This window comes from Kogia breviceps, chromosome 13, assembly GCF_026419965.1.
Source record: "Kogia breviceps isolate mKogBre1 chromosome 13, mKogBre1 haplotype 1, whole genome shotgun sequence".
NCBI lineage: Eukaryota > Metazoa > Chordata > Mammalia > Artiodactyla > Physeteridae > Kogia > Kogia breviceps.
The window spans coordinates 36,940,690-37,075,379 of record NC_081322.1 but is presented as its reverse complement, the minus strand read 5'-3'; the positions used below and the strand labels follow the sequence as shown (position 1 = coordinate 37,075,379).

The following is a 134,690-nucleotide window of genomic DNA, read 5'->3' as shown; positions in this document are numbered from 1 at the left end:
AATTTCCACATGCAGTCTTAGCTTTACTTCACTCAATATAATGTCCCTTCTCAGAAGTGACACCTTTATCAGGTTCATGGGTATTACCCTTGAAGATTTTTTTAAAAAAATGAATTAATATCAATGTGTAAATTTATAAATACATAGTTCTATTATACATATATGTGTTAACAAATTGTGTAATGTTTTTCTGTCAATTGAATTTTAAACTTAATTGCATTTGAGAGATAATAATAGTCATTAAAAAGGAATTTAGGGACTTGCCTGGTGGTCCAGTGGTAAAGAATCCACCTTACAATGCAGGGGATGCGTGTTCGATCCCTGGTCAGGGAACTAAGATCCCATATGCCGCGGGGTAACTAAGCCCACGTGCCTTAACTAGAGAGCCCACGCGCCATGGAGCCCACCTGCCACAACTAGAGAGAGAAAATACGCATGCCACAACTAGAGAGAAGCCTGCATGCCGCAATGAAGAGCCCACACCACAATGAAAGATCCTGCATGCCGCAAGACCTGAAGTAGCCCAAAAAAGTTTTTCAAAATATATTTTTTAAAAAATAATAAAAAATAAAAAGGAATTTACTCATCTATTTAAAATACCTATTTCATCTTAGAACTGAGTCTGTTGTCTCATTATTCTAATGACAAGCTTCTGAGCCTTCCTGGTATAGAAGGGGAAAAAAAGGATGCAGTTTTAAAGATAAAAGAAAATATTTATCACCTATTATTACCACAGTCCATGTAAGTATGGCTAATTGTTAGCCTGAGCTTATAAAATACCTGGCAGTAATGATTTGGAAATACTTCTCTGGTTTTCCCAGAGTCATGGTACTGAGCCAAAATTAGACTTCCAATCATGGTGGATTCTGCTCTAGCCCATAATTACAGCCTAACATGCAGAGTCTGACAGCTTTGTTCTGGGTCATCCATGTGCTTATGACTGCCTGTCAGTTGTTCTCCATTACTTTTATTGAGCATACAATTACTGCAATTACAGCATCAAAGCACTGGCAGCGATGTAAACAATTATCTGATTTGCTTAACGAGGGTGATAGCACAAAGCCACCCTGTATTATTGACATGTTAATGTCTTAAAACATTACCTGCTTCCTTAAATCCCAGATATTTTTCCCTCTTGCATTAGCTGTTTTCTTTGTGTGTCTGTGTGTTTTCCCAGCTCTATTGAGATGTGATTTTGTCAGTTTAAGGTACACAGTATATTGCTTTGATACATTTATAAATTGCAAAATGATTACCATCTCCATCGTATCACATTGTTACCATTTATTTTTTGTGGTGAGAACATTTAAGATCTACTCTCTTAGCACCATTCAAGTATATGATACAATATTTTTACCTATAATCACCATGCTGTATATTACATCCCCAAACTTGTTAATCTTATATCTGGAAGTTTGTACCCTTTAACCAATATCTCCCCCTTTCCCCCACCCCCATCCCCTGATAACCACCACTCTACTCTGTTTCTCTGAAGTTTGTCTTTTCTAGATTCCACATGTAAGTGATATTATATCTTATTTGTCTTTCTCAAAATCCAGATTTTTGCTTTCACGTAAGTAACATTACCTCAGACACCACTGAGGCATATCAGCCAATGGTGTTATAAGACATTGACTTTTAAATACTTTATGATAGAATTTCTGTGTATATGAAATTGATTAAACCTGGGTAAGTTTTCCTGAGGCTATATAGCCTCTTACCAATGAGACTTGCTGCTGGGGTTATATCTTTTTTTTTGTGGTATGCGGGCCTCACTGTTGTGGCCTCTCCCGTTGTGGAGCACAGGCTCCGGACGCTCAGGCTCAGCGGCCATGGCTCACGGGCCCAGCCGCTCCGCAGCATGTGGGATCTTCCCGGACCAGGGCACGAACCCGTGTCCCCTGCATCGGCAGGCGGATTCTCAACCACTGCGCCACCAGGGAAGCCCGGGTTATATCTTTTAATATTTTCTACTGAAAATCATGTGTCCCTTCCATATGCAGGAGCATATTTCCAGAATCAAATCTGTAGTGAGATTTTCATAAGAGGCAATATGTCTTGTAGAATAGTAGCTATCGTAGGGAGGAGCAAGGAGGATATAGAGATAGAAAGACTACCTCAATGAAATCACTTAGTGAGGGAGACAGATAGTAAAACAACCTAACACATGGTGATTAAAGTGTAATATATGTGTGTAGAATAAACAATGGGATCCTAGAGGGCAGACCCCTAACTCATCTAGGGAGTGTCATGAGCTGAGTCTTGGAGAAAAAGTAGGAATTAAGCAAGTAAATGAGGCTGGAGGAACATTCCAAGGAAAGGTAACAGCACATCATAGATGTGATATGTGAGAAAGCACTATATATTTGGAGAACAAATATTTTGTCATGGTTGGAGTGAGGGGTTCATATAGCAGAATATCAAAAGAAGATGAAGCTGAAAATGGAGATTTAGAAGGGCCTTGCATGCCATTCCACTACTCTGAACTGTGTTCTGAACGTGATAAAGACCACCTGACAGGGAATTCCAGGGTGGTCCAGTGGTTAAGACTCCCTGCTTTCACTGCTGAGGGCCCGGGTTCAGTCCCTGGTCAGGGAACTAAGATCCCACAAGCAGCGCAGCACGGCCAAAAGAAAAAAGGAAAATAAGCAAACAAAACACCACTTTACAGACTTTAAGTAGGGGAATGATATGATCAAATATTTGAAAGACATATGTATAATAGAAGTATGGAAGATTAATTGCAGAAGGTGAGGCCTGACTCAAGTGAACCAAGTAGGATACTATAGCAAAAAATAATCTGTTGTGCATCAGACTCTTTCTGCAGAGTGATCCTGATTGTAACCTGGCTGCTATCCAGATTCCCTTGGATTTGCCTGGTTCCCAAGCCTGGCTGTATTTTTCCTAGTAACTCCTCTTCAGCTTAAATCAGTCATAAGTTTCTGATGCTTGCGATTAAGTTCTTTGATGGATACTAGCAAATTTGGAGGGTAGAATGGTGTAGGACTGTAGAGAAAATGTTTTTATGTGTCTGTCTAGCTAGGGCTTTCTGAACATATGTTACTGGAACTTGGTTCTACCAAGCCCTTAAAGGTGACTTACGACTAATTAGATAATGAGAGTTCTGTAGAGATTTACCTCAGAGAGGCATGTGTTTAGAGTTGTGGAGGGAGAGGTGAAAGCCAGGACCTTGAAGGCATCCCTGGGTTGTAAAGCTAAAGACAATGGTCTTTTCCATGAGAGGTTTATTTACATGAGAATCCAGGATCCTTTCCATCCTACCTCCAAGGAGACTTTCTGTGGGGAAGGGGACAGCTTCTTGATTCTTTTATATAAATGTCCTGATTCCTTTTTGTTGGTGGTGGGGAACCCTTTCCTGCAATACAACCCCTGTACTTGTAGAGTAATATCTGGCTTTTGTTGTATCACCCCAAGGGAAAGAATAGGGACTTGGGGAACCACAGGGTGCTTACTTGGTTTAAAGTGAATAATAACGATCTGTCTCTACTCCAGAAACCTCGTGTGTGTGTGTGTGTGTGTGTGTGTGTGTGTGTGTGTGTGTGTTCAGGATAATATTAACAAACAAGGAAAGAGAGAGGAAGAAATAGTAATATGTTCATGTATCTTGGAGACATCAATGGACTGAAGGTAGCAGTTTTCAGGAGGTCACAGAGGAAGGAAAAGGGGACTAAATTTGAAATGGTGGCAAAAGATAAGAAATGGGTCAAAGTTGCATTAAGAAAAAAGTTGTGATTGTAGAGAACTGATGGAGAGAAACAGGAGGAAAGAACTAAGGGCTAAACACCTGGAGAACTCACATCCTCAGGGACAGGGTCTAATCCATTAGCCAGGAAGTTAGAATAGGAATGCTTGCCCTCCAGAACCTCATTCATGCCAACAAGTATTTGTGCTCCTACACTTGCCAAGTACTGTGCTAGGTTCTGAGGATATAGCAATGAGCAAAAATAAACAAAGGTCCTACCCTCAAGGAGCATAAAGTCCAGTGCAGGGAGACAAACAACTCTATGTGTCAGGCAGAAATAAATATACTGTAATGAGAAAAAATAAAACAAGATGAAGGAGCTAGAAAATGACAGGAGGGGTCAGATGGATATGTTTAAAGGTAAGTTGAGGTATATTAAAATTTTTAAGAGTTCCTCTGAGCAAAAATCCATTCAGATTGGGCAGCATCCAACCGGAAGTGGTTAGAAATGCTCCACTAACAGGAGCTGGGGCAAGACTTTTATAGAGAAGACATGGAGGCGAAGCAAGGAAATTAGATGATTGGCTATAGCTTAAGTGGTTACCTTATTTGGGAAAGCCTAGTTGGCTCTTTGTGATTGGCTGTCCTTAGGTTTTGAGTTCTTAGAACTGAGGCACTTACAGGCTTAGTATCTGGTTAGCTTACATAGACTGCCTCAGTCTAATGGCCTCCTTGTTTAATTAATTTAACAGTATTAATTTATATAAGACAGTGGTCAAAAATACCTCTCTGTCATAGAGACAGAAAGTAGAACAGTGGTTGCCAGGTGTAGAGAAAGAGGGGATGAGGGAATTATTGTTTCATGGGTACAGAGTTTCAGTTTTGTAAGATGAAAAACGTTCTGGAGATGAATGGATGGTGGTGATGGTTGCAAAACAACGTGAATGTACTTAATTCCATTGAATCATTTAAAAATGGTTGTAATGGTAAATTTTATGTACATTTTACTACAATTTTTAAAAATTACCTTGGCATATGTTATTTTGCACATATTCCAGTATATCTACAAGATAAACTCCAAGTTGAATTGCTAGGTCAAAGATACGTGCAAAGGTTTGTATTTTGATAGATATTGCCAAACTGTCCTCCAGATGAGTTATACTAATTAACATTACCTCAACGATGCAGGAAAGCTGTTCAATTTCCCATCAAACCCATTCCAAGCAGGTTATTCCACTGAAACCACACTTGTCAAGGACACAAATGACCTCAGACCGCCAAATTCAATAGTCGATTTTCAGTCTTATTACTCTAACTCTCAAGAGTGCTTTAAACGCTATTTTCACTTGGTTTCTGGCCTACCACATACCACTGATTGATCCTTCTTAGCCTGCTGTGCCAGATCTCTCTACACTTCCCTATCTGTAAATGTTGGATGGCTTATTACCTCAAATTTCCCTATCTATGGTCATTCCCTAAGGGGTCACATTCAGTTCTGTTGTTTTATTTTTTACTTATTTTTAAAAAAATTTATTTATTTGGCTGCACCGGGTCTTAGTTGTGGCATGCGGGATCTTCGCTGCTGCGTGTGGGATCTTCCTTGAGGCATGCGGGATCTTTTTTAGTTGCAGCATGGAGGCCCTAGTTCCCTGACCAGGGATCAAACCCAGGCCCCCTGCATTGAGAGCGCAGAGTCCTAACCACTGGACCACCAGGTAAGTCCCAGTTCTGTTGTTTTACTACAATCTAATGCTGATGAGATATGTAATATGAGAAATGTATTATATATAATCCTGACCTCTTTCTTCAATGCGAGACTCATAACCCAGCCTTCAACTTGACATTTCCTCTTAGATGTCTAGTAAGCATAAAAGGACTCTTGATTTCTCCCTTCTCCAACCATCTCCTCCTCCAGTGTCCTCCATATCAATACATGGCCCAATAAGGACCTACAGTATAGCACAGAGAACTATACTCAATATTTTGTAGTAACCTATAAGGGAAAAGAATCTGAAAAAAATATATACATATATATGTATGTATAACGGACTCACTTTGCTGTACACCTGAGACTAACACAACATTGTAAATCAACTACACTTCCATTTAAAAAATTGAGAATGAAAAAAAAAAAATACATGGCAACTCCAGTCACCCAGGAACTCGGGACAGAATCCTTAGGCTCTAAATCTTAGACTCTTGTCTTCCCTCTTTCTCTCAAACTCCTCATTCTATCTACCAGCAAATTCTTGAAAACTATCATATCTCACCACCTTCAGTGAAGTAGTTATCTTAGTTCAAGCCACCACCATCCCTGTACTGAATTGTTCCAATAGCTTCCTAACTGACCTCCTAGTTTGCAATTTTATACTCCTACAGTTTGCTTTCTACTCAGTAGCTAGGGAAATATTTTAAAAATATACATTAGATTACATCACTCCATAGGTTCAGACCATTTGGTGATTCTTCAAACTATGGTCTCTTACCTCATTACCTTGCACTTTCTCCCAAGCTCCCTGTATTTTAATTACCCTGGGCTTTGTGCTATTCCTCAAACACCCCAAGCTCTTTCCCATTTCATGACCTTTGTACTTCTGGTTCCTTCCGCTTTTTTCCCCTAGCACTTTTAGATAGCTAATATTATCTTATTTACTTTTATTTTCATATATTAAGTTTTCTCTACTTGAATGTTAACCCATGAGGACAGGGATATGGTCTGTTTTACTTACAGCTATGTCCCCAGTACCTAGAACAGTGCCTGGAATGGAATAGATACACAATAAATATGTGTTCAGTGAATTAAAACGTGTGTGTCTTGGACTTCCCTGGTGGTCCAGTAGATAAGACTCCGTGCTTCCACTGTGGGGGACACCGGTTTGATCCCTGGTCGGGGAATTAAGATCCCACATGCCACGCGACACAGCACGGCCATAACAAAACAAAAAACCCATGTGTCTTAATCTGTTTTCTGCCAAGTATTTCACCTCTCCCCCACCTCCACCACCAGCTCTCGCTTGCTATTTTCTGAAAGACAAAGACAACACCTTATATTTAATCAGTGTCTCCTTCAGCATGAAGCACAAGGCTCTGCCCTCTATCCACCTGTTGAACACATGATGAAATGGCGATTTGGAGAAATAAAGAGGTGTCAGAAGGATGAAAGGCTTTCTTTTAGCCTTACAGTCTGATGCTATCTTCCAAAAATGTTTAAAGTTATAATCAACTCAATTATAAAAAGCTATTCAGAAAAGAATACTATAGAAGCTATTCTATAACTGTAATAGAATAGCTATAATAGAATAGTGCCAGCCTAGTGGCACTTCTGTGAGCATCATTGTAAGCGGTTCATAGCCATGTGGGTCCCTCAGTGAGAATCAGACTCCTTCCCACCCTTAGTGCTCCTGAGAACAGCCCCTTCCAGAAATGAGGTGGTCAGAGCCATCTAATTCTCTAACAGAAAGCTGGGTCTGAGCACAGGAGTACAGATGATCCCCCCAACCCCTCGACAATTTCTCAGACATCAAGTCTAGAGCACCCACTTCCCCTTTCATCTGCCTTCTGCCCCAATCCCCACCAAACCTCTCTCCACATGACCCAGGAAGTATAACTGGATCCATTGTGTTGAAATTCAGAGAAAGAAAGAGAAACTAAAGATTCTGTAGAGATTAATCAGAAAGATGAAAAGAAATCATTCCTCACCAACTTAGTGCTCAGCTAAGAAAGTACCATTAAGCATCAAAGATTTGCTACACTCTACTTCTACATCTACATACCTCCAGTCCCAGGTATGCACATTTTAGGTATTTGTGAAGAAAAGATAGATCCATCATTTTTGTTTTTTGGCATGAATTTCCATATGAAGTGAAGCCCTGCCTTTGTGAATGCTATAGGCATACTAAGTCATAAATGTAATTTGAAGAACCAGTGCCCAAAATGTTGAAATGTAGGGGTTAAACTGGAGCCGTGGGATTAGGTAGGAAGCAGGTGGGGGCACAGAAATCAATGGTTAATAAGGGAGATTTAAGGTTAAATAAGGACTTTGGAGCTGTGGTATGTGTCCAGGTGAAATAAAGCTGTAAGAAAACTGCTGTCTCTCAACAGCATGAAATCCAACACCTCCAAGGCTCAGAGTAAGGAGGCTGACCAAACATTCTCGACCCTGTCCCGAATGGCCAATTTGGGTCAAGAGGGTGGTGCGGAGGCACAGTCTTCCACAATGGCTATTACAGAGGGTAGAGGGGACAGCAAATTCTGCTAGATCAGCTCAGCTTACTTTAAAAAAAAAAAAGTGATAAGATATTCAATTAATCAAGAATTCCCGGGTGTGGTAGTGCTAAAAATGAAGAAGGATTCAGGAGACAAATGCAAGGCTGGAAGTACGAACAAAAGAAGCAAAAAATTTACAAGAACATTGTGGAAGAATAGATGTCAAGGATGTGCCAAATAAGGATGCTATTTCCCAGACACAGACTTATAGGATTGAATAAATAAGTCCACATTCTCTGTATTGGCCAAATTATTCTGCATCTCTCAACTTCTACCTTTTGGGGAACTACATCTCCCATGTACATGGTTTTTAAGAGAGCAGCCTATTTTAAATAGGCTGACCCTGCACCTTGATCCAAGAATGAGCCATCAAGAAAAACTGTAAGATATGAGATCATGTTTCCTCCATGAAATGAAGAATGAAATAAGTGAAATAAGACGGATACTGTAATTACCCCCATTTTGCAAGTGATGAAAATGGAGGTTTCCAGAGGCTAAGGAAGTTTTTTCAAGGCACATGGTTAGTATGGATAGAGCCAGGAATTCTAATCGTAGCCTGTTTCCCTCTAAGACAAATCCTGATTGCAGTAAGCACTCAATAAGTGCAGACAATTTTTTTTTTTTTTTTTTTTTTGCGGTACGCGGGCCTCCCACTATTGTGGCCTACTCCCATTGCGGAGCACAGGCTCCGGACGCGCAGGCTCAGCGGCCATGGCTCACGGGCCCAGCCGCTCCTCAGCATGTGGGATCTTCCTGAACCGGGGCATGAACCCGTGTCCCCTGCATCGGCAGGCGGACTCTCAACCACTGCACCACCAGGGAAGCCCCAGACAATTATTAAAACGGGACTGGAAAGTTGTTTGAGAACAGATTGTGTCAGGCTTTGAATAGCATGCTTAGGAGGTTAGACTTTAAATTATGGAGAATGGGGACAGCTGCATAGATTCTGAGGGAGGAAGTGACATGTTTCCAGTTGTTCTTTAAGAAGATAACTCTGACAAAGAACAGAGAGAGTTCTAATGGTGCCTCCATCCTTTGGGGGTCCTTAAACCATCCTCTTGTATTATTAAATTTTTTACTTGACAAATTCTAGCTGAAGTCACATTCCTGTCACTTGCAACTGGAAAAGTCCTAATTAATAAATTTCATTTTGCTGACGAGGAAACTTGAAACCAGACAGTTGAAATGAATCAGTTTTCTGGTTTCAATGTCAGTACTATGTCTCCAATCTGTAGCCCTAAACCACCCTACCCTGAGAAATTAGACCATTTACTTTTTTTACTGCACTATTTGTCTTGAAGAAAAGGTGAACAAAATAATTCTTCAGGGGCAATTGAAAGTGATTTTTAAATATAATTGAAACCCACACCAATACGGATGTGGAAAACCAGCACTCAGAAAACAGAGGCATTTATTAAATATATCTAGCATAGGATTATCCCATACTCCAGACTCAGCCTTGATAAGGCTCTTCAGATTCTGCAATCTAATGATTTGGAGTTATGCAACAGAATATGCAACTTTTGAACAAGCTTTCTTCCTCTCAAAAGAACTTACTCCTGACAGCTACTAGTCATCTTTAACTCTTACCCATCTTCCACTATTCATCTAGAGTCAAAATTCTGCATCCTGTCAATCCACAGTACCCATATCTGTCTTTTTCCTTCACTCCCACCTTAACACAGTGTTTTGTTTCCACTCACCTGTACAAGTGGCCTCTTAACTCATTCAGCTGTTACCATTCTCTTCTGCTACCATCTAATTGTGTTGCCCCTTGCTGTTTGCAGAACTGGCTTCAAGCTCCTAAGCATGACATTCAAGGCTAACTGAAATCTGACTAACACGTATTAGCCTTAATTCTCCAATTACCCACAAGCCTTAGCTAAATAAGCTATTGATGCTCAACAAGTATCAACTGTTAATATTTGTTGTTAATCAGATTGTCCTGCTTGTTTCTATTTCCCATGTGTTAATGTGATCTCCTTTCAAGCATGGAAGTTTCCTTGATTCTGCTCCCTCGCTACAGTGAAGGGATGATTCTCTCCCCCACATCCCCAGAATTTTGAGTAGAGCATGAAGGACTCTCCATACACAGTTTGCTATGTATTACTGTCAGATTTGTGCATGTCTAATTTCCCTTCTAGAAGTTGAACTCCTTGAGAGTGAAAAAAGTCTTATTCTTTATTGTACTTCCACCTTGCACCTTGCATATAAATATTGGTTTGCTCTGAATTTGGGACCAAGTTACTGATGATGGAGTAAACTCATCAACATTTTTTATTTAATCCAAATTGAATGCTTTAAAAAGGCAGTTATTGAAATGCGGAAAAAACTCAATGCAAATAAAAATGATTTCAAATATACACAAGTTCAGTGATACTGGTTTTCTTACCACTATTATGTTTTTGGTAGGAGACATTATCTTTCATGTTGTCTCCAGTGATCACTAAGATTGTTAAATTTACTACAAAATTAGGAAAATCCTTTCATAGTAATTTCATGAAATTACTGATTTCATTTCATTTATTACAAAAGTCAGGTTTCTACAAATGCATTATTAACGGTTTACAATTTTAAAATTCTCAGTATCAGTATCATTTTGGATGTTGTCTATCTCTATGTATATCCTAATACCTCACTTCGGAAGACATAGCACTGCTCTTAACAGTAGCATGAACAATGAAATTTTTGCAACAGGTATATGAAAATTTGAAACATCAAAATTATTTTAGTCATAGCCAAAAGTCCCTCCTTTACACAATCCCAATTTAAATGATTTACGGAAATCCCATACTTTACATCTCTCCCAAGAGCTAATACATTTTTAATCCTAAACTTCATGTAGGCTTGCAATAATCTACTCCCAATAAGGTTCTGGTGGCTTTCAATTCATATCCACGAGGAACAGCGGCTGTTGGCATATACTTCCTTCCCATGGTTGATATGCAGGGAGAAGAACTGGTTTCTATAGTGCCTTTTTTTTTTTTTTTTTTTTTTTTTTGCGGTACTTTGGCCTCTCACTGTTGTGGCCTCTCCCGTTGTGGAGCACAGGCTCCAGACGCGCAGGCTCAGAGGCCATGGCTCATGGGCCCAGCCGCTCCGCGGCATGTGGGATCTTCCCGGACTGGGGCACGAAACTGTGTCCCCTGCATCGGCAGGCGGACTCTCAACCACTGCGCCACCAGGAAAGCCCTACAGTGCTTTGAACTCATAGAGTTAGATATGGATTTTTAATATATATCCTCAATATTTGTAGTGTGTTATCTCAGGACACAAGAAAATAGAAAAAAATTTTTTACTGCAGTTAGGTTTTTCCAGGACTAATTCTTTCTCATATATTAAGCACATATGTTGTCTGGAAAGGAGAACATTTTCCACCCTACCCACAGTTGACTCTGTTTATTATATTTTCTGTGATTATGGCCATGAATATATTTGGACTTATTTCTACCATCTTATTTTTGTGTTTTGTTTTTACAATGGTTGTTCTTTGTTCTTTTCTTGTGTTCCCCCCTGCTCTGTTCGTGCCTTTTATTGAATTGATTGTTTTCTTCTTTTAAATGGAGAAACTTAAGCTTGGGTATCTCCAATAAAACCAATTTTCAGGGAGAAGAAAATCCAGAAATAGAAAAAAGAAAGTTAAAACTGGGTCACAGAGAAATCTGGATTCTTATAAGTGAAAAGCTCTATATTTTTGATAATGGAATTTATTATACAAAATGCCATTTTAAAGCTTTCATTTTATAGTCTTGGCGTTGACTTCCACAGGGCAATTGAGAATTTTCAGTTCTTCAACTATAACCTATGAGGAGCTATTTCACTTTTTTGTTGTTCTCATGGGCAGCTTCCTTCTTGGTGTAATAAACTGCCCTGTCCAATACGGTGGCCACTAGGCACATGTGGCTACTTAATTTAAATTAATTAATTAGACTAATTACATTTAAATAAATAATTAAAATCTAGTTACACTAGCCACATTTCAATCACTCAGTAACCCATTTGCTTAGTGGCTACTATTCTGGACAGTGCAGACTGTAGAACATTTCTGTCATTGTAGAAAGTTCTATTGGACAGGCAGTGATAAGCCTATAGTGGTACCACAGCTTCATACACCTTGGAGCAGAGCTATTTGAGAGAGTGCATCACATTGCAGGATTTAGAACTGACAACCCACAGCAGCATTCTGTAACATTCTTCCAGCATCTTTTACTCCTGTGGTGAACAGTGACCAGCATATGGGGAGAGATGTCCACCATAGAGGTTATTGGGGACTCCTGCTCTGCACTTAAACTCCAGGCTTGGTGCCCAGAGGACATCGGAAATGATTTCTATGGAGCAACAGCTTAAGGGGTGGCAGTGATAGCAGAGGCTGAGATGCTAACTTCTGTATAGCAGTGGGCATCTTGACTTTCTGAATGGTATGGGGAAGCCAAGAAAGGCAGGACCATTTCCAGTTGAAGCTAGGTTGCAAACGGTTGGACATGGCCTGGCCCATAGTGTTTGGCATTCCTTCGAAGCTCTGATGTCTCCACCTTGTTGTTGGACTGGTTTAGGTCTCATCTGAACCAACTGGTTAGAAGGTCTACCCCTAAGCCTGTTGCATCACTGGCACAAACAACGGATAGCAGCAGGTTGGAACTGATTCAGGATGGCATTTGGCAGGGAACACCCATGCCAGCCACCATCTGCCCCTGCATATCCTGGAAGGGCAGGTGAGATTCTCTTTCTCCTTCTGGGCCAGCTAATATATATCACCAACATACATGTGCCCATTCATTGCAGGAACAGCTTTGCCTCTTTGAGGAAGGAGAAGCTGAGAAAGACCAAGCTCTTTGGTTCTCTGGTTATGTCCAAGAAGACAAAATTCCTCTTTTCACTGTCAGTGGTGTTAGGTAGGCTCATATTCACCTGGATTGGATGAATTCTTTCATGTTTCAGCTGCTTCAAATTTGTTTTTATCCTGGCTTGTGCTCTTCTTCTGTGTAGAGCTGACAAATATGATTTCCCCCCTCTGATTTCCTTATAATTCATTTCTTCCACACTTGTTGGTATTGTCAAGTTTTTTTGCAACTCATGAAATCAGTCTTTGGATTTCGCACTGGATCTGTCATCATCTTGACACTTCAGCATTGTTCCCAAATAAACTAAAATTTTCTTTTAGGATGTCATCATCCGTATCTTCCCCAAAGTTTCAACTTTGTGTCAGGTGCCGTGGTGAATACGGGAATACAAGGCACAAGATAAAGGGACGGCTTTGCCCTCACGAAATCGCCCAGCAGGGGAGACAAATAATTAAGCTACGGTTACGTTACTTGCAACGAAGGAAAAAGTGTATTCTGCGTTTGTATTTGTTTGACTTTGTCATTCTTTAACATATGAAAATGTAATATTTCAACAGTTCATGTATCTGGAAAACGTACCAAAATTGGGATGATTGACGATGGATTTAAGAACAACCGTGCAAATCCTCAATCGGCTATATAGGGGAGAGTGATAGAATTGAAGGGAGCTACTCTTGTACAGCTTTGCGGTGCAGGAGAAGGGCCTCGTGGGGACACCCAAAAAGTCCCTCCGCGAGCTTGCGCACAGTTTCCCGCACACACCGCCCTACCCCGGCGTCTGTGTGGCAGGGGCGCGGAGCCACTGGCGCATCCAGCGTGGCTCCGCCCCGGGCGCGCGGCTCTGAACTACCGCTCCCAGAAGGCTGTGCGAGTCCAGGAGGGAAGAGGCGGTGGCGGCGGCAGGAAGGGCCCGAGCGGCGTCACCGGCGGCGGGTGTTCACTCGGTGGTCTGTTCGACAGTTCCCGGCCCCCGGACGGAAGACGCGACCCTAAACGGCCCCCGTAGCCCCGGACGCTGGCCCGGGCAAGCCGCTGTCTCCGCCCGCGAGACGGGTGCGGGGCGGGATGTAGGGCGCTGGGCGCGGAGGCCGCGGACGCGGCAGGGGTAGCGCGTAGGGCGCGCCGAGGATGGAGAGAGCGATGGAGCAGCTCAATCGCCTGACGCGCTCGCTGCGCCGCGCGCGCACCGTAGAACTGCCGGACGGTGAGCTGGCCGCGGGCTAGGGGCGCCGGGGGCGGGGCTCGGGGCGCGGGGAGGCCCGGCGGGGAAAACTAACCAAAAGCTGAACAAACGCCCACATTTACTTTCCTTGGCAGGGAGGGGCTGGGCTGGGACCCCCTTCCACCCCTCGCCCGCCGCTCCCTCCCGGGCAGGTGGGAGTTTGGGGGAGGGGCCCGGGCTGTGAGGGTCCTGCTGCTAGAAGAAGCAGGACAGACCCAAGTCTCTCCAGACTATCGATTAGGGGTTTTGACGAAGGAGCAGAAATATCACCGGGAGGGCGGAGATCCGGATTCAGAAAACATCACAGTTGTGGGCCATTTTACAGTCGCTGCCTGCTGGGACTGGAGAGATGCTCCCCAAGTAGTAGTGTTTACTTTAAGCTGCTGAAGGGAATTAAGCAGTCTTTTCTTTTTCTAAATGTAGAGCACTGTTGTATTTTGACAATAAATAAAAGGATGTCACATCAAACATGTACTTGAAGTACTGTGTGTGTTTACGTATATACACTTTCCTTTAATATGCATGTCTTGCCTTCATTTATTCATCAGACGGAGGGGGCTGGGGCGCTTCTACAGAGAGGAGTAAGGCATGAGCCCTGTCGTTTAGGAATTTTAGTTCACTGTGCCAGGATTTCTTCGGAATAGGTAAAACACTAGTAATAAAAGGGATGAGAAAGAAAGCCGTTTTGTTTGCAGCCTCATGAATTCAGATGGTTTAGTGGTAGTGGGAGAGGGCAGTGCTGTCTCTAAGAGGCTTGATTCTGTATGCCCAACTGAGAGAAAGGGTAGAAGTTAAGTCTGGTGATTTTTTTTTTTTAATGCATTGCATTAGTTTATCTTATATAATTTTTTAAAAAATATCTTTGAATTGCTGCTGGAGAGGTGATCTGTAAGGTTAGGGAAGGAGAACTTGGGTGAGAGCCATAAGAGAAATGTGGGACTGGAGACCTGGGGATAATTTTTCTGAAAAAAATTTTCCCTAGTCTCTACTTATGATTCAGAACAGGATGATTTGTGGTGACTGTTTCTCAAAAGATAATTTTGTACTTAGTACCTTGCGAGTGTAAAGTAATAGACTGAAAATGATCCTGATTTTAGGAACAAGACTTTTGGCTTCAACGTTTTCTTTCTCCGTTTTCTTTCCACCTTCTACCTTTGAGTCCATTTCTTAAGTGCTGATCTCACTCATTTTCCTCAGGGAAATTATCGGTATCCGTTGCTGCGTGTGTAGTTTCATTTACACGGTATTTGTATTGCTCAGTTTAAATCCCGTTTTTTTTTTTTTTTTTTTTTTTTTTACGTAAATGTGACTTAGAAGACTTTGATAATGTTTCCTGTTTTAAAAGTAATGTGTTTTCATTGTGGAAAATTTTGAAAAGAAAGAAAAATAAAATCTCTTATTTCACACCCAGTGATAATGTTAGTATTTTCTTTATTTCCTTCTATTATTATTTTTTCTCTTTCTCTACTGAAACTAAGATCATACTGTATATAGTCTTTTATTTTGCTTTTAGAAAACATAACTTTTTTTTTTTTTTTTTTTTTCCGGAACGCGGGCCTCTCACTGTAGTGGCCTCTCCCGTTGCAGAGCACAGGCTCCGGACGCGCAGGCTCAGCGGCCATGGCTCACAGGCCCAGCCCAGCCGCTCTGCGACATGTGGGTTCTTCCTGGACCGGGGCACGAACCCGTGTCCCCTGCATCGTCAGGCGGACTCTCAACCACTGCGCCACCAGGGAAGCCCAACATTTTTTATATCTTTAAATATGCTTAATTATTTTGTAGGATTTAATAAGTTAATATGTAACAAATATTGAATCTAATTTTTGTTTTTATAATAGATTTTATGAGGACCAGCTTTGTACATTTTTAAATCTCAGTCTGCCTTTATAAATATTTACTTAGGATAATTACATAGAAGAATATAGATCTAATTATATCAACATTTTTAAGACTGAGTATCAACCTCTCAACTAACTCTTTGGAAAAGAAAGTTCCACCAACAGTCTGAGAGTCCCTGGAAACTAGAGTAATTAAAAATAAAACTTTTTCCCATGTTGCTTACATTTGTTTTTCCTTGATTATAGTGAGTTTGCTCATCCTGTCCTTTTAATTTATCTTTGTCCCTAAGTTCTGATGAATCTTTTTGTATTCTCTGAGATTGGCCCTTTCACATGTGTGTGTGTGTGTGTGTGTGTGTGTGTGTGTGTGTGTGTGTGTTACATTCTAATTATAAAGATCTAGATTGTTGTGCTTTCATTTTTTTTTTTTTTTTTTTTTTTTTTTTTTTTGCGGTATGCGGGCCTCTCACTGTTGTGGCCTCTCCCGTTGCGGAGCACAGGCTCCGGACGCGCAGGCCCAGCGGCCATGGCTCACGGGCTCAGCCGCTCCGCGGCATGTGGGATCTTCCCGGACCAGGGCACGAACCCGCGTCTCCTGCATCGGCAGGCGGATTCTCAACGACTGCGCCACCAGGGAAGCCCTGTGCTTTCATTTTAAGGGCTGAACAGAAGTTCTGAGATCTGTCTAAATTTAGGAAATAATCGGATGTTTATCTTGCCTTGTTAGACTTCAGTGATTAATAAGCACTTGATTGGAACTAATTATTAAGTTTGGAAAGTTTTTAATCAGCCCTCACTCTAAAATTAACTTTGTTGCATAAGATTAGCCTGCGGATATTTTATTTATTGAATTGAATTCTGGGAAGACATATTTATGTTTCCTTGGGATGATGAAAACCTGAGTGTTTCCACTAAGTAATGGAGTGCAGGTTGTTGAGTCATCTTAGGCAGGGCTAACAGGAATATTCTTGTGAGAGAGGAAGTGAAAGGAAAACAATTATTTTAGGGATATAGATTCTCTGTGGACTTTAAAAAGTTGGCTCATATTATTCACTTTTGTGGAAAAATAATCTTAAACTACTGCATTTACAGTGAATGTAATTTGTTTAATAAAATAATAGAACTTGAGCCCATTTGAGCATATATTTGAATGATGATTAGGATACTTATCAATTAAAAAAAGATCTCCCATTTTATGGTTTGATGAGACATTGAATATAGCATAGTGAATCTGAGCCTCTTGTTCTTTGAAGTTTTCCTTTTAGTTGCTGAGTTCTGAAATGTTATTAATAAAAATGGCCAACATATCTGATAAAGTGAGAGATTAAACTTTTCTTATCACTCTGAAAACTTTTGTTATATACCTAGTTCTCAAGGTTTCTTTATGAGTGTGGAGAAGGAAGCACCTGACAGCAAATTTTATTCAGTACTGTCTTAGTATAGTATTTCCTGGATAGTCTCCTTCTAGCATCATAGTTGTGGTTGTATTTGTGTCTTCGTACCTTTTAGCGCATGTGAGCTATTTTTTAAATAAGTTTAGATATTACTTAAAAAACAAGATCTACCTCTAAATTTTATCTAAATAAACACCCTATAAGTAAAACACATGCGAACCTTATGGTGCTCACTTAAAAGTATGTACTATCTTGATTTATAAGTTTAAATTCACAAATAAGGGTATTTCCTGTTTATGACTTTATTATGGAGTGACTTAATTGAAATTGTCATGGTTTAAAAGTTCAGATTTTTATTGGGGCGTGTATTATATGAGAGAGAAAGAATGTTGCCATGCTGTGGGAGGCTTAGTGCAGTGCTTTTCAGTTCCTTTTGGTGACTCACTGTTAGGTAATGAGAATAATTTAGTGGTTGCAGTCAGCATTTTGAAAATATTGAGATGGAAGGGAATAAAACAAGTTAGACTGTATTGTACATGTTAAGAATAGTATTGTAGACCTTTTGGCTATCTATATTTATTTATTTGGAAGATTTTTCTTGTGGGGGCTTTGGAATCAGCCAGCTTTGAATTCCAGTTTAGCCACTTAATGCCACCATCACACGGCTTATTACTTTACTTAGTGCTTCAGCTTCCTCATTTGTAAAATAGGGATAATACTAGTACCTACTTCATAAGGTGGCTGTGAAGATAAAAGAGATCATGCGTATGCATGTGAATTGTTTAGAACAGTGCCTTTAAGGTAACGGTTTAAAACATGTTGGCTGTTATTAGTAGGATTCTTTGGTTATTAAATTATTATTATAGTGAAAGAGTTGTTGCATCTGCATACTGTACTTGTGAATATTGACTAGGACTAAATTGCTCTTCATGTATACATTCAAAAATAGTAAAATAATGAACAAAAATGTGAAGAAATGGTAACTTTTTTTCTCTTCCTCTAAATACTTCAGGATATATTTCTACATATATAATGTTTTTTCACACATAATCACAGTACCATTATTAGAGCCAACACAAGTAACAGTAATTTAAATTCTCATCAAATACCCAGTCCATGTTCAGTTTTCTCTTCTCAGAAATACTCACTTACAGTTGGTTTATTTGAATCAGTATCCAGTCAGGTCCACACTTCACATTTGGTTGGTTGACTCATCTCTTAACAATCTTTTAATGATAACAGTTCCCTCTCTTTTTTCTTTTTCTTTCTTTTTCACTTTCCATTTTTAAGTAATTTTAGACTTAACAGAAAAGTTGCATAAATAGTACACAGTTCCTGTCTACCCTTCACCCAGCTTCCCCTCATGTTCACATCTTATACAACCAAAGAACAGTGATCAAAACTAAGGAATTAATATTGGTATAATACTGTTAGCCACATTCCAGACTTATTAGAACTCCATGAGTTTTCCCACTAATGTCTTTTTTCTATTTTAGGATCCAGTTGAGGATACCACATTGCATTTAGTTGTCATGTTTCCTTAACCTCCCCTGAATTGTGATATTCAATTTTTCCTTGACTTTTAATGGTCTTGATTAAGAGGACTGATCAGGTATTTTGTGGAATTCCCCTAAATTTGGGTTTGTCTGATGTTTTCCCATGAGTAGATTAAAGTTACAGATTTTTGGCAAGAATACTACAAAAGTGATGTGCCCTTCTCAGTGGAAACTCAAGGCCTACAAGATATTGATATGTATCATTTCTGGTGATGTTACCCTTTATCAGATGATTAAGGTGATAATATGCTAGGTTTTCCACTGTAAATTCACTATGGGGGAAATACTTTGATACTATGCAAATATCCTTTTTCTAAAACTTTAACTCATAAATTTTAGTACTTCCATTAACTTTTTTTTTTTTTTTTTTTTTTTTTTTTTTTTTTAATCTGGTACTCGGGCCTCTCACTGTTGTGGCCTCTCCCATTGCGGAGCAAGCTCTGGACACGCAGGCTCAGCGACCCAACCGCTCCGCGGCATGTGGGATCTTCCCGGACCAGGGCACGAACCCGTGTCCCCTGCATCGGCAGGCGGATTCTCAACCACTGCGCCACCAGGGAAGCCCTTCCATTAACTTTTTAAAGGCTAAATGGGACTTGTCAGGGTTACTTCTCTGTAAATAACTTATTAAAAAACATAAAGCTCTAATATGCATTGAATTGAGGAATGACCATTAGTAATACATAAAAGTAAATTCAGGGACTTTTCTGGTGGTCCAGTGGTTAAGACCTCGCCTTCCAAAGCAGCAGGTACGGGTTTGATCCCTGGTCAGGGAGCTAGGATCCCACATGCCTCGTAGCCAGAAAAACCAAAACATAAAGCAGAAGCAATATTGTAACAAATTCAATAAAGACTTTAAAAATGGTCCATATCAAAAAAAAAATTCAAACACTATCTGAAATTTATATAAGTATCGCATGAGATCATAAATGTTATTGACTTTTAACTTCTTTTGGATCATATTTCTGTGAATTTATTCTATAAAAGATAAATGAAAATGTGAGGTAAGTAATAAGTAAAAATAAGACTTTAATGCTGTTTCATAAAAGCTTCTAAAAATTTCTTGTGTTATTGACAAGGAGCAAATACTATGTATATGTAATGTTTTAAAATAATTTTAGCATATTTATCTTTGATATTCATATATACTTAACATTCCTCCAAAGTACTTGTAAGTACGATGAAACGTTGTGCATTATTGCAAATCTTGCAATACCTCTGGTGTTTTTCACTATCTGTAATCTTCTTCCACCTCTTCCCCTAGCTTTTTATTTAGAGTTAAGAAAACTCTAAAGTAGTCATAAGTATCACCGTTTGGAAAAATTAGGAGATAAATTAATTCCTTTTCTTTTTTTTTTTTTAACACTTAGATAACGAAACTGCTGTTTATACATTAATGCCAATGGTTATGGCTGATCAACACAGGTGAGTGCCTATTTACAAATTTATATATTTTTTTCCACAAATTTATATTTTTTAAGAATACAAATTTACCTAAATGTTGTGTACATACACTCACAAACACACCATAGAATTTGCACATAGGTTTTGTCCTGCGGCAAGTTATTTAACCTCTATTATAATTTTCTGTCTGTGAAATAAGAAACAAAGTTTTCTAAGATCCATATCAACTGTAAAATTTTGTGATAAGAGATTTTCTAAATGCATAGTCTGAACTTAAAAATTTGCTTGGTCACTGACAGTGAAAAAAACATGATGGTTTCTGTTAGAGGCCACTACTGATCTTTATAGCAAAAGGTTAGGGCTGATGGACAAGTTATTCCCTAATATTCTACTACTTTGATGTTCTTTCTATTGATGTAGTGTTGACACTTTTTTTACAGGGCGCACGTGAGGTGTGGTTGTCTGGCTGTGTGATGCAATGTTTATACTTGTAACAGACAGCTCTGCTGTGGTTAGCCATTGGGTAATTTGGTATTATGAGGAGAAAGTAAAGAGACGCTGTAATTTGAAACACGTTTAAAATATAAATGAATTTTTTTGCCTTGAACTCCTATCTGATATAATTAAAACATGTTTTTGTCTGATTTTTCTTATTTGACCAAAATTAATATAGATAGGCTCAACTTTCTGCAGGGGGAGCAGCCAGTCCTACTTTCTTTGCTCCTCAAGAATCTAGTGGGAGCTGAAGCCAACTTAGGTGTCCTCAGAGCAGGTGACATAGTCAGAGCGGCAGACGAGGAACCCTTCAGCACCAGTTTATAGGTGAGGGCAGTTGGTTTTTGGATGATGCTGCACTGGCTGCTGTGCTACGCTTAGAGAGTAGTGCCTTGTTTTTTGGCTGATGTGGGACAAAACCTTTTGAATAATTGGTAAGAGTAACACTAAACAAGGGAGTTATTATTAACTTGAGTTATTATTAACTTGAGTTATTATGTTTTTAAAAACTTTTTTTTTAACCTTGACTCAATTTTCTTTTGGCATAGGTCTGTTTCTGAACTACTATCAAATTCAAAGTTTGATGTCAATTATGCATTTGGACGTGTGAAAAGAAGCTTACTTCACATTGCAGCAAAGTAAGACTAAGACATTTTGGATTAAATTTTGGTCTAGAGTAATGATCAGTAAGCTTTGAATCGGTGTGTTCCATAGTAGTTATGGAGAGAGATGAGAACAGACAGCTGAGTGGTTCTTTGTTTTGTCGAGGGCATAGTGTGCTATGCTTACATTCTTTCACTAGATAGATTGTTATTCTTGGGTTTGGACTCAAGTCTTATATCTGATGTTTTAGCTTGCTCTAGATCAGATTAGAGGAGGTTAGGCATGGGGATTGTCTTTCCTGGATATACTTAAAAGGGTACTTTCACCAAAAGTTTACTTTTATCCCACCAATCTAAGATTTTATATGCTAATTGCATGTAAAGTTATTGGCTTTATATTTTTTACTTAGCTGTGGGAATGATTTTTATTCATAATTTTCCAGTGTGTAACTAATCAATTTGTTGATATCTCATCACCCTTTAGGATTTAGGTAGAGATTACTCTACCTAAATAAAATTGATTTTTCCATATAAATTTAGATTCTGGAAAGCCAAAAGTTGAGAGTACTATATGGTTTCCTTTATGTGCTGATACTTTATTTTGCTTTATATGAACTTCTCAAATACTTCATAGCTTTTGTAGTAGAATGTACCATCTTGAAAGTAGAGGATATTTACTATTTGTGACAGGAGTTAAATTGTAGGTCAATATGGACCCCGAAAATAATGTGTTTAATAGGACTTTTTGTTTTTTAATTAAGCTATGTCAACTATGGCTGTTCGTTAAATGTGTCTGAACTGTTTTTAATATTGTTTTAGTTGTGGATCGGTGGAATGCTTGGTTCTGCTTTTAAAGAAAGGAGCAAATCCTAACTATCAAGATATTTCAGGCTGTACACCCCTTCATTTGGCAGCTAGAAATGGGTAAATATTTTTTCTTAAGTAGCTTAAGTTGTATTATCAGCTATGACTAAGAGTAGTCAAGGCACTCTGCCTTCATTTGGGAATTTTTTTTTTTCTTTTGCCCAATATTTGCCTTGGGAAGAGGGTCTTGGATTATTATGTTACACTTCTAAATAACTATAATTTTAATAATTTATTAAGTTTACTAATATTTTTCGTCTTGAAGATATATTTGTCAAAGTTTATTTTTACTAGTATTATAATGACATTTTCTGAAAAGCATAATTTTCACCTCTGTTTTAGTGTCCTTTTTCCTGGTAGTCTTTTGCCTTGTCGAACTCCATGGCTTATTTTCCACATTGTTTAGTTAATTTTATTAATGCAATTAAAGACAGAGTAAATACATTATACTTATACTTAGTTTTTTTCTTAAAATAAATTTATTTATTTTTGGCTGCGTTGGGTCTTCTTTGCTGCACGTGGGCTTTCTCTAGTTGCGGCGAGTGGGGGCTACTCTTCTTTGCGGTGCGCGGGCTTCTCATTGCAGTGGCTTCTCTTGTTGCAGATCACGGGCTCTAGGCACGCGGGCTTCAGTAGTTGTGGCTTGCGGGCTCTAGAGCGCAGGCTCAGTAATTGTGGCGCACGGGCTTAGCTGCTCCACGGCGTGTGGGATCTTCCCGGACCAGGGCTCAAACCCGTGTCCCCTGCATTAGCAAGCGGATTCTTAACCACCACACCACCAGGGAAGTCCCTATGCCTAGTGTTTTTGTCAAGAATTCCAGATAGTTACGTTTCTGTGTCTGCCTCCACAATATTTTTCACTTCTTAAAATTCTGTTGGACTGAGAAACCAGACTAAAATAGTTGGAATTATGTTTAAAATGAAAATAAGTAGTTTTTGATTCAGGGCTTGAGGAATTTTACATTTATAAACGTTTTTTGAATGCTGGAAAACTTTTCTATGAAAGACTATTCCTATGTGTCTCTTCTTTTGATTACTCTTGGAAGTATTTTTGTTGACTGTTTTGAACAGGAATTCTAGGTAGTTGAGGTGGCTGCCTAAGTGAGATGGATATGGGGCTAAAATTGTCCACTGCCTCAGTCTGAGGCCTAATTTTTGTAGACAGGGATTAAAGTGGAACCAAAAAGACAAGAACCATAGTGATGTCTCAGGTGGACAGAGGAGAAGCATAGCCCTTTGACCCTGTCTGGTCTGTCCCATTTCCTGACTTAGCACGTGAACCAGTGTAGTTTTCCACTGTTGCAAGAGGTAACGTGCTGATAAAACAATTGTTTTTCTAATAATTGGCCACATTAGGTATGTTGTAGGGTGTCACGCCCAAGGTCATAGACTAAATCATTCATTCCCTTGTTGAATTGATCTCAGGTCTAGATATATTATCCCAAATGTTGGTAGGATAGTGACAAAGCTCTCTGAAAAAGTTACATATAGAAAAATATCTTAGTACAGTGTCTCAACAACTGTAAATGAAAGGACAGATTGGTGCACAGCAGGGATAACATGTCTACTGCTGTTGTAGTAGGAGACTTAGTCATTTAGGAGACCATTGCTTTTTTTTTTCCCCCAACTTTGTTGAGGTATAATTGGTAAATAAAATTATAATATATTTAAAGTGTACATCATGATGATTTGATCTATACATTGTGAAAGGATTTCTGTCATCTAGTTAATTAACATATCCATCACCTCACATATTTAGCTTTTTTTTTTTTTTTTTTGGTGAGACATTGAATTTGGAGACCATTACATTTTAAAGATGAAGAAATATAACATATTATTACATAATTCACTTGGTAAATCAGTGTAGAGAAAAGGAGTAAGAAGAGTCCATAACCCTAACATAACATCTAACTTGGATGCCTTTCTATTTCTATAAAGGTTACTTTTGATATTCCATACTTAACTATTTTGGTTTTTATATATTGAATGAATGCCTTGTACAACTTAGAGGTGCTCAGTAAATGTTTATTAAGTGACTTGATTACTTGTTGCTTCCTGTAGCTTTTGATGGTTTCAGAAATAGTCTTTGGCTCTAATTTCTCTATAAGTTCAAATTTGTCTAGACTGAAGTGGAAGTCATAGGTGAATTCTACCCCTTTTGCTGGTCTATCTGGTTTATGGGGGTTTTTGTTTTGTCCTCTCATCTATCGTTGTCAGAGGGGTAGAGTATTTCTCTTGGCCTGCTTTAGTGTTTCTGTCTTCAGCCATCAGTGCATTAATACTAAATTGCCCTCCTTTCCAGTGGAAAACCCAGTAAGCTGCCTCTGAGCATGTGGATGACTGGTCCCTGTGTCATTTGGGTTACCGTAAACTTCGTATAATTGTTGCAGTATCTGGGCAGGAAAATAGTTGTTTCCTGTACAGTAGGATCCAGCATTGCTCATGATTGTATGAGAATATAAAAAGGGAAGACTTAAAAATTATTGTGTATCCTTACGTTGCATATTGGTCAGATTTGAAACATTTTTTATTTTTTCTTTTTAAAAAATTTTTTTGCTGCACCTCACCGAGCTGTGGGATCTTAGTTCTTCAACCAGGGATTGAACCCGTGCCCCCTGCAGTGGAAGTGTGGAGTCTTAACCACTGGACTGCTGGGGAAGTCCTGGAAACATTTTTTCTTTATTTTTTGGGCTAGATTGTGAGCTCATAAAGGGCAGAACTCAGGTGTTAGTTAACGTTTTAGCTCCATTCTAAGAAAAATTGGTGTGCACTTAGTTGGTCTTTTTGATTTACTCAGGGTTCTGGAAAATAGCAATAATGATTATTAAGTAAGAAAAAGGATATAGTTCTCTCATATTGCCCCGTACCTTTTGCAGTTCATTTTAGGGAGGGGGATTATGGATTGCTGCTTTTCTTCAACAACCTCTACCCTAAACACTTCTTTGGAGCTTTTTCCCTGGTACAGTCCCACCTAAGTGTTTATTTTGACAATATGCCAGTGCTCTACGACAGGCTTCTGAATAGATTTTAGAAATCCAGCAATATGGGTGCAGAGACACACACACACACACACACACACACACACACACACACACACAATTTAAACAATGCAATATTAATTTTAATAAGACTTTCTGGTCTGTTGCCTCACGTTATTGAAGATTTATTTTCTAAGGTTTTCATAACAGTGTGTTAGATGAAGGAACTTTGTAAACTTTTGAACTTAAAAGTTTACTCAGATCTTTATTTTCTTCCATTTCTTTGATTATAAAGCTGATTTTAAATGACATTTAACCTCATTTTAGATATAAAAAATCAAAGCAAGGAAAGTAATTTGTTGTCTTTTAAAAGGTTTATTCAGTTAATAAAAATTTTAGCTATTGATTATAAAATTTAATAATTAGTAATCAGTTAGCTATGCCTAGTACTGAGTTGATTAAAGAAATATAATCCATGGCACGAAGATATTTATTATCTGAGTAAATAGTTATATATACTACATGTGTTATGTATATTCTCTGTATGTCATATATATAGCATACTTGCAAAGGGTTCCTGGACCCAGTTCCACTGTGTGTGTGTGTGTGTGTGTGTGTGTGTGTGTGTGTGTGTGTGTGTGTGTGTGTGTGTGTGTGTGTGTGTGGCGGGGGGGCTTCCCCATACCAATTCTCGGATGCCAGCAGAGTGTCCTAGAAGTCAGCTCAATTCTGACACTATGTACCTTCAGGTAGGAGCAGATTCTGTAGGTAGAGGGCACAGTCCTATAAGACCACTCTCTACTTCAGATGCCATTTGCAAGCTCAGTCACAAGTGGTGCTTCTGACTGACTGGCTACAAATTGGAGGTTCCGACAACCCCCTCCAACTCAGGATTCCAGTCGAAAGTCCAGATTGTTACCAGTACTTTTGACTGACTGGCTGTAAATCAGAGGTTCCTATGATCCCTTTCTTGGGTTCAATTAATTTGCTAGAATGGCTCACAGAACTCAGGAAAATCTGTTTACTCACTAGATTACTGATTTATTATAAAAGGGTATTAAAGGATATGAATCAAGAGCCAAATGAAGAGACAGATAAACAGGGTGAGGTCCTGAACAAAGAAGGTACCGGCATGGTCACACGGAGGAACATTTTAATTCCCATCTGGGAAGCTCTCCCTGAAAGGGACAAAAAGCTCTCCTTTTGGGTCTTTATGCAGGCTTCATTACATAGTCATGATTGACTTAAATCATTGGCCACTAGCAGTTGATTCAACCTCCAGGTGCTCTCCCCTCCCTGGAAGTAGGGGTGGGACTGAAAGTACCCTGTAGTCATGTTGTTGGTTCTCCTGGCAACCAACCCCCACCCTTGGGTGAGACCCAAAATTCACCTTCCCTGAACCGTTTTCAGGAAATGAGGGCCATTACCCTTAATTGCTTAGGAAATTCCAAGGGTTTGGGAGCTGTGACCCAAAAAGTGTGGATTAAGACCAAATATATGTTTTTCCTATAAATCACAGTATCTCTATACTCACATTAATACTATATATACTATATTGTGTAACATTATACATAATATGCTATTACACATACTCTATTTTATATTTTTAATGTATGTGTATATATATATAATATACTCAACTAGATCATAAACTTTTTCATGCCATGGATTAAGTCATATTTCCTTCATTCAATACTGAGCATAGTTAAGCATATACACAAAAAGCATATTTTATATATATATATATATATATATATGTATATATGGTATATGTATCACTTTGTTTCCAAAGCATGAATTTTCATTTATTTAATGAAGGGGAAATTGAGATAAATACTGAAGAGTGACTAGGAATGGCTCAGGCTAGGAGGAAACATTGTGAGGAAAATGAAGTGGTAGGCAGTTCAAAAGGCAGCAAAGGACTTTTGTAGACATGTCTCCAAATAAGATACATAGGTGGCCAATAAGAACATGAAAAGATGCACAATACCTCTAATCAGGGAAATGCAAATTAAAACTACAGTGAGATACCAACTCACACTCATTAATATGGCTATCAGAAAAACAATGTTGACAGAATGACATGTTGATGAGGATGTGGAGAAATTGGAACCCTTGTGCTCTGTTGGTAAGGAAAATGGTACAGATGCTCTGAAAACTAGTTTGGTGCTTCCTCAAAAAATAAAAAATAGGATTATCATATGGGAAATTCCTTGGCTGTACAGTGGTTGGGATTCCTCGCTTTCACTGCCGAAGGCCCAGGTTCAATCCCTTGGTCAGGGAGCTAGAATCACACAAGCTGCATGGCGTGGCCAAAAAAAAAAAAAAAGAATTACCATATGATCCAACAGTCCCACTTCTGGGTATATAACCCCCCAAAATTTGTCACAGGGTCTTGCAGAAATATTTGTATACTTGAGCTCATAGCAGTATGATTCATAATAGCTAAAAGAAAAGGAACCTATGTGTCCATTGACAGATGAATGGATAAGCAAAATGTGGTATATACATAAAATGGAATATTATTCAGCCTTAAAAAGGAAAGAAATTCTGACATGCTACAACATGGATGAGCCTTGAGGACATTATACTAAGTGAATTAAGCCAATCACAGAAAGACAAACTGTATGATTCCACTTTTATGAGGTACTTAGATAAGCCCAAATCATAGATACAGAAAGTAGAATAGTGGTTGCCAGGGGCTAGCAGGAGAGGGAATGGGGAGTTACTGTTTAATGGATATAGAATTTCAGCTTTGCAAGCTGAAAAGAGTTCTTGAGATGGATGGTGGTGATGGTTGCACAACAGTATGAATATACTTAATATCACTGAACTGTACACTTAAAAATGGTTAAGATGATAAATTTATGTTATGTGTATTTTACCACAGTAAAATAAATTGAAAAAAAAGTGAAGTAGGTAGGGGGATGAATAGATAGGCATTTTATTAATTTTGTGGTTTTTATAACTCATCTTAGTATTTTAAATATTTTGCAATCAAGAATGTAGGATACAACATTGAGACATCATTTTACTCTGTCCATTCCCCTTCCATAACTTATATTGTCTGACATTTCTAATGAAGATTACTATTCCAAATACTCTGTCAACTCTAGAAATTGCTCAGCATTTTGAATGATGAATTTGTCCCAATGGCATGAAAACCTCATTGTGCCTTTTTTTAATGCTTTTATCTTTGAGTCATAGAAAAACTTTTGTGTTTTGTTTTCAGATGTTACAGTACTTATTTAAATATTGCAGATGGAAGTTGATATTTGCCATTTATTAATGTTGAATATAGTTACTGTTTCAGTAAAATAATTGTCATTTGTTTTTCTAGTACCAGTTATCTGTGACTGTCTCTTTCTTTTCAGGCAGAAGAAATGCATGAGTAAATTATTAGAATACAATGCTGATGTCAACATTTGTAATAATGAAGGCCTTACAGCAGTAAGTGCTAAGAATTTTTATCTGCGATTTAAAAATACTTTTTAGAAAATAATATTGAAGGTGATAGTAATGCAAAGTGTAGTACGAGTATTTGTGCAGTTACTTCTTTGTGGTAATTGGGAAGATACAGAATGATTGAGACACAGTTCTCAGCTATATTTATTAAGAGAAGTTATGGTTCACCATGTTTCTCCTTTCCCCTTATTTTTTAACTTTATGACCTTTCATTTATTTTGAAATCTTGATCCCCTAGCTTTTGTCACTGACTTTCGAGGGAGTTTGTAGGAGCATCTCCGCTAAGGTGTGTTTTGAGTTCATTATAGAACAGCTGTTTTTCATTATGTCCTTTTAAATTCTCTTAATATGTACATGGTAGGAAAATTTGGATGGCCATGTTTTTATAACTCATTTTAGTTTTAAAAAGGGAAAGGAATGGAAAAAAAAGGAAAGGAAATAAAAGGTAACTAAGGGAATGATCACCCACCTGTACTCCCTACACTCAGAGATAATCACTGTTAATAATTTAGCCTGTATCCTTTCAGACTTGTTATATCTTACTTAAACTGGTATTTTTATCCTTTTTGCCATGTCACTTTCTTTTCAAAAATATGATTATATTTTTTTGTTCCACATAGATATTATAAGGAGGGAGGTGTGGGATATTTCTGAAGAGATTGTTGAAATCCAAAAATTTTAATCATATTGTCATTTAATGGAGCATATTTGATTTAGAAGTAGAGATAAAATAGAATTATGTGATTACTGAGAAATTGTTTTGACATTGTGACAGAAATAAATTTTGTTAAATTTTACCTTCCTGTATGTGAGGTGATGGAGATTTTAATTAACTGGATAGTGGAAATCCTTTCACAATGTATATCAAATCATTGTGATGTATACTTTAAATGTCTTACAGTTTTGTCAATTACACCACAATAAAGCTGAACTTTTTTTTTTTAACCTTCCTTTGGTAGTTTTTGTAAATTTTGAATCCTTTAATTTGTGAATAAAGAAGAATATTGAGTATTTACATACCATGCTAGTTTTCAAGGCCTTTCTGATTAAAATTTTTTTTTTTTCAGTAGGCAGGGAGGGAGCTGGGGCGTAAAAAACCTGGTTTCCTAAGATGTGAGTTATTCTGAGAATGACTTGTTAAAGAGTAAGTTCAATCATGATTATTATATGGAATTCACAATTCCTGTGATAATCTACGTTTTTGTTACATAGTAACAATATAACACCATTTACTCTGTAAAGAAAAACTGTATTCCAAATATCTACAGGATGCTATAGTGATACGGTAGGTACCACAGAGGATTATAAAACTCTGGAATTGACATAGCTCTATCCTTAGGACACTCTCTAGTATAGGCAAGATAAGATGCTCAGTACTAACATAGTCTGTTTAATCGCATAAGTTTTTATCTGCTAATTTCCCCCCCTTCACTCCTGAACTTTAAGGGAAGTGGAATATAAAATTTTTAAAAATAAAATTTTTATTAAAAAATTATTCATGCATGTATTTAAAGAGTCAAATGATTCTACCAGGCTTATTACATAAAAACAGTCTCAGCTCTTTTTCTGCCTGGGACCAATCTCAGTGTTCTGTCCTGTGGCCCTGATTGGTGTGGTGTGCCTCCTTCTCTTAGGAACAGTTCTGGCCACCAAGCATGTTCCTGCCTAGTCCCAGATCACATGATGGAATTAATTCAACAGGCAGGCACATTGACCCCATCAGCTGAAGGAAGCTAGCTAGGATGGTGGAAATGTGTGGCTGCAGAATTGAATAGTGGCCGCCAAGCATGTGGGGCAGTAAAGTCAAGGGCTCCTGAGATGGAAGAACCTTCAGTGGGGAGTCAAGATCCCCAGGATTTTTCATACAAAAGGAGAGAACTGTTGACTGCATACTTTGTAGGCTGATCACCCTCACAAAGGACTCCTCATGTTTCTTCATTCATTTGTTCTTTGAACAGGATTTTCTTGGATACCTATTATGTGCTAGGCACTTTACTGGTATGGTGTTAGAGCAGTAATTTGACTGACCCAGTCCTTGTCTTCCCCAGACTTCCAAGGAAGTCAGGATAGTCAACAGGCAATGGTGACACACTGTAATGAATGTTAACGTAGGTGATGGAGATGCTGTAGAATTCAGAGCAGGGGACCGATCCTCACCAATGACATTGGAGGAGGCATCCCAAGGAAATATCACAAGAGCTGAGGCCAAAGAGACAAACAGAAGGTAGACTAGTGTAAGTGGTGATTGTGAAGTTGGGAGTGGTAGTGGGGTTCTAGCTCTGTGGAATAGGTTGACAAAGTCTTGGAGATGCAAGAGAGCATGCTACATTGGAGCAGTGAGCTTAACTCGTGTTCAGATACCCCTGGGGATTTATGAAGACCTCCAAATGTCTGTAGCATGGATAGTTAAGGGGGTCACTTTCCAGGTCTTCAGCCTTTATATGTGTGCTCCTTCCTCAAGCTGATCTACTCAAGAACACCTTGCCCTTCCCACCTTCACAATCACTTTTCTATCACTTTTATGTTTTTATTTATTTTTATTATTTATTTATTTATTAAATTGAAGCATAGATGATTTACAGTACTCTTAACTGAGCCTTTTGTAGTACGTAAGTTTTAAATTTTGTTGTTCAGTATATCAGTTTTTCCATTTATGGATTGTGGTTTTGGTATCAAGTTTAGGAACTCTTTGCCTAGCTGTACATCCTGAAGATTTTCTCCTATCTTTTTCAAAAAGTTTTATACTTTTACATTTTACATCTAAGCCTGCAATCTATTTTGAGCTAATATTTGTCTGTGATGCTTAAGTCAAGGCTTAATTTTTTAACCTATGGAGTCTAGTTACTACAGCACTGTTTGTTGAAAAGGCTATATATTTCCTGCGTGAAATTGGTTTTGTCTCTCTCTCAAAAATCTTTTGGGCATATTTGTATGGGGTTATTTCTGGGTCCTCAGTTCTGTTCCAGTGATCTTTCTTTCCCTTTGCCAATACCACGCTGTCTTGATTACTCTAGCTATATAGTAAGTCTTAATATCAGGTAGAGTAATTCCTCCCACTTTATTTTTCTTTGTCAAGATTGTGGTAGCTACTCTGGTTCTTTGCCTATCCATATACATTTTTGAATAAACTTGTCTATGACAAAAAACCTTGCTGAGATTTTTTTATTGGAATTGCATTAAGCCTATAAATCAACATGGGGAGAATTGACATCTTTACTATGTTGAGTCTTCCAATCCATAAACACAATGTGTCTCTCCATTTATTTAGGTTTTTGATTTCTTTCATCAGAATTTTGTATTATTCAGCTTACAGATCTTGTGCATGTTTTAAGTGTATAGCTAGGTATTTTATTTTCTTTGGAGCAATTGTAAGTGACATTGTTTTTATTTTTTAATTTTTAAAAAATTTATTTTATTTATTTTTGGCTGCATTGGGTCTTCATTGCTGCACACAGACAGGCTTTCTCTTGTTGCAGTGAGCGGGGGCTACTCTTTTTTTTTTTTTTTTTTTTGCGGTACGCAGGCCTCTCACCGTTGTGGCCTCTCCTGTTGCGGAACACAGGCTCCGGACGCGCAGGCTCAGTGGCCATGGCTCACGGGCCTAGCCACTCCGCGGCATGTGGGATCTTCCTGCACCGGGGCACAAACCCGTGTGCCCTGCATCGGCAGGCGGACTCTCAACTACTGCGCCACCAGGGAAGCCTGGGGGGTTACTCTTCGTTGCAGTGCGTGGGCTTCTCATTGCAGTGGCTTCTCGTTGTGGAGCATGGGCTCTAGGCATGCGGGCTTCAGTAATTGTGACATGCAGGCTCAGAAGTTGTGGCGCACGGGCTTAGTTGCTCCGTGGCATGTGGGATCTTCCAGCACCAGGGCTCAAACCTGTGTCCCCTGCATTGGCAGGTGGATTCTTAACCACTGCACCACCAGGGAAGTCCCGCGACATTGTTTTAAATTTTTATTTCTGCATGTTCATTTATAGTACAGGAAATGCAATTGCCTTTTATGTGTTGATCATGTAGCCTGTGACCTTGCTGAACTCACTTATTAGTTCTAGGAGTTTTTTCCTTGGGATTTTCTACATAGACAGTCATGTCATCTGCAAATAGAGATAGTTTTATCTTTTCCTTTCCAATCTGTATGTCTTTTATTTCTGTTTCTTCCTTTATTGTACCTTAACATTTTTTTTTGTTTTCTAAATACGTGTTGTTACTAGACTTCCCTGAGCTTTGTAAATATCCTCATAACATGTGTTCAGTACCTTTCAGCTTCTTGAATAGTTTTGAAGGAGTCTGTTATGGAGACTGCTGTTCTCTAAGTGAGATTGGTTGATTTCTAGGTGTGCTTTACAGCATTATTTGGAATACCTCTTCACCATCATCCCAGAGATTCCTTTGCCTTTCTCTTGTTTTGGGTTTTTATTTATAGGCATACCTTAGAGATACTGTGGGTTCTGTTCCTGACCATGTCAATAAAATGAATACTGTGACAAAGCAAGTCATACAAATATTTTGGTTTCCTAGTGCATATAAAAGTTATATGTAACTTGAAGAAGTGCAGCAGAGTGTTACTACCTGTTCTTGAGCCTTTTGGGAGTTCTGTGATCTGAATTTGCCTTCTTGGTGCTCTATTACTGGTTTAGGATTCAGCTGTTTATTCTGACAGTTAAGACAAAAGCTTCCAGCTTACAAAATGTGTTGCTCTTGTATTCTCTCCTTTTCTTTTTCTTAATAGGTCTGTCCTTTAAGAAAAAGTACTCTTTACTGTCATTTCAGTGATGTTTGGGGAAGAAGTAGGAGCTGATGCATGGGTTCAGAGCTACCATTTTAAAACAAAAGTTTCATGATATATTTTTTTAATGGAAAAAAGTCAGATGAAAAATGCATGGACAGCATAGTCCAAAGTTTTAACATTGATTATCTTTGTGTGGTAGACTTATAGGTGTTTTATATTTTTTTAATCCTCCCTATATGTTATTTATATATGTTACATGCATTATCTGTAAAATATAGGAAGTAAAGAATATGACACCTACTGTCATATTAATTACTTTTTAACTTATGTTTGTTTCTGGGGGAGGAAAAATATCCAGTACCTCTTCTCTAGAGATAAGGTATACATACAGTCCATGTTCATCTAAGAAGCAGAGTATTTGGTGATCCTGAGTTTAGGATTTTTAACTACTTTGAAACCATGAAATGCTTGATTTTGAAGTACATGGTGGTGTAACCTACATCCTGATGCATATTTTTTCCCCATATAAAAATATAAGGGACTTCCCTGGTGGCGCAGTGGTTGAGAGTCCGCCTGCCGATGCAGGGGACACGGGTTCATGGCCCGGTCCAGGAAGATCCCACATGCCGCGGGGCGGCTGGGCCCGTGAGCCATGGCCACTGAGCCTGTGCGTCTGGAGCCTGTGCTCCGCAACCGGAGAGGCCATAGCAGTGAGAGGCCCGCGTACCGCAAAAAAAAAAAAAAAAAGGAAAAAAGTACATTGGCTTTAATTTTAATTTTAATCTCTAGTGTGCATGTCATGCTCACAGTTGAGAAATAATTGCATTATTTATCTGCTGCTTTTATATGAAACACTCTTGCACAAATGTTAAGTAACCTAAATGGCTGCACAGATACACTGGCTGGCTGTGAATGGGCGGACAGAACTACTCCATGACCTTGTACAGCACGTCAGTGACGTTGATGTTGAGGATGCGATGGGGCAGACGGCGCTGCATGTGGCCTGCCAGAACGGTCACAAGACGGTAAATAAAGCCTCGAGGACTTTAAATTAAGTTGCATGTGTTTAAACTTTGAATTCATGAAAAGTTTTCCACTGTGTGTAATTGGAAACATGAAGCAAAACATTTTCTGTGTCAGTGGTCTTCTGATTAATATATTCTATGTGGATAAAAGGAATAGAAAATAGTGTTTTAAATATGTTTAATGTATTTGTAATTTGGATTTCAATTTTATTTCTGATTCATAGATTCTAATAGCTGAATATTTTAAATTTTAAATGTAGTATGTTCACATATAATAATTTTAACAGTTTATAATGTTTATTCTGTCCTCAGTTTTATCAAATAACTTTTTCATATTTTTTACCATTTTCATATTTTTACCCTTAAGCCTCAAGTTTTGGAATTAGTGAAGAAAGTGAGCTCTGACATTGCTTAAATAGTTCAACTTGGATTATCATATTTTGCTACTCTCTTGGAATATGATTTAAGTGCTAGAGTCACAGTTGTTTTCTTCCTTACTTTTGATTTCTAAAATGCATTTGTTTTAGGCAATACTTTCCTGTTATCCCTATGTATAAACATTTGGCTTTTAAAATTGTTAATAGTTTTCTCTCTCATTAGAAGACTGCTGCCTTATTTAAAAATTGTTAGCTTAAGATTTTAGATTGAATTTCTGCTTTTTGTAATTTCCTATCCTGGTTACTTTTATTTTTTCCCACATTTAACATTATTGATAATAGAATATTATTTACTAACTAAACAACAAAAACCAATTGAAAACAAAAAACCACCACCAGCATCTACAAAGATACAGAAGTTTGCTTGTTTATATTTATTTTTTTGTATACACTCTGAGTCTTATTTTTTTGTTGGAAGAATTCCTAGTGGAATCTTGATTTCTGTCTCTGCAAACACTTTTTTCCTAACCTAGGTTCAGGATGTCAGATCCTACCTATTAGATGCTTTATGTATGACCTCAATTCATAGAATATTGCACTTCTTTTAAGATAGTGAGCTCAAGGTTGAGATTGTCTTATGTTTAATAAGAGTTGGATAAAAGGAAGGATATATGCTTTTTTTTTCTTTCCTGGCATTTCTTCTGAACACCAATGTTCGTTTTTATTCTTTTGTCTATTATCATCTGAAAACTAACCCATTTGTATTCAAGGAGTATTCCTTTTCATTATCTTTTACTTTCTCCATGTCAGTACTAGTAAATTTAAGAAGTATTCTGTGTGGAAAAAAAAGAATCATCTGAAATGTTCTAATCTTGACTGGCCCCAGTAAGCAACTGCTGCCTATTAGAGAAAGAGTCCTGCTGGTAGCTCTTACAGGACAGAAAAGCACCCGCTTTAATATAAATACTCTCTGCCGTTAACAAATGAGTGGCGTGTCATTTACTAAGATTGTAAACCTACATGTTGCCCGGGAACTTGTGTAGTAAAAAACTGGAATTCAGATTAGGAATTATCTACAAAGGCTAATTTTAGCTGCCTTAAGCCAGTGAAACAAGAATTATGCAAAAAACCTTGGTTCAAAACATGTGCATTACAGGGTGCATTAAAAATTTAGAATTGCCTTCTGAAGTTATTGAAGAGTAGTTAGTATAATACACTCCATATGGTTTACCACCTGAAGCAGGCGTGGTAAAGTAAGGGAGAATTCCTCATAGTCAAATGCCTTTGAAGAATTGTATTTTCAGAAGAGTTACAGGGGGCCTGACTTCACTGTGGTGATGGGCTTCACAGGGTGAGATTTTGCAGGTATGGTACAGGAGGAAGAGTACAAAAAGTCATGTTGACTTGTGATTGATTGTATTAGTGAGTGAGATTCCTTTCTGTCATAGTTGGTCCATTATAGTTATCTGTGAGGATTGTATACAAAGGGAATGTTTAGCACTATTTTCCAATTCATTTTATGCACCTTTAATCCTTCAATAGGGCAAAAAGGAATCTTGAAAAATTAGGCCATCTCCTAGCCTCCAGGCTGAATTGTACCTCTAAAAATCTGTGTTGGGGCTTCCCTGGTGACACAGTGGTTGAGAGTCCGCCTGCCGATGCAGGAGACAGGGGTTTGTGCCCCGGTCCGGGAAGACCCCGCATGCCGTGGAGCGGCTGGGCCTGTGAGCCATGGCCGCTGAGCCTGTGAGTCTGGAGCCTGTGCTCTGCAATGGGAGAGGCCACAACAGTGAGAGGCCCGTGTACCGCAAAAAAAAAAAAAAAAAAAATCTGTGTTGATAGTTGTGCTATTATTACCTATGTGTCATAATTACTCATGTATTCCTGGGACATGTTCAGATCTCAGTGGATGAGAATATTCTTTTATCTTGAGTTGGATATGATTTAAGAGCTCTGAGATATGTTATTACAGGGTAGATATTATTGATTTTGTTTTTAACCCTTCGTATATCTTTCCATAATTTGAGCACTGAGTTTAAAATGCTTTGTCAGATATCAGCAAATGGAAATGGCCTTTTCATTGTCTCCAAGTAGTCAGTTTTTGCATAAATTCATTAAAAGGTCTTCAAAACTTGTGTCCATGTAGACATATACCAGTGCACATAGGTTTCAAGATTTATATATATTGGTTATATATATATTTTATAGAATAAAATGTAAAATTTTAAAGGGGGAAAGGAACTCCCTTAAAAATATTCTCAAAAGCACGTCAGCTCATTTCAAATTAAAGAAGATGAGATGATAAAGAAATCCTCTGAAATTTACTTTCTAATCTAATTTTAAGGTAAATCTCAAGAATGCATGGAAAGATTTTGAACAACTGGCTAAGAGCTCTAAAGCTTTGTAGAATTTATAATTGAATACTGTATTCTTACTTTGATGACAAATAATTTTTAGATTTACATGACATTTTTACAGATAAAAGATTTGGAAGAAAGATTGATTTTGTCATAACTAAGAAATCAAGTAATTTTTGCCATGATTTCCTATAGATACATCCGTTTAATTAGAGGTAAACCAAGATAAGGGTCTCTTCATCATCTTGTTGGAAGGAAGTGATTTGGGCAGTTGAAGAGTGCAGCATGACCATTTTTGTCCTTGTAACATAATAGCACTATGATTTTAAATGACTTCTATTCCTATTTTAAAATGGTCAGATGAAAGAAATGATCATAACAACTCCTTAATAATTTAAATTTTTATAAATTTCCTTAGGTCAGCTGTTACTAGCTATACAATACCAGAATTATGGTTTGTCTTTGGATATTGATTTAAAATAAAAAATAATTTGAGAATTTGGTTATTCATCTGGCTTATTATATAGTCTTTGGCAACTTTTTCTTCCCCTGCCTTTATCTACCTCTTAAGATATAATCTGCTGATTACACAGTTAAGGAAAGTGTTGTGAATAATTTGGAAGATACTTAAGAGTAATGATAGTATTGGTACTGTTACTATCATTATTAATATTGATGATGTGATTCTGTAAGAACAGTACAAAGAGCACTACCTGGACTCTTCATTCATTTGCTCTTATGCAGTAAGCTAGGCCCAATGTGTTGTTTGATTTTTAATCTCATTTTTAGAAAGTGTAGTAAAACCTAATATTATTCTACATAGGTAAAATTGACTCCATTTTTTTTTTTTTGGCCATAAATTGAACTTACTTTTTGGTAATTTTTTACTTTGCCATTAGGTCTTTAAGATTTATTGATGTGTTGAATTGCCACAAATGGTTGATTGCTGTTTTCCTGGAATAACTTGGACTTAGAAACTCTAGAGAACTGTCAAACAGTTCAATCTCAATTTCTATTAGTTAAGTAAGTACACAGCAGGATTAGTTTTTGGACTAATTTCAGTTCACTTAAGGAAATTTTATTTTTGTCACAATAGACTTTATATTGCTAAATTTAGATAACTGAATATGAAGGTTCACAAACAGTATGAAATGATAGTTCAGCCTTGCTTAGAGTAGATTATCTTTGATAGAACTGACTGCATTTTTTTTTTTTTTTTACTGAAATTGTACGCTTGTTAAGGAACAGTGCTCATCTGCATTCAGTCAGCTCTCTTGATATCTTTAGCCAGCTTCCAAGCTTTTCATCCAGAGAATTACAGGGCAGCCATGCAAACGTAATTGAAAGCTTTTGCAAAAACATTAACTGGATTCAACCTTGAAGCACGAAGGTAGATGTACTTAACATTTCAGGATATGTTTTTAGGTTCAGAGTAATTTTATTTATTCTAATGTTAGAATTCTCCTTTCATCACTTCTGAGAAATGTGAGCAAATAAGAAGTTCTATTACTGTGATTTTTTTTCTAACACAACTGGGTAATATTGAATTTTTGCTAGGTATTACATAAGGGTTCAAAGTCTTGATAGGCTTAGGTGGACAGGTTTCTATAGAAGACCTATAAACACCAGTCACTGACTAGTGAGTTGGCCATTTTTCTTAGTGCATAAGTTGTTTGTGCATTGCTGTCCTGTCATCAGAAGTACCTTTAATAAGAGATGAAAGATGCTTTTTCTGTTGTTTGGCTATTATTGTTTTAGTAAATGAGAATACAACTTATGTTGTATGGTTTAATATTGGTTTTTACTTATGGTTTAATATTGAATATCTATTCCTTTCTACTTTGGTCAGTGTCGTTCAGAGAGTTGACATTGATAAAGTAGAGCTGCCTTGGATTTCTTGCTTTGTAACTTATCAGTGTATCGGGTACAGGTGGTCTTGGTTAGTCACTGCCTTCAATTAAATGACTTTTGAGATTGACCCAAACATTAGCTTTGCACATTAGTTGTCCACTCAGGATGTTGTTTTATCATTTGAAAGGTCACAACATCTGTTGAAAGTGTGTTGTTTCTTAAGGATTTCTTGAAGGCCATGTGAAAATCGCCTTTCAATGCTTTTCTTTCAGTATTCCTTCCCAGCTTTTCCTTACTCTGTAAGGAGGAAGACTCCCATTGTAGATTATCTAGGAATAGGATAATAGTGTGTTTTTTATGTTTTTGCTTTTTAAGGGGGAGAGGGTTGGACAGGGAATTTGAAGTTCTGAGTTATTTTAAAAACGTATTTTGGTGATCTATATTACACACATAAAATGATTTTAATTCAGTGTACTTATTAAAATTATGTTACATTAACTTGAAAGATATAGGTAATCAGCTCTCAGTCACAGATATTTGTTAGTGTACTTTTACATGTTTACATTTACTAAATTGTAAGCTGCTGAGCTTAATTTTTACAAGTAAATGAGAAGCCATAAAGGTTTGAAAATGGAAACTTATGACCGTTGTAAATTACAGTGATTTATTTTGGACTTCATGGCTTATAGTCTGTTAAACAGACACAATGCAGTTTTCACAGAAGTACTTGTGTGTAGGGGTTTAGGGGTGAGAAATTTGCTAAAACAAATTGAATCCAGATCTGTCATAGAGAATCCTATCAGTTTTTCTGGATAGCACTAGTCACCATCTAGCATACTACATATTTTATTTCTCATATCCCTTTGTTTTCCTTTTCCACTAGAATGTAAGCTTCATGAAGGCAGATGTTTGTCCATTTTGTTCATTGCTGTGACTCTAACATCTAGCACATATTACTAGCACATACCAACACTGAAATTTTTGTTGAAAGGTAGAATGGGCAAGTCAAATGCAGTATCATTCCAAGCAGTTTTTTCTGCCATTTTCTTTCCATTTCTAAATGTTTGTAATTTTTTTCTTTTGTACCTTTAAGTGAAGAGTAATTGATAGTGCTGATTCTTATAAAAGATTGTATCTGGTTTGTTTATTGCTGAAAATTTCTGCTTTTGAGACTCCTTAGGGATTGTAGTGGTTGAATCCAGAATTTATTCTCTTTGATTTTGTTTTGCCTTATGCTTCTGTATAATTTAAAATCTTCAAGTAATATTGTTTCTTCAAGGGCTTTTATTTTTTAATTTAATAAATAGTTTCCTCCACCTGAATTTTCCTAGTTTCAAAGTTATTTTGCCCTTTGTTTACATAGACTGGAAATTTAAAAAAAAAACAAAACTTTTAAGTTATGTGACTTTCTTGCTTCTTTTATTATGCTATTTAATCAATAATTGAATTCTGTGTTAGCCTTACTCCTCCTGTTTCAGAGATTTTACAAAAAGAAATCTGCATACATTTTTAAAAAATCACAAAGATTGATGACTTTTCACTCATGTCAGTGCTGCAAGGCAATTTTTTTTACTCTTTGCCTTCAAATCCCTTTATGTATTTTTTTTCTTCTTACTCTGAGGGTAATGGGTTTTTCTCCCTCTGACTTCAGGCAACATTTTATCTACAAGTGAGCTATTGAAAGCTTTTTAAAAATATGTGTTTCTTTTAATAGTTGTATATTTTGAGGATCTTGAGATAATTTTGTTAAAACAAAAGCAGATTTATGAATGTAAAAGAAAATGCTGGAATGAGCTTTTCCACTTTATTAATCAATTGTTTTTCTTTGTTAAGAACAGAATTTTTAATGTATTCATAGGATATTTCCTGTGTACAAGGGTATGATAGAAACATATGACACAGAAGTATTTGTGTGTAGGGGTTTAGGGGTGAGAAATTTGCTAAAACAAATCATGCTGTCTTGCTATGAAGATTTGCCTCAAGTTTGTCTTACCACTTTGTAGAGGAATATGTTAGTCTAATGTTAGTCTAATGGCTAATGTGTTTTACTGTTAACTCTACAGTATAAATAAAAATACAGAAATACTGTAAAAAGTATGTGAATTTAGAAATGGCATTATTTAAAAACTAAACGGAAATAACTGTCTCGGCTCTTGAGCTTGACTCTCAAATAGTTATTTAGTAGGGAATTAGTAGATCATCTGTGATTAATGTAGCTTATGAAGATTTGCCGAATTAGCCAGAATACTATTTAGTATTCTGAATTTAGAAAAATTAGAATTTCTGTTTTTTGGTTAATTGCCTAGTGGTTATGACCATGGGCTTAGGTTTTAATCCCTGCTCCCCTGTTTATTTGTGTGTTGGGGTGAGCATTACTTGACCTCTTTGAGATTCAGTTTCCTACTTGTGGAAGTGCAGAGAAGGATATCAACTTCCCATCAGGATGCAGTAAATGAAATGATACATGCTTATTAGCACAGTATCCACACACATGCTAAGGTTATTTATACTATTATATCATTATATAGTTTTAACAATTATGTAATTTTTATGAATGCATAGTATGTTTTGTTAATAATTACTTTATTTCAGCTTCTCTCTGGATTGCTGGGTTTTAATTGAATATTAATACGTATTTTTGATATAATTTCTTTTATCTCTCCTGAGCCTTTTTGAGAGATGGCTTATTGTCTATATAATTTCTGAAACAGTCAGTGAAAATTATTGCTGCTATCCATCTCATTTCTGATTTGGGACCACATACACACAACTTCTAGGTCAGATATCAAAAAGGGCAAAGCCATGATCAAAAGGCTCAAGTGGGCCTTACCTTATAAAATAATAACCTAAATGCTTATTTTCTTATATTTTTGAGAGCAGTACTTGACCGCTTGTCCACAGTTTAAGAATTATATAGCTGATAGTAAAGTTTTATGTAACAATGTTTATTACATAGATTTTCAAATTCCTCCTGAGATAGAAGTAAATTCAAATAGTAATACATGAATACTATATCTTAAAATATTTTATTTTTATCAAAATCTTTAATCAAAAATTATAGTCCTTTAAATCACCCTTCTTTGTCAATTCGCAATCACTAGGCAGCAATTTTCAGCTCTTTTAGCTTTTCTTGTATCTGGTTCCACATAATATGCTTCTACTGCTCTTTCTCAATTTATGACTTTTAGATATCACTGAATCATTTCTTGTTATGGTGAGTGAGGGTTTAACTCATTTAAATCCTCTTCCCATGCCCTGTCACCCCATTTCTAAAATTAATTATATCATAAATTTTAATGAGACAACATTAGTTGCATATACAGTTAGGTAAATATTGTTTACTGCTCAGTCAAGTAGTGAACTATAACATTTTCTACTAGGGTGACTATTAGCTTAGCTCAGTTTTTTTTTTTTTTTTTGGTGAATCAGTAGTTCTTCCTGTATGCTCCCACAGAATCTTTCTCAGTACTGTTTTCTTCAAAAACAAATTCATTAGATAATGTCACTCCATTGTTTTTCTCTAAACCTGGGAATTTCTTAATATCTCCTGTGTTTGATCGTCAGTATTCTAGATTCCACATCTTCTATTTTGATGTATTCCCTTGTTTGGAGGAGGATATCCTCCAGTAGCTTCTTGAGAAAAGGTGCGTTGGAGGTAATTTTTTTGGAAATCTTACATAGCTAAGCCTATTTCTTATGTAAAAGCATATATTTGAATGATAGTGTGGCTGGCTATAGAATTCTACATTGGAAGTCATTCACCTTACAATTTTGAGGGCATTTCACCGTTTAAATTTCAGTGTTGCTGTTGAAAAGTTTAATGTCAATCTGAATTTTGTTTATCTCTGGAATCTTATATCCCCAGTATTATGAAATTTCACTTTGATGTGCGTTGTTGAAGGTCTTTTAATTTATTAGACTGGGCACTGGTGAGCCTTTTCAATCTGGCAATTGTGTCCTTCAGTTCTGGGAAATTTTTTGGTATTATTTCTTGGTTACTTCCTTTTGGTCTCCCACCTCCTTCATTTTCTTTATTCTCAATTTCTACAATGACTCCCTGGATTGATCTACTAGTTTTCTCATTTTTCCTGTTTTCTTTGTCTTTTTGTTTCTTGTAGAGTTTTTCAACATTGTATTTCTAACTTCTATTGAATTTTTATTTCTTCCATCATATATATATATATATATTTTTTTGCGGTACGTGGGCCTCTCACTGTTGTGGCCTCTCCCGTTGCGGAGCACAGGCTCCGGATGAGCAGGCTCAGCGGCCATGGCTCACGGGCCTAGCTGCTCCACGGCATGTGGGATCTTCCCGGACCGGGGCACGAACCCATGTCCCCTGCATTGGCAGGTGGACTCTCAACCACTGCGCCACCAGGGAAGCCCTATTTCTTCCATCATATTTTTGATATCTTATTCTCTGAATATTTTTCCCCCAGCATCTTGTTTTTGTCCTATGGATAGTATTTTTTTCTTTTTTTTTCTGAGGGTATCAGTTACTTTTCTAATTTTTGTTGCTGTTTTTTGGTTCTCTTTATTGTCTTTATTTTTCTTACTTCCTTTTCTGTTTGTTTTTCAGGTTAGAGGCCTGTTTCAGTTGTCTCTTAAACATTGTCCATTCATGTATAGTGGTGAGGCACTGAAATGGGGCTGAAAGCATTGTGTACGTGAGCTGGGTTTGTTGACTGGTCTCACTGTATGTCAAGGTTTTTTAATCTTGGCACTATTGATATTTGGGGCCTGAACATTCTTTGTTGTGGAGCCTGTATGTAGATTGTTGGATGTTTAGACGTACCCTGGCCTCTACTCACTAGCTGCCAAATGGACCCTCCTTTCTCCAATAATGAAAATCAAAAAAGTCTCCCAGCATTGCTGAATGTCCCCTTGTGGCCAACTGGGCTATTTCACTGGTGTCTGTAATGCCAGTATCAGTCAGACTCTTCTCTGGTGCCACTTTCCAGATAGGAAACTTTCAGTCTCCTCCTGCTTAAGCTTTTAAGCCTGGCTACTGGATTTCTGGGAGCCTAGTGGAGCATGGGGGCTGGAGGTTTTCACTTAATTAGTTGTTTTCAGCATGGCTGCTCATCCCTGCTCTTCCCTGTATTTCTTGTCTGCCACCCCAGAGCCTTACTATTCACTTTGTCCAGATAATAAACCTCCCTACTCCCAAGACAGATAGGGAGGGATAGTGGCTAACTGTATGGGATGGGGAGGAAGGGTCCTGGGGGAGGGCCCAGCTGTTAGGTTTTCAACTACTTCTCCTGTCTATATAACTATCCCTGTCTTCCAAGATACCTGTTACTTCCAATTCCTGTGTTGTGTGTTCAGTAGTGAGAATTTGGTGGTTTCTTGTTGGAATCTGCATTTGCAGACACTTAGACTTCAGCTTTCTTTGATCTGCTAAGTCAGTTACTCTTCTTTCACTTGCTTGCCATTTCCCTAAAACTTCTGACTTATCTAGTATGTGTTGTATTCTTTGCTGTTCTTCCTTCGAGTTTGTAGTCTTAATATTTTGCTGACATTGTACTAGGTTTTAGAGCAGCAATAAAGATGAATATGTGTGTTCAATCCAGAAGTAATTATTAAACAGTCTAATTTCAAAAACATTTAAGTTTTTACATCTTGTCTTCCTTTTTGCAGGAGAAACTCAAATGAAGATCATAGGAATTAAAACCAGAAAAGATTCTCTTTTTTAAGGTTTTTCACACAAGCCTTGCCGTATTCCTAACCATCAGATATTTATTTTTAAAATTTTATATTAGCTTATTTTCCCTTAGTACACATCAAATGATTGCAGAAGTAGAGCTTAGGGGACAGTCAGAGAAACTGAGTCAGTATTGGCAACTGTCAGTAGCAAGAGGACTTCTTAGCTTTTTAATATTTTGTACTTTAATAATTATGCTCTTTGAATTTTGAGAAAGTTAGAGCTCTGGCACCAACTTTTTGTTTTTAGAGGCAAAAAACTCTGGTTTTAAAATTCAGATATCTAGAGCAGCACTATCCAGTGCTGCCACATGTGGTTATTTAAACTTAATTATAATAAAATAAAATTTAAAATTCCATTCTTCAGTTGTACTAGCCACATTTCAAGTCCTTTGGTAGCTACTACACATGTCAGTGATTTTCTAGAACCTTCCCAGGTTAACACAATTTACATTACATCGATAATTCCATGTATACTGTGTAGTGCCTGAGGCTCAGAGCTTACCAAAAAGTGGAATTTGTTCAGCCGTCATAATTGGCATGTTCCTACTCTTTCTTCTTTAAAGCTTCAGGTTGTGATAAGCTTTCCTTATATGGACTAAAATTGTGATAACTGTGTCTTTGTTTAACTTCTCTGGCTTTACCTTTGTTTCTTTTTCCCCCAGACAGTGCAATGCTTGCTAGACAGTGGTGCTGATATTAACAGGCCAAATGTATCAGGAGCCACTCCATTGTACTTTGCTTGCAGGTATGATAATTTATATTGCCAGATGCTCTCATTAAAGAATGTTGAATCTGCTATATTTCCAAACACAAACATTTGTGTATTTTCTAAAACTCTCCTCTTTTCCTAGAAATAGTGTGCTCCCTTTTAAGATGAAGTATATAGCATTACAGTTCTGTTACTTAACTGCATGATGAAAAGTGTTTTATATTGCTAGTATTTTTATATATTGTAAGTGGGAGCTTTTGATTTACTTGATTACTTAGATTTTAGAATTATTTAGTAATAAAAAAGACATACCAATAATCCAGTAATTTTCATAGTTTTCTTTATCAAGTATCAAGTTAATTCCAATGGGATAAGCTATTAAAGTATGCCTTGGTTCAGAGCCATGTCTTTGCTTTCTCTGGATTTGTAACTTTAAAAAATTTCTTGAATCATTCTTGTTAGATATTGAGTTATGCATTAAGTTGTTTTTACACTCTGTCCTGGTTCATTTTCTTTTTTCTTTTCTTCTGGTTCATTTTCCTAAAAGCATACGTTTTGTTCATTGATTCATTCATGTAATAAGCATTTAGTTATCATTCATTGTGTGCCATGCATTATTATAGGCATTAGTGATACAGTAATAAATAAACCCCAGTCCTTAAGGAGCTAACAGTGTAATAATTATACACATACCTGCCCCCCCCATAATATGTTATGTAAATTTAGTTGCAATTAGGAACAGTTCACAGTACACTTGATTTTTCTTTTTGGTTTAGGTTACAGGAATTGTAGTATTTATTTAGGCTCTATTTTAGATATAATGCTCTCCAGAAAGCTCCTCTTTTCTTATCCTTTTTCCTGTTTTATGTCATTTTACTGGAGGTTTGTTTTATGTTTTATTTTTTATTTTTATTATTATTTTTTGGCTGTACCATGTGGCTTGCAGGATTTTAATTCCCCGACCAGGGGTCAAACCTGGGCCTTGGCCTTGAAAAGTGCTGAGTCCTAACCACTGGACTGCCAGGGAATTCCCTGGAGCTTTGTTTAAGATGAAAGATCTGCTTTTCTTCTCATTTAGCTTTTCTTTAGGGTCTCTGATGTTGCTTTGGTCTGACTGATTCAAATAATCATTGAACAGCCTTGAATTAGAATACAAGGACTTTTGGACCTCTAGACTTCTCGATCCTACCTGAATCCAAGCTTTTTCTTATGTTATACTTAAAATTTGATTGCTTGGCTAGAACACAAATTCCTTTTTTAGTGTCCTGAATTTATGAATAATATCATTGTTTGATTCCCTGAAATCCTATCCTGTCTTGAGGGGTTATCTTTAGATCAGACCTTTCTTTGAAGCTTCAGATTTGAATGTCCATCTACCTGATATATATCATCACTTGCAAGTCTCATAGAATCTCAGATATTAGCATGTCCAAAATATAGCTGCTGATTTCCTTTTCAAACTTTTTGTCCAGTTTTTCTCATCTCAGTCATTGGAACCCTTATCTTCTCAGTTGTGTAAACCAGAAACTAGGTTATTTTTTATTTCTGTCTCTCTCTCTGACCCTCAACTTGGAATATATTAGTAAGTTCTGTAAATTCCACTTTCAGAATACATTCTGAATCTCATTACTGCCCTCCAACTCACTAAACCACCTTAAAGTTGTTACTTCTTGTCTAGAATACTGCAGTAGTCTCTTAACTGGTCTTCCAGATTCCTCTGTTGTTTCCCTCCCTTCTATTCTTTTGTCAGAAGCCAAAGTGACCTTCTAAAAAATGAAGTGTCTGTTGTCACTTTGTGCTTAAATCTTGTATTTAAACTTTTCAGTGCCTCTTTGTTGCATTTCCAATAAAATCCAAACTCAGCCTTCTTCAATGTGACCTGCATGGTCTGACCCTGCTTAGCTCACTTTGCTTCAGCCACATTGGTTCTCTTTGAGTTCCCCCAATACATCAGACTCTTTCCTGCAGACTTTTCTATGTGCTGTTTATTTTGCCTGAAACATTCTTCCATAGGCTTTTTATGTGGCTGACTCCATGTCAGTGCTTCACTGTTACTTTTTAGGAAGGAATTCCTGATCAATCCAGGTAGGCCTCTCCCCATATTTCCTATCACAGTATCATGATCATTTCTTTTATAGCACTTTGTATTTTATAGTGTTTATGTACTTGTTTATAGTGTGTCTCCCCTGATAGACTGAAAGCCCAGTGAAAGCAAGAATTTTGTTTTATTCATCACTTTATATTCCATGTGTAGTACAGTGCTTTGTGCTTAGATGCTTAGTAAATGTTTTTGAATGAGTGACTCACTATAGTTACGTTTTTGAAAAATGTATAAAATAATGCCATGTATACTGGTAAAATGTAGGTATATATTAGTGTTCACATAACTGTGATATTTGTATAGTTAGTCTGAGCATAGGGTTATGGTAAAAGAATATTTTAGAAGTAGTTTCTGCTAGTATTGTATACCCATCATTAAGTTTTAATCTAGCAAACATTAGATCTCTTTGAACGAAGATGGCTAAGCAAATATGATTAAAATTGAAACTAGAATATAAATTCTTCATTGTTGCAGGATGATAAATATGGAACATGGAAAATGGTTCATTTTGTAGGCAGACTTCTAATTATATTCATGATATCTAGATATAGGTATACATTAAAAATTATAAATTATTCCCAATGTATTGTCTCTGATAAATGAAAGGGAAACAAAGGAATGTGAGGATATGTCATATGTCTAACTCGGGTTAGACATATGCTAAAACGGGTTTCTTTAAATCGAAAAGGTATTGAAATATATAGGAGGCAGGGTTCAAATCCCATCCCCAAAGCTATGCAACTTTAGTCAAGTTTCTTGACCTCTGAAGCTTTGTTTCTTTGTAAGGTGGAAATTCTGATATCTGCCTCCTGGGACTAAAATGATAATTAAATGAGGTGGCTTATATAAAGCATCCTGCAGAGGATTTTATACTTAGTAGTTGGTAGGTGCTCACTAAGCTCTAGCACACTTTTCCACACCCAGTGAGCACAAAGTTGTATTGTCCTCTTTCAATTTCATTGCAATGCATGGTTTTCTAAGAAATTTGACTCATCCCATCATACAGGCAGGACTTTTCTTTCTTCCTTTGTATTCTATTCTAATACTGAGCACTATTTATAAAATAATGCTTCTGTGAGTGAGTCATTTCAGATTGATTTTGACCAAAAATTATGACAGGAACTATTTCCCAGCCACTTTTCCTCTCTAGGTATTTTGTACAAGACATTCTAATTCACTAGCTTTCTTTCATGTGGACTATAGGCACACATATATTGACCTCCCCCCACCCCCCTTCAAGTGCCTTTGTTTTCAGGACTTTTATGTGGTATCTGCAAATGCTTCAGGTCCTTAAATGATTAGATTGGTTTTATATTCATCATAATACTTCCCATTCCCTTAACTGGGTTCCTCAATAAAGGTTTGGATGTATAATGATTTTCATATATTTTCTGTATCTGCAGATAACTTTTATTCTGTAAAGGAAAGCAAGGTTTAGCTGGGGTTGTATAGATACAGTAAATTAGTGAGATTTTTATGGAATTTTGGAGGTCTGTAATAAAGTGAGAAACAGGTAAGATACTGAACATAGTTTGCAGCTACTGCCACGCAACTCCTTTCAATTAGGAAACTCACAATCAAAGTAGCCACGTAAAACAGTCCATAGATTCAAAATTACAAACTTTTAGAATAGAAAAGGACCATTAGAAAATATGGCCTCTTTGTTTCATAAGCAGTTCCAAAAAACGTTGTTATATATATAGTACATATGCACTGTTAGCGAAGTTTTCAAATTGTATCACTGCAAGAGCCTGAAGTTAGGAGACTTGAAAGTGCTTGAGAAATCAGTTCTAAGTGCTTTAGAAGCACTACAGGTTTTATTATTAGTTAAATCTTTGTCAACTGCTTATTTTCCAGAAAATACACTGGCATTTCCTTGAAGGGAGTATTATCTCAATCAATGTAAAAAAAAATAAGTTCAATTGTAAAGAATAATTATTCATTGAGCAAATTTTTGCAGTTATTTGAACTGAAAAATCTTTCATGCGACACTTTGAGCAGTGTGTAACAGGATAATCTTTATCTTTTGCAATATTACACAAGGGGCACTTGAGCCCCTAATGAAGTTATGCAGATTTTATATATTATTAGCAATCATTTCTTTTAATTTACTTTTGAAATGAAGTGCCACCTGTTCACAGATGAGATTTTAATGTAGTTTTAGAAATTACTCCAGTTTTCTAAAAATGTCATAGTGGTATTTTTTTCTTGATATTAATTATTCTTGTTGCTATATGTGGTACAAAATTAATCCTAAATAAATTACGATTCAGGTCTTTTTGTTATTTTGTGTAGCTTAGTACCTTATTTAATGCTTACTTGTCAGATGAATGGTATCTAAAATTAAAGCCCATCATATAACTCAACAAGTGTATTGAGTACCTGTTATAAGCCATGCTTGGTGTTATAGAACAAGGGTATTGTCAAGAAGTTTATAGTTTAGTTGGAAAGATTAAACACATCTAACACAGATAATGAATAACTGTAAAAGAAATGTCATTAAAGTTGAGCAGAATAGCTTTGCAAATCTGAGTTTCTCAAAACCTTGGGTCCTAGCAAAGAAATCACTGACTCCTTAAATAAATTAAGCTCAAATTAGTTTCTTTTCACTTAGGTATTATACGGAATAGAACAGTGTTGATTAGAAATTCCTATTAGCTGTAATATAGAATGTGTTGGCCAGCACGCCCAGCTGACAAATGACAAATGATGCTTGATGAAGATTTTTCTTAATGTAGACTAGTAAAATTAGTTATTGTTGCTTTTGTAGGGATTGCTATTATACTTGCTTTCTTGATTTTCTGCTTTTTCTGGAGTAAATTAGATATTGACCTTAAGTTAGTTTTTGTCTGTCGATATTTGTAGTAAGGAAGGTAATCAGTATTACAGTAAAATATCAAGAGAGTGATATACCTGATGTCTGCTACCAGCTTCCTATATGATCCTATTTTTTTTTTTTTTTTGCGGCACGCGGGCCTCTCACTGTTGTGGCCTCTCCCATTGTGGAGCACAGGCTCCAGATGCACAGGCTTAGCGGCCATGGCTCACGGGCCCAGCTGCTCCGCAGCATGTGGCATCTTCCCGGACCAGGGCATGAACCCATGTCCCCTACGTCGGCAGGTGGACTCTCAACCACTGAGCCACCAGGGAAGCCCTATGATCCTATTTTTTAAAATTAAGTCCAATTATACTTTATGCAGCATCATTTTGTGGAAAAGAAAGAATAGTTTGTTTTTATTTGTTTGTTTTAAGTTTCTGAGGAATCTGTGTAGTCTCTGTGAAATAACATACCTTTTTAGGTAATGGTACTGTGGGTAGAGTATTGGTCCAGAAGACCGGAGATCTGAGTTCTAGTTTCATTTGTGCTTGAATAGTAAGTTTTTTCATCTACAAAATAAAATGCTTTTTTTATATTAATTTTTATTGGAGTATATTTGCTTTACAATGTTGTGTTAGTTTCTACTGTACAGCAAAATGAATCAGCTATACATATATATATATCCCCTCTTTTTTGGATTTCCTTCCCATTTAGGTCACTACAGAGCATTGAGTAGAGTTCCCTGAGCTATACAGTAGATTCTCATTAGTTATCTATTTTATACACAATATCAATAGTGTATTATGTCAATCCCAATCTCCCGATTCATCCCACCTCCCTGCTTTCCACCCTTGGTGTCCATACGTTTGTTCTCTCTGTCTGTGTCTCTATTTCTGCTTTGCAAATAAGATCATCTATACCATTTTTCTAGATTCCACATATATGCATTAATATATGATATTTGTTTTTCTTTCTAACTTATTTCACTCTGTATGTCAGTCTCTAGGTCCATCTACGTCTCTACAAATGACCCAATTTCATTCCTTTTTATGGCTGAGTAATATTCCATTGTATATATGTACCACATCTTCTTTATCCATTCTTCTGTTGATGGACATTTAGGTTGCTTCCATGTCCTGGCTATTGTAATAGTGCTGCAATGAACATTGGGGTGCATGTGTCTTTTTGAATTATGGTTTTCTCTAGGTATATGCCCAGTAGTGGATTGCTGGGTCATATGGTAGTTCTATTTTTAGTTTTTTAAGGAACCTCCATACTGTTCTCCATAGTGGCTGTATCAATTTACAAAATAAAATTCTTTGATGAGATACTCTTCCAAACTGTATGACTTCTGTGGTCATTTTGTAAAATTAACTTTAAATTTTTAATGTCCCTGCATTATAAATTTATTTTTTATTGTCTGTGTTTAGGATCAGATTAGCTCATTTAATAACGAAATGTAGAATCTAGTGATTATTACCCCCAAAGCAGCTTTCTCCTAGCTTAAAGAGTGATTGTTACACCTACTTGAAAGAGCAATTAGAGAGAATGGGGCATGTGGATGAGAGTTGTTCATTCTAGGTCAGATTGAATAGCTGTCAGCAGAGGCCAAACTGAGTGGGTTGATAAAATGAAGGTTGGCAGTTAGTTAGTATTTTTGGCTAATGAATCCACCCCATTTACTTAATTTTGATATTTGTCTTTTCTCCTTCCTTTGTTTTTATTTTTTTTTTACCACATATTAAAGTGTCATAAAATGTACTTTTGTTTTGAGTATTGAGGTTCTTTTGGACTAAGAAGTCTGGAGACTTGGATGTATGTGGTAGGAAGGTAGTCAGGCTAGAGTTGAGAAGGAAAAGATTGGAAGAAAAAACAAAGCATAAGCCTGAGTACCAGCAACTTATCCCAAAATATTATGATTTATTGTAGGTAATGTGTCCCAAGTTCAATTCTAAGATTCAGTAGGCCAGTTTCTTATCTCATTGTAAAAGTATGACTTAACTAACATTGGGAAGTTTTTCTAATGGTTGAGGTTGTAGTTCAGATGTTCCTCTCAATTTTTTAAGATTATTAATCCTCTGTTGATTGATACTAACTGTCCATAATTTATAGAGAAAGACTTAAAATTAAAAAGATTATATGTTTAAACTTTGTTTCTGTACAGTCATGGTCAGAGAGACACAGCACAGATTCTTCTGTTGCGAGGAGCCAAATATCTGCCAGATAAAAATGGAGTGACCCCTCTGGATTTATGTGTGCAGGTATGCTGTTCATGTATATTCTTAGTCCCTTACTTCGTAAGAGAAACTTACAGACACATAAGATCACTTTTTTTCCTCAAATGAGAGGATGGGTGCAAAGATTTTTATTCTGTTAAGAATATGATCTTTAAAAGGACCTGTGATAGTATAAGAAATATATATTGGTCTTTATCCCAGTTCCTAACACAAGAGCTTCTAAGACCCTTGGAATCTCCAGAGTGTTAAGCATGTCTTTTTGTATATTAATGAGATGAACTGTGGCTGAAAGGCCCTAGGTAGCTTCAGGGACAGGGCTGGTTGACAGGTGGGCCAACCATGTAATTAGAAGGCAATTTCCTCCCTCACCCCTGGGAGGAGTCAGGGGCTAGAGACTGAGTTTAGTCATTCAGGCCTGTGTAATGGAACTTTCATAAAAACCCTAAACAGTGTGGTTCTCAGAGAGCTTCTGGGTTGGTGAACACATCAAAGTGCTGGGATGGTGGCACAGCCAGTGAGGGCATGGAAGCTTTGTGCCCCTTCCCACATACTTTACTCTATGCATCTCTTCCATTTGCCTGTTCCTGAGTTGTAGCCTTTATAATAAACAGGTAATGGTAAATAAAGTGTTTCCCTGAGTTCTGTGAGCTGTTCTAGCAAATTATCAAACCTGAGGAGGAGGTCGTGGGAGTTCCTTACTTACAGCTGGTTAGTCAGAAGTATGGGTGACCTGGACTTGTGATTGGCTTTTGAAGTGGGGGGCACTCTTGTGGGACTGAACCCTACTGTGTGGTCTGCCCTAACTCTAGGCAGTTAGCATGATAATTAAATTAAATTGTAGGACACCCAATTGGTATCCACAGAGAATTGGAGAATTGGTTGGTATGGAAATCCCACATATTTGGTGTCAGACTTATATATAGAAGAAGTATTTTCCTTTAGGAGTTTTGTTTTTAAACCTAGATAATTTTAAATCTTGTTTTTAGGGTGGATATGGAGAGACTTGTGAAGTCTTAATTCAGTATCACCCTAGGCTTTTCCAGACAATTATTCAAATGACACAGAATGAAGATCTCCGAGAAAACATGGTAATGTAATTGTGCTAGTAGCTGGTAAATGAACAAGCTTTTTTTTTTTTAAAATTTACTTTTGGCTGCATTGGGTCTTCGTTGCTTCGTGTGGGCTTTCTCTAGTTGTGGCGAGTGGGGGCTACTCTTTGGTGCAGTGTGCAGGCTTCTCGTTGTGGTGACTTCTCTTGTTGCGGACCACAAGCTCTAGGCATGTGGGCTTCAGTAGTTGTGGCATGCAGGCTCTAGAGCTCAGGTTCAGTAGTTGCAGCACGTGGGCTTAGTTGCTCCGTGGCATGTGGGATCTTCATGGACCAGGGCTTCAACCAGTGCCCCTGGCAGGAGGATTCTTAACCACTGCACCACCAGGGAAGCCCCTGAACAAGCTTTGTTCATGTTTGCTGTATATGGCATTTTACATATGTGTTTATTGATTGTATTATTATAAATATTTAAGTAATTTGAATTGGCTTATCTGCATTATAGGTTAAGTATGAATTATATAAGAATTAATAAACTTTATGCTAATATTTGGCCCTAAGAGTCTTCTGTCCTCTGTGCCTTTGATCTCTCCTTAAGATAATTAGAATATTTCCCGTAGGTAGAGGAAAAGAATCTAAGGAGGAATATCATGTTACGATTAGTAATCACTAGTTTACTGAGCTCTGTATTTGTTGATCGTTCTACTCTTTGAATAATTACAGAGTTTTTTTCTTACATTTTTAAAAGTTTGGAATTAATTTTCCATAAATAAACTTGGTGATTTCTGTTCTATTTCTACTTTTTCACTGGGTGATTTTTTTTTTTTTAACATCTTTATTGGAGTATAATTGTTTTACAATAGTGTGTTAGTTTTTCCTTTACAACAAACTGAATCAGTTATACATATACATATGTTCCCATATCTCTTCCCTCTTGCATCACTCACTGGGTGATTTTGAACATTGTATGTCATCTTATCTCTCTATAAGCTTTTGATTTTATGCAAGATCAATTAACTGTAAAGGACTTGATTTCAGCTACTTGATCTTTGGGATACTTACTAAACTAATAGGTACTTAATTTCTTGACAAAGTTTAGTGGATTATTATGTAATCACATTTTTTTATTTGTAAAATATTTAGTTACGGCAAGTTCTGGAGCATTTATCTCAGCAAAGTGAGAACCAGTATTTAAAGATTCTAACAAGCCTTGCTGAAGTTGCCACAACAAATGGTCATAAGTTGCTTAGGTAAGTGTTTCACAATATAAGCAAATCAGTAGGCAGCAATATCTGTCAGCTTTGTCACGTTTTAGGCTTTTCTGGGAATAGTTTATTTTGTTGATTATTTTGTTGACGTCTTTTGTCAGTGTTAAGATGTTCTAAACATTTGTTATCACTGATGGTTTTGTTTTAAAGGATCAGGGCAATCAGCTATTCCTGAGGAGACTGTAGCCTGTCTAAAGAGACTAAAAATAGAGACTTACTTAAGTGGATTTGGGCTTATGTGTCTAGAATTTTAGAAAATGATTGTTTAGACTAGTCATGTAAGTAAAATGTTCATAAAAAAGAATCAAGAACGTAGTTTAGGAATCTTGATCAGTAATGTACAAAACTGGATATAGGCTACTGTTCAGCCTTGCAGTATTATACCCTCATGCTTCTTTATAAAGTTCTCCCTGAACTGTCCCTCTCAGTTCAGGTCTTTGTTTTTTCCAATTCTGTGGTTTTAATGGCTCATCACTAAGTCTATGAAGTTAATGCCTTTATATATTTTCCTGTACCTCTGCTTGTTTGTATGTGGTTAGTCACCCCAGTTAGGAGTAAACAGCCATTTAAAAATGGTTAATGTGTTATTTCTTAGCTTAAATTTGGCCCACTTCTGTTATGGATGCTTTCTTCCTTTGATTGGGTTTGTCAAAAAGTTCGTTTGGATTTTTCCGTAAGCTGAAAAAACCCAAATGAACTTTTTGGCTAACCCAATTGTTTTCTTTTCACGTCAACTTTTAATACATTGACAATATTAGAATAGGTCGTGGTCTTCTCTCACCTCTGTATGTCGAACTGGACTTTGTTCCTCCCAACTCTATGCTGCTTCTGTAAATCAGCTACATTGTCAAGTCCATTATGTTAGCCTTTTATTCCTGTCTTCCTTTGTACTTTTCATGTACTTCAGACCAGAATCACACTCTGTACTGTTTGCTTAGAAGGTCCCTTACACTTCATGGTCCAATTACTTTCTTGTGTTTTTTTTTAGCTGTTAAGTCTTTCTTCAGCAGTCCTACTCAGTATGCCATTTGCTAATTTTTCTATTATTCTCTTTCTACTTTTTTTTTAACATCTTTTTTTTTTTTTTTTTTTTTTTTGCGGTACACGGGCCTCTCACTGTTGTGGTCTCTCCCGTTGCGGAGCGCAGGCTCCGGACGCGCAGGCTCAGCGGCCATGGCTCACAGGCCCAGCCGCTCCGCGGCATGTGGGATCTTCCCAGAGCGGGGCACGAACCCGTGTCCCCTGCATCGGCAGGCGGATTCTCAACCACTGCGCCACCAGGGAAGCCCTTTTTAACATCTTTATTGGAGTTTAATTGCTTTACAATGGTGTTAGTTTCTGCTTTACAACAAAGTGAATCAGTTATACATATACATATGTTCCCATATCTCTTCCCTCCTGCATCTCCCACCCTCCCACCCCTCTAGGTGGTCACAAAGCACCTAGCTGATCTCCCTGTGCTATGCTATGCAGCTGCTTCCCACTAGCTATCTATTCTACGTTTGGTAGTGTATATATGTCCATGCCATTCTCTCACTTCGTCATAGCTTACCCTTCCCCCTCCCCATATCCTCAAGGCCATGCTCTAGTAGGTCTGTGTTTTATTCCTGTCCTACCCCTAGACTCTTTTTTTTTTTTTTTTAATTTTTTTTTCTTAGATTCCATATATATGTGTTAGCCTATGGTATTTGCTTTTCTCCTTCTGACTTACTTCACTCTGTATGACAGACTCCAGGTCCATCCACCTCACTACAAACAACTCAGTTTCGTTTCTTTTTATGGCTGAGTAATATTCCTCTGTATATATGTGCCACATCTTCTTTATCCATTCATCTGTTGATGGACACTTAGGTTGCTTCCATGTCCTGGCTATTGTAAATAGAGCTGCAGTGAACATTTTGGTACATGACTGTTTTTGAATTATGATTTTCTCAGGGTATATGCCCAGTAGTGGGATTGCTGGGTTGTATGGTAGTTCTATTTGTAGTTTTTTAAGGAACCTCCATACTGTTCTCCATAGTGGCTGTATCAATTTACGTTCCCACCAGCAGTGCAAGAGTGTTCCCTTTTCTCCACACCCTCTCCAGCTTTTATTGCTTCTAGATTTTTGGATGATGGCCATTCTGACCAGTGTGAGATGATATCTCATTATAGTTTTGATTTGCATTTCTCTAATGATTAATGATGTTGAGCATTCTTTCTTGTGTTTGTTGGCAATCTGTATATCTTCTTTGGAGAAATGTCTATTTAGGTCTACTGCCCATTTTTGGATTGGGTTGTTTGTTTTTTTGTTACTGAGCTGCATGAGTTGTGTATAAATTTTGGAGATTAATCCTTTGTCAGTTGCTTCATTTGCAACTATTTTCTCCCATTCTGAGGGTTGTCTTTTGGTCTTGTTTATGGTTTCCTTTGCTGTGCAAAAGCTTTTAAGTTTCATTAGGTCCCATTTGTTTATTTTTGTTTTTATTTCCATTTCTCTAGGAGGTGGGTCAAAAAGGATCTTGCTGTGATGTATGTCATAGAGTGTTCTGCCTATGTTTTCCTCTAAGAGTTTGATAGTGTCTGGCCTTACATTTGGGTCTTTAACCCATTTTGAGGTTTTTTTTTTTTTTTTTTTTTTCTTTTTGTGGTACGCGGGCCTCTCAGTGTTGTGGCCTCTCCCATTGCGGAGCACAGTCTCCCGGCGCACAGGCTCAGCGGCTGTGGCTCACAGGTCCAGCCGCTCTGCGGCATGTGGGATCTTCCCAGACCAGGGCACAAACCCATGTCCCCTGCATCAGCATGCGGATTCTCAACCACTGCGCCACCAGGGAAGCCCTTGAGTTTATTTTTGTGTATGGTGTTAAGGAGTGTTCTAATTTCATACTTTTACATATACCTGTCCAGTTTTCCCAACACCACTTATTGAAGAGGCTGTCTTTTCTCCACTGTATATTCTTGCCTCCTGTATCAAAGATAAGGTGACCATATGTGTGTGGGTTTATCTCTGGGCTTTCTGTCCTGTTCCATTGATCTATATTTCTGTTTTTCTGCCAGTACCATACTGTCTTAATGACTGTAGCTCTGTAGTATAGTCTGAAGTCAGGGAGCCTGATTCCTCAACTTCCGTTTTTCATTCTCAAGATTGCTTTGGCTATTCGGGGTCTTTTGTGTTTCCATACAAATTGTGAAATTTTTTGTTCTAGTTCTATAAAAAGTGCCGGTGGTAGTTTGATAGGGATTGCATTGAATCTGTAGATTGCTTTGGGCAGTAGAGTCATTTTCACAATGTTGATTCTTCCAATCCAAGAACATGGTATATCTCTCCATCTATTTGTATCATCTTTAATTTCTTTCATCACTGTCTTATGATTTTCTGCATACAGGTCTTTTGTCTCCTTAGGTAGGTTTATTCTTAGGTATTTTATTCTTTTTGTTGTAGTGGTAAATGGGAGTGTTTTCTTAATTTCACTTTCAGATTTTTCATCATTAGTGTATAAGAATGCCAGAGATTTCTGTGCATTAATTTTGTATCCTGCTGCTTTACCAAATTCATTGATTAGCTCTAGTAGTTTTCTAGTAGCATCTTTAGGATTCTCTATGTATAGTATCATGTCATCTGCAAACAGTGACAGCTTTACTTCTTCTTTTCCGACTTGGATTCCTTTTATTTCTTTTTCTTCTCTGATTGCTGTGGCTAGAACTTCCAAAACTATGTTGAATAAGAGTGGTGAGAGTGGGCAACCTTGTCTTGTTCCTGATCTTAGTGGAAATGGTTTCAGTTTTTCACCATTGAGGATGATGTTGGTCTCTTTCTACTTTTGAGGCTACTTTAATCTTTGTCTATAAGATTCATTGAATTCCAGCTTTACATAATGCTCTCCTTTTATTAGTCATTTCTGTTAATCCATTTATATGATGAGGACTTTCTAAGACATACTGAGTAAAAGCATGGGCTCTGGAGTCAGCTAGACTCAGATTTAATCCAGACATCACCATTTATTGTGTGACCCCAGGAAGTAACTTCTTGGAGTTTCCTTTCATCATCCACCCATCTATCCAATACATATTTTTGAGTGCCTGCTATCCACTAGGCCCTCTGCTACATAACGGTGAGTAAAACAGACAAGATCTCACCCTACATTTAATTTACAGTCTGGTTAGGATTTTATTTCCTTGTTGGAAAATGGTAGTAAATATCTTAATGAATTGTTGTAAGAATGAAATGATAAGGTTCTGTAAGCATAGTGCCAACCATTGTGTCTGGCATGTAGTAGAGATGATGATGATGCTGGTGATAATGATGGTTCTTTTTAAAATTCCTCATAATACCTTTAATCTGTTTTCCTACATTAGAAAACTTGTTTTTCCTACTTAAATCTCTACCCTATTTTCTGCTCTTCCTAATAATCAGAAAGCATTTATGTTTCTGTGTTTTTATTTTAAGTTCACCTTTAATACGTACTTAAGCAGGTTCTAATAAGCTAAGGAACATTCAGATACATTATTTCCTTTAAACCTCACAGTGACTTTGTGATTTAGATATTATCTCCATTTTAATATATTAAGAAAATTGAAGTTCAGTGATTTGCTAGGCTAGAAGAACCAGGATTTACATCCTTACTAATTAATAAAGAGCAGATCCTGGACTCCAATTTAGCTCTTAAAAATGACAGGGATGGGCTTCCCTGGTGGTGCAGTGGTTGAGAATCCACCTGTCGATGCCGGGGACAGGGGTTTGTGCCCCGGTCAGGGAGGATCCCACATGCCGCGGAGTGGCTGGGCCTGTGAGCCATGGCCGCTGAGCCTGTGCATCCGGAGCCTGTGCTCCGCAACAGGAGAGGCCACAGCAGTGAGAGGCCAGCGTACCACAAAAAGAAAAAAAAAAGAAAAAAAATGACAGGGATATTAGTGGAACAGGAGAAACAGTGTAGGAAAGAGGGATCCATGCCAGAACAAGTTTTAAAATTACCTTGCTAGACTTACTGCCTCACCATTTACAATGATACCTTTCAAATGTCTTATAGAATATGTTATTATGGCCAGTTTGGTCTGTAAACGTCTCTTTGTTGGGATTGGTAACGAGTATTGGTTTTTAGTTATTGTGTTAGAATTTACTGTATTGGTACCATCTTGGCAAAACCTAGTCTTCCTGCTGTGTTTCTCCTTTACTCTCACACTACTACCACACCCACACTTTGGAAACCAGAGGTGGGAGTTTTTATTCCCCACACCAAGCAATTCTTTGACACCAGCTGTGTGTCCTACAGTTTACCTCAATTCCGCCTAGAGATGGCATCAGATCCCACAGGTTAAGGGCTCAGTCCTAGGAGACCATCCCCCACCACAGATGCCACTTGGAATTAGTAGATCCCCAGATTACCCACAACTTTTGTTTGACTACAGATCAGAGGTTTTCATGACCTCCTCCCCTTTGGATTCAGTTATTTCCTAGAGCAGGTCACAGAATTCAGGGAAACACTTTGTTTACCGGTTTATTAAACAGTATGATAAAGGATATTGATGAACAACCAGATGAATAGATACATAGGATGAGGTCTGGGAGAGTCCATAGTACAGGAGCTTCTGTCCCCATAGAGTTGGGAAATGTCACTCTCCCAGTTTGTGGATGTGCTTGTCAACTTGGAAGCTCCCTGAACCCCCCATATTTTTGTTTTTTATTTGGAGGTTTCATCACATGGGTGTGTTGATCATTAACTCCATTTGCAGCCCCTACTCTTCTCTGGATAATGGGGGATAAGGTTGAAAATTCCAAGCCTCTAATCATTGCTTGGTCTTTCTGGTGACCAGCGCCCATCCAAAAGCCCACTAAGAGTTGCCTCATTAGAATAAAAGCTACTGCTATCACCCAGGAAATTCCAAGGGATTTAGGAGCTCTGTGTCAGGAACCAGGGTCAAAGACCCAATATGAGAACAGAAGGTGCTCCTAGTGCACTTATCACTTCAGAAATTACAGGGTTTTTAGGAGATCTGTGCCAGGAAAAGGGGTTGGGGCAGAAAACATATATATTTTTTCTGTTATCTCACAGCGACCAAAGTAGATTCTTAAGAGGACCTCAAATACAAATCATTCCCCCCTGCCAATTTGGTTTAATGGTATTTTTGCAGGTTGTCTTTCTTTTGTTCATTTGTCAATCATTTTATGTTTCTTAACCCACAATGTGATGTAATTTTGGCCACTTATTTTAATAGATACTTTAGTTAAGAAAATAATTCAAATACGTATTAATTAGCGACGATTGAGGTGTTATTTAGCATACTTTCAGAAAAATGGATAGCCTTTTGTCTAAGTGATTCTAGAAATATTTGCTGAAGATAATAAATATTTACTGAGGGCCCTTTTGCACAGTGTTTTGTTTCACTAAATAAGTGAGTTATCTTGCTTCCTATATATTTATGATTGAAGATAAAGATAGTTACCAATGTGCAAATGAAAAGAAAACTCACAGCTATTTGCTAAGTAAGACACTGAATGAAAGTATAATCTTATATTAACAAAGGTAAGTACATTGACAGGGCTTTGAATTAGGAAACTAATTTTTAAACTTTTATTTTGAGACCTGGTGACTTGGGAAGAAATTACCATTTTGTGATGAGCTAGAGCAGTTTGTGATAAAGTTTGGATTTTATCATCTTTTTGTATAATATGAAAGAGATATTTCACTGGTTGGAAAGTGAAAAATGACATTTTTTAGATCAGTGACTTAACTTGGAAGAAGTTTAAACTGGGTAAAGTAATATTAATATAGTCTAATAATCTTATATTAGATTGTTGTTAGACTATATTAATAATTGATGATGTTCAGACTCCATTGTATAAGAGAATACTTCTTACCTTAAGATAACTCATGAAGTTCCCTAAGTCAGGTACTAAAACAAATATTTATATATATGGTAATTTCACAGAGGAAAATTAAATTCACATCTTTCTCATAGAAGAATTTGAGAGTCATTGCAGTTAACTTTTCCAATAGCTGCAACACAATAAAAGAAGGAAATAGTTTCAACCATACTGCATTTCTCTTTTGTCAGTCTCAACAATCTTATGATATAGAATTAAAAACAACTTTGTAAAGGCAAACATGTAAAAATCAGTGCGAGTTAAACTACTGATTCTATACACATTTGATTCAAAGTTAGTAAAACAAAGAAAAAGTTTTGCTAATGTGTTGTAGCTATCCCAGTCAAATACAGTATGGATACCAATAGCTATTGTATTTTACTAACACTTGTAACTGATCGCTAATTTTTATGTATTGTTTTTAACAATTTAATAATTTTTAGAATGAGAAAACAACATGAATGTTGAAGTAAAAATGTCATGAAATATTGGTTCATTTGTCACAATAGAAAATACTCTCTGATTTTTCACTTATCAAATCTGAATACTTATAGAGTAGGCGTTTGCTATTTCCACATAACTAATCATTATTGTTTTTCATGTTAGAGGATACCTAAAAATACCATAGAGGAAGATTTTAATGAACTGAAGAAGATAGAGTAAGCTTTGATGATTAAACTTATGCAAAGGCAGTCATATCATTCTGCCCAAATGTCATGCAACTCTTTACTCTGCTTTTGTGTAACCACTGTAATACAAGATAACCAATGTTTCAGGTTTCAAAATAAAACCACCCCTGAAAAATGACGTTTTTTTTTAAGATCTGTCATTAGATTCAATACACATTTACCCTAACTCCTACAGTTTCTCTGTGGAAGAGTAATGATTGATATTCATGATGATGATGATGAACAATCCCCAGGCACTGGGATTTTTCAAGGGCTTTTTGATTAGTCAAAGAAAGTTTATATTATATTTAATACGGTTTAGTATTAATTGGATCAGTCTTTTTCATAGTAGGATGTATTTCCCTTATTTATATGCAGTCATAAGACAACCCATTATATGGAGAACCACCCTGATACAGATAGTAACTTTAAGATTATTCAATTTGTACATGTTCTGTATGTGAACAATTGGTTACTATTCTGGGATGGGTTAGGGAAAATGGGGTTATGGGTAGAATAGTAGAGTTCAGCCTCTACAATTCAGTTGTGGGTTGGCCTAAGATCATATCAACATTCCTGCTATTGGTTCTCAGTGAAATGTTCTCAGAGTTCTAAAGAATTAGTTTAATTTATAAATATACTGTTCTATACTGGTGATTTTCTTCATATTTTATGCTTTGATCATTGGTTATATTCGAGTTACTTAAAAGTAAATAAATCATTCATATGCAATCCAAATAATGTACATTTGCTAACTTCCTGGTAAACAAAACATTCCATCCCATATCATGACAGGAAAGAAATTTTACTTGTTAAATTATGAAACAGATGGTAAATGTAATGAAAATGTTTTAAAATAAGTATTTTAAGATGTAATTTGTTTTATTCCATCTAATCTGTTCATATTTTAATTTTTATTTTCAGCATATCTAGTAATTATGATGCTCAAATGAAGAGCCTTTTAAGGATTGTGAGGATATTTTGTCATGTCTTTCGAATTGGTCCATCCTCTCCCAGTAATGGAATCGATATGGGCTACAATGGGAATAAAACTCCAAGAAGCCAGGTGTTCAAGGTCAGAAAAGTATATGATGTTGTTAGGAAGATAGATGTAAAAGAGATGAATTTGACAAAGCATACATTCATTAATTGGAAACCTCATAAACAGGATGTAAATTTGGTTTATACCAGTGATTGACACTTTGTAAACTAAGACCTTTCTCCTTTCATCTCTGTCTAATCAGCAGCAAGTCTCATTTGGTGAGCTTTCTATGTTTTTCTTACAAGTAAAATTTTAATTTCAGTAGTGTTTAATTCTAAGGGTAAAGGTATTTAATGTTTAAATATAATTAAATCTACTTTTAAAAATTGGATTATAGGTCCTAAGTGCAGCCATCACGATTTTTAAAAAATATTTCTTACTCAGAAAGAAAGAAGACATCCAGTTTTTATTTAGGTTTTATTATCGTTTGTGTTATGTGTGTGTCCATGTACGTTTTTTTAAAATAAGTTTACTTTCATTTATTGGGTTTATTAACAATTCCTTGGGTAACTTCAAGGAAGAAACATTGAGGTATTTTCTTAATGTATTTTGTATTGCTTCAGCTGCTGCTTCTTTACAAGCATATTTATTTATTTATTTATTTATTATTTTTTTTACAAGCATATTTATGAATGGAATCTTGGAAGAAAGATTTCCAAGGCAGTGTAACCATGTCAAATTAGAATTTTGTGAAGTAAGCAAAATGTACATGACTATAATTGCTATTAATGCTTTTTTATGGCATTATATTTTCAAATAACTCAGATTTTGGACAAATGTGTAATTTAATAATTGTTTTCATGTTACTTTTTTAAAGGTAATTTATCTGGAGAGCTTTTCATAGTACAAAATTAGCTTTGGGGTTCATGAAAAAATTATATTTCTTTAAACAATCTTTTGGGTATAAATATAGATTGTCTATCCAAAAGGAGATATAAATGTTCTTATGTGCCACATCCTCAAAAACGAGTTGTGATTGACAGCTTTACTTATCTATAAAATTTGAAATTATATAAAGTTAAATTAATGATGTATGCTAAATGTTTCTATTCTTACATGGCAAGTTTTTGGCAGACACAAATAAATGGTTTGCAAGCATTTTGACACTAGTCAATTCTATTATACCTGGAATAGGGATGATAACATTTTAGAACAGGTATGTATCAGTTTCTGTGCATCTGTTCATCTGCTTCATACTCTTCATTTTTACATTGGTGCAGGAGTTGCAGCCACACATGTGCGTGCTCCCCCCGCCCCCCCGCCCGCAGTCGTGCGCGCGAGTGTGTGTCTTTTTTTTCCTTCTTTTTTTTTCCCCTATTGTGCCATCTCCTGGAAGAAGGAAGTTATGCATCTTCTTGTAATTCAGATTTTAGCTTTTCAACGTACTACTTCTTTTAATACTAGTTAGAAGTGGTAACTTCCTGTCTTTGTAAAATTTGAATTTGAATTATTGATCCTCTGTTTTGTTAGTGCTGTTTTAAGTGAGTTTCACTGCTCAAACATTCATATTACAGGAAGTTGTTCTTAATGTGTTCTAATATGACTCATGTAGTTATTTACTGAAACTTCCCCTGATTGATTTTTCTACTTGTCCTTCTACTCATCTGTAATGATGACTGAAAATCAAACCAGGTATAGATATGGTCACTATTGACAAATTGAGTATATATTATATTTATTATTGTCTTTTTTTGGTTAAAATTTCAATTTGCCACCTGTTGCTAATGATATCAGAAAATACTTATGTGCTAAGTAACCTCTTATATAGGCATTTAGTGCTTGATTTAAATGTTATTTTTCTATCTAGCCAGTCAGTACAGATAAAACATAGTAGAAAAGGATATTATTGCTTTTCTTTTATGGAATCCAGACTCTTTGTTTCCATTCTTATATATCAATGATACATATAATATATAAAGTTCTTTCCTTCTCTTTTATTTCATTTGTTGGTATCTTTATTTCTCTTTTTAAGATTTTTTTTCCTGTATCATTGACAGTTGCCTTTGTCTCTGAGCACTTATTTTCTCTTAAATTTTGACCTTTCACTTTGGTAAAACATTTTTGTTACAAACCCAGTCAGTTTTTTGAAACATTAACAAGTGTTACTCTTAAGGAACTGATTAATCTCTTTCTATCTAATTTTATGAATTAAATGTGGACTCTTTGGAGGATGGCAGAATGATCTGCCCTCCCACTTAACAAGGATAAAAATAGAAACTACACTGTCATCCATGTATTTAAGGTCTTCTTTTCATTTGGGGATGACTGAAGTTATAAAAATCTGAACCATCTGGTGAGTTGCTGCAATTTTAGATTGGAAATACCATTTTAATTTTTACCACATTTTGTCTAAGGTAGCAATTGATCCCTACTTTCTATTTCGTTAACTAGTTACTATGTCACTTTATTGTTGGGGTTAGCTAATGGGTTTTCCATTAAGAATGAGTGGGTTTATAGGCCATGTGTTTGTAGTAGGTTTGTTTAACATCCTGTTATTAGTTTTCTGATTTATCTTAGAAGTCCTTTAAGTTAATCTTAACATGTAGCCCTTCTTTCAGTGTTAAAGAGATTTTTATCCAGAGCCTTGCGAACTTTGGAACATCTGAAGGAGAAAGTAGTTCTGGTTATAGAAGTAGGGTGAGCATGGGAAGGAGAGTTTAGGCTTCTTGAATCTTGATATGCTCTTTATTTGTGAGTAGTAAGCTGTGACTATTAACAGTTTCATAGAATTATAGTTGGAAATTTGGAAGCCAAAAAATATTGAGAAGCTTTTAACTTTAAGATCTTATCTTTTGGATCGAGGCATTTGACATTATCGAGTTGAGAACAGTGCGATTAACAGAGAATTTCAAGATGCTATTAATAAGTTTAAGTTAGTAATGCTTTCCTGTCAAATTTGTATCTCATTTGACACATGGATCTTGAATTTTTTTTTAATTGTCCAACAAGTTTGGGGTTATATATTATAGCTTTGACTTGTTAACTTGAAATGTTTTGAAAATCATGTATGCTTGTCAAATCGTTGTTATAGGTAGAATATAATTCTGTGGTGAAGATCACTCAATAATATGAAATGAAGTAATATTTTCATAGTGCCAAGAAGCCTAATATTTTACATAGTCATTGACTCATTTTTCTGTAACAGTTAATATGTACGGTACTTTATATTGATGTTTTTTATCATTATTATGTATGAGTATAAAAAGCCTCATAGGGCTTCCCTGGTGGCGCAGTGGTTGAGAGTCCGCCTGCCGATGCAGGGGACACGGGCTCATGCCCCGATCCGGGATGATCCCACATGCGGCTGGGCCCGTGAGCCATGGCCGCTGAGCCTGCGCGTCCGGAGCTGGTGCTCCGCAATGGGAGAGGCCACAACAGTGAGAGGCCCGCGTTCTGGGGAAAAAAAACCCAAAACACCACCAATAAAAAGCCTCATAGATATGGTTTGCAATTGTTTTTAATTTTTTAAATTTATTTTAACCCTTTCTGTCTGTGACTGTTAACTACAGTTAGAAATTACAGTTATTTTCACAGTATTCTTTTTGTTACTGAGGAATGAATTTTCTGAACAAGTCTTCAAAGGGACAACTCCCTAGGTAAAAATGCTTTAAGGTTGGGATTTAGTTTTAGTGCATGTGTGAATGAAGAAATAAACAGTGGGAAAAAGAGAAAACTAAAGAAAAGCCCAAGATGATTTACTACTTCTTTTTTTCCTTCATTCTCTTTTAATTCTTTGCTGTGCTACTTTATTGAAAACTCTTTCTAGCTTTTCTCAGTATCTTTATTGTCACTATCATTTTTACACATATCTGGCTTTTTTTGGATATTATTTCTGGAATTATTCAGAATTCACCTTTAGTTTTTGCAGGCTGTCAGTATTTGAGAATAGGATGATCGTAGTTCAGGCTCAGCGCTCTCATCCACGTGAGGAGCAGGTATCACTCCCAGCCTTAGCCTTCATATCTATCTAGTGTGGGGATTTTCTGGGGTTTTAGTCCTTCTCACTTAGAGGCCAGTTATTCCTTTTTTCCTTTTGTTTCAAGCAGTTTTTCATCACCACCTGTTCTTTCTTTTTTGGAAGTTCATTTTTTTGATGTAAAGCTAAATAGTTTTTCTGACATAAAAAGTTCTTTTCATCTTTTATAGCAGGGTTTAATGTTTTTCTCATGAAGAGAGACTATAAACCCAAACTTGGATCATGATTAAAATTAAGACATTTTCAGTGAAGGTACCATGTCAGTGTTGATGGCAGCTGGTGCTTCTTGCCCTTCTTTTAAGCAGTTCAGGGACCCTTTAAGAAGTTAGGCATCCAACTGCTGTGACTAACCATGGAAAAGCCTTCTTTGTGCAGAAGGGTGCTCATTTCAGCCTCAGAAAGGGTTTCTCACTTTGCTTACCTGTTTACCTAGGCTGTACTAACTAAATATTTGTTGAATGAGTAAACTGTTTTTTTGTTGATGGTGGTAGGGTTTTTTCCTTCTTGCTTTTTGGTTTAATTTTTAAGTGAAGACTTAGGGGTGATTTAATTGTTTACAAATTCAATAAGTAGATTATTCTCAAATAGAGAGTGTTCTGGAAATCTGAAGAAAGGCTGATGATAACAGCAGGGGGATTTATTAGATAATAATTGTAAAGAATTGCTTGGCAGAACAGGTTATTTAAACATTTCCTAAAGTTCCAAATATGGTTGTATAATCTCTTTACATAGTGGTCTTTAAAAGTAAGATTATTTCTTTTGAAATATTTAGGGTGGGTCTTTCAGAAGCACATGGTCTAATTTGTAGCGTTCTGTGATCATATATAAGAATCAAAAAGTAAGATTAACTTTTATATTCATTTGTAGAAAGACAATTTATCACTCTCAATAGGAATATTTAGAATAGTGTAGGAATGGAAGACCATTCAACCACTATCCCCCTTGCTCCCCTGTGCCTTCACTGTTCATCTTTATTTGGGATTAAAAAATGTTCTAGCAGGGCTTTCCCCGCCCCCCAGCTTTACTGAGCTGTAACTGTTACATAGGGTTGAGTAACTTTAAGGTATACAGTGTAATGATTTGATACAAGTATATTTTGCAAAATGTTTAGTACGGTAAGGTTAGGTAACACATCCTTCACCTCACATAATTACCACTTTGTTGCTGTTACTGTGGTGAGAACATTAAAGCTTTACTCTCATAGCAACTTTCAAGCGTACAATACGGTATTGATAACTATAGTGACGATGCTGTACATTAGATCCCCAGTAGCATGTCTTTTAATAGTAGTTGGGCATTTATATTTCTCCTTGAAATATAAATTAAAACAGTAGTTCTACTGTTTACTAGAGATGATATATATATTTCATTTTTCTCTAGTACTTAGTCTTGTGATCACATATTTTAAAGATAAAATTTCATTTGCTGTTAATTTACAAAAGACATTTCATTATTCTCAAAAGGAATATTTAAAATAGTATAGAAATAAGAAACTATTTACTCCTATGTGTTCCTTTTTTATTAAGCTGTTAATCTTTATTTTGAATTATGGACTTGCTAGCCAATATTTGATAGTTTCTAGTTATTAGAGATGGATTGTGTGTGGTTGGGTATGCCTGTATGTTTGTGTGTGTGTGTGTGTATGTGTGCATGTAAATATCATATCATATTTTAAAGTTTCTCGTCATAAATTTTCAGAATCTCCGAGATTCCATGTAAAGAAAAGAGTGCAGTAAACTAAGTTTATTAAGCTCTTTATGAATTCTCATTTTTTTAATTGAAAAACAACATAATTAAAAATAGTTGACACATTAATGCAGTAAAGGTTGGGATTGTATTCATAAAAGTAATGTATGGTTTAAAACTAAATATTTGAAAAATTTTAAAAGAAGAAATATTGCTTATACATTTTTTTGTTAGAGTTTAATTTTCCTGTTTTTATTCTAAGGAATAAATAAATGCAAATTAAGTTTTTGCTATAAATGAAGAAATTGTCATTTATATGAGGTTTATGTTTTTGTTACTTACCTTTAGTCATTGCTGACACATAAACTTGGGAAAATAAAAGTATCTAGAGTAAATATTCTCTTCTATAATATTTGTCTGAGTGGGTTTTTTATCCTGCAGTTTAAGAATGATGTTTTAAAAAAACACTTTTCTTTTTTTCTTAGCCTCTTGAATTGCTTTGGCACTCATTAGATGAATGGCTAGTTTTAATAGCTACAGAATTAATGAAAAACAAGAAGGACTCAACGGATATCACTTCTATTTTACTGAAACAAAAAGGCCAAGATCAGGATGGTACTTCCATTCCTGCATTTGAACCTCCAGGACCTGGGAGCTATGAAAATCTATCCACTGGCACAGGGGAATCTAAACCAGATGCTCTTGGAGGGAAACAGGAAGCCAGTGCAGACTGCCAGGATGTTATTTCTATGACAGCTAACCGGCTAAGTGCTGTCATTCAAGCTTTTTACATGTGCTGTTCTTGTCAGATGCCTCCAGGGTAAGAAGGTTTCTGCTTGTTTTGTGTGCTGATCTCTGCCTATCAATAACCAATGTTGTGGCTGGAGCAGCCCTTGTGGTTCTTATTATGATTGCAAGACACCCTTCAGCAATAACCATCAGGAAACTTTGAAAAAAAAAAAGGTTTATTACTTACAGGACGTGGAAATTACATGACACACCTGGGGCCACACAGCAAGGTTGCCAGTAGAAAGAAAGCTCGAGGGCCTGGGGTTCTCTTTTTATTGGAGTTGAAGGTAGAGGCCTAGGGTTTTGAAAGCTCACTCTTTATTGGTGAATTTAAAACATGAGAGTGGGAATTTGAAGCATGAGAAGAGAAAACACAAGTGGCTCAAATGGTCAGTTATTGAAATCAACCAAGATCTCTAAAACAAAGGAGCTTGGAGATGGAGGGGTGGGTCTTTATCTGGTTGTGGGCCTGGCATTATGTTTATTCGAGATAGCCATCTTTGAAGGACTGCCTCTTTGAAGTGGATAAAGTGGAGGCAATCTGCTAGATTTTCCTGGTTTGCAGTCTGAATGTATCGTGATTTTTCTGAGTGGCCCATTTAGCAACAGGCACAAAGATTGTCCATATATGAGCTGTTGTTGTTTCTCTGAATTTTACATGAAGTTGTCCTACTTTATATTGTATGGATTTGGAAAAGGAGCAGTTTTAGTTCTCAGTGATTCCACGTGAGAAGGGTGGGAGAAAAATTGGAAACATTAATTTGGAGAATTGTAGCTAGATATTGGAGGAAATGAAAATTCAGCATCCAGTCCAGTTGACAGGTAGAAAAAGAAAACCTCAAAGACAGTTAACAGGACTAGAATCTGATATCCACAAGAGTGCTTCCTTATAGTATAATTTTTCAGTGTGGTACAAGACATGTTTATTGAGAGAACCAAATGTATCATTAGTTCCTCTGTAATAGAAAGCCAAAAGTGGATAAACCTATGTTCAGTAATTAATGTTTCAATATTTTACCTTATTTGGAAATGACCTAGATATTGAGTAAATTTTCCATCATTTAATTTAACTTAGCAAAACTTTGAAGTTTTTAAGTTACTAAAGAGATTTGGGAAACTCTGTTTAAGTAGACATACCATAAGACATAGCTATTGCTGAAAGTTCACCTAAACTCTTACTCCACTTACATCTGTTTAAATCACTTGTTCTTAACAATTATGTTTAGATTACTCATAAAGTCTCATTAGGCATTAGACAAAATTGGCCGTCATCCCAAGCTATTTTTCTTGCTGACAAATTGTGTAACCTAGATAATATGAACTTATTTGAATTGTAGAACCCAAGTAGAATAAATGTTGCATGTCTGCATTATATCTAATGTTGATAAATCTGAGATATGCCTTTTTAAATTAAACCAACAAGTTTAAACTACCTTTTATTTACAGAATATTATCCCAGATCACATGAACTTGAAAAACGTTAGGGCTAGTTTCTTTATTACTGAGTTTTAGGAATACTTAATTCATAGTATTTATTTTTAAGCCAATTAAATACAGCTCTTTTACTAATTAATTTTGGCAATACCATCCAATGGTAGAGAGAAAAAAAATCACTTGCATATAACATACATCTGTATAGACATACATAAACATGCAGCCAGGCACAGAGACCCTATAGCTTCCATTCTAAAATTTTAGCTGTGGATCAGGTACAACAATATACAACTTAACTAGTTTATAGACTACCTTTGAGTCTAAATTGTGTCTGGCAGATGGAACAAGTTAAGGTTACCTGCTCCAGTGGTTAAAGCTTTTTACAAATATTTGTGGAGAAGACTTTTAAGATTTGTATTTGTCTTTGACAAATTATCTTCAGGAGGGTGTGGACTAGATTTTGGGTAAGAGGTTTTACCACAGTTTATATTTTAAAAGGCCTTTTTCCCTTTCTCTTTTTCCTTCAGGCTCAGGTGATTGTGGGCAGAGTTTTATTTACCTCCTAGGGTATTTGTATTTCAAAAACATGGTAAGAGTTACATCTTAAGGGACAGAGAAAGAATGTAAGTTTCCTCCTAGGATTTTTAGTGCCTTTTGGATGGTTTTGGCAGTCCCAATAAAATGTAGTAGGGCCAACCTGTAATTAGGGGGAGTGTCCTGTAAAAATAATTCCCTGGACTCAGGGTCAAATGGGGCTTCTCCAGGGTTGGAAATGAAGAGGGGGTCACTTGGGTCACTGTGGTCATGGAAATGATAAACCCATTGGACCATGCCAGTTTTGCACAGCAGGAGATGGGCCTCATCATAATGTTTTCCATTCACAGTGAGCCTTCGCAGTATGGAAGGGTCGGCATGGTGCCAGGCATTAAATATCCAAGTGAGGAGAGGAGGTGCCCTGGTATGAATATTGGTGGCTCTGGGTGCTTTTTTTGCCTTCTTATATCCGTTTTTTTTCTCACTTAGAGACCTTGCTAACCCTGTCAGCTTTTGCCTTGGTGGCAGGGATGCCTTGTGAGGCATTTTTCTTAGTTCTGCCCTGTTCAGGGGAAAGCAGAAAAGGGCTCAGCATCTGTGATCTCTTGGAGGAAACAAGCTTGTAGTCCAGATGGATCTTTAAGAAAGTTATGAATTTTAGGGTCTTTAGAGATACTGGCCAGTTGATGCATTTTGGTGGTCGCAACAATTTAGAGCTCATTCTAAACAAACAAGAAAACCTGCAGTAGTCTGCTCCCTTCTCCTCTTCCTGTTGCATAAAAATCTTTGAGAAGGGTTTGAATATCAGTTAAGGAGTGGTTTCTGAACTCAGTTTCTACTTCTTGTTTTTTTCCTGTTACCTTAATCTTATGTGTTGTTACTGGAAAATTTTAGATGATGTCACTGTGAGCCCCTTTGTAGGTGGCTGCTTTCCTTTCCAGGTGTCCTAAGAGAATACTCCAGGATTGTGGTCGACCTCTATTAGCACCAGATACTCAGGCTCTTTGGGAAAAACCCCCAGGCTTTTGGAATGTATTGGGTTGGCCAAAAAGTTCGTTCGGTCTTAAGTAAAAATGAAAGACACATTTTTCATTTTCACCAAGAACGTTATTGAACAGCGTATTCATTAACCGAACGAAGTTTTTGGCCAAACCAATAATATCAAATTCTTGGCATGTTAGTATGCATAGCATTGAATAATGCCCAGGAAGCGACCAAGGGGTTTTGCGTTTATCAAAGAGCTGGTGTACCTCCTCAGTGTTCTTAGGAAGCTCTGGCACTTCATTTTTAGTAGCGTTATACCAGGGATTGGACCCGATATCCCATTGGGTTAGTGGACAAAGAGTGACAGTAGTGAGTGAAGTGGTGACACAGACCATAGGCCTCTGGTGTATTTTCCCTCAGGTGGTGCCATTGGTTTCTATTGTGAGGCTATTTTACTCTGCTAAGTTAGGACACTTAGTCTAGGCACAACATACTGACACCGTGGTTACAGACAGAGGTCTCCCCTCCTCACCTACGGGAATCTTCTCGTGCCTTTAGCCCAGAGCCTTTCCTTGGGTTGCGGTAATAGCCTTGCTGTCCAGTTCACTCTCCTTAGCTCTCCTTGGCCTTGAGGCGAAGAGGATCCTCACACACATTAATAGTCATTCAAGGCCTTTATAATTAGTGGTCTCATCGTCTCATTAGACCATATATGGCCTTGATCATACTGCTCTGAGGAGATGGTTGGCAGCTGTGACCTTTTGGGTTGGATGTCTCAGGCAACACATGACAGAGGCAGTATGCAAAAGCACATTGCTGCAAGGCAGATCCCCAGCAAGTGGTGCTCCTTTCCCAGATGATGTTACTTACCTGAGTTAGGTGGTAGTAAGCAAGCTGCAGCTAAAGGGCATTCCTCTTGGTTTACTGCAGGGCAGTCATGCAGTCCTGCTGAGTACGCCAATTGTTTTGTGTGCCAGTCTCCGCCTATCAATAACCAATGTCGTGGCCCGACTGGCCCTTGTGATTCTTCTTATGATTACAGGATGTCCTTCAGCAATAACCATTGAAAACTTTGGGGGGAAAATGTTTTTTTACTTATAGGAGCTGGAAATTACATGGCACACCTGGGGCCACACAGCGAGGTCATCATGGGGGAGTGGGGGAAGAGAGAGAGAGAGAGAGAGGGAAAGAGCACACACAAACCTGGGGTCGAGGGCAGGGGACTAGGGTTTCGAGGGCTCACTACTGGTGAATTTAAACGTAAGAGTGGGAGTATTAAAGCGTGAGAAGAGAAAAAAACAAGTAGCCCAAATGGTCAGTTATCAAAATTAACCAAGATCTCTGAAACAAAGGAGCCTCAGTGGGAGGCATCCTGGCTCTTTATCTAGTTGTGGGCCTGGCATTGTGTTTATTCAAGATAGCCATCTTTGAAGTGGATACTTCACCAATCAAACCTTAAGTCAGGCACTTGCATTACAGAGTAGAGAAAACCCAGTTATCTGGGCTTACGCTACATGCTTATTATTTCCTTTTCTGATAGATGAAGAAAAGCTATAATTTTTTTATAATTGCAGAAATAACAAATAATACTTTGCTGGTTTTGGTTGTTTTCTGATCTTTAGGATACTCATTGACCTGATCGGGAATTAGTACAGAATATTTGAGTTTTAAGCATCATTTATGTTATTAACATGTAGGATGGTGAATGTAACTTTCTATAGGATCATTTAACTATGTATTGGAAACATATAGACAGATGCTTAAAATTTCAAGGTTTTTAAAAAGTCACTTGTTTATATCATCTGTTAATGAAAAGTTATTTTATATATATATATCTGAGTGTGTATATATATATATATATATTTATTTATTTCATATTATAAATTGACTAGGCATGCCTCGGATTCCATAAAGACAATCCAAATGCCATTTTTTGTGTTTGTAGAAGCCAGTCCAATTCAACGCATAGTCACATTTGCCATGTCACCAACTTTGGTCTGTGTGTTCTGATTGTTTTTTTACCCCCCACAGAATGACTTCACCCCGTTTCATTGAATTTGTCTGCAAACATGATGAAGTTTTAAAATGCTTTGTTAACAGGTAAAGCTTTCTTGGTTTCATCATGGATTACTCTTGTAGCCTTTTCTTTCTTTTCTTACAGTTTTTATCTCCACCGAAAAAATGTTGTTTCTGTTACTATTCAAAAAATGCTCAATGACAAGTACAAGTATAATAGATGTGGATTAATATGTATTTTTATTCTGTTTCAATATCTGTATATCTAAATTTGCATGTCACTTAATGCTACTCTTCCTTCCCATCCATGTAAACAATGTGTTTTTCTTTTAGGAATCCCAAGATTATATTTGACCACTTTCACTTCCTCCTTGAATGTCCTGAACTGATGTCAAGATTCATGCATATCATAAAAGCACAGGTAGTGCTTTTTTAAATCTTGTTTTTAGAATGTCTAATGAATGCTGATCAGCTAATTTGAATACTGTTCAGTAATTATTATACTTGAGACCACCTGCTGTAAGTGGAGTGACATTACCTTATTCTTTACTTTAGTATATGGAGTTACATTAGTATGTTACTTTTGTATGAGGAGTAACTTTAAGAAATGTGCATTGAGTGCCTACTATGTGCAAAGACAACATGTTGCCACATTGCTGAAATGGAACACTAGTCCTGTAAGGCTGATGGTCCTTGGGGATTTTATCCCCCAATACATTTGGGAAATATAACACATGCCCTGTTGGAGATTAATAAAGCATATCAGCAGCTTGCTAAAGGCTTTGAGAAGCCCTTTGGTAAAAATAATGATTTAGCTTTGTTAGTCTTCCAAACTTAATTGACCTGAGAGCTTTCCCCGATGAGGGTTCATTCCATATATCTCATGTTTCATGAAACATGCTTGGGAAAAGCTTGTTTTGCCACTTAGCAGCTATGTGACTTTGGGCATATTTCTAACATCCTTGAGCCTTGGGTTCTTCATAAAACAGAGATAATGACACCAACCTCATAAAACCTCCATGGTGAAGAATAAGTTTTAAATAGTGACTTGTATATATGTTCAATAAATGGTAGTTATTTTGGAGATAGAAAGGATATGTTCTGTCTCCAAGGGGATCTTAATTCAGTCTAGCAGGGGAGATAATAAATGTACCCATAAAATACAGTAATTACAGTATGACCTGATTCTTTAGGAGTTTAAGGGAGGAAGAGCTTGCTTTTGGCTGCTGTAGTCAAGGGAGATTTCAAAGAGGAGGTAGATTTTAATCTAAAAAACATGCAAAATTTTGATAGGAGTAAATGGGGAAGATGAACATTCTAGCCAAGATATGGGTCAGGACATATAGATGGAAAAGTGTATTAAAATACAGTGGGTTAAAGCAGAAATTTTGTGTAGGTGAAGAATGAGATGTAATTCTGGGAAGGTAGATTAGGGTTATACTGTGTGGAACATTGATTGCCAGATTGCAGACTCTCCATTTCGTAGGCTGTCAGGAGCCATTAATAATTTTAGGAGAATGACATGATCATGCAAAATTTTAGGAAATAATTTTTCTGAAATGTAGGCTAGACTGGAGGTAATAGTTTGGTTAGTAGTCATAAGATAAGTGCTATAGGTATTTTAAATTGTCCTCAGGGACACTGATTCTTTTAGAAATTAAAGAAAGCTAAGAACTAATCTTTATAAAATTATACACATGTATATAGATCTCCTTTGGCATGTGTTTAATAATGATGATGTAAAAGATAAGGTAGTAGTAATAACTTGCATTTACTGAATGCTAACTTTATGTCAGGTTCCATACATTTCTTTCACATAGATTATTTTATGTTTGTAACAATCATGTGATATAGGTACTCTTTTACTGAAGCTGGAGAGGTTAAGCAACTTGTTTAAGTCATTCAGCTACTAAGTGGGGGAACCAGAATTTAAAAGTCCATCTGGTTCTTAAGTTCATTTTCTTAATCTATACTAAATTACTCCATTCTAGGGTAAATGAGATTATAGGTGAAAGAAGCTTTTAGTTTTTGAAAGAGGTAGTTTGCTATATTTAATACTGGCTCTGCTTTTCACTTCTTTTCCCTCTTCCTTTCCTGTATTCATTCAAAAAGCATCTGCGTTAGCTATCCACCTTTTTGACCCACAGAGGGGGTTTGGTTGCCTGACCAGTGCGGGTGTCCACATGCATAGTGGTGGCCCAGTGAGGAGCTTGGACGTGCTAAGGAGGGTGTTTGTGTGGAAGAGGAGCTCAGCACGGAGTATGTGAGCTGGCACGGGATATGGAGGATGTCCAGCGTGCAGGTGGTGACAGTTGCTCAGAGTAGTTTGACAAAGCTGGAGTGGGGTATAGGGTATCTATGCAGTGAATGGTCCATGTCAGTGACAGAAGAGTGATTATATATGAGGTGGGGCAGTTGATTGAATAAGTCAGTATAGTAAAGATAATGTGTCTCACTGTTGGAGAAAGTTAAAAAATGGAGGAAAACGATGAATCATGTACTATTGGATTGGAATTGGAGATATCATTGTGAACTTATAGTTTCCTATGTGGTTAGATAGATACAGCAAACTTGGCATCCATTTCTTGGTCTCTGAATACCATTCTCAATGAACGAGGACCTGTTGGAGAAATGGCTAATTCAGAGAAAGTACAAGATGAGCCTGGATAGTCTTATTGTGCCAGAAAGTTGTGCAGAGAATTATGAGGTTATGTCAAAACAATTCAGAACCAACTTGAATGGATTCTCCTGGCCAATTCTGGAACAATTTGAGCATCAAAATAAATAATGATGGCAAAATATTGCAAATAAAATCAGAACCCATAAGTCTATAGTGAAAGAATTAATGAATAAATGGAAAGTTTGATGAAGGGTGGGATATTTTTATAGTCTCAAAGTATCTCCTCTTAGAATACTAACTAATTACAAAGATTAAAAAGGAACTTCACAGTGGAGAAGCTTGGCAGTGATCACAGCAGACTTACCAGTGTGCCAGCTGATAGGATGCACTGAGAATATGGTATCACTTCTTTGATATTCCTGTCAAAGATGCATACCCTGAATTTAATCATGGGAAATCATCAGACTAACTAACTGAGAGACATTCTACAACATAACTGACCTGCAATCTTTAAATGTAGGTCATGAAAATTAAGAAAACATTGAACAGCTGTGCCAGAATGAAAGAGACAAGACAACTGAACACAGTTCTTGAGTCATTACGCTATACAGGATATTATATGGATCCTGGCAAAACTTGAAATGGGGTCTGAAGATTAGATATAGTAATATATCAGTGTCAATTTCCTGATTTTGATGATCGTGAACTGCTTGTGTAGGAGAATTCTCTTGTTTGTAGGAAATACACATGAAGTATTTAGGGGTGACTGGACATCATGTTAGCAGTTTACTTTTACCTTAGAGGAAAAAAACCCCACCATTGTACTATACTAAGAAATTTTCTGTAACTTGGAGGCTATTAAAAAAAAAGTAAAAACAAAAACAACTACCTCTGCTAAGGGATTGACTTCTTCTTCTGTTGGTGGTTTTCAGGTGGCCTGCTAGTTAAAGGGAGAGACATTTTGTATTGCTGTACAAATACTATTAAGAAGAGCTTCTGTAATCAGTCCTGTTTTGTGAATTATTTTATGGAAATGCAGGTACTCAGAAAGTTTACATACAGAAATGTGCTCTTTGGCTTTGTAGGTATATGGATGTGTGTGTGGATGTTTTGATCTTAACAGATAACTTACTAGCTTTTGAGGGTAGCATTTTGTACCTTTTAATGTTAATTTGAATTACTTAAAAAAATTGCCACTTGTTATTTTCAAATGGTCCACATTTTCTATATGAAGGGTAGAATTTAATATTTAATCTTATAATGGCAAATAAGTTTACTGTCATTTAAAATACTTACAGTAATTTTAACGTTGTTGTGAGTGATAAGAACAACATCTATTTGCGTTCTGGGAGTTAAGTATTTGCACAAATTATTTAACCTCTTGGTGCTGCATTTTTCTCATCTATGAAACGGAGATAATAAAAGTCCCTTTTTCTCAGAGTGTTGTGAGGATTAAATGTGGAAATGCATGTAAAGTGCTTGAAACAGTACCTGGCTTATAGATGCTTTAATAAACGTTAGTTTATGATTATAATTATTATTATTTTGTTCTGTATTTGCATTATTTCATTTAATCCTCAGAATTAGCCCTTGAAGTGGTATTATTTTCCCCATTTTACAGGTAGGAAAACTAAAGTTCTGAGAGGATTTGTAATTCCCCTAAGATCACAAACCTAGTAGTGGCAGATCCAGGATTTCAAAACATGTTTATCAAACTTCAAAGCCCATATTTAAATACATTAACTCTGTGTAATATTTTTTCTCTTCTCTTTTACCTAAGTCTTAGGAATAATCAGCATTAAAATTTCAAGCACTTAACATTCTAGCCTGTTTACTAAAAATGAAATATTTTATTTATATGACCAGTAATGAATATAACAACAGCAGCATTTTATTCAAAATGTGGAAAACTGCTAGAAGTATGGATAAAATTATATTTAACTTTGGAAAAGGGAACATTTACTCTTTTCTTATTGAAAGAACAGATTAAAAGGCAAAACTTAATCTTGCACCAGTTATTTTCATAAAAATATTTTTATTAAGAATTAATAAAAAGATGTTAAAGTATTTTGAAGAAAACAAATGTTTAGTTTAGCTCAGATGAAGAAATTTATTGGTATCCTAAAAATTGCATGAGAGAGAACCTCTTTGTGGTGTTGGACATGGATTGTATTTATCTCTTGAAACTCTTGGCTTTTGTGGTATTGCACCACCCTGGTTCTCCTTTGACTTTTCTAGCTATGTGTATCATTTGCTAATAAGCAAATTCTCAATCCTGACCTGTGATCATAAACTTCTCTGTTCTTGGTGTTTGTCCCTGTATCTTTAATCTCTTGAACAAGGGACATTACTTTGTCTCCAGTTTCAGCTTTGTTCATGACTCTCTTTCTAATGTCTCAGCTGCAGAACGTTCTAGTATTTATTTCTAAGCTCTTAGTAGTTATATCCTAAGTAACCTTAAATTCAGAATATATAAAACCTCATTTGTTGTCTTCCACCGGTGCCTTCTAGCAGTGGGGTAGATGGTGGTGGTGGTGCTGAGGTTCCCCCTCTAAGCTGTTTCTGATTTTAAGTTCTTTCCCCTAGAGATCTTCTCTTACTTTTCTTCTTTATTCAGAGGAGTAATGTCTTTCAGCTTTACTTCATTGTTCTTCTTTCCTACCATGACCAGGACCGTATCACTCTATACCTATTATTTCAACTGCTGCCTAGATGGCCTCCCTTTATCCTGGTACTACTCTCATTTTAATGAGTGCATTTACCACGCTATTCCTCTGACCAAGTATCCTCAGTGGCCACTGTGTCTTTCACTTGATTCGAAGGATCCATAATTATGTCCTTGATTCACTTACAAAAACTTCCTTCTTTCAATATGTGTAGGGTTATGCCAGCACCTTCACTGCGTCTTCTATGGAAACACGGTTTCTCCTTCTGAGCCTTTTTCCTTGTCTCCCTGAGCCTGGTGTGCTTTCTTTTCCTCCTGCTTGAGCAAGACCTACCCATCTTTAAGTCCTGTTTCAGACCAGGACCTCATGAAGCCTTTGTACTCCACTTATCTTCACAATCTCTGTATTCTTAGTGCACTGTGGTCTGTACTTCACTGTTTAGAACTTGATATCATTATGTGTTATATTGTACCAATGTTTTTCTCATCTCTTTAAGTGTATTAAACAGTTTTCAGCAATGAAATTTTTACAGCTCTTATGTTACCCGAGTATTGGCACATCCTAGGTACTCAATAATACTTTCTGATGAATAAAATTACAAATCACTTACAGTTTACATATCTGGCAAAAGAACAAAAGGTAGAGACTTTCTTTACTGTTCACGAGATCTTATTCGTCAGTTTTTAGGGTGGAGGAAGGGAAGAAAAAAGGATAACAAATTCCTTTTTAGTTGCTGCATATATTCAAAGGATAGAAATTAAAATTAGGCATAAAGATTATTTTCATAGAAAATTAAATGAACATGCAACATAATTTTTCTGGATGTGGAAATTCATTCTTACAAGCCTTCTTGGGTTTAAAAGAAATTGAGAGTGTGTTCAATTGTATGTCTGATATTGAATTCTTTTAATTTATCAAGTCTTTTCTGTTGATAATATAGGGAATTAAAAGAAATATGCTCTCTAGGTAGTCAAAGTGTTTCAGCTCAGATCTGCCTTTTTGTGAATAGTGGATGAAATGTCAGAACCTTATCTAGAACTACTTATTATAAATAAAGGTCTAAGAATGATTATTTGTAGAAAGGGCATTTAGCATGCTAGTTAAGTAAATCTGACAGTTAAGTGACTGAAATACTGCTAACATTATTTCACTGTTATTTGTTGGGGTAGCCATTTAAAGATCGCTGTGAATGGTTCTATGAACATTTGCATTCAGGACAGCCAGATTCAGACATGGTGCACAGGCCAGTGAATGAAAATGATATCCTGCTAGTTCACAGAGGTATGTTTAACAAAGTGATGTGTGTGAGGGGTACAAAATACTAGTTATTGTAAATTTTAATATGTAAAATTAACCAATGCTACATATTTAGATTCTATTTTTAGGAGTAGCTGTGAAGTTGTGTCAAAAGCAAATTGTGCAAAGCTAAAGCAAGGAATTGCTGTACGGTTCCATGGGGAAGAAGGCATGGTGGGTATAAAAATAAGTGTTGTTAAGATCACTGTCTCTAAAAGATTGAAATGCCCTTCAGTAGAGTTTAATATTTAATTGATAATGGAAGAAATTTAATATAATTTTAATGTTATTATTATTTAGAAAAAATTTTACCATATATTTCTGTTGATACTTAATCTTATTTTCTTGAACTCAGGGTCAAGGTGTTGTGCGTGAGTGGTTTGATATTCTGTCTAATGAGATAGTCAATCCTGATTATGCATTGTTTACCCAGTCAGCTGATGGTAAGTTGTACAGTCTAGATGACTTTTTCTGTGACTTGTCACATTTTCAGACTACTTCAGTGCATTTTATCCTTTGATTCCTATAGTAGCCCTGTGAGCTAGGGTGGTTGGATATTCCCTTTTCATAGAAGAGGAAATTGAAATTCAGGGTTTTTGTTTATGTTAGCAGTTAATGAGTGGTAGGATCTTGAGTGGAACCTGACTCAGCCTAGCATTCTTTCCTCTGAACAGTTGGTTCTCAAATGCTTGTCTCAAGGACTAGTGCTGGCCTCAAGGAAGTTTTCATCAGTTCCTTGTATAAAATAAAACTAAATTATTCAATTTAAGGATCTTCCTTTAGTCTTACCTCTCTTGAGTTAAAATTTCCTTTTATAAAATCATGCTAGTAGATGAACTTAAAAAAAATACAAGTCGGTGTTGGAAAAGTTAAAATTTGCTAAACCTATTTGAGTTTACAACTCTTAAAAGTCATTTGTCATTAAAAACAAAGTCTAGAAATCATGGTGTGTTAAATCTTAACTTATAATCTGTTTGTTTATAGTAACTTTGTTTTCAGCCCTTTTAAAAGGTTAAGACTTGGTAACTAAAAAGCTCTTATTTAACCATGTAATGCAAATTTAAAAAACTGTCTTTATTGAAATGATGTTTGCTACCTACTGAATTGTAATTTGATACTGTAGGCTAAATGGCAATGGTTGCCACCTCATTTGTATAAGATATACCTGAGAGTTCTTTAACTTAATAAACACATCCAAGTGAAGGTGGGATTTCAGTTCTTATTTATTTATTTATTTATTTGCGGTACGTGGGCCTCTCACTGTTGTGGCCTCTCCCGTTGCGGAGCACTGGCTTCGGACGTGCAGGCTCAGCGGCCGTGGCTCATGGGCCCAGCCGCTCCGAGGCATGTAGGATCTTCCCGGCCCGGGGCACGAACCCGTGTCCCCTGCATCAGCAGGCGGACTCTCAACCACTGCGCCACCAGGGAAGCCCAAGGATTTCAGTTTTTAAATGCTTTGTTCAGTTGCTTTTATTTCCTGATTTTCTTTCCCAGTGTTTAAATTCTTCTGTAAGGAGTCTTATTAATTGTAGTTTCCTATTGTATCCAACCAAACCATCAGCAAATCTCCATAGAATAAGAAGGATGACTGTATGAGAGGCAAGTGGGGGTGGGCTGCAGTGATGCTAGGGAACTGCAGATATTCACATATGTGGTGGGCTCCTCAGACACATTTGGTGTATTTGAAATTATTTAGGAATATGGGACTTCCTACTTTAATTCTGTAACCTTTGATTATTTGCTCTGAGATGAACTTGGTGTCTTTGTGATTTACGACAAGTATGATGAGGCCCTAGTTTAGTTATTTAGGACTAATCTTTGAAGCAAGATTTAGCATTAAAACATTGTATTTTAGATTTATTTCTTTTGTTTATAGTCCCTTATTCTGAGTTGTTTATTTACTTTCATATCTGAAAAACAGATTTGGTGTGGAATCATTAGTTGAGGTGCTTATTCTACAAATTTATAGCAGGTAATATGATGAAACACGTAGACCATAGTTTCTGATTCGTCCTTTTTGTAAGCCATGTATGTCTTCTCTTTGGGGCTGTAATATTAATAAAATATAGATGAAATATTTTCATGTTCTTATGTTTAGTTGACAAGAAGAAAATTACATTTAGGGTTCCTAAATGTGGGGAATGTTTGGATAGACCTAATGTATGTAGTAATTTCTTTAAAACTTGCTTTCTAATTAAATTAAGATGCTTACTATGGAGCAATAGTAGTGTAGTAGAGTGGCTGAGAGTTTGGCCTTTGGCGCATTCCACTGAATGTGAATCCTAGTTCTGTCCCTTTTTCTGCTATGATCTTGTGCCAGTAAATGTAATATTTTTGGACCTTGATTTCCTTATTTGAATATGGTGATAACCTATGTTTTGTAATATAGTGGAAAATCAGCTGATGTGTAAAAATGCTTAGCCCAATGCCTGGCATATAGAAATCAGAAATAAATATTAGATGCTATTATTATTATTTTTAAAAAATATTTTTTAAAATTAATTTATTTTATTCATTTTTTTTTGGCTGCAGTGGGTCTTCATTGCTGCACGTGGGCTTTCTCTGGTTGAGGCGAGCAGGGGCTACTCTTCATTGTGGTGCACAGGCTTCACACTGCGGTGGCTTCTCTTGTTGCGGAGCACAGGCTCTGGGTGCGTGGGCTTCAGTAGTTGTGGTTCGCGGGCCCTAAAGCACAGGCTCAGTACTTTTGGTGCACGGGCTTAGTTGCTCCGTGGCATGTGGGATCTTCCCAGACCAGGGCTCGAACCTGTGTCCCCTGCGTTGGCAGGCGGATTCTTAACCATTGCACCACCAGGGAAGCCCGAGGCTGTTATTATTATTCTGTGAAAATGATATTTTCTTATTCAATAGGGTTTTTCTGAGATGATGAAATGTCACAGTTTTATTGGTTATGAACTTAAAACATGACATAAACTTTAAATTCTATCTTAATTCACTTTTGAGCTAAAAATTATTACTCATTTCCTGAAGACTTTTCCCCCCATTTGTTTCCTTTTTTTCTTTTGATTTCTCTGTATCTATTCTTTTTAATAACCCAAATTTCCCAGAAAGTACTTAGAGAAGGAATTATACACAGACCTAGGGGAGGAAATAGGTAAAAGTATTTCTGATTATTCTCAGAATATTGTATTTTTGGAATAATGGTTATGTTTGTCTTTGAAGTCTTTCTTCATCTCACAAAAACTTTGTTTTGACTTTTTTTTTGTTTTTGGTTTTTGGCTGTGCTGGGTCTTCGTTGTGGCATGCGGGCTCTCTAGTTTTGGTACGTGGGCTCCAGAGCACGCAGGCTCAGTAGTTGCGGTGGGCGGGCTCTCCAGTTGTGGCATGTGGGCTTAGTTGCCCGCAGCATGTGGGATCTTAGTTACCCCACCAGGGATCGAACCTGCGTCTCCTGCATTGGAAGGCGGATTCTAACCCCTGGACCACCGGGAAGTCCCTGCTTTGACTTTTAATACCCAATCTTATATCATGACTGGGAATGATTCTCAAAAGGTACTTAACAGTGGGTGTCATGTGGCCCTTTTAAGTCATTCAGCCATAAGCTTCCAAATGTGTACCTTATATCTAAGTAAACTTACTGGTCATGGCAATTTAGTCCAGTGCCAGCACTGATAAATCAAAAACCAGCAAAGCACAAAGGGTTAAAATATGTATGCTCAATGGCCAAACATTTCACTTTCCAATACTTTCACTTTTCCTTTATTTACTTTTGATGCTATTTCATTAGATTTATCAGTCTTTCTTTTTGCCCAGGTGACTAGAAGAGAAGTAAATAGCATGAGCTCAGTAAATATTTGTTTAATGAATGAGAGGTAGTGATCACACAGAAAAAATAAGGTTATTTAAAGTTGAGATCTTGGTATTAGGTTTTTCCATTGCACCACATTTTTTTTTGAGACTTTCTTATTGTGGTAAAATGTACATAACATAAAATTTACCATTTTAACCATTTTAAAAGTGTACGCTTCAGTGGCATTAAGTACATTCACCACTATCTATTTCAAGACTTTTTTTTCATGTAACTGGAATTACCCTCCATTGCACTAGAGTTTGGCAATAGTCAATAACTGTTGCTAATGCTGTTTTTACTTTTATACCTTAGTGATACTTATTCAAACTTGATTATTTGTCATGAGGAAAACAGTTGTACATTTAAAAATTTTAGTTATTCTCTTGTAGTGCTCAATTCCTTAAGGAGCAAAATGTAGTGAATACCTGCTATGCTGGGCATGTATAGGTGAATGAGACAATGTCTGCCCTAATTCATAGCCTAAGTAGTTATTTCCATATTGTCTGGGAAAACGTGTGTGTGTGTGTGTGTGTGTGTGTGTGTCTGTCTGTGTGTGTCTGTGTATGTATTTCTAGGATCTCTCTGACACCTCTTCCAACTACTTTCAGTGAAAAGTATTCTAAAATTTTCTCTCTGTACAAAGACTTATTCTGATAAGTATGTGTGAATTAATGATTAGTATTTCCAATTCCACTATTAAATATTCCACAAAGAACATTCTTTGCTGAAGAACGTTTATACATAATGTAACCTTAGCTTTGCTGAAGTTGTATGTGAACTAATTTACCTGCATTGAAATGATCTCTCTTATGCATGGTCTTAAAAATAAATTATTTTGTCTTTATTTTAACAGGAACAACTTTTCAACCTAATAGCAACTCCTATGTAAATCCTGATCACTTGAACTATTTCCGGTTTGCTGGACAGATCTTGGGATTAGCTCTGAACCATAGGCAGCTGGTGAACATTTACTTCACGAGATCATTCTACAAGCACATTCTTGGTATGGCTTCATTGTTATTTCCTTAGACATTTATTTAAAGTGTTTTTCTTATAGGCTTTAGCGAATTAAGTAGATAAATGGTGGCATTTGGGGTGAATAATTTTTATTTTGATTGGAGACAGTCTGTGTACGTAAGGCATTTGGGGGCCTGAGGGAGAGAAAGAATAACCTACATTTTTGATTTTATGAAGTTTTTTTTTTTTCCATTTTAGTGTGTGTATGTTTATGCTAAAAATGCATTTTAATATGAATATACTTAAGAGAATTGGCACTTTTTAAAGTTTAAAATAAGTTCCTGAATAGCTGTTTCAAAGAAAGGTTACATTGTAGAAATTTAAGCTTAAATTTACAGACTTACAAATTTAGGAATTAACATTCATTTAAATCATGCTGTGAATTGGATTATATTTTGCAGTTTTACAGAGTATCTGTAGAGGGCAGTATTTCACCATTAAACAGATAAGGAAAGGCAGAAACATTTAGAATATAACTGCTGTATGTTTGCATTTTTAGGTATTCCTGTGAATTACCAAGATGTGGCATCCATTGATCCAGAATATGCCAAAAATTTGCAGTGGATTTTAGATAATGATATTAGTGATTTGGGTCTAGAACTAACTTTTTCTGTTGAGACTGATGTGTTTGGAGCAATGGAAGAGGTGCCTTTGAAACCTGGGGGTGGAAGTATTCTTGTAACACAAAATAACAAAGTAAGTATTTGAATTTTTACCTTAGCCATTGTTTGTAACTTAGCCCTGATAGTTTTGCTAATTACTCTAAAGTCTCCTGGCACTAGCCAGGAAAACTTTTACTGTTAGAGTTTTGTAACATTTATAACAGATAAAATATTTAAATTAACTAAACCATCAAATACCAGACTTCGAATTATAAAGGATCATTTCATTGTTGTGTTAGATATGCTGAGGCAGTTCCTGAAGCAGCCTAGAGCATAGTTCAGTTGATTGTGTAAATTGTGCATCTGCATATCAAAACTTTTGATTAGAAATATAAACTTATATCAATATCATATTTGCACTAGATCACTATTTCATGTTTTAGAAGTACGATATTAAGAGTTCCAATAGAGAAAAGAAATTCCAGTGTTTAAACTTTGTACACACTTTTGGGATGCAGTAAATTCTACGGGACTTCTGAACTTGATTTTTTTAAAACTTTATAACTTGATTATTTTTATTTTATTATTATATCTCCTGTTTGTACATATTTTTTAAAAAACTTGGTGCATGTTTTAAATTACACTGTTGAAAGTTATATTACTTTAATATATGATACAGCTTTATTTTATGTTTTGATAGATTATGTAGGAAATTGAGAGTCAGAAAATCTGGTTTTGGAATTCCAGTTCTATCACTTACCAGTAGCAACTTCTGGTAAAACAGGACTAAAACCTTTATCCTTTCCTTTCATTGGATTATAATTCCAAGACAGCTTCAGAATCAGCTAACTTAAAAAATCATGTCCACTGAATCATTTTGTAGATTAGAGATATAGTAAAATATAGTTTTTTGTGTTTTTTTTTAAAGGCCAAAAGACTTGGCTGCGTTTTAACCTCTTTGAGCCTCAGTTTTCTATTCTGTGTGCTTGGGATAATAATACCTCCCATACAGAACTGGTACCAGCATTTTGTAAACTGAAAAACACAACCCAAAAGTTAGTTTTTTATTGGATAGTTTTCTATAAAAATAGGTTCCTAGGTTTCACCTATGTATAGGCATGAAGACCTAAATTAAGCTGTGTAATTTTACCTTTTGAAACTTAGATACTATACATATTTTTTAAAAAAAGAAATTTAGTTTTTGAATATAAAATCAGGACCTGAGATTTTGTACATTTATACAAAATTTATACATTTTGTACATTTATATAAAATTTAGTAAAGTTTTAGTCTACTCTCTCATTTTACACGAGGACACTGAAGCCTGAAGAGTTAATGGTAAAGCTGGGGCCAAAACCCAGGTCTCCTAGTTTCAAGTCTGAGGTTCTTCATCCTGTTAGTAAAAGTAATCACACTGAGGTAGATCTTACTTGATTTAATATTATGAGTCACGTTAAACTCTAGAAGATTAAAATAGTAAAAAATGCTTAAAATAATTTTTTGAATCTATATGAACTTGCCAGTGAATGGAAATTTTTAAAAAATCTTCTAATTATTAGATTGTCCACCTCATAGTACATTTATTATTTTATTTTATAATGGATACCTCCTCTCAATTAGGGACAATGAAGTCATAAAATCTTCATTATAAGCAAGTGATTGCTTTTCATGAGAGAATCTCATACATGATTCCTATCTGTGAATACACTCTCTGGTGATTGGATTTGTCACTCCTCTTAGATATATTTTATATGAAAAGTGGAAAGGCTCATTAACAATTGCATGGTAGATAGCTGTATTTATACTTGTATCTCCTAACAGCCTCCCTTCCATATGACATGAGTTTTGCTTAGATTTTCAAAATATGTATTTTATTCTTTTGCATTTGTGTTTTTGTATTAAAATCTAGAAAGAAGGAAGGTATTTAATAAATAATAACAAATAAGAATACACTTACATTGAGGCTTGATCGTGAGTCTAGCCTGAGGCTGGAATATTGCTGTAACATTAAAGAGCTTGGAAGTTTTGTTTCTAAGTTTAGCACATTTTTATTTAACTATATTATTGACATTGTTTTGTTAATGACAGGCTAACTTTGATGATGAGGTTCAGTAATATAGAGGTAAAAGCAGGATCTCAATCACTAATATGTTAATTCTCCGCTTTTGTTTTTCTAATACAAACATTTCTCACAATAAAATGAGCCTCTCATTTTTCTAATATTACTAGTAAGGGTCAAGTGTAATTGTATATCAAATTGTTGATGCTTAAGCATTTAATGTTTGTGCAATAAGCAACCTGATTTTTTAAAATTAAAAATCTTTAAAAACATACTAACATCTTAGATTGATCACTTGATTTAGAATTGTTAAATTATTCAATTTACAAATAAAATTTTCAAACCATGTTCTTTAGAGGTGTTATTGTTATATTTTAAAAACATAATTTCTGTCATGAACTTTTTCTGTTACTCTAGGGTCAGCCTTTTACTTACTTAACTTTAGGTATAAAGTTATAATTGTCACATTTGGCGTCAACTTCAGAATTTCTAAGCATATTGAAGCTTAAGTGACTTGCCAAGCGTGTTAGTAAGAAAAAGTCGATATAAGCTAATCTTCACATGGGGGAGTCATTTATTCCTAAGTTTTATAGAAAGGCTTTGGTAATTATAGACTGAAACCAAATAGATAAAATACCTTTGTTTTAAAAAGAAGTATATTAATAAATACAAGTAATATAGGCAGAACATTATATATTAGTTCCATATTTGAAATAAAATTCTCTTTTAATTTTATATCTGTCAATGATTTGTTTTAAAATCTAGAGGAAAAAATAAGATCACTTGGTTTCACTTTAGAAAATGGCTGAATTACCAGGAGCTGAACGTTTACATTTAAATAGTATTTTCAGCATTTTAAAAAGTTTTGGGGCTTCCCTGGTGGCGCAGTGGTTGAGAATCCGCCTGCCGATGCAGGAGACACGGGTTCGTGCCCTGGTCCGGGAAGATCCCACATGCCGCGGAGCAACTAAGCCCGTGAGCCATGGCCGCTGAGCCTGTGCGTCCGGAGCCTGTGCTCCGCAACGGGAGAGGCCACAACAGTGAGAGGCCCGCATACCGCAAAAAAAAAAAAAAAAAAAAAAAAAAAAGTTTTGCTTTAACTTTTCACTTTCACTTTTAAATTCTTGACCAAATGATAAAATTGTAGAACCATAAAACCTTAAGTTAGGAGTGACATATTTTTGCTAGACCTTCAGTTCTAGCTCTTAGTACTGAAGAGTAAGCTCCGTGGCTTTTAAGTGTTAACAACACTTTTACCATACTAATCATAAAGTTCATTAAGACTGGGAGAGAACAAAATGGGGTGAGATGGGACAGGATATCAGGGAATGGAGGAGGTGGCATGGAAGTTGAGTTATAGAGGAGAAGCATTAAGTGGTCACATAGGAGTAAGGAAGGGGAGAAGGAAATGTTCTGGGCTTATAGAAGGGCACAGAGGTGGCAGAGCATGGTATGTTTGGGGAACCACAGGTAGTTCAGAGTTGTAGATCTTAGCTTAGATTGCAAAGGAAATGAGTGGGAAAAGATGAGGCGGGAGAGGTAGACAGGGACCAAATTCTGAAAGACTTTGCATCCACAATTAGAAGTTTGAAAATTATTCTGAAGGCTTAGGGATGATTGCAGATGCTGTAGAGGGCACTGACATGACTGAATTTCTGTTTTTTAAGAAAAACAACACCAATCTCAGCTTGGAGTATGAAGAATGGGTTGAAACGGGGCAATATTGGAGTCAGGGCAACTGATAGGTGATTGTGGCATTGCTCTGGGGAGCATGCATGAGTGATTTTATATGACAGTGGCAGGGAGGAGGGGGAAAATGAGACAGCTTTTGAGATGTAGAATTTATAGAACATGATACTTAGCTGTTTGGGAAGGTAAAAAAGAAGAAGGACTCTAGGATGAGCCACTTAGGTGGATGGGCTCCAGAATGATGGGTGGTGGTGTCCTTCTCCTAGTCGTCAACCTCATCACATCAGTTGTATTCTCTAGTGATGATAATAGCCACTGCCTATTGAGTACTTTGTGTATATTTCATTTATTTGAATTGTGTTCTTGTGCATTTCTCATTTACTATAACAGCCTTTTGAGATAGTTATTTCTATTCATTCAGTATGGGAACAGCTTTAATAATAAAAGTGGCTTACATTTATTAGGTATTTATAATGTGCTAGGCACTGTTAAAAGTGCTTTATGTGTATTAACTTACACTTAAACAATCCTATGAGGTATAGATACCCCTTTCTACAGGTGAGGAAACTGAAGCATAGAGAGGTTAAGTAGCTTTCCTCCAAATCACAAGGCTAATAAGTGGTGGATTTGAATCCAGACAGTCTATAAATTTCAAGCCTGAGCTTGTAACTACAACACTATATTTCTTTAGAATATAGACAGTTAAGTAACGAAGGGCTCAAAATTGGTAACTGGTAGACCCTCAGTTTAAATCGAGGTCTGTATGGTTGTGTAATTGCTGGGCCTCTCATTTACTAAGGCAGTGATGAACAAGGAAGCAAATACAAATTTAGTATGTTTTCCAAATTTGTGGTTAGCAAAGGGCAAGGATGGGGAGGGAGGGATAAATGAGGAGTTTGGGATTAACAGATACATACTACTATATATAAAATAGATAACAAGGATCTACTGTATAGCACAGGGAACTATACTCAATACTTGTAATACCCTATAATGGAAAAGAGTATGAAAAAGAATATATATATATATACATATATATATATCTGAATCACTTTGCTGTACATCTGAAACTAACAAAACATTGTAAATCAACTATACTTCAATTAAAAATTTAGTATGTTATCTTCCATTTCATTTTTATTTGGTTAATACCTTATATTTTATTGCTAGTTTAATTTGATTTATTTCACATACAAGCACATTTGATGCCCATCCAAGTACAAAATACAAGCTTGTCTATATAGATTATTGACTTAAAGTGGATTCTTATGTGTATCTTCAGAAAAGTATACTATGAGAGATCTTTTTATTAATCTGAAAACTTTTAAAACAGTTCAGGTCTAAGGTTCTCCATATTGAGTGTATGTATATATTTTTAGATTGAGTTTTAAATTATCTTTAGTATCCTTTTGTCAATGAAGGAGAACATACTTTTCTCTGCATTTTAGTCAGTATATTCTAAAAATTCACTTTAAAAATCACCAAATCCTTGTAATGGTAAGCTGAAGAGTCACTATTATCAATGACTGAATTTGTTCCACGGAAATTGATGTAATAGGATTTTTATCAGACTATCAATCTTTATAACTAATTAGTGACCTTAAAAATAAGAATATATTGGTAAAGGATAAATTGTTGGAAAATGTTACATTGTAAAAATATGCCTCTCTTTTTTCTTATATCTACTTATTCCTGCAGAAGAAATCTGGTATCCTTTGAGTTTTCAGTGGAGAAATTTTCAATGAAAACTCTTACATACCAGAGCAATAATAATCAAGTGGATAAGCCCAGGAAAGAAGCTTTTATTACTAAAGGATTTATATTCAAGCAGTGAATTGAATTATGCCAGTCATAATGCCATTTTAAACTGTTAATTTAAAAGTAAAAATAACGATTTCAAACAGTTTTACAAGTATGTCCAAGTTTATCAGCTTACTTGGGATAAGAACATTTTGCTTTCACTATTAAAAGTTAACTATTAGTTAAGTAACTAATTAGTTACTTAACTATTAGTTAAGTGAACTATTAGTTAACTATTAGTTAAGTAAGCATGGTTTATATATATATATATATATATATATATATATATTTCAAGAAATTGTGAAAAAAATTTTCAAGAAGAAAAATAGCTTAAAAAAAAAGGTGTCAATTTTCAATGTTACCACCACTCCTCATAAGAAGACATAATTTAGATTCAAAGTCTGAAAAGAAGTTAAAATTTTAAGGAAGATTTCCAAGGGGTGATATTATTCATTGCACACATTCAGAAGACTAGGAGATAATTAAAACAAAATGTTTCTGTAACTAGACATGCAATTTAACTGGAACGTAATATCTGAAAGTTGAATCTCAATCTTAGTGTTTTTATTTTTCCATTGGCACTTATTCTTTGCTTACCTAATATCAGTTATGCGGCTCAGAGGTTGAGCTAGGAAAAAGTTGCTAAGGCTCTTTTTTATTTTGTTATCTCTATGCTGAGGCTTTGTAAGATGAAAGATTTCTATAAACATAACTATTTCACCAGAACAGGTACTAACTCAGATTCTTTAGTATAGTTAATTCTCCAATTTACTTCTGTGGCATCTGGTATTATCTTATGCCCTCAAAGAATTAACAGTACAACTCAGGTGGGAGCATGTATGCATCTGTTGGGGATAAAAATACCCCCCACACCCAAGTTATATCTTCTCTTTAAATACCTTAGAATGAAGTGGGATTTTAGGTTTCCTTTATATTTAATGTTTATTTGAGCAACTCTTTATGCCAGTGTTTTGTGGACTGATTGTCATCTACATGTTGACTGTTTCCTTAGAGCATTTAAGATATTTGATGTAGTTAGTCAAGGGCATGACGTGTTGGGTGAGTCACTTTGATGCCTTCGTAGGTTGTGGGAATGCAGCCAGTGTATTTCTGTACAGTATGAACCATCAGAATGTTAGTGTATGATAATGGTGGATGTTCATAGTAATAATTGTGTCATCAAGAACATGTTAATGTGTGTTATTCTCTCTGAGGATGTGCTCTTTAAGGAGGCAGGGAAACAATTTAGAAGCAGCTGGATTCAGATTTTTTCTCTTAAACACAGTTGTCTTTCAACTACCTGGAAAACTCTTTACTAAACAACTCAGGAGACTTGTGATGGCTAGGATTTTATTTTACTGAGAAATAATTTAGACCAAGATTTGTCCATATTTAAATTAACGATGTGGAGACTGGTATCTGGAGGAGCTGATTTTTCACAAATTGATTTCCAATAACTGGGCCAGAGCTACAAAAATAAATGTGGGAAATAATATTAGAGGGGACATTAGTATATTTGTGAAATTAATTTTTAAAAATAGAATGTATGAGGAAATAATAGGAATTAATTGATAGAAAAGAGTGTGTACTATTCTGATAAATATGGAATACAATGGCAAATTAAAATAAAGTGTACTTGAGCAGTTCATGCTTCATAATTTGAGGTCTTGAATAATTATTAGTGAATAGTATCTTAAGATTATAAAAGCAAAAACATCTTGAGAGAAATATATAATTATTAATGAATGAAAGGAGCAGAAAAATTTTAGTATGTTCATTAAGCAGTTTAGTTAGAACAGACATCAGTTAAAAGATAGTCATGTGTTAATGCTGAAATCATTGCTGGTTATTACTTGGAAGTGTGTTATATATATTATTTTTTTAGATTGGATCCTGAAAATTTAGTTTGTGTTTCTGTTTGATTGTTTGGCACACATTTCTATTTCCCTCTCTCTAGTAACTACCTGGATGTAACTTGTAGAAACTGATTAATTCCTATACAATGGAGAAAAACCTTTGGGCGGTTGGGAGTGGGATTTGGGGTGGGAGTAGATGGAATAGCAGAGACGGTAGCTTTCCCCGTGCCAGATTGCAGAAGGAGCCATGGAGGGTTTGGGGAGAGCTGTGAGTAATCCATTGTGACAATTCTGTAGGTCTGAGATGTATGGAGAATTCATAGCCGGAATCATGTATAACTTGCTGGCTCAGTGCCTGACGTTTTTTTGGCGGGGGGGAACAGAGCATCAGATTAGTGCCAAAAAAAAAAAAAATTAAAGGAAGGGGCCTAAAATAGGTTTTCTCCCTCTGTGTTTAGAGCATTCATTCCTGGGAGGTGAGGACTGTATACAGCATATTGCTTTTAACTCTCAAAGTTTCACTTAGATGTAATTTAAAATATATGAATAATAGCAATGGTAGGGTTTATATACAGAGAGTGATGATAATTCATTTTGTTTGAGCCAAAATACATTTTTTATTTCTAGTTAAATTTTAAGAGAAACTGTTCTCGATGATGTGTATTTTAAAAGAAAATGTGTGAAAATAGGTTACCTTAGAATCAAATAGGCTACACTTAAATGAGTCTTTTTATCAGGTTCTAAGTGTGTTTTAAATGAATTTGTAGAATGTATGCATTCATCACATTATTTGTTGAACACTTACAAAGTGACAACCTCTTTTTTAAGAGCTGAGGATATATACTGGTAAACAAAACAGAGCCCCTGCTTGCAGAGAGATTACAGTCTAATAAGAGATTTCAGTCAGAGAAACCAGGAAGCATATGGACACGGAGGCCTGAGCAAGCTTGTGTTTGGGGGATAGAGTGAGGGAGCAAAGGGGAAAGTGGAAGGAAATGAGATGAGAGAGCAAGGCAGAGGCTGGGTCATTTAGGGCCTTATGGACTAGGAAAGGAGTTTGGACTTCACTCCAAGTGTCATAGGAAGTCATTGTAGGGTTTTGAGAAGGAGGGTTATATGATCTGAATTAGATATAAAAAATACATACGTATTTTTAAAAAGTCACTCTGGTGTGGTGAAGAAGCAGTAACAGAGGCAAACAGAGGCAGCGGTGATACCAGATGTTGCAGTAATCCAGGTGAGAGATGATGACGGCTTGGACCAAGGTGCTAAAAGTGGAGGTGGTGAGACAAGGTCTGATTGAGAATGTTTTTTCAGGTAGATCTGATAGCACTTTCTGATAGAGGGTGTGAGAGAAACCTGGGTGATTGATTCTTAGGATTTTGGCCTAAACAGGTTAGTGAATGGTAGATTACTGGTTTGCTGAGATGTATGAATATTTCTGCCAAATTAATTCTAAACCTTTACCTCTTAAATGAGAAATGATTATATCAATAGTATCTTAAGTACGTGAAATTAAAAAGAAATCATCACAAAAACTTTTTTTTTTAATAGGCGGAGTATGTCCAGCTTGTCACTGAACTTCGAATGACAAGAGCCATTCAGCCTCAGATTAATGCTTTTTTACAGGGCTTTCATATGTTCATTCCACCTTCCCTCATACAACTTTTTGATGAATATGAATTGGTAAGGAAAAACATCAGTTCTTTAAAAAAATTTTTTATTTATTTATTTTTGGCTGTGTTGGGTCTCCGTTGCTGTGCGTGGGCTTTCTCTAGTTGCGGCGAGTGGGGGCTACTCTTTGTTGTGGTGCTCGGGCTTCTTATTGTGGTGGCTTCTCTTGTTGCGGAGCACTGGCTCTAGGCACGCAGGCTTCAGTAGTTGTGGCACACGGGCTCAATAGTTGTGGCTCGCGGGCTCAAGAGCGCAGGCTCAGTAGTGTGGCGCACGGGCTTAGTTGCTCCACGGCATGTGGGATCTTCCCGGACCAGGGCTTGAACCCGTGTCCCCTGCATTGGCAGGTGGATTTTTAACCACTGCACTACCAGGGAAGTCCCAAACATCAGTTCTTTTGTTGTTATGCAACACAACAACACAAAACTCCAGTTGATGTAGTTTAGAAATAATTTTGGAGCACAGTGATGAATGGAATAATGTAGAAGACATTATGGTTTAATGTTGATTTTTAGGGAGGTATAAGATTTGTGACTGTGCTTCTCTTAAGGTTAATAACCAGATTAGCAATTTCTTAATGTGGAATGGAGTGAGATGGTGATAAAGAAAAATGGAATGTATTTCCAAAGTGTTCTACATGGGAGATGTTGAAGGCCAATCTTCCCAAAAGCAATATTCATATTATTTCTAAATTTTTTGTTTGGCTGTATGAAGTAAAGGATACTGTTAGTAACTTCTTGTACCTCCAAAAAGAAAAATTGATTGAGGGATTTTCTTGTTGTATTTGTTATCTTCTCCAGCTTATTTCATCATGTATATAATTTTATAATTTTCCATTTTAACCATGTATGGAGTCCACTTTCTTTGCTGGCCTCTAGTCTCTAATGAATGTTTTGTTTTGCTTCTTTAATTTGCCCACCCTTTACTGTGATCTAACAGGATTTCTGATTTTATATGATTTATGTCTGCATTTTCCCCCATTTCCTTTTTTTTCTTTTATTTTTGGTAGTAAATTATTTGCAAGCTCTTTGAGTTGTCTAACTCCTTAATACAACCACACAATATTTTAAATAGAGTATGGGTGCTTTTTTAGTTTGGAATAATAAATTTTAGATTTGGAATAAAAAATTTTATAATTTGGAATAATAAATTTTAGATCAGTGGAAAAGTATCCTTTGGCTTTTATTCTGTCTCATAAAATTAGTTTCACCCTATGCCTTTCATTTTAATATATGAATAAGTACATTGGTATGTACTGGTTAACTTTACATATACCAGTATTTTCAATTTATCACTCATAGTATGTCTTAGTATAGTAGTGGACAAAATTTGCTAAATAATGTTGAAGTCCATGGTGACTTAGTTTCACTAAATGTCAGTTTTGAGGTTTTTTTGTTGTGTTTTTATGGTTAAGATGAATGGTTTTATTTAGCATAGACTTGTCTAGTTTTTGTATAACCATAAAAGTTAATATTTTTAGTATTTGAAAATGGAGGAGTACTTATGAATTGTTAAGCAGAAAATTACATTATTTTCTGGAACTATGTATAAAAAACAAATAGCAACAACACAAATAACTGACAAAAACTTTGCCTCATAATTTACTGATACTGAGTTTAATGAAACTTTTTATTGAACTACAGTATACATGAGAAAAGTACATGCATCGTAAATGTATAGCTTGATCAATTTTCACAAACTGTATACACCCATGAAACAGCGCCCAGATCAAGAAACTGAGAAATCCTAACACCCCAGATCCCGCTCATGTCCTCTTCCAGTCACTCTCACCCCTCATGGGTATCCACTCTCCTGGCTTCTAATAATATAGACTAGGTTACCTGTTTTTGAACTTAATGTAAATGGAATAATCACCTAGAATATATCTGAGTTCTTTAGCACAGCTTTTTGTTTGTGAGAATCATATGTATTATTGCAAGCAGTTGTAATGTGTTCATTTTCATTGCTCTGTAGTACTTCATTGTGTTAATATACTTTTTTTCTGGTCTTTTCTACTCTTGATGAACATTTGGTGGGTAGTTTTCAGTTTCAGGCTATTCTGTAGATTATATATCTTGGAGTGGAATTGCTGGGATTTAGGGGGTGCATTTATTCCATTAGGGTAGATACTAGCAAGTAGTTTTCCAAAGTAGTATGTCAGTTTACACTCCCACCAACAGGTTATGAGAGTTCTGGGTATTCTGCATCCTAAACGGCATTTGATATTTTTGTCTTTCTTATTTTTACCATTCGGGTGGAATAGTAGTGGTATTTCCTGGTGATTTTAATTTGTATTTCCCTGGTATTGAGTGTGGGATTGAGTGTGTTTTATATGTTTATTGGCCATTTGTATACTCTGTTTTTGAAGTGTTTATTCAAGTAATTTGTCCATTTTTCTGTTGTGTTTTCTGTTTTTTATTTTAACACTGATTTTTAGGAATCTTTTTTTTTTTTTTTTTTTTTATGGGACGCGGGCCTTTCACTGCTGTGGCCTCTCCCAATTGTGGAGTACAGGCTCTGGACGCACAGGATCAGCAGCCATGGCTCACAGGCCCAGCCGCTCCGCGGCATGTGGGATCTTCCTGGACGGCAGCACAAACCCGCATCCCCTGCATCAGCAGGCAGACTCTCAACCACTGCGCCACCAGGGAAGCCCTGTAGGAATCTTTATATATTCTTTTTTTAAAAAATAAATTTATTTATTTTATTATTTATTTTTGGCCTCATTGGGTCTTTGCTGCTGCGCACGGGCTTTCTCTAGTTGCGGCGAGTGGGGGCTACTCTTTGTTGCGGTGTGCAGGCTTCTCATTGCCGTGGCTTCTCTTGTTGTGGAGCACGGCTCTAGGCTCGTGGGCTTCAGTAGTTGTGGCATACGGGCTCAGTAGTTGTGGCTCACAGGCTCTAGAGCGCAGGTTCAGTAGTTGTGACACACAGGCTTAGTTGCTTAGTGGCATGTGGGATCTTCCCGGACCAGGGATTAAACCTGTGTCCCCTGCATTGGCAGGCAGATTCTTAACCGCTTATCCACCAGGATAGCCCTATATATATTATTTATAGGAGTCTTTGTTAGATATATGTATTATGAAGATCTCCTACTCTGGTGTCTTTTAACTAATAAAAGTTTTTAGTTTTAACGCAGTTCAGTTTATCACTTGTTTTTTTTAGTTTTAACGCAGTTCAGTTTATCACTTGTTTTTTCTCTTCCCTTTTTTTTTTTGGTCTCTTCCCTTTTTTTTTTTTTTTTAAATGAATGGAGCTTTTTGTGTCCTGTTTAAGAAATTGTTTCTTATTCCAAGGTCATGAAAGTGTTTTCCTGTATTTTCTTCTGAAAACTTTATTCCTTTGTCTTTTACATTTAGGTTTGCTACTGGTAAGTTTTTAATTGTGGTTCTTACATTAGAAGTTAGGTCAGGATTCCTAGTCTGTCTTCTACTCTGGCTTTACTAAGTTGAGCTGATTCAGATGGTGGGATTGTTTTGGAAGAGCAGTGTTGTTGGCATGACGCTTACTTATGCAGTGATGATAATTATTTTTATTAAACACTTAGTATTTGCCAGGTACTTCATGTGTATTAATTTTTAAAACCTTCACATCAGAGCCCTGAGGTAACGTATTATTCCCATTTTACAGATGAGAAAAACTAGGCCAAAGAAGGTATGGGACTTGCTCATGTTCACAGAGTATGTGTTACAGCCAGACTGTGAACCCATGGTCTCTGACCACAGCCCAGTCTCTCTTCATCAGTATTGCCTCTCAGTGGCGTGAACTATAAGTAGGACTTGGTTTTAGAACCTTTGGTGTGACTTTGTGTCTTTTGTAGGAAAGGGCTCTGCTACAGTGGGATAGAAAACTTTTTTTAAGAGTTGGTGCAAACATCTAAGCTAGATGTTCATCAGAGTTAAAGGATACTGGTTAGATTCTAGAGTTTTAGTGAAAAGAAGGTATCCAGTAGCATCAGTGTCCTTAACTGGATGTGTATTCATCCATTTGTGGACAGAACGCAGTCTCAAGTCAAGAGCTGATCATCAGGTTCAAAAATGGTGACAACATTTTGTGATTACTATATCTATAACATTATTACAGTTGAGGGGTTCCTCAAATGTCTGAGGGACTGTCCTGCCATACTGTGCTGCTTATGAGTTTATCCATGGTGGTACCAGGATATTAAAACACTGAGTCATGTAAATTCTAGATAAGCTAAGAGCTGTGAACACCTTCATGACTCAGTTTCTGACTATTAGTTTATGGGTTATATATGTTGTACCTAATTCCAACAGACCAATTCAGTTATTTTGTCACTTCCCTGGTGGTCCAGTGGTTAAGATTTTGCCTTCCAATGCAGGGGGTGCAGCTAAGATCCCACATGCCTCAGGGCCAAACAACCAAAACATAAACAGAAGCAGTATTGTAACAAATTGAACCAAGACTTTAAAAATGGTCCACATCAAAAAAATCTTAAAATAAATAGGGGCTTCCCTGGTGGCACAGTAGTTAAGGGTCTGCCTGTCAATACAGGGGACACGGGTTCGAGTCCTGGTCTGGGAAAATCCCACATGCCGCAGAGCAGCTAAGCCTGCGAGCCACAACTACTGAAGCCCGCGTGCCCAGAGCCCATGTTCCGCAAGAAGAGAAGCCACCACAATGAGAAGTCTGCACAAGCAATGAAGAATAGCCCCCGCTCGCCGCAACTAGAGAAAAGCTCACACGTAGCAACAAAGACCCAACACAGCCAAAAATAAATATACAACTTTAAAATGTATGTATTAAAAAAATAATAAGTTATTGATTGGGATTTAAAATCTTTTTGTTATATGCATATGTACTTTGTATTGTGGACTTCCCATTTCATCTGTTTTCAGTCAGTTTAATAACTTTTTTTGCCCAGGTGTTAAATGGGATAATAAAGATCTTTTGTCCTCTTCACAAAGTCATAACATATGATGTTCATGAAATGCTTCAAATTTCCTGAGAGAATATCGTCTCACTCATTTTTATTCACAATTATTAACAATGAAAGCATACTTAATATTATTAAAAGCTTATCTTCGGCCTAGAAGGGAAGAGGATTAAACTCAAGGGTTATAAGAAACATGTAACAATCATCCATATTCCTTTTGGCAGATCTGTGTCAGGGTACTGCCAGGGAACAGAATTTCCCCAGATGGTTCGAATAAAGAAACTTTAATGAAGGAACTTAAAGAGGCATGTGCAGGTTAAGAATAAACAAGATATGGTTGAGGCATCCAGAGAATAGCAACAGTGGAAAGCCTTTATCACCCCTAGAATTGAAGACAAGTGGAGGAATTACTGTGAGGAGCCCGGTGAGAGCCTGAACCACCAGGGGCCACCAGGTGGCAGCTCTAGTTGAGGAGACATAGCTACTGCAAAGATGTACTGAAGCAGGGAGGGAGCAGAAAATACTCTTACCTGCAGACTCCTGCCTGTTTCCCAGTGATGGAGCCCGACCTAAAACCAACAGGCAAGAGAGCCAGTCTGCAGGGATCAGCCTCTTGGGGCAAAGAGTGTGCAAAGGAAGATGGAGAATGTATTTGGTGGTGATAAAATACACCCTACCAGAATGCCTTCATCTAGTGAAAGTACTTTATAATACTATGGCAAGGAGGACTAAAACACACCCTAGACAGGCAGTTCTCAAACTTTTTGGTCTTAGGACCCCTTACAAGAAAAGAGTTTGTTTATGTGGTTTATAGTAATTGATACTTAACTGTATTTGAAATTCAAACAGAAATGTAAAATTTTTAATCAATTCACATAAAAATAACAATTCATTACATATTAACATAAATAAAACATTTAAGAAATTAAAACTGCATTTTCCAGAATAAAACAAAAATAGTGGGAAAAGTGGCATTGTTTACATCTTTGCAAGTTTCTTTAATGTCTGGCTTAATAGGAGAAACTGGGTTCTCATATCTGCTTCTGCTCATAATCTGTTGTGATATGTTGCTTGGTTGACCTATATGGAGAAAATCCAGCCTCAGATAAGTTGGAAAAGGGAGAACCTTGCAGACTCCTTAAATAGATCCCAGAAACACCCAAGAGTTCTGAGACACCACCTTACATTGGCCTTCATTAGTATTTTTCAGAGCATACTCTATACTAGTCAGGTATATATTATGAGGAGTTGCTGTAGGAGACGTGATTTTGAACCACATGGTATCTATCTCTGCAATAACAAAGTCTGCTCTTCTGGCTTGTCGGTGTTAAGCTTAGGCTAGTTATTACCTCACTTTACTGTGTAAACACATCCAACATGAAATACGGACTGATTCAGAGATTTGGACAATTCCTTTTTCATGTTCTCTTTTCTCTTGGGGAATATGATGGTAAATACTTTTGCCATTATTAATTTCATTCTTAGTTATTGGATTGATATTTTGTTTGTTTAATGATCTTCCTGGAAAAGAGGATACCAAAAGTCATTAGTAGGAAAATTGCATTTTTTTTTTTCACCTTGGAGAAATTTGACTTGAAAGTTGGATTGGAATTATTCCAGAATAGAGTTCTTCAAAGGCCTAAATCTGTTTTGTTTTCTTAAAAGTAACTGTTTTTATTATAATAACTCCTTTTTTTTTCTAGTGGTTAGGGTTTCTTGATCTTTTCCTTTGCTTAACCCAGATTTATTTAGGTATTTGTTTTCACTTTCATACTGAGAGTACAGTATTTTTATAGAATTTAACAAATTTATAAAATATATATAAACCAAAGATAATGTTCACAAAATTATTGCACATATAAACTGTTGTGGCATATGTGTTTCTATATGAAGGTAAACTTATCTCATGTTTTAATTAAATTGTATCAGTGTAGAGACATCTCCACATCTCACAATATTTGAGATTATTAGTATCAAGGGTTCTCTCTCAGGTAGTACTTGTTATAGATGACTTGCAGACACTGTTACAAAAATAAATCAGTTTGGGGGCTTCCCTGGTGGCGCAGTGGTTGAGAATCCACCTGCGGATGCAGGGGACACGGGTTCGTGCCCTGGTTCGGGAAGATCCCACATGCCGCGGAGCAGCTGGGCCCGTGAGCCATGGCCGCTGAGTCTGCGTGTCCGGAGCCTGTGCTCCGCAACGGGAGAGGCCACAACAGTGAGAGACCCGCGTACCACCAAAAAATAAAAATAAAAAATAAATCAGTTTTACATGGAATTAGTTTCTAATTAAGGCAAATTTACTATTTAAATGTAATCACTTTTTTTTCCCAGAAAAGATTAATGAAATATTTTTCTTCTTCCCCAAAGGAGCTACTGCTTTCTGGCATGCCAGAAATTGATGTGAGTGATTGGATAAAAAATACTGAATACACAAGTGGCTATGAAAGAGAAGATCCAGTTATTCAGGTAAAGTTTCTCTAGAGCTTAGAATGAAGTTAAATTTTGCTGTTTAATCTTGTAAGCTTTTCAGCACTATTGGATGAAAACCTACATTAATTAACAATGTAAAGTTTTTCCCTAAATCTTCTCATGGGAATTGCATATGAACACTTTGTATGAAATCTTTTTTGATAAATGAGTTTCATGGAATAAAATATGCTTTATGAATATTGCATATTTCTCTGGTACTAAGAAGCCTGCAGTTGCTGTGAAATATAAGCTAAGTTTTTTATTGTTGTTTTTAGTGGTTCTGGGAAGTTGTGGAAGATATTACTCCAGAGGAGAGAGTTCTTCTGTTGCAGTTTGTTACTGGCAGGTAAGAAGTGTTTTTGTGATAATGTGGAAAGAATTTAATAGATTCCATTTCTAATGGCTTAGACATAAAACAACTCAAAATGAATTATTACTCTGAATTATCAATTTCTCACCTCCTTTTCCATTTTTTTAGATATTAAACAAAGGTTTATTTAGGCATTAAAGTTAAAACATATAGTAGTGCTCAATAAATGTTTATTTAAGGTAGAAAAGATAAACTGTTCCAATCAGGGCTATCAGCATGTATATTATAACTTGGTAGTCTTTTCATTCTGCAGGTCAGTCAATGATAGTAGCCAACATTTGTTGCTGGAACAACACACACACACACATGCACACAATACATAATAATACCCATACATAGCAGTTTTTCTCCAATTCTTATCAAACTTTAAAGTCTTAAGATTTGTGACCTGAAAAATAATTTGATACCACACTTTGAAAAGTCTACTTTTGGAACCAATTAAATATCATAGATATTAGAAAACTAGATAATTTAAACCTCTTTTAACCTACAGTTCTGAAAGATGTAAAAGAAAAGGTCTGATTTTCATTCTTTTTTAAAAAAAATTAAGTAATTTATTTTTTATTTATTCATTTTTGGCTGCATTGGGTCTTTATTGCTGTGCACCAGCTTTCTCTAGTTGCAGTGAGCGGGGGCTACTCTTTGTTGCGGTGCGCAGGCTTCTCATTGCAGTGGCTTCTCTTGTTGCAGACCACAGGTTCTAGGTGTGCGGGCTCAGTAGTTGCAGCTCGTGGGCTCTAGAGCGCAGGTTCAGTAGGTGTGGTGCACGGGCATAATTGCTCCATGGCATGTGGGATCTTCCCTGACCAGGGCTCGAACCTGGGTCCCCTGCATTGGCAGGCGGATTCTTAACTGCTGTGCCACCAGGGAATTCCTGATTTTCGTTCTTGATACCTTAGAATTTCATCTGTGTCCTTCTATTTATGAAAATGTAGTTCAGTCATTCCATTATAAATGTACATGGTTCTTCTAAGAAAGTTGGAACACAGAAAATTAGAAGAAATAGAAAAACCATCACCTGCACTGTAAATAAGCACTGTAAATAATTTGATGTATTTTTTTTTTTTTTTTTTTTTTTTTTTTTTTGCGGTATGCGGGCCTCTCACTGCTGTGGCCTCTCCCGTTGCGGAGCACAGGCTCCGGACGCGCAGGCCTAGCGGCCACGGCTCACGGGCTTAGTTGCTCCGCGGCACGTGGGATCTTCCCGGACCGGGGCACGAACCCGTGTCTCCTGCATCGGCAGGCGGATTCTCAACCACTGCGCCACCAGGGAAGCCCGATGTATTTATTTTTTGCTACCTGTTTTAAAAACATAGGGTGAATATATATCTATCTTATATATATGTAATTTAAGGTCAACTGTTTTATTTTAAAAGTAGTTCATAACCATTACAGAAAATTTTGAAAATGGAGACTATAGATAGAAGAAAATGAAAATCCCATTAAGTAATTACACTATTTAGAGTTAACACTATTAACATTTTGCTGTATTTTCTTAGTTTTTTAGGTATATAATTAGAAAAATATATACTATATACCTATATAATATATACTATATACCTAATTTCAAAGAATAAATAAAACATGAATTATTCACAGATTATAGACTAAAGATATGAAAGAAAATCTTGTCAGTTTTTTTTTTTTTGGCTACTTAATGCCAGGAAATACCTAGAGATTTTAGTAATTTAATAAAAAGCGTTAAAAATTATTTTTTCTATGTAGGAAGGTTAGACAATTCAAATTTTTAAAAAATCACCTTTAATATCAGTCTCTGAATATAATCACTTAACATTTTGGTTATTTTTCCAGAATTTTTCTCAAATATATAAATTTTTATTTTTAAAAAACATTGTTCCTATTTTATAACTTTTGAATTTAGCAATGTATCATTAAAAATTGTTTCATTTATAGATCTAGTTTTTAAAATGGCTGTCTATTCTTTAGTCTCTGGACCTCCCTTAATTGATATTGTCCTTTATTGCTACATTTTCCTGTTTATGAATAATGCTGAACAAATAAGGAATTCTTGTGCTTTATACACTTGCAGCCCAGTTTGATTATTTATAAATATAGGGTAAATGTAATATATAGGATATATAGGATAAAAATATAGGATAAATTCTTAGAAGGGAAATTTTTAGATACAAAAGTATATAAATTTTTATAACCTTGAGACATTGTTCATTTAACCTTCAGAAAGATATCAGTATTCACCTCAGCCTATTTCTTTTATTCTATCAATACAGGATGTAATCATTTTTATTTTCATAGTTTCATATATATATACTTTGTGTGGTGTGGATTTCCTTTCTTTATTTTTTGCACATTATTCTACCATCATTTTCAAAAATTTGGTTTTAAATATTCTTTATATATAGGGACATTAACTCTGCAAATATCTTTCCCAGTTTATCATTTGCCTTTTAATTATATTAAGTTAAACATACACATTTCCCTGTAACTTAGATTATAAATTTAATTTGTAAAAATTATATAATGAAAGTGCTAAATTAGGTTGCAAGTTGATTATCAGTACTTTCCTTATGTTTTTTTAAATAAATTCTTCCCTACTCCCAAGATTTTGTATATATATGTTTATCTACCTTTTTTTCTGTAACTTTTTTGTAGTTTCTGTTTCTACATACCAATTTTTAAGCCATCTGGACTTTATTTTGGTTTATGTTATAAGGCAGGGCTCTGATTATTTTTCCAAGCAGTTTATATTTAAACACCATTTAATAAATTATTATATTTTCCTTCATGATTTGGTTGGTATGAGTCTTTAAGATGTGGGAAACAATTATTCAAGTTCTTTAGTACTAAAAATGTCTGTTAGATTGCTGCTCTTGTAGAATAGAAAACACTTTTAAAAAACACTTTGATTAGTAATACACAGTATGTCTCCCGTGTCAATAGTACAGTCATAGTTAGCAGTGCTGAAAAGAACTGCACTGTTTACTATTTAATTGGTCGAGAAGTGTAGCTGCGAATCCATTTAAACTGAGGTGAAGAATGTGGGTAAAGAGTAGAAGCCAAGAGGGAGGAGATATGGGGATATATGTATATGTATAGCTGATTCACTTTGTTATAAAGCAGAAAGTAACACACCATTGTAAAGCAATTATAAAGAGGTTTTAAAAAAAAAGAGCAGAAGCCAAGGAAGCTGAGGGAAAACTACACGGAGCTTTACCTTCAGGTTGAAGAATCCACTTTTCGGCACTTAGTCTACATGGAGCCCTAGTTTTGAATTCAAACAGTCTTAAGTTCTTTTAAACCTTAACTTTCCTTTTACACTAGACCCAGTTATCAATAGGTATAGCATTTGCCATTCTAGACCTAGAGTGTGTTTTTTTTTTTTTCCACTTTTTGGAAAATTCTATCATTTATATTTAGATTGTAAAATGTCTTTCTCTGTGTCCATAGTATAATTTAAAAGAATCTTACTAAAGAGTCACATGTGTTCCAGTTGTAGAAGCAAGAATCTGTATCAGCGGTAACTTTAAAATATTTTTATGGTGGTGACAATATTTTGTTTTTCTACAAGGCTGTCTTAAATGTCTTACTTGTGTTTCATTGTCTCTTAAGAATAATGAAAGACAGACTTGATGATTTCTTTGTATATAAAATAGAAATATTTCATTTTTATTCACTGTAATTTTACATTGTATAAGTCAGGTGTCATAATACTCAACCACAGACCATTTATTTTTCTCATACATGCTTAAGCTTGATGAGCCATAATCTTAGCTAAGATCCACTGGTTATTCAAGTATGGGGCCCAGTCATTGTAGTTAAGAGGAAGAGGAGGAGTAAGGTTTCAGAGATTGTTTGTGAATATCAGTTTACAGAATAATTTCAATTTAGATATGAAAATTGGGGGATCATCTGATTTTTTAAGCTTATTTTTCAAAATTTATTTATATGAAAGACATTAGATTGATCATTCTGTTATTGAAATACTGTGCTGTAATTTGTGTAAGAATTAGTGTCAAGGCTTTCATCTTCTCACCTTGTCCTGGTGAAGTGGAATACTTGTTTTTAAAGTCTGCCTCTGTAGGAAACTGAAAACAGCTTGCCTTTTATTCCTTTTCATTTTTGGTCACCTTTATTAATTTTTTAGGCAAAGGTAAATATGCAGAAAGTAATGTTTCAGTTTACAGACATATTCAGGTCTTTAGATATTCTCTTTCCCTAAGTAGGAATTGCTCACGTGTTAGTGTTTTGTTAGCAAGATGCAGGCATCCTTTTAACATTCACTTGGATTTCTAAAGTAAGCTTAGGCATTTCATCAATAAAGTGTTTAATAGCAACCAAACTACTTCCCAGCTAGAAAAGAAAAATGCTGGGAAGAGATCTATTTATATTGGATTGTTTTTTTTCACTTTGAATGTAAACATTTCATCTGTGATTTCAGACAGAAAATCCTGGTACATTATTTGACAGTTTTTTTTAGTGTGTGTGGTAAAACATACTTAACATTAAACATTTTCATCATTTTTAAGTGTACAGTTCTGTGTACAGTCACATATTTGTGCAGCCATCACCACCATTCATCTCCTGAGCTTTTTATCTTTCTCAGTTGAAATTGTACCTATTAAACACTAACTTTCCATTTCCCCAACCCCCAGCCTCTGGCAACCACCGTTCTACTCTCTGTCTCTATGAATTTTATAATTTTTAAAATAGATTTATTTATTTATTTTTGGCTGTGTTGGGTCTTCATTGCTGCTCGTGGGCTTTCTCTAGTTGCAGCGAGTGGGGGCTACTCTTTATTGTGGTGCGCGTGCTTCTCATTGTGGTGGCTTCTCTTGCTGTGGAGCACGGGCTCTAGGCACATGGGTTTTAGGCACACAGGCTTCAGTAGTTGTGGCACGTGGGCCCAGTAGTTGTGGCTCGCAGGCTTAGTTGCTCCGCAGCACATGGGATCCTCCCAGACCAGGGCTTAAACCTGGGTCTCCTGCATTGGCAGGTGGATTCTTAACCACTGTGCCACCAGGGAAGTCCCTCTATGAATTTGATTACTTTAGGTCCCTTATGTAAGTGGAATCATACATTATTTGTCTTCTTGTGACTGGCTTATTTCACCTAGCATAATGTCCTCAAGATTCATCCATATTGTAGCATATGTCAGAATTCCCTTCCTTTCAAAGGCTGAATAGTATTCCATTGTATGTGTTTACTACAGTTTGCTTATCCTTTCATTCATGGACAGATATTTGGGTTGAGTCCACTATTTGGCTATTGTGAGTAATGCTGCTTATGAACATGGATGTACAAATATCTGTTTGAGTCTCTACTTTCTATTCTTTTGGATATTTACTGTAATTCTATGGTTAATTTTTTTAGAAACTGCGATAATGTTTTCCACAGTGGCTGCACAGTTTTACATTTCCACCAGCAATTGCATAAAAGTTTCAATTTCTGCATGTCCTTTCTAATACTTGTTATTTTCTAGTGATCTTTTTTTAAAAATAGTTATCTTAATGCCTATGAGGTGGTTATCTCAGTGAGGTTTTGATTTGCATTTCCCTAATGACAAGTGATGTTGATTGAGCATCTTTTTGAATGCTTATAAGCCATTTGTATATCTTCTTAGGAGAAATGTCTATATGAGTCCTGTCCCTATTTTTTTAATTTTAAAAATTGTCCCTATTTTTTGTTGTTGTTCAGTTATAAGAGTTCTGTATATTTTCTTGATACTAATTCCTTGTCATATTTATGATTTAAAAATATTTTCTCCCGTGGCTCACATTTTCACTCAATTCATGGTGTCCTTTGGCACACAAGTTTTTAATTTTGATGACGTGTAATTTATTTTTCTTTTGTTGCCTGTGCCTTTGGTGTCATATCCAAGAAATCATTACCAAATCCAGTGTCATGAAGTTTTTCCCCTGTATTTTCTTCTAAGAATTTTATAGTTTTAGCTCTTCATTTAGGTCTTTGATTCATTTTGAGTTAACTTTTTGTATATGCTGTTAGGTAAGGGTCCAACATCATTTTTTTTGTAGTGGATTTCCAGTTTTCTCAACATAATTTGTTGAAAAGACTGTCCTTTTTCCATTGGAGGTTCTTAGCACTCTTGTCAAAAATCATTTGGCTATATTTAAGGGTTTATTTTGAGGTTCTCTATTCCATTGGTCTATGTATCTGTCTTTATGCCAGTGCCACACTGTTTTGATGACTGCAGTTTTGTAGTTTAAGTTTGGAAATTAGGAACTGTGAGACTTCTGAGTTTGTTCACCTTTCTGTGGTCTCATTATGTTAGGGGACATTTAAAAAAAATACAACCAATGTTGTAAATCTCTGGAAAGAGAAGTGTAAAGAATTTTCTAGTTTTCCACTGTGTAAAACAATACAAAACAAAAACCCTTTGACTCTAGATATTTTTCACAGACAGGGAAATCATTTGGATAACATGTAAGAGCCTCTGTTGCTTGAATTAATCAAGTAAGCCATTTATTTATTCAGCAAATATTTAATGGACATCTGCTAGATACTAGTCATTTTGCTAATTTGAAATATACCTGTTACCAAGATTTTCCTTGCATGATTACAGCTTACTAAGATATGAACTCTTAGTTCCAGGGTCCCACATGGTGGATTTGCTAATATCATGGGTGGAAGTGGATTGCAGAACTTTACAATTGCTGCTGTGCCATATACTCCAAATCTTCTACCGACTTCAAGCACATGGTATGTTAAATTGGTTTATTTAAATGCATTGCAAATTGTTCTGATTAATTTTGAATGATCAAAGGTCTAACTACTGTATTGCTGCATTGAGAGGAAAATCTCAACAGTGATCTCTATTCAACATTTTGTAATCACTGATAAATAAGTAGCTACATAGTTTCTTGCCTTCCCCTTTTTGGTAGGGAAAATGCTTGAGGAAACTACCTACCTATACTCTAATTGAATATGTCTAGTTCAAGTATCACTAAAGTTACACTGTCATAAGTATCACCATCATTTCAAACTAAATTGCCCTATTGCTTATTTATTTTAGGCTGAAGGGAACTTATTTTCTTCTACTACATTTGCATGCTAAAGGAAACTGCAATGCAGCAGGGTTTTGGTTTTTTTTTTTCCTTTTAAAATACTACTAAAGGGTTTTCCAATTTGATTGCAAATTTAAGAGGGTGGTTTTACGTTAATTTTGAGTAGTGTTTTCACTGCTAGACAAAACAATAAAAAATTTCAGAGATTTCTTAGTTAATAGTGGTGTATTTTTCTTTTAAAGCATCAACATGCTCAAGTTACCTGAATACCCAAGTAAAGAAATACTCAAGGACAGGCTTCTTGTGGCACTACATTGTGGCAGCTATGGTTACACAATGGCATAATGAAGTCTGGAAAATTCATCTGACTGCTGATGCGCAATGCAGAGTCGCAGAAGTAATTTAGGAAACCATCAACAGAAAAGCAGCCTAAATGCAGCCCATAGGCAGGGCTGATGTTTAAAATTCATAAAGGATCAGGTTTCCTTTCTTCCCCCTCTCTTTTCCCTTTTATGTTTTCTCAGTTTGTGATACAATTAGAAAATATAAATCACAGTAGTCTTCATTTAAAAAATGCTAATCGAAAATAGTAGAAACTGTCCTTTTTCATATTTCTTTAATCTTATCCAAGAGTGTGTTAAGGCAGAATCTTATTCTACATTCCATGTCTGCTATGTAACTGTTCTGTTAAAAAGGTGTTGTCTCTTTTATTTTTCTATATAGTAAATTATATTAGGACATCCAGCTTGGTATGTCCTACTGCATGTAAAGTGCCGTTTATATTTTGGAAAACTATTGTATAGAATGGATTAATTTACATTGTGTATAAATCCACAAATATGTATTTTCCCATATTGAATCTATATTGCAGTGATGTTTTCTAGCCTTTCAGTATTTTAATATGTAAAGTTTAGACTGATGTGACTAATAAACAGCTGATGAAATGACATCTAATTTATATATTAAAGCTTATGCTATATTGTATGAATTATTTGCATCTTTCAGTGGTCAGTTTTTCAGATACATATATTGTCTCAAAGTTTTTCTTATGCCTTATTTTAATTTATATTTTAGATAAAATTAATATACGATATTTTACTGGGTTTCTTTTTGTTACTGTTGTTTTATCTGTGAGCTCTAATGATACATTTGAAAACATAATCTAATGTGCAGATTACAATTTAAGTTTGTAATTTTTCCTTAAATTTTCTTTTTATTATTAGAATGTTGAGTTCAAGTGATGTATACGTAATACAAAGCAGTGGGTTTTTAAATTTTAGAGTGTCTTTGAAAAGACACAGTTGAGTAGTTACAGCATACCTTTTAGCGGAAGTAGGAACACTCAGACATTTAAAAATACTAATAGGGGAATCTGTAATGTTTAGGACCTTGCCTTTGGAAACTAAAAATAGATTATCCAGTGGCATCATTATTGGTAAAATGACTCATATGCATATTTTCTCATATGAGCAGCCACTGTATTTGTCACTGACAAATGTAGACAATGTATATGTCAATATAGGCAAATATGTATTGTATATACATGTATATAGGCACATACGTTGAAAGCTTTGCTAAGTCATAAAACTTCTTTAATACATGTTTTTTGGTCCTCTTTTGTTATTGTTGGTGTTTTTTTAATATTAAGAAAACATCTCTCAACAGATTAAAAACTAAGAAATCTTTAAAAATTACTATTAGCCCTAAAATTAAGATTCAGATGCATTATTTACAACAAATGAAGCTAATAATTTTTAAAATGTTGGTTTTTGAAATTTAATTGTACAAGAGGTCATTGCCTTCTAACTTCAGATAGGTAACTGATTTATTTAATATTACATTGCTTATAATTTTAGTATTTACAAACATTTATTTCTGTTTATAATCATACATTGGCTTTGTCAGATTGGTCCTTTTGCAGGTATTTATGGAGAGGAGATAATAAAACAAAAATCTCATGGTTTTATATCTATGAATTTGAATATTTTTTATATAGAGCTAGCAATTTTAGGGTTTATTCTTTTATATTATCTTTAGTTTCTAAACTAAGAATTTAGCTAATATAAAAAGATTTTATATGGATTTAAAATCCTATTTAAACTAGAGGCAGCAAATCTTTTTAATTCTATTCCCACAATTTCTTCTGTAAGTAGTTGGATATGTTGAATGCAAATATAAAAAAATGATTAGAGATTTTCTTCTTCTTTGGGTAAAAGAAGATTACACTAATAGGAAAATAACTCTTACAACATGTGGTAGTTTCATATAAGGAAGAAAACAGAAATACAGCACTTTACAGGAGTGAAACTAGAAGGCAAGGGAGCATATTGTAGGAAACTGATTAATGAAAACACCTGGGCAAGAATAGATTAAGTTATTCAGTTCGTGGGGATAGTGACCACGTAGTTAATAAAACCCATCTTCTAATTCATCCAAAAACAAAATGTAATCTAATGAAATCCTAGTTTTACAACAAGATGCTAAACACAGCCGGTTGTGGTGACATCTTTGTTGGCTTTGGTGGGGCAATGATAGTTTTAAACATAGGTCACACGTTGGAGGCTCAACAGATGAGTCCCACTCACATGTGTTTTGTTTGTTACACCAATTCTAAATTTTTCGTGAGTTGTCAACATTTTAAAAATCTGGAGATTTCATGCAGAAGTCCAGATTTTTGGCTTTTGAGAAATCAGTCAGTTTAACATTGGGCAGAGATTCCTAGAAGGCATTATTAGTAGGCTGGAATTGAGTAGAAGCTGCTTCTTGCAATGACTGAACATGCTCTCCAGTTTGCCATTTTCTTAACCCAGCCTGCTTCACTAATTTATTTTCCTGGCCGTTGACAGCATCAGAGTTTGCTTTAAAAAAAAAAAATCTGTGTTGATTAGAAATGTTCCCCTGGAGTGTAAAGTGATACGAATTCTTTAGAAGGCTATTTGGCAATATCAGATTTTTTAAATGTACACCATACTCTTTGAATCTACAATTCTACTTATAAGAATTTATCTATGGAGATACTTATTCCCGTACATAACATATTTGTACAAGAATGTTCACTAAAGACTCGTTCGTTATAGAGAAAAACAAATAATTTAAATATCAGTAAGGGGCTGCTAATTGTGTTATAAATACAATAGAAAATTAGTATTACAAAGAATGCAGTGGATGTATATATACTGATTCGTAAATGTTTCTAAGGTACATTAAGTGAAATAAGGTGTACAGAAGTGTGTAAATACAGTATACATAGGGTTATATGCAAGAAAAGTTTGTGGTCCAGAGACTTGCAATATCTGGGAAAACGTAAGATGGGATTAAGACTTTTTCACTATATAACCTTTTTTTCCTGTTTGTCTAAATCACAACCCTGTGTTATTTTCTATATGATATATATAAAATGTCCAGAATCCTAAATCAAGAGAAGACTCAGTAATAGGTTTTATTGAATCTATAAAATGCCATAGCAATAGTGATAAGTAATGTTTTCATAATCACAAAACTTATTTTATAATATGATTAATTTAAAATGAGTATCCTAATCAAACTCTTGGTAACATAGTCAAAGAAAGGAATGCTCCTTTGCCCACAAAGCTCTGTTTCCATATTGCCTGATAATTAACACTGTTTATAGCTGTCTCAAATTCTATTAATTATTTATTTGAATTTACACTTCCCCCCAATTTTCCTTTTTTTAAAATAACAAAAAGTGGTACTTATTTAACATGGGAAAATCTGGAAATCATGGATTCATGTACTGAGTTGAAAAAAGCAATAAATTATACTACCCAACAATTGTATTTCCTTCTAATCTTTCTCAATGCATTTTTTTCAATAGTTGTGTTCATAAAGAACATAGCATTTAGTATCCTCTTTATTCAGCATTATATATTAAACATATCCTGTTATTACAGCTTATTTGTAAACTTTTAAAAAAATGGTATGATATTCTGTTATACAGATGTTTTATAATTTACTTGATCATATCTCTAAAATTTTTAACACTTAGATTTCTAATATTTTTTGCTTTTATGAAAGGTGGCCTCTTTCAACACTATAGTCTCAGAGTAGTAACATCTTCTGGGTTATTTGTTGAAATGTTCATCAGTTGCTCCATAGTTGTGGAATTACTGTTTGAAGGCTCAGGAAGGGGCTGTTGGAACAGAGAACCCTTAAGCAGGACTGACAGGATTGTTCCAACAGCATGATTAGGGCTGTGTACCCTCCCAGAATGTAAAAGGGTTAGAAGGAGGTAGAAAGCTGTGACAAAGGTAGATTAGTTTTAATAATTGCTTACTTCCAGTCTTCTTCCCAAGAATAGGGAAGGAATTTCATCTTCTATGTGACAGAAGCCCCAGTCTCAGGACCCAGAACTCGGGCATTTAATGTTAGGTTATATAGTTCAGCTACATCAGGGGTCACTTACGTGCTTATGGGTTAAACTAAAACCTTAACCTCCATTTATAAAGTTTCCCCAAAATGGACTTACAGTCTTTTGGAGTGCAACCTTTTTGTCAACTGGAGAAAGTGTTATAGCTGTCTTTATGAGTGGGCATTTAGCTAATATTAAAATTTTGGTTATTTCCACCACAATTTAGGCATACCTATGTATATCTATAGTCAGTTGTTTTTTGTGTGTGAAACATGTTCCTCCGTTTCCTACGTATTTCACAGTTGTTAGGCAACAAACTTATTTTTAAGGTTAACAATAGTAACAGCAATCCCAATTTTATAGTTTGGTTTAAGATATTTTAATGTGGACAAGATTTCTGTTAGAATGTCCTTTGTGAAATTCTTAGGTCTTGGGTTATGGTTACTTGTCTATTGGTCTGGTGCAAATTCGCACAAATTAACTTAAAATCAGTCCTTTCATTTTAAAGATGAGAAAATTTGAGACCGGAGAGGTGATGAGATGACTTCCTTAACGTTTCATGACTACTTAACCAAGCTAGAATTTAGAACCTAGATTTTCTGATTTTTAGTCCACTAGGTTTTCTTTTACTCCATGCTGTCTCTTTATGACATAACCACATTTATAAAAAGACTTTTAGAAAAACACCTGCAGCCTACCACATGTAAGACAAAGCTGTTGGGAAACTATAACTTAATAAGCTGATAGTTAAGAGTGATTAACTGGACTATATTTCTTTTCTCCCACTATTCCACAATAAGCTAGGGTGGGTATTTTACCATCTCAGGATGAAAAAGAACAGATGTCAGATTGTAGATCATGGGTAGTCATTAACTTTTATTATCTTTATAAAAATGTTCAATTACAAGCATACTTGGTGCTTGGAAAGACATTGTGCCTCTAATGTTGCAAAACCATTAAAACCATAAACAGAATATAATGACTATAATGGTATACTTGTGTGAGTGCATCGAGTCTAGCTGAGTGAAATGGAGGGGAAGTAGTCCTAGGTGGGTGCTGGTTATACAGTTAGTGTAGAAAACTTTTCAAATCAATTCAACAAATTCCCTTTAATGCCTTCTGTGTATTCAATACTGGTTTAGGGACTGTGACCAGGCCCTCCCCTCAAAGGAAATAAAATTCAGTTGGGCAGATGGAAGGCCTACTTGACCAGGTTTTAAAACTGCTGTGTAGCATATGATTAAGTGTAAAAACCAGCCACAGAAAAGTATTGGTGCAGGGGAAGAAGGGTTTAATATAGACTGAGTGTCCAAGGCAGCTTTAAGCATCTGGCCTAATTGAATTATTAATTGCCCTCTAGATTTAGAGACAAATAAATTGATTAGCCTGTTTATTGAGCAACTAACTGAAAAGCTTAAACATGATAAACTTAGAAAAAAAACTAATGTGTGCTAGTCATTGAGTTCTAAAATTTTTAATTAGTGTATTATTAGCTTGCTCGGTTCTATGTTCTGGTTATTCCTTGAGAATTCTGATCTGTGGCTTTCATGATTTGGAGGCTGTTGTGGCCACATGGCTCTACATTTTTCAGAGAAGAGTGGCAATATCTGATTCTTTTTGATAAGCTTGTTGAAAAAGTGGCTTGAAGTGATGTCTGTACAGTATTCAAGTAAAATTAATATTCTCAGTCAAATTCTAAAATAGTATGAAGGTTCCTCAGAAAATTAGAAATAGAACCACCATATGATCCAGCAATTCCACTTCTGAATATTTATCTGAAGAAAATGAAAACACTCGAAAAGAAATCTGTACCCCCACGTTCATTGCAGCATCATTTACAATAGCCAAGATATGGAAGCAATCAGATAAGGAAAATGTGGTACATATATACAGTGGAATATTCTTCAGCCATAAAAACAAATGAGGTCTTGCCATTTGTGACAACATGGATGGACCTTGAGGGCATTATGCTAAGTGAAGTAAGTCAGAAAGATGAACACCGTATGATCTCAGTTATATGTGGAGTCTTGAAAAACAAAAAAAACAAGTTCTCAGAACAGATTGGTGGTTGCAAGAGGCAGGAGGGTGGAGGGTGGGCAAAATGGGTGAAGAGGGTCAAAAGGTATAAACTTCTAAAGTAAATAAGTCATGGGGATGTAAAGTACATCATGGTAACTATAGTTCATAATATTGTATTGCTTATTTTAAAGTTGCTAAAAGAATTGATCTTAAAAGTTATCGCAAGAAAAATATTTGTATGGTGACCTGTTAAGTAGACTTACTGTGGTGATCATTTTGCAATATATACAAATATTGAATCAATATGTTTTACATCTGAAACATATAATGTTATATGTCAATTATATCTCAATTTTTAAAAAGATATCTCTGGATTGGAAAAATAAAAAACAAGATGAAACTTAAACAGCTAAATGTAAAGTTTTATATCTTGATTCCCAAAAAAAGTTGAAAAATATAGGGAACATGTGGCTTGAGAGTAATTAATGAGGGGGAAACTACCCCGAGGATTTTTGGTGACCACTAAGTAGCTTCATAAAAGCCAACAATGTGACATGAATGAATGCTAAACAGCGAAGTATCTAGCTGCATTAATAACCATCTTTGTTTCTTGCCAAAGAGAGATAGTAGTCATATTGTGTTTTTCTTCTCAGGCTACATATGGAGTGTATATCCAGGTAGAGCAGGGTTTCTCAACCTTGGTACTATTGACATTTTTGACTGGATACTTCTTTGTTATAGGGGCTGTCTTGGGCACCGTAGGATGTTTAGCAGCATCCCTGGCCTCTACCCACTAGATGTCAGTAGTATCTGCCCCCGAGTCATGACAATCAAAAATGCCTGCACACATTGCCAACTGTCCCCTGGGAGACAAAATTGCCTCTAGTTGAGAGCCACTGAGTTACAGCTGTCTCTGCAGACAGCTACTCTCACTTTCAAGGGACACTTCGATGTTATGGCATCTGACTCTAAGGTTGGCTCCTTTAGTGTGGGGCTGCTTTTGACTCTGCCAGGCATCTGGGTGCACCACCAACCCAGAACAGTTCTAAACCCTATTTCTATCCTGACGTTTCTTTGGTACCGCTCCAGTGGTGTGCATTTGGGCTAGAAACCCAAATGAAGGTCTGTTTTGTGGTTATGAATTCTTAGGAGAGACTTTTTTCCTCCTCTCCTAGCACTAGGGATTGAGAAATTAGTCTTTATTATTATCTCTGACATAGGGGGCAGTGGATCTGCAGGTCTCCCACTCCCCACCTTGCTCAGGCCCTGCACTTTGACTTGTGTCTCCATCCCCACGACCCTTTGAAATCAGAGAGCCAGGTCCTCAGGATCAGTGAATGTTGTCAGACTTCACTGTTCAGCTTGCCTCTCTAGGCCCACATTTTCTTGTAGGCACCTCAGTATTCCTTCCTTTTCTTTCTTTCTTTTTTTTTTTTTTTTTTTGTGGTATGCGGGCCTCTCACCGTTGTGGCCTCTCCCGTTGCGGAGCACAGGCTCCAGACGCACAGGCCCAGCGTCCATGGCTCACGGGCCTATCTGCTCCGCGGCATGTGGGATCTTCCCAGACTGTGGCACGAACCCGCGTCCCCGGCATCGGCAGGCAGACTCGCAACCAGTGTGCCAACAGGGAAGCCCCTTCCTTTTCTTTTTTAAATTAAAAAAAAATTAATTTATTTTTGGCTGTGTTGGGTCTTCGTTGCCACACGCGGGCTTTCTCTAGTTGTGGTGAGCGGGGGCTACTCTTCGTTGTGGTGTGTGGGCTTCTCATTGTGGTGGCTTCTCTTGTGGAACACGGGCTCTAAGCACGCAGGCTTCAGTAGTTGTGGCACGTGGGCTCAGTAGTTGTGGCTCGCGGGCTCTAGAGTGCAGACCCAGTAGTTGTGGTGCACGGGCTTAGTTGCTCTGCGGCATGTGGGATCTTCCTGGACCAGGGCTTGAACCCGTGTCCCCTGCATTGGCAGGTGGATTCTTAACCACTGAGCCACCAGGGAAACCCCTCCTTACTTTCTTGCCAGCTTGTTAGCATGTTTTAAAAAGTTTTTTCCTTTTAATTTTATGCATCAATTTTAGGTGTTTTTCAATGAGAGGATCAGTTTGACTATCTAGGCTGTACTATGGCCTGACGTGGAAATACTCATTATTGTTTTTAGTCAGAAAAATTAATGAAATTTCTTAGAATTCAGAAGTCTTCCCAAATTCATCATTATTGCCACAAAATAATCAGAGCACAAGTTGGAGGATCAGTTTGCCTAGGCTGGAATCTTAATTTTAACATTTACTAGCTGTGTGGTCACAGGTAAGTTAATCAACCTCTCGTTGCTTCAGTTTTCTCCTCAGAAGAACAGTAGCTATTTCATAGGGTTATGATGAGAATTTAATAAATATACATAAAGCATTTAGAATAGTGGAAAACATTAAGTGCTTGATACATTATACATTAGGGGTTTTTTTTGTTTGTTTTGTTTTTTTTTTTTTTGGCTGTGCCACATGTCTTGCAGGATCTCAGTTCCCCGACCAGGGACTAAACCCAGGCCCACAGCAGTGAAAGCCCAGAATCCTAATCACTAGGCCACCAGGGAACTCCTTAGCTCTTACTATTCCTATTATTATCATTCTTTCATATACCTTCTAGCCAATCTACTTTTTCATTGCCCTTTGATTGCACTGACTATGTGTCAGTATTTTTCTTAAAGCTCTCCTCCAACTGTTAATAAGTGGAGGTCACTCTCAAAGAACCCTTGTCACATCACTCAGGGAGAACTGGAGAATTTTCAGCACTGCCCTCTACCAGACCCCACACATTTAGTGCTGCCTCCACATCTGCTGTTTCCTTATCTGAAGTGTGAAAGAGTTCTCTGTAGGGAGCAGAGACCCTGACAGTGCTGCTCTACTCAGGAATAGGACCTCACCACTGCTATCCCTCCCTAACCCGGCTACCCTAGACTTAACACTAGAACAAAAGCTCCAGTAACAAGATTTCCAGCATTGGGAAGACCTCAAAACTTGAAGTCATCAGATCTAGGTTTGAGTCTCAGTCCTGTGAGTTACTAATGATGTAAACGATGCTACCATGTCTATTGACCTCTCAGTGTTGTTGTGATAACTAAACAAGATAAAGTACTTAAAGATCTTGGTAACAGTAAAGCACTAAATTGGTATGGGCATTATTAAGAGGTTGGGAACCCTTGTTTAAAGGATAGGAGGTCATTAAAAACAACAAAGCAAAGGTTTATTTACATCTTGAGGAATGGAGCACACTGTTGGTAGGTGCTTGTGAGGATAGTGGGTTATATGACATGAAGCCTAGTGGATGTAATATCATTAAACATGAATTGACATCACCACACACAGGAGGGTACTCCTCCACTGGACCGAAAGCAGTGATCATTAACCCATGCACAAGAGGCTTGAGTTTGTGTGTCAACACAGAGTTCAGCTGTATGTACTTATTCCTCTAAGTACTCGTGACATGCTATGTCAAGAGTTCAGCAGCTGAGTTTCACATAGGGCAGTGTGATTCATCAGGATTATTAGGATCCTCCAGGAATAACTTCCCCAAGTTGATTGCCTTTGACAGATCAGTTTGCTTAGATTAAAAAGCAATTGCTGCTGTCTAGTCAAATTTTAGCACTTTGGCTAGAAGAAGCTGAACTCTAACTCTGTCCAGTCTATAGAAACACCTTGATGTGAAAATTACATCGAATGTAGTGAAGAGAAAACTGAGTTAGCAATACGCCGGGGTATGGTTTTGTAATAACATGAAGGAGTGTAAATGCCAAACAAAAGTGACCCTAGGCCTATGTGAGGGGGGAAGGGTATTTTGCTTTTAATAGCAACTATATCTGTGCCCAATGTACTGGGAAGGCGGTGATGGATGTGTGAGGTACCACTCTGCTCCACATTCATACAACACTGACCACCGTTAGAACTGGAGTAGGAAGGACTCATCTTCTGGCTGAACAATGGAAAGTATTTGGGGATACAGGCAGGTGTCTCACACTTCCCCCTTTCTGAATGGACCCAGGAATTTAATAGAAGAAACAATGCTATCAAGGAGAATGAAATAGCAGTATGATAAGATTTAAATCATCTTCTAAAAAAATGAGTGGAATATCTCATTTAAGGGAAATTTAAGCCTAATGCCTGACATTACATTCCCAGCCTGTGTGAGCCGTAGATAAAAAAAGAAAGAGGCTGAGATGACATTAAGCCGACATCCAACCTATCTCTGGTGGATGGGCAAAACAGAGTGACACGAGTATGAGTAAGAGAAAAGTCTCATACCATTGCTTTTATCACAGCTCCCTTTTATATTTAGGCTCCTTGATCTCGTTGAATGTGGAGGCTGCCTGAGAGAAGAAGGAGATGAGAAGGGAGTCCAAGTCCCCTGAGAGTATAATCCGCACACGAACCTAGGCTACAGAAAGCCTTGGTTATACAGTTTTAATTTTATTGAATTTGTAGTGAATTTTTGTCAACAAAGAGCATCATTACCATGTCCATCTATTAGTATATGTGTCGAGCTGTGTCACCATCATGATGACCTAGTTTAGACCATTTTCATCACTCCAAAGGAACCCAGGCATCCATCAACAGGGTGTTGGGCAGAGCACTGTGTGCCAGGAATGAATGCCAGGGGAGGGCGCCATCTACACGGAGGATAGCAAAGATCATCACAGTGCCAGCCACGGGGAAGAGAAGTCCAAACACTTCTGCCCACTGCATCTTGGTGTCAGAGTCACCAAGGAAAACACAACACTGTCAAGTGCTGCACGGAGCAAAGCTTTTACTCACACAGAATAGATGGAGCAGCGAGATGAGCTCTAACAGGAAACGCCGGGCACTTCTGGCTAGCGCTGCCCCCGCAGCAGCTGACACACGGCTGTCTGTCGGCCTTCACACACCCATCTCGGCCCACAGCAGAAGAACCTCAACCCCTCCTCTGTGGGTCTGAAATACTGAAAGCAGGGGGTGCACCTGACTGATCAGAACAAAGGACCACTCACTGAGTCTGAAACAGCCTGGCCCACAGGCAGACAGCGCGGGCAGCACCAGGGAGGCGGCGAGGCGGTGGCCACGTGGTGGAGGACAATGACCAAGTAGCAGAGCAGGTGTGAGAAGCGCGACACACACTGGTCCACCGCCCGCCGCAGCGGCAGCTCCGGCCCTGCCCCTCCACGAGCCGCTCGGCCTCCTCCAGCTCTGGATGCGCAGGCGCCCTGTGAGGAGCCGCTCGGGGGCCCAGTGTGTCTGCGTGCGAGCGCGGGGCCCAAAGCTCCGGGGAGCCGCGCGGGAAGCCCAGGGCTGGGGGACCCTCTCCTCGCTGCTGCTGCTGCTGCTGCTTCTGCGGAGGCTGTAGCGGATGCGCAGGGGGGCTGCTCAGCGGCTCCTCGGCCTCCAGCCCTCTGGGGGCAGTGCTCGGCGCGTCGCGGGCCTCCGAGGGGCCTAGGAACGCAGCCTCCCCTTCGCTCACCTACAGCTGGTCCTGTGCACCTTTAGCCCCCGAGGGGCTCCCGCGAGGAGGCGCGCTGCAGCCCACGCCCTGGTGCCGCGTGAAGGTGGGCAGCCAGCCCGCCAGCCGGTCCACCGGCGCCCGCCGCAGTAGCCCCAGCAGCTGCCCGGTGCTCAGCACTCGCTGCATCAGGTGGCCGTGGCCCGCCACCTTGTCCTCCAGGCCCACCGCTGGCTCCGCTTCCTGGCTCAGGCCGGCTCCCATGGGCAGCTGCCCTGGCCGCTCCTAACGCTGTGCCTCAGCACCTTCTGGGCCATGGCCACCCACGCCTGGTAGTCCATCTGGAAGGCACTCTGTGCCGATGGCCTGGGGTTCTCGGTCTGGGCTTTCTCCTCCAGACTCGAAAAGGAAGCACGCCCAGGAGTGGATGACTGTGGCGTGGTCCAGCCACGGCCGCCACCGCTATCTCTGTGGCAGGGAAGAGCCCCCCTGGAGACTGTCGGGCCCTGGCTTCTGGCTGGGGTCCAGGGGATCTGCAGGGGCCACGGCCAGCCCTGCCCTACCTGTGCTTCTCGTGCTTTGGCACAGATGTGCTCCATCGTGGGGAAGACCCGGAACTGGAAGGTGTAGACAGCAATGAGTTACCAGCGTCGTGTAGGCCCCTCCAGCTACCTTGAGCAGCTTTCGCCACAGGCTGTAGTAGACCTGGAAGACGATGAGCCGAGCAGGAAGAGGAACAAGTAGACGAGCAGATGAGCCTGGGTGAACATGATGCCCCAGACCACCTTCGACATGATTGAGTACTAGGACTGGCCTCCCATCCCCCAACATCTCCTTCAACAAGCACATCGGCACTGGGGCCATTGGGGCAGAGGGGCAAAAACTCGCTTGATCTTCAGTATGAATACAGACTGTGAAAGTGGGGCCTCACAATCCTCCTGACCTTTTGAGTTTTAAGTAGGAGGTGTCAGAAAAATTCCCAGAGCTACATAACTGACTTGTGGTGACGAAGCATTCATAGCGATGCTGCTTTTCCGTCCTTTGCCGTTGGCTCTTCCTATCATCGTTTACCAAGCATTGGTTTACCAAGCATTGGATTGTTCACCCACTAACAGGGAACGTGAGCTGGGATTTCTCCGTCGTGAGACAGGTGAGTTTCACCCTACCGATGATGTGTTGTTGCCATGGTGGTCCTGTTTCATGTAAGAGGAACTGCCCAGTCATTTAAAATAATCACAATTCTGGAATTCACTTAAAGTTCAAAGAAGTGTACTGAGCTTCACACTTATGAAGTCGATTTGGCTAATGCAGTTTGAATGGAAATTTTAACTTACTACAGTCATGTTTAGACACTCAGAATTTTGTTTCTGGAAGGATTTTGGAGCTTATCTGGCTCAGGGATTACACAGCAGCCGGTCACTGCCAGTCGATTATTGCTAGACTGGACCGAGGGCCTAGTGATGCTGGATCTTCCAATTAAAAAAAAAAAAAAAGGAAATCTGGAAATTTATGGGAAATCTCCAAATTTTTAAATGGCAGCAATGAATTAAACCTTTTAAAACTCGGTTAAGATCAGGGGCCCTGCTGTTTTACTTTATTTGTATCCTGCTTTGTCTTCAGCATGCTGTGGATTGGTGATAGACGTAGCTAAAGAATATAATTGAAGGAGTTCTAGAAGATTATATCTTAACACTGACACAAACAAGAAAAAAATTATTAGCTTTAGCTTTTTAGTATAAATATTGGCTATTTGGAACCAGATAGGCATTAAGAAGCTATGTCAATGAACTTTCTTCCCTCTTTAAGCTTTCACACTTGATTAGCCACTTATTTATAAAGTTGGATCTTTAAAGACACTTTATGTTAGCCCTGGGAGTTGTCCCTTTTACTCAGCTAGAACTTGACAAAATGCCTTAAAATCAAGCATTTATTCTACTCAGCTCAAGTTTTAAGGACTGGTATGTTCTGGAAGCGAGGCTCTTGTAAAGAAGCATCCTGGGCACTTTGACATTCAAGGTGAACGGCCTGGGATACATGCCCATGGAAAATCCAGCACCATTATTCAAAGCAATATATTTAAAGCTCTCAATATATTTAAAGCTATACTTGGAAGTGACTAAAGATGCATTTAAAAAATTGAGAATGAGTCCTTTTTTTTTGGAGCTAGAGATAGAATATCCCTTGTGATCTTTTTCTTCTTAGTTGATCTTGGGATTTGATTTCTCTGTTCAGAAAAAGAGCTGGGTTGAGCATTTTGCTCTCGGAAGTGTTTTGAGCTCTTTACAGATGACTGCCATGGTCCTTAGTTTCCTGATTCCTTTCTTACTTGAGATTTCCTTCCTGGGGAAACTTTGTCTCATAGCAAAAGAATGAAGCCCTTTGGCCACATCCTGTCATTCTGGTGTGTGGCCAGTCTTTTACAAATCTCAGGAAAAGGCAAGGTGAAGTAGGCTCCTAACCCTTCTCTTTTCTACCTATAAACATTTAGAACTAGAAGCCTTTGAACCAACACAACTGGGTGTCTAAATATGTTTTGCCAAGTAAGACAGTCTTTTAAAAATGGGACTATTTAATGGTAAAAATGGAAATCTTGAACAATTAGCCAAGGAGAATGCCTGGTGCTGGAAAATTTTTTTTGTATGTGGTGTAAGACTCTCTTGCTGAAAGACTGCAGTGCTTTTTCCTCCCTTGTGTGTGACTTCTGTTTTGTACTCCATTTAGGCAATATAGATTTTTTTTCCCCCTTAATGAACAAGCAATTGAAGTATACATTTTATGTGCCAGTAAGGTGACTATGAGATGCTTCTGAAAATTAGCCACTAGCAAGTCCATTTCATGTGTGAAGCAACTCTTTGGCAGCTGGACTTAGATTAAAATTGAGAATGTCCTAAGCTAGCTTTCAGGATCTTAATTCCATGTGGAACCCCACCAAAACTTTTGGCATTAAATGGAGCATGGTATTAATGTTTGAAATGTACATCACACTGGATGAGTTGGCTGGCCTTTCTGATAAAAAGTGAGTCCAGAGGCTAGACACCTGGTGGTGGTGTTTATGCAAAATATATTGTCAAATTGCAGCCTATAGAAAAATAATGATCGTTGTTCTCTTTTGCTGCCATTCCTCCCAGGAGCATATTATTTTCTGCTCACTAGTCAAAATTATGTTAAATGACGATAATAATAATAGAGAAGCTTCACAGGGTTTCAAACCTACCATTACCAGTTGGTTGTTCTTAGGGAATGTGACTTACCTCTAATTTGTGATGCTGCAGTTTCTTTCTTTTTCACGCGCATAGGTAAGATGCGCTCAAAGGATAAAGGATGTATGTTTTTCAAATGCTGACTTCCGTTTTACCACCTGCTTTTATTTATTAAAAAGAACATCTTGTATTTCTTCCTCTTCTGAATGTAATTTATTCCATTTCAGTGTGCTTTCCAGTTCTGGTTAATATTTATTTCTTATTTTGAAGGTGTTCTTTATAATTTTCATCAGATTCTTAGTTTTACTTTTGCAAACCTTAAGATCCATGATTTCAGATTATTATTTCTTTACCCATTATAAATAACCTGTATGTATTTAATCTAATGGTGCTTCAAAATACTTAAATTGATGAAGATAGTATGTGTAACAGTGGTTTCAGTCTACCATGATAGTTCTGTTTGAAATATTCTGAATTTGAACTTAAAGAGGGTAGATGTGATTTGATCTGAATATCTTATCTATTCAGGCCAAATCTATAGGTTAGAGTAGGAAAGAGGTGCTGGTATCCATTCATCTCTCCTCTGTCTGGAAAACTTTTCCCCCTTTCTTTTGTACATTTGTTAAATCCTACTTATCTGTCAAGCATCTTAGGATAGGTAGCATTCATTTCTTGTTCCACAAGCTCCTCACGTTGATGCCCAATGAAAAGCTTCTTTCATGCAATGTTCCTTTAAATAGGGGGAGTTTTAAATGGCCCACCTTGGGAGCATCCTTTCAATAGCAGGTTGAAGAGACTTTCCCCACATTGCTACTGTCAAGGAAAACCTAGACCTGTGTTAAAGGAGGTAGTACAAAGCAATTTTATATCGATGAAAAAAATCTAAACTTTGTTGAAATCACTACATTGCTCACCAACAAAAAAGGAGACTGTAATTTTGAAGACCTTTTCCAGTGACTGAACTGCCGTTTGGCTGAATTGTCCTGGCCTACTATGAGTGGATCCCTGCCCGTAAAATGCAATCTCTTTGTCCTTGTGGTTATAAGTTTTTATTCTTTGATAATAAATCTAGTGCAAAGATATTTCTTTACTGTAAATTTGTCTCCACTGAAGCGCTCGTAAACAGTATCTGCTTCCATTACGGGTGGTAGAACCAAGTTCTAGCATCTTGTAGAGTAAGCATATGCAGTAAGAATCAATATGTGTTTTATTAGCACCGAGAGACTCATTGGATTGATTTTTTTTTCCTTTTTACCTTTATGGGCAGTTGCTATAAAAAGGTAAATTAAAAAGTTAACCATCTGCTACCTCACTTTTCATTTAAAATCTTTTATTTGATTACTCTTTCCAGGTAATCAATGCTTTCTATTCTATTCTGCTGGATAGTGAGTGAAGGTGGTTTTAATTTATAGCTTTTATTTATTTAACGGCATTGTCAGAGTCACAATCTTTATGCATCCTATTAGTAATCTGGAAAATATTTCTTACTACATCGAAACAGAACAAAATTCAATTTAGAAATATAATTTCCTGCCATGGAGACACTTGATAACAGGGGGGAGATTAATGGAGCCCAGTGACAGAAACTTGATTTAAAGCAGGAGATTAATACTGCTTTATCAGCCTACACTGCAAGTGAATTGGCTCTGAAAGAAAAAAAATCTGTTTGAAGTTGCTGAGTTGTCGGCTTGGTTGGTTGGGAAAAGGTCTCCGGACATTTATTTTGTTATTGCTGAGTATTTGCTGCATGCTTGTCTATTTGACAACATAGGAACAAACCTGCACACAACACCAGCCTTGCTTATTTACAGTAGTAACATGTTTCTTATTATTCCTTTTGATCCCACAGGAAGCTTGAATGCTGTGGAGGTCAGCTTCTGATTTAAGGGGATTATACTCAGTAAATCATGTCAAAATTAATGAATAGAATTTTGCTGACACTCCAGTTTGGTTGGATTTAAGTAAAATGTTTAAATCGTATTTTTAATTGCAAAGCTCCTGCCCCGAAATCCCATTATAAATACTTTTTTTTTCTATCCTTTATAGAAGTCATTAATTTCCTTTCCCAACTATAAAAGTATGAATCTAACAGAAGAATTTAAATCAAATCTCAAGACTACACCAGTGGGTTGGACTGCGCACTAGAATTGTTCTGAAACAAAATTTGGAGCTTGGTGAACTATTAGAATGAGTAGTAAAGGAAGTGGGTCCAAATTTTGATTTTTAAAAAACTTTTCTTCCAAGGAAGTTAGAGTATTTGTATTGCTGGGATTAAATTTTTTGAACTTGTACTTGAGCTATATGAATTTTTAAACTTGGTATTTGTCTAACAAATCCCTCCTGAAAAATAAAAAAAAGAAATAGCATAAGTTCCTTACCCAGTAGCTTCACAAAAATGGCTACATGTTTTTCAAAAGCTTGAATTTTTACATAATTACTTACAGACGAATTAGTTACCTTATTACTGCGGGAAGGAGATATGTTTAACAACTTTTATTGTTTTAACTGACTGAAATCTTGAAGAAATGTACTGAAAAAATTTGCATTAATTTTTATTAAGTTCTGTAATAGAATATTTTGCTAGAGGTCAGACTAACTGGGATGTAGTTTAAGGTCACTTAAAAGCGCTGTGTTCTTATGGACATTTTTAAACCACTTTCTCTTTCCAAGAGAGCTGAATAGTAATAATAATATTGGCCTTACTATATCACAGGTTATTGAGAATATCAAATGAGATGATTTATGTAAAATGTTTAGACATATAAAGGACTACAGCAATATAAGCAATTTTACTTAAAATAATATTAGTATATGTAGACTACTTTAAATATATTGCATTTAGGATTTTATTGGAGGAAGATGCATGATTTCACAGACATCTACTTTAGTATTATGTTGATGTAACTAAAACTATCAATATTTTTTAGAATTGACCTACTGAAAGTTGTTTAGATGTTTTAAAATATACGGAGAGTAATGACCTGCAGTGCTCTTCTCTTTGGAAATAAACACATGGAATAAATGAAGTAAAAGACATGGTAGGGCCACTTTGATTTGCTCATGGTGGGCTCTCAATGCAATAAAAAAAAGAATGATAATGAAGGATAGTGAAGATGGTCAGCCTAGTGGACGAGAGTTCTAAGGGCTCTTAGCCTGGTGTTTTGGGTGGTACTGTGTCTGATGTCAGCCGTGTGGCCTTTTTAGGCATTGTTAGCTTGTGGACTCTGTTTGTTTGGTGTTTGAAAAAATCCCTATGTCTGAAGGGAATAGTAGACCCCGTTAAAACTTTTCCTGGCTGAAGGCACATATGAAACTTCCAGGCAAAGCATCTTAAAGTGGCTACGCATTCACTCAGAGGGGAAGGAGTTGCTTTCAGGAATTTAAAGTCATTTTCAAGCCATAAGAATTTAGCAGAGAGGACAACCTGAAAGGGTTTTTAATTTCATTGAACATGCATATGCTTTTATTCCATCTTGTTTCACTGATCCAGAGGGACCTTCAGCGAATATGCCCCTTTGACCTTTTCCTAGTCATCAAATTACCCTCATCCTGCTTTTTCTCTTTTGCGCTTCCTTTCCCAGATGGCCTTTCTTTGGTGATGCAGTTTAAATTGTGCAGTGCCTACTCCAGACATTGCCACTTGTATAAATTTTAATCCCCTGATCTTGCTGGGACACGATCATCAAGTGTGCTGACCTCTTGGGAGCCGGTCTGGGTTTTGCCTGGGGTTCACGGCAACCCCAGATATATAAACATTTTATTTTCCATCCTTGTGGGCATAGTATAGAAGATTTTGCTTCTCTTTTGTTCTTCCTTTTAAACTGCCTCTTCTCTATGCTGAGAGTGACATTTGGAAGCAGGAGAACAGGTATGAAGGTTACTGACTGCGACAGCTCATCAGCTGCCATTATGAATCCGAGTTGGCAAATCAAACTCGCGAGACACAGACAGGCTTTAATCTAATACTACACTTACTGAGCTTTCTGGAAGGGATGACGGCAGGAGACATAGCAAGGAGATGCAGCATCATCAGCTCATGGGGAGGCGCAGCAGCTCCCCTAGTAGCGTCTTTTTTTTTTGCCACCTCACCCACGTGCAGGGCCAAGGTGTGTGGGGTCATCTTGTCACAAAGAGGCCGCAGCCCCCTTCCCCCCTCAGTCCTGGTGTATGTTTTTCATCAAGCCCGAGGTCTGCATGCCAGCTTGCAGATTCCCACCCCAGGTTTTTGTTTCACACAATACAGAGGGAGACACAACTGTTCCCTATTTATCTTAACTCCACTGTTTCCTAGGAAACAGGGCCTTGGGAGACCGAGGTCATTCTCAGGCAGGCCTGCCTCAGCCAGGCCTGACATTAACCCTTTACTCACAGTCATATATGCTGCTGTAAAAATGGTAGCATCACTAGATGCGATGCTAATGCCAAGCTTCAGTATGCTAGTAGAGTGTCTTTAATATCAACATTTACCGTTGTATAGTTTCTAGGGCCACAAATAGAGAAAGTCTTAAATATCCATCTGTCTAGCCAACACTCCACATTTATTGAGTGTACACTACATGCCTCACCTGATTTTAGGTACTGAGGATGCAAAAATGGACAGGACAGAGACCTGGCCGTTAAACACATCAGAATCTGGAGGGCAAGGGCTTCCCTGGTGGCGCAGTGGTTGAGAATCCGCCTGCCGATGCAGGGGACACGGGTTCGTTTCCCGGTCCGGGAAGATCCCACATGCCACGGAGCGGCTGGGCCCGTGAGCCGTGGCCGCTGAGCCTGTGCGTCCGGAGCCTGTGCTCCACAACGGGAGAGGCCACAACAGTGAGAGGACCGCATAGCACAGAAAAAAAAAAAAAAAAAAAAAAAAAAAAGAATCTGGAGGGCAAGTCTCTCTGTATTTGAGTTACTACAAATCTCCAAGTTCCATGCAGAGCTGAGTGCTCTCTCTGGGAGCGTGAAGAAAGCAACTCACTCTTTTGCCACTATTTTCTATCTTATAGACCTTATTCGGCCTTTCCTTATAAATGTGATCATATAGAATAGTAACTGATGTCCATAATGATGACTCTGTGATGTTGTAAGATCATAAAGTGCCCTCTGAATCACTGAAAACAGACCTTAGACTTATCTGCATTTTATTATATTCTAGACCACAAATATTCAGATCATCTTTGTATTTCTCCCACTGTATCAACACAGTATTGTGTGTCGAGGAAGCAAATGATACAGTTTGTTGAATTAAATCTAAATAATACCACTAGGAACACTTCATGATATTCAAGACATTAAGTTATGGAAAAATAAACAAGAGTACTCCAAATCCAAACTTATGGAGCTTATGCCTTCCAAGACTTCATATGTGCTGAAAAAACAGAATTACTAAAAACACATTAGGTAAGTCCATCAGCTGTAGTTCTGTAATAGGCTATGGAAGGGGAGAGTGTTAAGGCATGTTACATCCCTGCCCTTGAAACAGATGTCAGGGTGCATAACCACTGCCTCACACAAACTGGATCTGGATGTCACCAGCAGATGCAGTTCTAAGTGGGGGAAGCCAGGGACCCGACCCAGTCATTCCGATTTCATTATCTAGTATACTTGTTTGTAACATGCACTGATGGTATTTATTTATTTTCCTTATTATCTGAGTGGAAAACTAATTCATGAGTCTTCTGCCAGTGTTGGGGAGAATCCAAGTTAAATGTTAGCAGAGAACCTGTTCAATGTTCAGATTTTGTTTCAACAAACAATTTCTGAGTTCCTACTAAATGCCAGGCACTTCCACATGAATTATCTAATTTGATTCTCGCTAGAAACAAGCCTCTTAAAAAGTTTCACTTTTTAACTGAGGACATTAAGTTCAACGAAGTTGAGTAACTTGTCTGAGTCACACAGCTGGAAAACGGCAGAGCTGGAATTTGAACCCCTGTCTTTTGAGTCAAAGGATAATGTTCTATTTATTATACCACCACCAACTGTAAGCTGAGAAAAAAAAAGCAAGAAAAATTTTATGGGACTATTTAGAAGTCACCAGGTAGGACGTTGTAAAGATAAGAAGCCATAAAAACATAGTAGCATCTTTTTAGTTCCTAAAACAAAACACATTTAGTGCCTGTTCCTTGCTTTGGTGGCTTCTAGGTCTTCTGCAAATTTCATCTCAAATGTGATCACTTCAGAGGCCTTCTCTTACTTCTTTATTTTCTATCCCACTGTAATGTTTGTTTTCTTTATTGGATGTTTCTTAATTTTTACTTCATGTTTACCTCCTAAAAATCTACTTATTATTTCTTTTTGCTTTGGGCTATGTAGCTGATAAAGCCATTGTCTCTCTAGTGTCTAGCACAATGACTGCCATATGGCAGACACTTAATAGATACTTGTGGAATTAATTAATGAGTATATGAAATGTGACCAATGAATGGACCAAAAGTAGATGTCTTTCACCTTTCATCCTGATTAAAAATCAGAATTGGTGAAATCAGAATTATTTAAAATGGGCTGTTGAGCACACATTGTGGTGTTTTTTTTTTTTTTTTTGGCTGTGCGATGCAGCATGTGAGATCTTTGTTCCCCAACCAGGGATCGAACCCATGCCCCCTGCATTGGAAGTGTGGAGTCTTAACCACTGGACCGCAGGAAGTCCCTGAGCACACATTTTTTTAACCATCTCTCCCTCCCCCAATTCCACTATAATAAGAGTAAAAGGTTTTATTTAACAAGGAATACCTCTTCAAGGGAAAGGACATCAGGAGAAGACAACAGCCATGAAATTCCAGACTCTGGAGAGTAGATGGATTCATTGCAAATGCTTAAAGCAGATTTGGGAAGTCTGAATCCTGGCCCAGAGTTGGCAAAATTAAAAAAGCATTCTGATTAGCACTGCAAAACCCCAATAAAAGGGGCTTCCCTGGTGGCGCAGTGGTTGAGAATCCGCCTGCCGATGCAGGGGACACGGGTTCGTGCCCCGGTCCGGGAAGATCCCACATGCCGCGGAGCGGCTGGGCCCGTGAGCCATGGCCGCTGGGCCTGGGCGTCCGGAGCCTGTGCTCCGCAACGGGAGAGGCCACAACAGTGAGAGGCCCGCGTATCGCAAAAAAAAAAAAAGAAAAAAAAAAACCAAAAACCCCAATAAAGCCCCCAAGTGGTGTTACAGGTTCTAGAAGGACAGGTGGAGGTGGGCCAAGGACAGGGAGACTGATTGAAAATCTGTGTAGTAAGCGGTGGCAGAGGAAGCTGCTATCCTCAGGGCCAATCTCCCTGCTTCCTTTTGGGACAGAACCCCTTCATCACCAAGTTTTAGCTGAGCACGTGCTGCCCAGTTAGCAATGACATTTCTTGGGTTTTTGCAGGGAGAGGTGAATCAGTTTTAGCTAATGGGATGTGATGGGTCAGGCTTTTAGAAAAGAAGTTAATTGCCCTTCAGTTTCTCTCTCCTCTCTTTCTGTGGGCTGGAATGTAGATATCATGCGATGATTTAACCTTGACCATGCCCATACAAATGAAGAGGACCTCCTAGGAGAAGGTGGAGCAACAGATAGAATGCACCTGGATTTTTTTTTTTTTTTTTCTCTTCATGAAGCACAGCCTACCCATCCAGGACCATCTGTCTACCTCTGAACTATTTTTTGAGAGAAAAATAAAGTATCTTCCTAATTAACATAGAAACAGGTCTTTGGACCTTCTCTCTAACTCTGCACAACCGGATGACTGTTTCTTGCCTACCCTGGCAGAAGACTGGAGGTTTATATAGGGAGATTAAGTAAATGTTTATGTACTGATAGTGTGACTCCAATTCCCCCTTCACTTCTTCTCCTGCTGGTTCCCAGAATAGAGAGTCAGGCTTTACCTATATGCAGGAGACTTGGAAGAGCCCTATCCAAAAAAAATCTGACCAGCCCAAGAGAAAGGCCTTCATCTGCTGACATTCAGTGAATGGGCCTCTGGCAGATGACTACACAGAACAAAGTTACCAAACCTCCTCCAAGCATACAGAGCTTCAATAAACTTGTTAGCACAACACTTCTAAATAGAGGCAGACAACCAGAAATGTTCATACCTTTTAGGAAAGCATCCAGTAAGGCAGACAGAGATAGAAACAACCTAAAAAAGCATCCTGGAGGGAATAAGCACTAGGAAAGCAATAGAAGAAGAAAATAGAACCAGAAGAAATTACTATAGTCAGGGATGGAAGCAGATACTGCAGCCGTGGACAAAAAATAGTGACTATAAAAAGTAACATTCTGAAAACAATAAGTGATACTAAAAATTTAAACTATGAGAAGAAATGAAAATTCAGTGGAAGGGTGGGAAGATAAAGTTGAGGAAATAAGCCAGAAGGTAGGCCAAAAAATAATTTTAAAAACATTCCAGTATTGAAGGGCAAGAATTTCCAGATTCAAAGAGCCCATTGACTCGTGGGAATATCAGTGGATGAAACCAATTTGGCATTACATGTGGAGGGGAAAGTAGGTCTAATGTAAGGGGTAGTTTTTTTTATAAGAAGGCTGATTTCCCCATTTGACCACTTAAAATATGCACATGTGTAACTTTGTTAAAAAAAAAAACCCAACAAACTATTTTAAAGAAAGCTATTATGTTAGTTTCTTTTCCTAACGATAATAGCTACTATTTACTGAGGTCCTTCTGTTAGGCATGAAAATAAGTTATTTCAGACATTATTTCTAATTTTTACATGAACCCTGCAAGTGAGGTATTATCTTCACCATTTAAGGAGAAGAAAACCACCCCTCAAGAAAAGTTAAAAGACTTTTCCAACACCGCATCTGTGTGGCTCCAAAGCCCACCCTCTGCCCTCTAGACCTGCCTTTACTTCTCTGAGGTGGCTCCCTAGGACCTGCCCGGAGATCATTTTATTCCTGGCTTTTGGGGAGTCCTGGGACTCAGGCTCACATGGCTTTTCTGTGTCACATACGTTCATGATGGTGGCAGGAATAACAGGGGTTGCTGAATTTGATCACAAGAAGTGACAACTTTGTCCTC

At 36.9% G+C, this 134,690-nt stretch overlaps 1 protein-coding gene across 4 annotated transcripts; it reads left to right on the top strand.

Moving 5' to 3' along the window:
• Positions 1-13,667: 13,667 nt before the first annotated feature.
• Positions 13,668-113,518, top strand: HACE1 (HECT domain and ankyrin repeat containing E3 ubiquitin protein ligase 1). 4 transcript variants are annotated; one of them, XM_067011534.1, is made up of 25 exons: positions 13,679-14,014; positions 20,191-20,245; positions 20,898-21,046; positions 21,268-21,357; positions 22,141-22,245; positions 28,538-28,613; positions 34,253-34,384; positions 45,338-45,420; positions 52,468-52,564; positions 53,527-53,628; positions 54,732-54,838; positions 63,290-63,440; positions 69,555-69,889; positions 74,842-74,910; positions 75,160-75,247; positions 81,282-81,393; positions 81,485-81,582; positions 81,764-81,851; positions 86,073-86,222; positions 86,736-86,932; positions 95,797-95,928; positions 103,184-103,282; positions 103,561-103,631; positions 110,238-110,351; positions 110,899-113,518. In XM_067011534.1, exons 6-25 carry the CDS (start codon positions 28,551-28,553, stop codon positions 110,999-111,001), a joined length of 2,391 nt encoding a protein of 796 aa, XP_066867635.1. In that variant the 5' UTR covers positions 13,679-14,014; positions 20,191-20,245; positions 20,898-21,046; positions 21,268-21,357; positions 22,141-22,245; positions 28,538-28,550; the 3' UTR covers positions 111,002-113,518. The 4 variants fall into 4 exon arrangements, with proteins under 4 accessions (XP_058939637.1, XP_066867634.1, XP_066867635.1 ...); XM_059083654.2 differs by lacking the exon at positions 20,898-21,046 and having other exon boundaries at positions 13,668-14,014; XM_067011535.1 differs by lacking the exon at positions 95,797-95,928 and having other exon boundaries at positions 13,686-14,014.
• The last annotated feature ends 21,172 nt before the right edge of the window (positions 113,519-134,690 follow it).

What these genes read in the sequence shown, in the direction of transcription:
- HACE1 (XM_059083654.2), top strand. Translation starts at nt 13,939, where the DNA reads ATGGAGAGAGCGATGGAGCAGCTCAATCGCCTGACGCGCTCGCTGCGC. An exon ending in TTACTTCACATTGCAGCAAA is followed by an intron (nt 21,358 to 22,140) that starts GTAAGACTAAGA and finishes ATATTGTTTTAG; the next exon opens with TTGTGGATCGGTGGAATGCT. An exon ending in GAGAAGATCCAGTTATTCAG is followed by an intron (nt 103,283 to 103,560) that starts GTAAAGTTTCTC and finishes TGTTGTTTTTAG; the next exon opens with TGGTTCTGGGAAGTTGTGGA.